The 103,970-nt window shown below is 38.9% G+C and overlaps 3 protein-coding genes across 4 annotated transcripts; 1 reads left to right on the top strand and 2 right to left on the bottom strand.

Moving 5' to 3' along the window:
• Positions 1-250: 250 nt before the first annotated feature.
• On the bottom strand, positions 251-9,334 carry sdhaf3 (succinate dehydrogenase complex assembly factor 3). Its single transcript, XM_041808096.1, has 2 exons — positions 9,017-9,334; positions 251-865 (listed from the first exon to the last, which is right to left on the bottom strand). Exons 1-2 carry the CDS (start codon positions 9,191-9,193, stop codon positions 671-673), a joined length of 372 nt encoding a protein of 123 aa, XP_041664030.1. The 5' UTR covers positions 9,194-9,334; the 3' UTR covers positions 251-670.
• Positions 9,335-13,431: 4,097 nt separating this feature from the next.
• Positions 13,432-15,362, top strand: LOC121524184 (glycoprotein-N-acetylgalactosamine 3-beta-galactosyltransferase 1-like). The gene is made up of 2 exons (XM_041809460.1): positions 13,432-14,061; positions 15,228-15,362. Exons 1-2 carry the CDS (start codon positions 13,468-13,470, stop codon positions 15,360-15,362), a joined length of 729 nt encoding a protein of 242 aa, XP_041665394.1. The 5' UTR covers positions 13,432-13,467.
• Positions 15,363-17,193: 1,831 nt separating this feature from the next.
• On the bottom strand, positions 17,194-67,309 carry sept7a (septin 7a). Of its 2 annotated transcripts, XM_041808320.1 has the most exons (15): positions 67,153-67,309; positions 64,512-64,513; positions 57,231-57,333; positions 44,214-44,320; positions 33,348-33,448; positions 33,122-33,256; positions 28,150-28,267; positions 27,714-27,806; positions 27,444-27,540; positions 23,786-23,837; positions 22,500-22,625; positions 22,070-22,090; positions 20,171-20,306; positions 19,939-20,084; positions 17,194-18,232 (listed from the first exon to the last, which is right to left on the bottom strand). In XM_041808320.1, exons 1-15 carry the CDS (start codon positions 67,205-67,207, stop codon positions 18,196-18,198), a joined length of 1,329 nt encoding a protein of 442 aa, XP_041664254.1. In that variant the 5' UTR covers positions 67,208-67,309; the 3' UTR covers positions 17,194-18,195. The 2 variants fall into 2 exon arrangements, with proteins under 2 accessions (XP_041664254.1, XP_041664255.1); XM_041808321.1 differs by lacking the exon at positions 22,070-22,090.
• Between the last annotated feature and the right edge of the window lie 36,661 nt (positions 67,310-103,970).

Below are 103,970 nucleotides of genomic sequence, written 5' to 3' on the forward strand. Positions count from 1 at the left end.
ACCTGTGCAATAATCATGCTGTCTCATCAGCATCTTGTTATGCCACACCTGTGAGGTGGATGGATTACCTTGGCAAAAAAGAAGTGCTCACTGACAGATTTAGACAAATTTGTGAACAATATTTGAGAGAAATAGGCCTTTATATACATAGAAAAAGTCTTAGATCTTTGAGTTCAGCTCATGAAAAATGGGAGCAAAAACTTTTTGCATTTATATTTTTGTTCAGTGTACAACAAGAGTGAGTTCAAACTGGTTGGTCAAATCATTTTATTAAATCTACAAGAAAAAGTAGACTGCTGTAACTGAGTGACTAGTTTGCTATTTGGCTGGCAGCTAGTGCTTATGGCAGCCCAAAACACATCATTTATGCAATGTATTTCTCTGTGTATTTCCTTGAGCTCAAGGTTGTACTTGTGCGAAGAAAAATGAGAAAAAAATGTCCTCAGTGGTAACTTAATGTTCCCACAGAGCAGCATGAAGAACAACTTTTTACTGTCACATTAAAGAAACGAGCAGAAAGATAACACACAGCACTTTTATAGAATCAAACATCCTTAAAAGCTTCCTCTTGAGACCCACTCTCCAACTGCAGCACTTTGAGGTAATAAATTAATGATCTGATTCAAACGGCACCACAGGTCTGTTTTTATTTTCCCAGTACAGTTCTGCTTCACTTTCTCTCCTCCTGGATGTCAAACTGTCTGTTCGGTTTGGTGGATTCCAGCATGAGTTCGTACAGTTGGCCGATCTGCTCCTCCTGAAAGTCGTTGAGACTTTTCTCTGAGAGTTCGGCCCCGAATTTGACAGAGCTGAGTCCCCTCCCTGCTGACTCCAGGACCTGAGACTGCAGGGTTTCCTTGTAGTTCTGCGGGGGGGGGGGGGGGCAGAGACACACAAATTTAGTCTGAGACAGAAATAGTAGATGCACCTGGTCTTTCATCCTGTCTCCACTTTCAGATTCATTAAACACATCACATCCGTATCACTTCAAGGTGAAGCTGTTGTGGATGTTTGTGAACTTTTAGGAACAAATTTAGCACTTCCAACATGTGCGCCCAAAGAAGGCGGACCCCCGCACCCTCAGTCAAACTCAGTAAAACATGCCAATGGGGCAAATATATTTGACTTGTGTCTTAAATCAAGATGAATGATCTCAATTTTATTCCATTTCAAGATACTCAAAAGTAAAATTTGCTGTTTCCTATTCATAAAGCATCGTGAATCTCTGGAGCGCTTTCACGGTACTCGCCATAAAGTGCCATTTCTGTGAGAGGCTTTTCCTGCTCATAATGTGATTATTTTGAACATTTGCCAGGGGAACATCCTGGCTGAGACAGCTCCAAGGAACACCCTGACAGTTTGGCATGGTGATGCTCCTAAAGTTTGACATTGAAGGATTTTTTGGGGGACGCTTGGGTGGAAAATGTGTCTGCTGTTCTCTCACTCTTGTCATCTAGGGATCTGTCAAATTAACACGAGTCTGCATTGTCATTGCTATGCTAGAAAAAAGCTCCTGGTATCATCATCGATCTGGTCTGATCCCGGCACTACCTGATGATTTTGTTTTCTAGGAAAACTGAAACTGCAGTTAATCATACATGCATGAATGAATTTAGCATTAATGCAAGTTACATTTTATAAAAGTGTTGAAAACCTTACAGTACCATGGTATTCTGTTCTTTTCTGCACTTTTGGTGTTTTTTATTTTTTCTTTGTTTTTTCAGTAACAGTGGGATTATAAAGTTTGGGGTATGCTGTAGCTTTCTTCAGTTGGCAGCTTTGATTTTAGCTGTTTTGCATGTCTTAGGTCCAATCAAAGAACATGTTTGCATGAACAGTTGTGTTAGGTATTCAGATGCCAAGTGCATTGAAAACGGTTTGATATCCGATAGCTCTGACTGCATACAGAGGTAGTCTGAGTGCCTTTTTCCAGACAGGACTTAACGTACGTGCTAGCATGCATAAAAGACCTGTGGATGTCTGCTAGTAAACAAAAACAATGGCATTATAAGGAGAGAAAGGAGACAAGGTGTTAAAAGATTCAATGTTAGCCTCTTAGCTCATTGTTTCCCAGCATACTTATATTTGATTCAGATGCTGTGGCACGACCTTGAAAGGGCCGTTCATGCTACAACATCCTCCAGTGTGGCAATTCTGCTAAAAGGAGAGGGCAAAAATTCCTTCACAGAGATGCCAATTATCACAAATGCTTAAAGTTGTTGCCGCTAAGGGTGGCACAGCCAGTTACTAGGTTTAGGGGTCAATTACTATTTCACATAAGGCCAGGTAAGTCTAGATAGGTTTTCTCCCTTCATTTAAAAACTGCATTTTGTATCAACTTGTTAATCTTGTCTACTTTAAAATTTGTTTGATAATTAGAAACACTAAAAGTGACAATATGCAAAAAATGAGAAATTAGGAAGGTGGCAGAGGTTAAAATAAACTAAACTGTTAGTTCTGGAGTGACAGATGTTCAAAATCCATGATATATTTTCATAGTGCACATAAGGTATGTCAGTATTTTCTTAAGGAAATCAGTAAAATTATTGATAGTGCATTAATGAGTGTTCAAGGTTTATATTAATTGTACAGTATGGCTAATACAATTTGTTAAAAGAAATCAACGCCTTGACTAAAAGTAAAGACTCTAATGTAAGGACTTTCTGACTAAAACCAGACAATAATGTTTTTGAGGTTTATTGACTACAACTAGACTAAAATTATAAAGGTTTAAAAGTACAGACTGGAATTAGATTTGTTAAATTACCATTTTAATGGTAATGAAAGGGTATTTTCCTAATGGCCACACATATTTTTAGTGAATCTAGAGTAACATATGAACTCAAACGCTTTTATGCTCAGAAGGGCTTGGCTGAGTTTCCAGGGGTTGTTTCATCATTTTGTGAACTCAGTACAGCTCATGCATGTGTTTTTCTTGAATAATGCCCAATCTCTCATTTATTTTTAACAGTATTATATCATCTTTTCCTGTTGATACTTTCAAACACAGCTCTCTTCAGGGAGTGCTTGTTTGGCCCGATGAAGCAGATTTATTATGAGCAAAGAATTCCCCTGAGTGCCTCTGAAATAAATGGATTACACAGTGAACGCTCAGCACTCGTAATCTCATTCAGCATCTCACTCCACGTCTGTTCCCACTCCTCGGAATTTTTCTAAGGCAGTGGACGTGCAGCGGAAATTTTCTTCAAGTTTAAAGGAAAGGTCAAGAGTGAAGAAGTTTGAGGTGGTGAACAGATTTGTACCGTTTTGGTCATGTGGTGTTAAAAAGTATCAGTGTTTTCCTCCACTCATATTCAGAGTAATAAACAATAAAACAAAAAGCCACTAAAGCTCCTGTCATAACAGTGTCAGTCTCTGTCGGGTCAGCAGGTCAGCTCTGACGTTTTCGACACTCCATCATCATGGACTTTGTTAAAAATCTCTTGTTCTGGTTCAGCTCGGTGGTGCTGCAATTAAACAGAAATGTCATTATTGATAAAAACCTCCCAGTGGTGTCAGATGAACACAAAACCTCCCTAGAAATGTTTCCAATGATTCCATTCAGGGAGGAAATTTAACAAAAGCTGCTCATCCCTTTACTGGGGCCGACATGAATGGACTCTGGATCCGACAATGCATACTGATAGAGTGACGCCTGATGAGAGCGACTACCTCCTCCCTGGTGGCTTCACAGCTCCGTCAATGACAAAGAGAGCTCTCAGGAATCCAGCTGCAATCACCATCTACTTCATTAGAGAAATTACCTGCAGATGGGTGATTCACCGATCCCCGGCAGGGCCTAATTGTGCAGGAAAACATTGGCTCCCCCTCACAGTGACATAAATAAAGAGCTGGCATGCTCTCATGTTGAAATTAGTTTTGGAAACTGGAGGACGAGTCACTAATGAATGTGGACGGATTCTCTCGGCTACAGCAGGCTTTTAGATCTGATCAGATCACACCAGGGAGAAGAAGTACACTGTAAACCTATCTAGAGGAAAAGACAAATGGTTTAGTTCTGGTCAGACTTTGAATAACTCCACGTAACCACCAGAGGGCAGTAAGCACTGTTTGACTTCAGGGACATGCTGATCCCATCCTGATTATTCATCAAATTCTTATTTAAACAGTTAGATCATGCGCTGTGATAAGAGGCTGAACCATTAGCTGGCCCCGTTCTTTGCTATAGCTTCAAGGGATGCACAATAAATCTGTGCCAATAAATGACTGGAAGATATGGCAAATATATTGTTTTGTTATTTTAGTAATAATCACTAAAATTCAACGATCATTATTTCCCTCAAAACTACAGATTCCTGTACTCAGATGGTGTCACTGGTGTGGATGTTCTTCAGTGCTCAGAGGAAGATTATAAATGTATAAAACATTCTCCTCAAAAAAAAAATGAAAGGAAAAAAGAAAACTGTCCTCCAGTTTTAACACAACGGATTATAAGTCACATAGGAGTCTTCTTCTTGATGATGGACTACTAACAGAACACTTGTAATTTGATTACAATGCTGACGTAAATATGAGAAGCTTAGCAGTAGCTTAGCAGTTAGTGAGTAGGAACAGCGCAGTATCATAGTTTTTTACATGATAAATGGAAATAAAGTGGTATGTAGGCTGTCAAGGGTTGAACTCCCATTTAACTACTGAACCGAAGTGAAACGGGACCACATACAAAGTTTAAGTAGCATAAAAAATTACAAAGATTAAAGTTTTTAATGTACCACTTTCAGAATTATGTAATATTTTTAAAAAATAAATGTACATTTTTTTAATTAAGGTAATTCTGCAAAGTGCAAAAGTGGCACTCTTGTAAACTTAAAGGCCTTTTTGCTGAAATTTTTGTAAACTTTTCAAGAATGTCGGAATACAAAAACGATTGCTGCCTGTTATGCAAAAGGAGAGCAAAGTTACTTTACATACAAAGCTGACATTGTAAAAGCTTTGATTTATTTTTTACATTGTTATTTTGATACTGGTTTAATGTGTACCCATTTTAAGCACTTACAACTATAACTGTCAAAGTTTTAAAACCTCAGTCACAAGTTTGACATAACAGCCAAACATATAAATATACCACAAGTGATTGCACCTCTATAAGGATATCTATTTTATGTGGCAAGAACACATTTTAACCCAAAATTACTTTATTGAATAATATCTAATAATGTGATCATCTAAAATGTACAGGGGAAAATGTGTCTGGACTTGTTAATTAAACTATTTTTACATCAAAAAGTAGCTGGCTGAAATTAAGACGAGTCAGCTGACATCTTGTAGAAAGCTCTTAGACAGTGAAGGTTCCAGTGTAATGCCAGTGTTTACCATGAATTTATATATTTTTTTGTTAAATCTTCCCTCAGTTAAACATTGACCACTACCCATTGATATCCTATATTTTTCATTATTCAAATGGAGTCAAATCACGTGACATTGAACAGTTTCATACAGAGCATTGACTCCCTCATGCTCTCTTTCTTAGGACAACAAAAGTCTCTCCATATGTAAAGATGTCTTTTAAACATGATCATGTTCAAGTCTGTGTGCCAGTGCAGTGGTAAGTGCTGTCACCTCACAGCAGGAGGATTCTTAGTTCAAATCACCATTATGGACTTTTCTGTGAGGAGTCTACATGTTCTCGCTGTACATGAGTGGGTTCACTGCAGGTACCCTGCTTCCTCCAGCGGTTTAAAGACATGCTTGGCAGGTTAACTGGTGACTCTAAATGGGGGGAGTAAAATAAATTTTGTGCTTGTATCTGTAGATGCCTGCCTTGTGATTGTCTGGCAACCTGGCTAGGCCATTTCTTGTCAAAAGACAGCTGGGATTGGACCCTAAATGAGATAAATTGTGGTTTTTGGAGAGAGCAGTAAGGTCCCATCACTGCAAGGATCCTTTCTATTTCTTTTAATGGGCTGTGACTTCCCACAGACTCTTTTTTGAAAAGCTAAAAGAAACTAAATCCCTCTGTTAGGTCGTTCTTACCAAGGCTGCTCTGCCATCGTGTGGTGACACACTGATATTACACTGCTTATATATAAGACCAAGGAGGGGGAAAATGTGGTTGTTGCAGCTGCTTTTATTCACTTTAGCCATAGGAAATCTAAGAATTTGTATTTAAATGAATAAGAAAAATTGTTTGAATAGGATCAAAGCAAAAGCTATACATAAAGCAGCTACAATTAACAAATAATGGGGCAGGGTGGTCACTGTTCATCTGGTGCAGGTTTATGCGGAGGCCCGAAGATATGCATGTGTCTCATGAGTTTTAGACACTGATAAGCTCCAATGTTCATACCATAGACTGTAGAAAGAATTGGACAAAGCCTGTGTGATGTCAGCGTTTGATTACAATGGGCGGACTCAAACAGCTTTTGAAGCCAATCTGCGGCAGCATCCATATTGAAACGGCTGTCTCAACCGAACTTTGGATCAACCTAACAGCAGACAAGAGCCCATCCACTGAGCTTGACTTCCTGTCAGCTAAGCTAGCTAGCATTCTGGCTGACAGATATGTAGCTTCTGCCTTTCAAACTATCTGTCAGTCAAATGAGATGCTCCATTCAGTGTGCATTGAGGTTAAATAATGCTAAATATGATCAAAACAAGTACGTACAGTGGGAGGACATGAAGACATTAGCAAATGAGACATGTTTTGTTTTTTAAACCAGGCTGTAAACCAGTTTATTTCTAGAATAAAAAATGGCTTTTTAACATGTGTTGTGTACAGGACTTCTGGTGTTCCTGCAGTCAGCTTCAAGTGGACACTTGGGGTGTTTAAATTTTTTGCACTTCCCTATAGAGTGGTGAAGGAATGAGTCCTAAAACGTGGAAGTGAGTTAGCATTTTAGTACTTCCAGTTCCCTTGTCTGAAAGTCTATGGGATTTTTGACCAAGTTTTTGGTTAAATGGCTGAAATAAGGTCTGTGGTAAACACTCCCTCAAGCGAGTTTAACATTTTATCCTACAACATAAAATACAACTGAAATGTGCCCAATCTTTGAGTTGTGTGTCTTAATAAAGACAGTTGCTAGAGGACAGCTAACAAGAACTAAAGCATTTGCCAGGAAGATTACAGATCATCACCCGAAGCGCTAACCTCACACGCCAGATGGATGTGTTTCACACATCCATCTGGGAAACCTTCCAATTACGGTGTTTGGGAAAAGGCAGAGGCTTTGAAAAAAAAAAAATAATAATAACACTGAGGGTGATCAGATGAACATTCTGTCTGTCACATCTTTACAGGCCAATCAGAGCAACAGAACGTGATGTTGTAGCCACTACCTAGCAGTAAACTCCACAGACAACTGCATAATGCAAACCATGGCAACTGTAGACATGTTAGTACACGACTTTTGTCGTTTTTGAAGAAAAAAAAATCAATACCCTTCTTTGTTCTTCTTTTAACAAAGAAATGTCATCAAGTTCTGATAAAACTGGCGCTGGCAGCATCCACGCTAAGCTCTTCTGCCATGATTGCACCGGCCTCTTGTTGCTGCTTGCTTACGTTACGACTTCACCGCAACTGAAAGCACTTCCTCGTACTCCTGATTAGTCATTTTCTTACAGGGCCCAATCTGTTCAGATGGGAGCTTTGCAAGATGGATTTGCGAGTGAGAAACATGGAAACGGGTGAATCCATCCGCTTTGCAAGGTTACCGAATTGCAGCAATTGAGCCTGCTGTTCACTTGTATCCGCAGGTGATGACATTAAATTCAGTTAACCATGCTGTAGTTCAATATAGCATGACATTAGCTTTCTACTTTCATCAGTTAGATTAATGAACCAGATATGATGCTTATATTATGAGGATATGAGCGTGGAGTTGTCCAAAATCTCTTGGTATGCTGAAGCATTCGGAGTTCCTTCCACTGGAACTAAGAGACCAAGCCCAGCTCTGAAAAACAACCCCACACCATAATCCGCCCTCCACCAAACTTCACATATGGCACAATGCAGTCAGACAAGACCGTTCTCCTGGCAACCGCCAAACCCAGACTCATCCCTCAGATTGCCAGATGATGGAGCGCAATTTGTTACTCCAGAGAACGCGTCTCCACTGCTCTAGAGTCCAGTGGCAGCGCGCTTTACACCACTGCATCCGACACTTTGCATTGCGCTTGGTGATGTATGGCTTGGATGCAGCTGTTCAACCATGGAAACCCATTCCATGAAGCTCTCTACACACTGTTCTTGAGCTAATCTGAAGGCCACATAAAGTTTGGAGGTCTGTAGCGATTGACTCTGCAGAAAGTTGGCGACCTCTGTGCACTATGTGCCTCAGCATCTGCTGACCCTGCTCCGTCATTTTACATGGCCTACCACTTCGTGGCTGAGTTGCGGTCGTTCCCAGTCGCTTCCAGTTTGTTATAATACCACTGACAGTTGACTGTGGAATATTTAGGAGCAAGGAAATTTCACAACTGGACTTGCTGCACACAGAACCATGCTGGAATTCACTGTGCTCCTGTGAGCGACCCATTCTTTCACAAATGTTTGTAGAAACAGTCTGCATGCCAAGGTGCTTGATTTTACACCTGTGGCCATGAAAGTGATTGGAACATCTGATTTCAATTATTTGGATGGGTGAGTGAATACTTTTGGCAATGTAGTGTATATCCATGGATCTATGAAACCGTTCATCTGGTGAGTGAGGTTATGCTTTCTTGCTTGCTTTTGGTAAAACGAACTTTTGGAAACTCAGTATACCACACCTCCATAGTCGTCATTTGATTAAGATTGATTTCTTTGTTTTTTGCTTATTTATTTTATGGTTCCGCTGTTGCCATACAAGATGTTGAAAGCAGAAAAGAGGCATCCTCTTGCTGTCGTTTTTAACATTAACTGTAACTACGGCAACCACGGAAACATTCGGCTGAAAGTCACCAATTCAAACGGTCACATGTTGTACCATAACATCGCGTTCCACTGCCAAGCGAACACAAAATGTAGGGTCTTTATTAACGGAGTTTAGTTGATGTGCTGTACGAATAAAGCTTTTACCTCCCACTCTGTCATGAAGCTCTTGATCTCTTCAGGAGAAGCACTTTTGTGTCTTCTGAACTCGTCTTTCACATACTGGTCCCCCAGAGCTCGGAGGTCTATGGGCAGGAACCGATGAAGGACCAGAATCCTCTTGTACAGGGAGCGCACTTTAGAAACATGAGCAGAAACCGCCATGACACCACTTGCTAAGACTGTAACTCCTCAGAGCTGTTCTGTTTTCTAACAAAGTGACAAGCGTAAAGCTGCGAAGAGAAAGAAACAGACACAGACTAACACAAGGATAGTTATTTAACACATGCCCTTGTTTATCCCGGATATCAATCCTCTTCTCCTGAATGGGAGCTAGCTCATAGGCGCTTTACTGCCGCCTGCCGGACTGGAGGTACGGGAAGAAAGCTAAAACAACTGAGCTCTTTGTCGGCTATCCATCCATCCTTCTGGTGGCAGACTCGAGGGGCTGGGGCGAAAACTATAAAAAAGACCCCCTGCTGTACGTGTAGGTAGGGCACCAGTACACCCCTGGCTGTACTACAATTTTGATCAACTTTAATACTGAGAAAGTTATCAGTTGCATTTTCTCCACTATTGGATGACTATCCATGTACAATGGAGGGTACTTTTTCAACTTTGTCCATTAAGAATGAAACAAAGAAGGTGCTTAATCAAATGTGTCCACATAGAGTGCATTTTGTCAAAGTTAGTGAATTAAGAAGGAATCAAGGAGGGCAGTTTGTCCAGTTATTTACAGGGCACCAAAGATGTCCATACATAGTGCACCAAAGAGTGCCCTTTCAAATTTGTCAATTTGAAAGGGCACTTTGTCAAGTTAGTCAATTAAAACGGCACAAAGGCAGGCAAATTGTCCAGTTGTATCCACTTACAGGGCACCAAAGAGAGCCCGTTGTTAATTAGTTTGCATAGAAGGCACTTTGTCAAAGTAAGACTAGAGGGCACCAAAGACAGCACCGTATCAAATTTTGTCCTTTTAAAACACACCGAAAAGGGCATTTTTAAAATTTTGTCTGCTTATAGGGCACCAAAGGGGGTACCTTGTCAACTTTTGCCCATTAAGAATTCACCAGAGTGGTGACTTAATGAAATGTGTCCACTTAGGGGGTACTTTGTGAAGGTTAGTCCATTTACAGGACACCAAAGGCAATATGTCAAATTTTGTATACTTTCAGGGCACCAAAAAAGGCACTTTATTAAATTTTGGTTTTGAAACAGGTTTTCTGTTTTAGTTTTGGTTTGGTACCACAGGTTCTGGTCTGTTGGTCATGCCCTCATGTGAACACCTACCAAAGTTAAAGTCAAATACAACAATGTAACAAATAGATCCTTGATTCAGACAAGATCTACGGAACAAAATGTGTGAAAACGCCCTTAAGTGCACCAACGAGGGCACTTTATAACTTGTGTCCACTAAGAGGGCACTATCAACTTTTGTCAACAAAGAGGGCACTAAAGAAGGGAGCACCTGTTTGCCTCTGCATATGTCAAAGCACTTTGTAAACCCATGTTTTTAAAAGTGCTATATAAATAAAGTTATTATTATATTATTATAAAGAAGGCGCTTTGTCAAATTTGGTCATCTTACAGGACGCCAACGAGGGCATGTTATTAAATTTGTTCATGTAAAAGGCAACAAAGAGGGCACTAAGTCATGTTTACCACAAAGGCATTCAACAGGGCACTTTTACTGCTTTTCAATACTGGGACTTCATCAGGGTGATTGTCCCTCCTTTTTTCCTTGCCACTGTATCTTTGCTAAATGCTGCTTAGGGCTGAACTCATTTTGGATTATTGATGGGATTCCATAATGAAGAGTACTGTCTAGACCTGCCCTCTTCGTAAAGTTTCTTTAGATTGCAATAGTTAATAATTGCTGCAATACAAATAAACATTAAATGCTGTTATGAGGTTTCTCCTTTGATGGACCACACTGAAATCTCCTGTGGCTAACATATTTTACTATTGAAAACAACCTAACACAGTTCTACTTAAAATGCTTTCATAGCTGAAGGAAAGCTGGGGGTGATATTATGGTACTTAACTTGAGGTATTGATACCTCAAGTGCATTGATACCTTGAAAATATACCTTTTCAAATCCACTGCATGGAAATTCAGACCTTTCTTGTTGTCATAAAAAGACTGATGCTTTCATCTAAGAGAAACGGAAAAGATCAGCTCCTTGTCTGTTGCTTTATGATGTTTGAGCTTTCTGTCACGTACACTGGTATGTTTAAACAAACTTTCAACCACATGCAAATGAACATGTTGCAGCTTTTTCGGTCTACTTTGCTTTAATGGACTCTGGATTGGAAGAAGACTATGGAACATTTGCAGCTGGACAAGCAGGTATCTCTGCAAACATTAAGATAATCTCCAGTCCAGTGACTTTTACAGTCAGCCCATTGTTACTGACATTTAGAGCTTTCCTTATTATTTCATCCATCCAGAGTGACACTAAGAGCATGTTTAGAATTAAGTTTAAGTACTGTGTCTTTGAATGATGGGAATTTGGACATTTTGTGCTATTGCACTCTGCATCCACACTCTGTAACACTTTCTCAGTGACAACCTGATAGCCCTTACATCATTTCTGTAGCTCTTCACAGTGGCTTGGTATCCCGACCATGTGTGCAGTGAAGCTGTTGGTGCCAATTAGCCTCGACCTAAGAGGCTAACTGTGCCTCTTTAACAGCTTTTCTCACTCATGTTGTCATAAAATTGCTTTAAAAGGGCAACATAATATATTCTTGACAAATTTATCTAGAATATTTTACAACTTCATGGAAATTTTAGCTTACTTTGAATTTGGTGGCAGCAACACATCTCTAAAAAGCAGGTCAGTAACATGGCTGGGTATTAAAGGAGTATTTTACAGAGGCAGTGTAAGAAGTAAAGGGGTTCACCGTTCTGAGAAAAACTGCATCTAAATTTGTGAAACAATTTCAGAAAAATGTTCCTTTGTGTTAAACTATGAAGACTCTGAAAATCCCACCATCTACAGAACATAATATCATCAAAAGATCCAGAGAATCTGGAGAAATATCAGTGAGTGAGTGAGTGAATGAGTGCAAAACAAAAAAGATGTTAAACAATCAGCCAACCATGGCCATCATCTGACCAATCAGATTAGACTATGTAAATCCTCAGTCAGGGACAACCCGGGTGTCCACATGTACTTCCTCACCTGCACTTACTCAAACAGACTCTCTCTGATACATGTTTGTGCGCAGGTGAATCAGCAGGATGGGACAGTTTCTGTCTCATTTCATCTTCTTCATCGGTCTGCTGCTGGGATATTTCTCTGTTCGACTCATGCTCGATTTCATTTCAACGAAACAAGTTTTTCATTCACTGCAAGATGAGAAGAATGGAGACAAACTCTCTGCACCTCATGAGCATACAGGTAAGGGAAGAATTAATGACCTTCATGTTCAAAATGTTCAAAATCAAGTCAAACTCCATTGTTCAGGGAAGATCAGCTAGTACCAGAAGTACACTGTACTTATATGAGATGACACAACTTCAATAACTGCAAGCTAGACAGAGACGTGGCTCCAAAAGAATGGACATTTATCAGAAAATATTTAGTAAAATATTTTGTCTTTAGCAAGACTGATAAGCTTAAAACTTGGAATGTGGTGGGGTGGTTGAGGGTCGGCAGCAATGGGAAACCGCCTAACTGAAGATATATTCCACCACTCCTAAAGTCACTGCATAAAACCACAGAAAACAGGTGCACACTATTGTGGCCCAACTCGCTAACCACTTAAAAAAACAGTGCAGGGATCCACCCGACTATCCGACAATCCACTTCACAGTAGGGAGACAAGAAAGAAAGTGTAAAACTAAACAAATAGATATCAGACCAATTGGTTCAGTCTAAAAATACAACTCTTCAGTTGGATGAAAGCAAACTGGCAAAGTAATCATCCTGCTGCCACCTGGTCGGATGGATTTTGGAAACCTCCACAGTGAGAGCACTGAGAACCACAAGCAGAATCCCCAAAAGTGGGGCATTTGTTCCTCAGTAAAGTGTCAAACAGCACAATCATTTTTAGTTTTTCATAACATCTTACTAATGACTGATTCTGGGTAGATACACGTTTTACTGTCGTAAGCCCTTCCTAACCCACCCCACTGTAAACCTTACCCTACCAGGAGTGTAATCAAGTCTTATTAAGAAAGTTTTTGTGTAGATTTTCATCCTGACAGTGGTGGTTTCTGCTCTGCAGAGTTTGGCATCTGAGATTGGTGGTTTGTAGCAAGACTGTGTTGCAAAGATTGACTAAAAAATGAGAAATTTGCTTCTAACGTGCAAGTGCAGATCGCTGCACAGGCTAACACTCGTCTAATACTTGTTTTGTGATTTCCTCCAGGTGAGACCAAAGGTTCAGCATCAAACTCCACTCAAAGACCACGGATCCTGTGTTGGATCATGACAGGGCCCGAGTACATGGGATCCAGAACCAGGCACATCAGAGCGACATGGGCCAGGCGCTGCAATAAAGTTCTGTTCATGAGCTCTGTCCAAACAGACTTCCCCACTGTGGGGCTGAAAACAAGCAAGGGGAGGGACGAGCTGTACTGGAAAACCATCAGAGCCTTCCAGTACATCCACCAGCATCACCTGGATGAGGCCGACTGGTTCCTCAAGACAGACGATGACACGTTTGTTGTTGTGGAGAATCTACGTTATGTGTTGTCCAGATTTGATCCAGAGAAGCCGTTGTATCTGGGCAGGAGGTTTAAACCGACAGTCAAACAGGGCATGTCCGGAGGGCCGGGTTATGTCCTCAGTAAAGAAGCGCTGAGACGATTCATCAGAGGCTTCGATACGGAGAACTGTACCAACTTTTCTGACATGGAGGACGTGGCTCTGGGGAAATGTTTGGAGATGATGAAGGTGGAGCCGGCAGATGTCAAAGGAACGCAAACGTTTCATGTTTTTCCTTCAGACTATGAACTGGTCAGACAACTCCCAAGATCTCGGCGTGGGTTTCTGCTGTACGAGTACTATGATCCAACAGAGGTATTCACTACAACACAACAGCTCTTTCTGAATCAAGACCAAAATTAATGCTGAGCAGTTATCTGCCTCCTTGAAGTTTACAGTACTGGATAGTGACCTTACAGTAGTGGTTTTAGTAGTGGTGTGATTGGTAGCAATCCTATTTCTTTAAAGGTGTAGGACAAATTTTGTATCAACTTTGGATTACAGAGCTAGTTAAGGATAGTCTGATGCATAAAATGACCTTTGACCTCCAAAATCTGTATTTATGTGGTGTCACGTTTAACAGCAAGGGATGAAAAGAAGGCCAAAGACACTGACCTTGACCCCAGGAATGCATTCCACTCTACCTCCCCATTCTGCTACGCTGTGACTTGATAGAATGGGACACCAAATATCATGCCACCAAGCCTTCAATAATATTGACTAAACGTGTGAGGATGATGGAGTTTTGTTATGGCACTGTTGTGAAAATGCACTGTGAAAACAGCTTATATCCTTGAGTCAGAGTAGGCATTTGTGCAAAGTTTGGAGAAAATCCTGCAAGGGGTTCCTGAGATATTGTGTTTATAATCAAGGATTAAACATGAGGCCTAATGACCTTTATCTTTAGTCTATGACCACCAAAATCTATTCAGCTCCTTAAAAGATTTTTGAGATATCATTGTGACAGGTTTGGGCTGAAAGGAGTACAGCAGGCCCATTCACAAAAACAGCTGGGCCCTTCCTAGATCACTAAACTAATATCAGTGTATGCCAATCAGTAGTGATGGTGTAGCCTCCATGCTGGCATTTGACACTCTGGCCCATCTCCATTCGGCTTTTGGAGATGGTAAACAAGATTGAAAACCAGTTTAAATGAAGTCAGTTTTGCTGCTTTAAAAACTAATAGTGAACATCTAGGTCTGGATTGCTTGAATCTAGGATGAACCATGTTTTACAAACCTCTATGGGCCCCCTACTTCTACCAGGCCACAGAAAGCTTTCCCAGTTTCCTCCCTTAAAGGTGGCCCTGGTGTACAGTAAATAAATAAATTCATTATTATTTATTAGTCATTAATAAATTCATTTAAAAGAATACTTTCAGATGGAGAACCACAAAACATAACCTCTTTGGTCCTGGTTATCAGGGTGTTGAGGTATAGAAAAATATCTGTGGTTTGAACCGGTCTTCTCTTTGTCCACAGGGTCCAGGCTGCTGCTCAGATTTAGCCGTGTCCTTTCACCACATGGATGGCAAGCAGATGTACGTGTTGGATTACCTGATATATCACCTGCAGCCATATGGATACAAATACAGATTTAATCCCCATTTGAACTGATCTAAAAATAAGTGAACTACAAACTAAATCCTTCTAAAATATCTACTTCTGTACAACTGTTGACCTTTTTTGGAATCTGCTTATGAATATGTATCTGGATGTTGTTGATTTATGGCTTTCTCTTTACATAGTACAGTCTTAACTTACATTTGTGGATGCAGTGGCATACTGTGTTAACTGACAATGGTTTTCTGGAGTGTTTCCGAGCCTACATTGTAATATCCATCACAAAATAATGATGGTTTTCAACACTAGAACTGCCAGGTATTCTCTATATACCCAAACAGCCAACAGGTAAAATTTACTGGTTGCTAAAGTGTAATCATTTATTTATTTATTTTTTTATCAGTATCACTGAACAATTAATTCACCACAGACAATGAACAGCTCATTAACCACAGGGGACCTAGATCGGTCGCATACAAAGTTGTCCCGGTGCTGATAACTCAGTTCTGAAACTTTCCAACATTCTTCTTCCCTCAGAGCAGAGGAAATCTATTGAAATTTCCCAATAATTAAACTTTTTTTTTTGCCTGTGGTATCCATGTTGAAGGTTAACCTATGACTTCTGTTTAGGCAGGCCAGCAACAGAGACGTTTTCATAGCAATGTGTATTGTTTATGTGCTGATGTGAAATAGAAGGAAATCAGTGGTTTCCTATGGGGTAAATATTACCTGCATGGTGGTTCTAGGAAAAATCAATGACCAGCAGACTTAAAACTGTATTACTACAAAGTTAGACAGGATTAAAGAACAGCCTTGGGTAAATTTTACCCAATAGTGGTTCTAGAGTTAATACAGCGCTGCCTTAGGGGTCAAAAGTCACAAGCATTCTGAATTGTTTGATATAATGGATTGTGGATGATGAAATCTCAAAACTTGTTTCAGCTACATGCTATTCATGAACTGTCATACTATCTGCCCACACAGTCTTTCCCAAAGTGGAGAGCCTCATACAATGGTTGAATGTGAACGACTGAGCCTTTTAAGAGTGTTCCCTTATTACCAAATCACGATACTCTCACCTTTTACCAATTAACCTTCTTACCAGTGAATGTTCCAGGTATTTTTTGAAAATTTCATTCGTCCTTTCTTGCTCCTATTCCAAATTTTTTGTAACATGTTGCTGGCATCAAATTTATACAATATGTATAAATTACCCCCCCCCCAAAAAAAAAAAAATCAGAACATCTTGGCTTTGTGCAGTTGAATATAAGTTGACTGCAAATCACAGAATTGTATTAATTCACCTTTTATAGTGTCCCAACTTTTTTAGACTTTAGGATTGTTAAAACTGCAAACAGGGAACAGTTTAACTCTTTGATGAACATCTAAATGGGACTTGGTTTGTTTTTTCTTTAAATCAGTGGTTCTTAACCTGGGGTTGGGACCCCTTTGGGATCTCGAGACACTGAAAAAGGAGTATTTTTAAATCATTTCAAAAGGTATATTTGACCCATTTTTTAATTAAAAAAATATATGCAAACAACTAAAATGTAAAAAGGAAACATGGTAATTTGGGGAGGTTTATGTTCTAATTATCAAAGAAATAATTTTTAAAAATCCTTGAAATATACATCTGCACATGACTATTCTTGAATGTGCATGGCTCTGTCAACTATGCTTCAGCTACCCTCGGGTATAGTGGGGGTTCCCGGTCTTCCTTATTTTGGGTATTACGGGCTGAAAAGTTTGAGAAGCCCTGCTTTACGTAAACAGCTGGGAATTAAATTAAAAAAAGATTCATTTTGTTGCTCAAAAGATTTTGGTTCCTTTCTATATTTTCTGCTTTATTCCTGTTTTCTTAACAAAGCAAACAAAAATCATCCTGTTTTTTCCCAACACAATTTTATTATTTGACTTTGTACAATAAAAACATGACATTACAAAATAGATGCAGTACACCATCAGTGCTGGATGTGATGTAAAGAAAACCATCTCTGTGCGGTTTTTAGGCCAACCACTGTTTGAATTAAGCTCTACAGCTCCATCAGCACCCAGCATGAGCTTTCCACATCCTGCCCCAGGGAAGACAACTCTCTTAGTGACATTTTCCAACAAAATCGGCACAAAAAAATCCAAAAGGAACTGCTTCATGAGCAGTGGGTTTGTATAGTTAACACTCAGCGTGAGTGAAGTCAAAAATACATTTTTGATTTCCACAAGCGGAACTGGAAAACGCCGGCTGTGACACTGGAAACAAAATGAACATGATGATGTCGGGCCGATACAAAAAGAAAAATGAACAAAATGTAAGAAAATGTTAAACACAATCAAAGTTAAACACTGCAGTTCAATGGTATACAATTTACACGAGAGATGGAAGAGCATAACATCATGGAGGAAATTAAATGTGATACCTAAATAAATGAACTGAAAGATACACATATATAAAAAACAGTGCCTGAGGTGAGCTTCAGCCTTTCTCTGCAGTGTGCAGGAAATGAAAGGCTGACCTCTTTCTTTGTTTTTTTGGCATTAAAAGGACGCTGCACCGAGCAGTGCAGTGAAATCATTCCCAAGATGAAGAAGAGATGAGGAAAGAATAATTGAACTCTGAGATCTGACCTCCAGTTTGTGATTTCTGGGTAACCAAAATTAAATTATTGCTGAATCAGTATAGAAAAAAAAAAGACATTTCTTTGACTATTTCATAGGAGCAGGGAGTGATCGGTTTAATTCAGAGTCCAGACAATACTGCCCCCTGGCTTTCTCTAGATTATTACAGTTATGGTCAAACAGCGATTGTGTTTTACTGACAGATTATCTGACAATCGAGGGTGGCAGGTTGGCAAATAATACACTGGAACATGGAGAGGGTCCTCCAAGGATGTTAAAATATCTTCTTCTTTTTGTTCTTTTCCAAAGTCCTGGAGGAAAAAAACATAAAAAGAGCAGAGGAAGGATTGGCATTAAAGAAAAACTAAACCCTCAGAGTAATTCTACTCAGCTGAAAACCTTTGCATTTGGTTTTCTAGTTATATTGTTTATCAGTTAGGGTCCAAATCTCCTAATCTTGAAAACAGTATTTACATTCTACTGGGCTGTTAGAAATATGCATAATGACTGCCCTCTATGGGTTCACATCGGAAGCAGATGAAGTACAATGTGTGTGCATTAGTCTCTAAACCTTTTTACCATTATACCTTTTTGTCAATCACTTTTGTACAACCCTGGAAAACACTTTGAACTGCAATTGAATTTGTTTGAAAGGTGCTATATAAATAAAGTTTGACTGATTGATTGATTGATTGATACAATGCTCTATTTGCTGCCTTCCTGATTTCTTATTTTTGGCATATTTGTCACATTTCAGCTTTTCTAACAAATTTAATATTGACAAAGATAACCCAAGTAAATACAAAATGCAGTTTATTAAGAGAGAAAGCCATCCAAACCTACCTGGCCCTGTGTGAAAAAGTAATTGTACCCTATATTAATAACTGGCTGTGACACCCTTAGTGGCAACAAATGCAAGCAAGCATTTCAGATAACTGGCAATGAGTCTTTCACATCACATGGCCTACTCTTAGATGCAGTATTGTTTTGATTCAGCCACACTGGAGGGTTTTCCAGCATGAATGGTCTGTTTCAGGTCATAACACAGCATCTCAATCAGATTTGAATCCAGACTTTGACGAAGTCACTCCAAAACCTTTATTTTATCCTTTTTAAGCTGCTCAGAGGTGGACTTGCTGGTGTGTTTTAGATCATATTCCTGCTGCATAACTCAAGTGCGCTTGAGCTTAAGGTCCCAAAGTGATGGCCAGACATTCTTCAGGATGTTCTCGTAGAGAGCAGATTTCATGGTTCCATCAATACCACTGGTCGTCCAGGTCTTTAAGCAGCATGGCAGCCCCAGACCATCAGAACACCACCACCATGCTTGACTGTTGGTTTTATGAAATTCTGTGTTGGTTTTACTCCAGATGTAAAAGGATGCACACCTTCCAGAAAGTTTAACTTTTGTCTCGTCAGTCCTGGATGAGTCATCGATGCGCTCTTGGAGTTATGTTAGTAGGCCGGCCACTCCTGGGAAGGTTCACTACTGTTCCAAGTTTTCTCCATTTGTGGCTAATGGCTCTAACATGCTTCGCTGGAGCCCCAAAGCCTTAGAAATTTATTTGCAAACTTTTCCAGACTGACAGACGACTTTGTTTCTCATTTGTTCATAAATATCTTGACATTGCTGCATGAAGTGTTGCTTTTGGAGATCTTTTAGCTTACCTCACTTTGTCAGACAGCTTCTGTTTAAATGATTTCTTGATTCAACAGGACTGGCAGTAATCAGGCCTGGGTGTAGCTAGTGAAATTGAACCCAGCTTCCAAAAATGTGTTAATCACAGTTTACTCATGATACAACAAGGTAGGCAATTACATTCCCTCATACAGCAAGGGAGTTTGGATGGCTTCTTTCCCTTAATAAATGAAATCATCATTTAACAACTAGATTTTGTATTTACTCGGGTTATCTTTGTCTAATATTAAGATTTATTTATTGATCTGAAACATTTAAGTGTGATAAAAAGAAGTCTCTCGAAAGTTGAATAAACTCCTACATGATGATGTGTTTTACCTGGAGGCATCTAATTTCTGCTGTTCCAGGATCCTCTGCTGTGCCTCCCAGCTGGCCTTCTCCTCCTCATGTTGGCGGCGTTTTTCCTCAAGTTCCTTGTGCTGAGCTTCTAGGTTCTTTTTCATTTGCTCATGGCGCCTTTGGAGCTGTAGAGGAATATATGTACAGTCTGAGGTTAACCAAGCATTTTACAATAAAAACAACCTAAAGAGAAACACTGTTATGAGCTTACCTCAGCTTCAGAGTCTCTGAGCTTCTGGAGCTTCTCTTTGACCTTCATTTCAAACACTTGTTCCATTTCCTGCTCCATTTTCTTCATCTTGGAAACATGTTCCCGTCGCTCCTCCTCCATCTGAGCCAGAGGACTCCTGGAGACACAACAGTGTTCTTACAGACTGAATGGGCACATGTTTGTGACACTTCTAACATGTTAAAGGTCTCTTTAAGTTTGAAAAGATGAGAAGTAGAAGGATCAAAGAGGTAGTAAAGGCACAGCTGGCTGTCCTTCACTGGAAGCCTTTGTGCAAAGCTTCCAGTGAAGACTGAAGAGAGGAGGTGATCTGGAGAAAAAAGGCACTATGTGAGAATAAAACAGCAAGATCTTCTCATTAATTGTCTGTGCAGCCACGTATGACTTTACTGGCTGTTCCTGGGCTACAACAAATGATATTTTCTTGTTTTTAAATGCAACAGTTGGTGTTAAATAAGCTTACTTTTGTACAGAGGCTTTATATACTTTGTTAATAAACAATTTTACAATTGTTTTTACACAAAAGCCTTTATTATGGTGTCATGTTCCTTAGGTAGAGCATGATTAAAGGGAAGTTACCAACTTTCTGTTAATTCACCAAATAAATTCTATTAAGTCTACACATGTTAACGTTAGTGTTTGTTACAGACGGATAGAGCAGAAAAGAGAGAGCAACGTCTCCTGGTCCCTGAAAAATGTAGGAGTGTTCAAGAGAACACATTTCAAGGTATTTATTATCTGTACTGCAGTTTTGGTTATTGTTCAGCTTTTATGACTTAGCAGTTGCGATTAATCTATGGTTGTTACAGGTTGATTGTGTGGTTTGCTCCTGTGTTGAGCTATCATATATGTGTAGTTATATATACACATATAAACACAGAGGCTATTACACAAACAAGGTTAACTAAAGTCATTTGGATTTGGAAGACGTGGAAGCCTGACTGTATGATTCAGAACTCTGACCTCTTTATCTCTGCTCTAGTCACTGTTTGAGGCAATAATAATGAGTTTTTAACTTTAATTTATCTCTTTATCATTTATATGTATTTCTCTGCAATACTCCAGGATGCTGAAGTCTTTTAAAATCTCACTGTAACCAGGGCATGAGGGTATCAAATGAAAAATAATGTAAGGCATTATTAACAGTGCCCACATTGGATGAAGGAGAAAAGAGAAAGCCCAAAAATTAAAATGAGACAAATAAGAAGGCTTGTTGTTACTCTGTATAACTCTTGAATAATTTATAAAATTCTCTGTAGTCTGTGGACTTTGACTGCTGTCCATTATGAATAAATCCTGCAGGTTGAGTATGCACCCAGGGTTCTACGTCACCAAACTGGTATAATAACGTAAGTAAGAAACGTCACATTCACGGAGTGCTGTCTTTGGACAATGTGCTCTACAGGATAGAAATATGTCAGACTTTGACAAAAGCCGGGGGCAGTACGAAATCTGACGGCTGTTTAAACACAGGTTTGCTGTTTACAGTGGATTGTTAGGGAAGGGATATGAGTCACTGGGCTAACTAAATCTTTTTAAATTTCAATAATTAAAAGACACTGAACATATACGTACATTTCAACATCACTGCATAAGGAAAGAGTAGATTCTGTTATTAACAAATGTGCAATGAAAAGCAAAGCAGGAAGCAGACCCAGAAGGTATAAGCAGAACTTTTTGGACTGTCTCTAGATAAAATCTGTAACACTTAGCCCTATAGCATCACAAAAATGAACCTAATTAACCTAATTTCATTTTTCATTGAAAGAAATATCCACATCTTTTAGCTTTGCATTTGAAAAAAATCTACAATTCAGGGTGAAAGGAAAGGAGTGAATTCATTCTTTGGAGAGATTTTTAAAGAAGGGAAGTATCACTTACATGCCTTCAGCCGTCTCAGGTCTAAAAACAAACAAACGCACAGACACTTAGCATGCAGCCATGAATCATGCATTAGCTTTGTGAGAGTGAGCTGCTGATTAATGATGGCTGCAGCCGGTGGATTAGTGGTCAGACAGTGTCTCGGTTAGTACTGTCAGATTAGACATGGCTGATACTGGTGCCCAGTTAGTGATGGGTTAGTGCTGGTTTGTTTGGGCTGGGGCCTAATGGTTTAAGTGACAGATTACTTAACAGTAATCTATAGGTAAACAGGCTTTGACCTCATGCATGTTTCTGCTGGGTTTACACTGTAAATTAGCCACTCTGGTAGAACCAGCAGCCAAATCAGCATTATTATCCCATCCTTCATGAATCAACATAATTTCACCTACATATGAATCAAGATCTATAAAGATTCATCCAGACTCACTTGGTTAGCTGTCCCTTGTTCTTGTTGTTGTCCACACCATTGTAAGTTACTGCAGCTAGTTTCCTGCTTCGATAGTTCTCGTAGTGGACGTTGTTTGTTACATCCTTAAGGTCCTGCATATGGGTCCTAAGTATCAAACAAAAAAACACACAAAGAGTTTAATCCCTGAAGGTGTCAATTCCTTTATCTCAAATGGTGTAGAAGATGAGCACAGAGCAGATGTCAGTTAATTTACACAAACTTCCCTATATGAGTTGCAAAAGATCCCAGATATTTAGAGAGTAACTTGCAGTGTGAACCAGGAAGGCCACTTTTAACAGCTTTTCTCCCTCGTTATGAGAAATCCATCCATGAAACCAAATTGTCAGTCTTATAGGCTTATTGGTGACTATAAGACATTGTTGGGCAAACACATTAAGGGAGATTTATACCTGATTTGGTCATTCGGATAGTGGACATGATAATCTAAGAGGTCTGGGATGCATTCAGCTGGAATGGAATAGACGCAACATTTACCAGCATGCATTTAAGATCACCTCTTTAAGCTGACATGATCTGCTGCATTCTGCTAGTAATAAAAAGGCATAGCTTTCTTTATGTTCATACAGCCTTGCATGGAGTAAGGAAATTTCAACTTTTTCAGCAATCTGGATTATTCGTCTCTGCTCAGTAATGAGAGCTTATATTTTAGCTCCTAGGAGATTCTTCATTAAGTATCATTTTACTTTTATGTCTTAAAAAAAACGAAAACTGGGAAAAAAAGGAAATTGTCTGCTCTAGACGCTCACAAAAGGAGCTAGCTCTTAGAAGTGGCTTGTTAGTGAAAACCACATTACGACTGAAATCATTGCTGACTAATAAAATAACAAAAGGTCAGACACACTAAGAACATTTGTTGTGTTGTAAGAAACTTGATAACAATGTGTGCCTGTTGTCTGCAAAAATAAGCTCTTTATTGTTACTGTACTTTGAGCTCTTTCTTGTTGCAAATATTTGAGGCAATACACATATTTGTCATTTAAAAAATATTTAACAACTAAGGCTAAGCTTCTTAAGAACAGAATTACCAATACACCTCAAAACTTGACTTCAAAAATAGACTTTCCTCTCCTGTGAAAGTGATTGTTATCTGAACACAGTCTCAGACGATGATATCGTCTTTATTAAAGACCAGAGTTCAATCATTTGGGAATCATCACAAAAATAGGGAATTAGTCTTTCAGGTATTTTGCACCGATGGCCATGACTACCTGGTGCTGAAGACAAGAAAAAGTACATTTTTTCACCTTATGAGCATGTTTCGCAGGATTGTAAAGTCACAGTGTTCTCCGTTTTCCACTGTAAGAAGAAACAAACACAGCAAATTAGATACAAAATAAAATGGATTATCAAACCACATGAACACAATCACCATAGGAAAAGAAAACAGAACATGAAGGCCATTTGACAGTCAACACATTTCCACAGATCAGCATAATATTAAAAAATGAGGATAATATTACTCCAAAAACAATGCAAAAGTAACAACATCTCATAGAAATTAAGAATAGAAAGCAGTATAAATCTTTTTAGTTCATTTTAAGCAACATTTTCTTTCTATTTTTCATTAACCCTTTTCTTATTTTTCTGTCCTCTTTATCTTCATTTGTTGTTTTGTTGAGTTTTCATTTTATTTTACAAGCTTAGCACCCATAGAATGGCTTTTTTTGACCTTATTCCATCCATGTTTTTTCACTTTATGCCCTCACTATACTTATAAGGGACTATACTATACTATACGGGAATTCAGTTCTACAATTAGCCTTTCACTTTGCCACATCAATGAGATCATCTTCTATGAAGGATTTGATATGTTGGACCATAAACAGTAAATATTTACAGGCATCATGTTCGCACAATACGTTTGTTTACATATTATAGTGTATCATACGCAGTGATAATATACTGTGCCACTTGCTATTTTGCAGAGTTAAATTATTTGGGAATCTCAGTGTGGAAAAAAATTAATTCTGTTCCATACATATTATAACACTGTTTATCCTTGCTATGCGTCCAAATCTGCTTATGCTAAAGGGTTCAGTTTAATCCATAAAGGTTTTTTTTCTCTGTGGATTCATTGACATTGACAAGAAACAAATAGATCAAATCAAGTCAGGCTTTTTAGACACGGAGTGGAAAAAAACAGTTCTAAACACCACCAGAGGATGGCGTGATGTGCTGCTGTATCTGCCCCTCCTCCTCAGCTTGCCACAGTCCTCTGAGGTTTCTCTGGGTGGCTGTGGTGGAGTGACTTACATAGCTTCTCTTAGACCTTGCCCTCCACATATCTGCACTGACATAGAGCCAGAAACATTTGTGGTATTCCAAAACTGGCTCCACATGGAGCGTAAACACAGATACCAAACAAGTTTAATGCTGTAGTAGCACTTCTACGTGTCAGCCGCTAGGCTGCACTGTGCTTAGCTCTATCTGTGTAAATGTTTCATTTAATGCCTCCAATCCATCAGCTACAGTAAAAGGCTCGCAGCTCCATCACGCTAATACCGCCTCCTATTCACTATGTGTGTTCAAGTTTCATACCTGTCACCATAATGTGACAGCAACTTCCTGTGGCAGGTCAAATGAAATGCTCATATCCTGTGTTGAGGAGAAAATAGCAAAAGTTTCCCACAGATGGCTCGAGAATGTCTCTTAGTATCTGTAAACGGTTTAAATTCAAGTTTGTAAAAATAATGACAAAAAAGCTGTGCGAGCTGTCCATTATCAGACACTTCATTTGTCACTTAGGAGTTAAACAGATTACAAACACATGTATTAAAGGTACCATGTGGAGTAATCCCATAATCCTCTTGTGATCAAACACCGTTCCTATCAAAATCCTCACAGTATCCTGACATGAACCAACTGCTCATAAGAAGTGATTGTATAGTCTGGTGCTGAAGAGTTAAGTTGATGTTAAGGTGTCTTCAGTCTCATGGGGTGACTCCGTTATTTGCCAAAAAAGGTCAGAGATTTGAATATAAAGAAGTCTACCAGAAAGCCAAGAAAATTCAAGCTGTGTCATCATGAAGAACTGCAGATAAGGGGGACAGGAAGTGAATTCTACACAGAGAAGGGCTAAATGCCACAGTTTTTAGCGGTTTAGGGCTCTGTCAGTCAGTAAAAACAGACAAAAACAAGCACTATTTTGAGTCCCGAAAGTACTGATGACAAAACTCAGTCTAAAGTCTGGAGGAACAGAGACAGACAATGCCCATGTATACAGCAACTACTTCATGAAACATAAGGCTAGAGTTTGCTCTGCAGTTAGAGAAATAAAACTTAAAAAATGTTGTTTCTCAAGCAAACATACAAACCCAAACAAAAACAAGACACCAGAAATTCAATGCTCAGCCCAAGGTTATTGATCCAGCCACACATGAAATAGTTGTAAGCCTTAAGTAAAGCAGTAGGTCTGCGGCACCACTAAGGATTGACCAATATTAATTTTCAGGGCTGATGCAGATAGCCATTATCAGTAGGTCATGTGACCGATAACCGATATCTGGAAAAGATATGCATTCATGGTAAAAAAGGAGCCACAGGCGTCTAATTTCAATGTGCTATATCTATAACATGATAGGTTGTAATCCTGTCACCTAAAACATTATACTCCTTCATTACTTATTACAAGGGCTGTAAGCATTAATGCACTACTTGTGATTAATTATAGTCCATCATTAGTGAATTAATTTCATTTAGTTATGATTAAATGCAGCATCTCCCGTTGGCCACGGTGATGTCAAATACCCTATATGTATATATAAAATGTTCAGCCAGCTGACCATTACACCCCGCAGCAATAACAACCCTTGCTCTTCTTTGCAGGCTTTCCACAAATTTTGGAGTGTTTAATGGGAATTTGTGCCCATTCATTCTGTAGAGCATTTATGATGTGAGGCACTGATGTCAGACTAAAAGGCCTGGCTTGAAATCTCTGTTCCAGTCCATCCCAAAGGTGCTCACTGAGGTTGAGGTCAGGGCTCTGTGCAGGCCAATCAAGTTCTTCCACACCAAACTCATCAAACCATCTCTTTATAGTCCTTGTTATGTACACTGGGGCACAGTAATGATGAAATAGAGAAGGGCCTTCCACAAACTGTTTCCACAAAGTTGGAAGCATAGCATTTTTAAAATGTCTTGGTATGCTGAACATTAAGACTGCCTTTCACTAGAGCCAAGGGGCCCAACCCCTGAAAACAGCCACAAACAATTATCCCTCCTCCACTAAACTTCACAGCTGGTACAATGCAGTCCAACAGGTAACATTCTCCCTGCATCCACAAAACCCAGACTCACCCATCTGACTGGTAGCTCCTGACCAACCCGTTGAGAACCAAAGCTCTAGTCTAGACTAACAAAAAATACAGAGGAAAAACAACAGAACCCCAACTGTGGTTGCAAAGGTCACAAGGCATAAAACCGCCTAGTATTAGTTCTAATTTCCTTTTGTTTTTTACATTTTTAAATTATTTTTGAGCCAAAATCGCTTTAAAACTTAAATGTGTAAATTGTTATCACCCATTTTATTGAGGATCAGCTTGTAATAAACCCTCTTTAGAAAATAAAGCAGCAAAGTCACAGAAAGTTATTTTTTTGGTTATGGACTCCTTATGCATATAAAGTCTTTGTAGCCTGCTATCAAATGTATGCTGTGGTTACTCGATCAGACAGACCCACAGTGAATGGGTGCTGAATGCTGGCAGAGCAAAACAAGACCACATGGATCGTGTTACTGCTTTGAAAAGTATGTACACATGATTTCTGCTCAATAATCCAATCACACTCTGGAAATATTGTGTGCTTGCTTGCACTTGTGTGTGACTGCTGTGTGTCAGATATAGGTAGATAATTATTTAATTGATGAATTTAAAGACTAAGATCAGCTGATTAACGACGTCTCACCTTCAGCCACGCCCCAGGGGTACTGCCTGCCTCGCACTCGCTTTCCGTTGACCTCGATGATGGTGTTACTGCCAACCACAGCTAAGGGTAAACGATCCTGCAGAGGGGTGGGAGGGCACACAACTGTTACATAGCTCACACAACGGCTAAAAATACACCAAAGGCTGCAAGCTAACACAGACACAGAGACATAACATGAATGACATAAATCAAGAGACAGCCTTCCTTAACACTAACCTCCCACAAAAGATGGATTAATGAGCATTATACCTTGATTTTTCTGACCATCTTCATCTCCTCCTCATCGTCCGTCTCAGGAAATTCATAGATTTTGATTTTGTGCTCCTGAATTTCTTTCATGATCTGCACACAGGAGATGGAAAAGTTAGGTCAAGGCCCCCCAAATTTTTAAGGTCTCAACAGCATTTGTAGCCTCATGTAAATTTATGCAAACTTTGGATAGTTTCATTCATAAAACCACTGTTCCATTAAACGTCTCTCACACAATGTGATTTTACGACTAGCAAATACTACAAGAAGCAAAATATACTGACTCTAAAAATATATATACAGACAGAAGACAACAATTTAAGACCTGATGATGCTTTTAAAAATGTAAGACCTCTCATCACACAACCAAAGTTGAACAAATCCCAACAGATGCTGGACAAACAGAGACACAAACACCATCAGAAATAACACCCACTGTTTTTTTAAACTGTTGACACTCCTCTGGAGTCATTGTGTCGGCTTTGGCAATGAGGGGGATGATGTTGACTTTTTCATGTAACCGTTTCATGAATTCGATGTCGAGTGGCTTGAGTCTTTGGAAGAAGCAGAGAGGAGACAATGTCATCGTCTGAGTTTCAATAAATGTCTAAGAGCTTACAACAACCTATTAGACTGTTGTTGTCATTTCCAAATATTATTTACAAAGAAAGAAAAGGCATTGTTGACTTCTTTGACTTCTTTGAGCTGTCACCTTGCCAATGACTTGCAAGGCATGCAGGAAGAATTCCCTGCTTGGAGTGTGCCTCTGAAAAATCTTTGTTTGAAGGGCTATGTAGCCCTTCACCTTTACCCTACCCCTCCACTCCAGCAGGAATCAGGACAACCTACCCTTAAATGTGAACACAAAAAATATAGAGGTAGGGCTAAATGGCAGGAGCAAAGGGGGGACTGGGACTGAGTCTAATTTTTATCTACAACAAAATCACATCATCTGTGAAAGCATTCCTTACACATTTACAGCTTATTCACTTTTTAAACATCAAAATAAAACCTTTTACAATTACAGAAAACACCAAAAACAAGTTATACAAATCCATCCAGCCAGTGCTATTAAATCTGTTCATGGTCAGTTCTTGTTTCTAGTTTAACTTTCACCAGGGAAATTCTTACATGCTTAAGCACATACTTGTAGAGCTCCAGGGGAAGGTGTTGAAAATGAATGGATCCATATGGGGCTCTTTATTTTGCCCAGAGAGCCAGCAGGGCTGCGGTCAGCAAACCACAGCGGGTCATTGTGGGCCAACAGGCTCTACAGCAGAAACCACCTTTTGTTGGAGGCCTTGTGTGAGAGAGCAGTCGGCCCACTGTGAGTGAATATGTGTGGTAGAGTGTGAGTGTCTCTGTGTGTTTGGCAGCAGCGAGAGCCAAGACACAGATGGGAGGAATGGTGTCTCCAGGTCAGTGGGCTCAGGATGGATTACACCCATGTTATTCTAGTTTGGTAGCCAGTATGATGCCAAAGGAAGGGCGGGCCAGGTGTGGACAGCTAACTGCTGGCCAGAGGATGAGGCCACAACAGACTCTGAATCATAACAGCTGGAACCTCCAGCTGTGTTGTGCATTTATTCCTCTGTTTTCTCATGAGTCCACAAGGAGGAGAGTCCAAAACAGTCTCATGCAAAATGTTTCTGACCTGTAACCGTAATCACAGGCTATTTAAGGTGACCTCTGCAAAAGCTCTTCCTGTGGGGTTCCACAAGGGTCTATCTCAAGCCCTGTTATTGTCTCCCAACCTCTAAAATGCTGCTTTCATTGATAAAACTTCACTTGAACCCTATCTATAGTAAAGACAGAAGTTGTCAAACTGAGCTGCATGGAAAAAGCAACACTTTTCATGAGTAAATTTTCCTGTCACCAGCCCAATATATATTCCCAAGGAACTTGAGGTGAGCCAGCTGGTGGAAGGGGACATTGGTGCTTATATTCTGTGGCCTGTGCCACCTTTACAGAAATGCTGCCTTCAAACAGAACTCATAAATTACAGGACTTTGTGTTCAATTGGTAATGGTATAGGAACACTTTTTCAAGGCCATGGGTGCCCAAAAATTACTTAGGATTAATAATGCCAAGGAAGTTGCAAGTACAGAAAGACCAACATGCACCATTAAAAACTCATTTTAATATTAATCTCCTGACTAAGTATCAAATGGAGACACCTTGGCATAAGTATGATGAAAAATTTCTTCAACATAATTTCAGAATGTTTGCACAGGAGGCCTGAGACTTAGTCTCTTCAAAAATTTTGTTAAAGCAAAAAGTTATTTTGATTCCATAATCAGTTTGTACTTGATCAGATCAGACTGAACTCAGTAAAATCAGATTGGATGGGACCGAATCGTTCTGTATTTTAATAAATCGTCAGTGAATCAAGATTCAAACTGAATTGTCTTGAGAGGGAGAGATTCACACCCCTAGTTCCTACCTCCAAAGCTGGGGATCACTTCATCCCCCATAATGCCTCCACAATGTTCATTGTGAAGGTAAACACCGCAGGGATGTAAACATTGTGGCCATAAATGGCACCCTGGGCCAATATCTCCTAAGCAGGGAACACTTTACTTGGATCAAGGAGTCTCTCAATGTGTTCCTTCCACTGTCCAACAACATTCCCAGTCATAGTCAGCATTTCTCCAATCCTGCTGAGAACAGCTTGAGCCAATCCCTTCTCTCTCCTGCTGAGTTGTCTAACAGTCGCCAGAGCACCCATGAGGCCAACCAATAGTCTGTCTCCATAGCTGTCCCAAACTCGCCCCCACTAACAGTCCCACACTGGGAACGCCTGTGGATCCCCCAAGAGGAGTTGGATCGCATCACTGGGGAGAAGAAGGTCAACTTGTTTAGCCTGCAGTCACTGCAGTCCAATCCAGATGAGTGGAAGAAAATGGATGGATGGTTATTTTGATTGGTCATTTTTTTACAGTGCTGATTTGTTACACCTTTCCAATATATTTCCTGAAAACTTAGAAATCAATGAGCATTTTTGTGCCTTATTTTAAAACATTATAACAGTTGCTGTAATGTAATGTTGACATATGACTTTGGCAGAGACTGAAAGGCGCACATCATCTTCCATGATAGAGGAGGCACTCTTCAATGACCTTGAATCTACGCTGAATCAGACAAAGTTCATGAGTTTTTCTGGTCTGTAGGCCTTCTTACACAAAGGGCCCGTCTTACTGCAGAGAACCACCGTGTTATTCTGGTTTCAAAACTCTATTTATTGATGGTAGCGAAAATGGATCGTATTTAAAAGATAAAATATTTTTGTAGTTTTCCCCCTGATGACCTCCTGGCTGCTCTGACAGTCCAGGAGGCAGTGAGGCCGGCAGTAGCAGTGGGTGGCCACAAACTGAGCAAAAGAGCATGTTAAGGGGGTTAGGTGATATGCATGATGGTGGAGATTTACTGCAACCAGGATTCTGACTCAAAAAACAATGAAGAAAAAAGGAGTTATAGGCCCTCATCAAGTTACAAAAGTCTATCAACTTTGCTTTATCCAGAGTAACTCTACAATGGCAATCTGGGTTACAAGGGAATGGATTATGGATAACTGTCTCCAGCTGAAGAAGAGCTGGATCTTAAATTCTATCCATCACAACATCCAAAAACCTAAAACAATTGGCTGAGTATGTAAAAAATAGTGCCAAACATCTGGGACTGTTTTTGATTCTCAGTTCATGTTGGAGAAGTATTTCCATTCAGTGGTTTGTTCTAGTTTTAAACTGCCAATAGTATCCAAAGTCAAGACTTACTCTCAAATATTCTTGAGTGTAGACATTATATATTCATGCTGCTTGTTATAACAAGGTACATATTTTCCCTTTCCATTGAAATAAACCTTAAAAGGAATTTGTTTTTAAATGTGATGCACAAATCATACGATGAACACTGCATGATTTATCTTTATATACTGCTAGGGGTAGAGTGTCTTGATTCCTGTTGGGATGGAAGGGTAGGGTACATGGCCATTCAACTGGAGGTTTTCCAGAGCCCCACTCTAAACTGAGTGTTATGGAAAATCTCCTAGAATGCCTTGTGAATCAGCAAGATTTTAAAATTACAATAACAACGTCATATCATATTTTTATGTTGTGCAAGTGCATTATGGTCCTTTTGATTTTGAATGAGTAGTTGAAAACGTATTATTAGAAATGTTTAGGATTGTTGTCAGGGCTACTTACATAAGTCCTGATGACAACAACTTATTATGTTGGAACAGCTTTATTAAAGCAAAAATCATAATCCTGATCATTTTTAATGGATAATGAGATCACAGTTATTGAAGACAATTACTAACTGACATTACATTTGCAGCTATGTATACATTTCAAAAGACAAGGCCTTGCTATTCATTATAACAAGGGGTAGAAAGTAACTTATTACATTTACTCAAATTACTGTAATTGAGTAGTTTTTTGGGGCACTTGCATTTTTTGAGTATACTTTTACTTCAACTGCAATCATGCTCTTTGGCAGAGAGTTTAGATATAAGATGTTTTAGATGTATTTATGTGTTTAGTTGTGTTTGGATGTTGCATGTTGTATAGTGACCCCTGCTGGGGGTATTTTTGGTCATGTTTCTGGTGGACCTTTGCCGTTTTTGATGTGAGACAAATTTGCAGCATGGGTGAAGTTATCCACTGAGTTTGACTATTTGTTTTTGCCAGAGGAGACCCACCTTGACACAGATTTTTCAAGAGTTACTGCAGCTATATGAAAAATGTAGGTTGGACTTATAAAGACACATTTAAAGAGCTATATTTAACATTAAATAAAAACTGTGAATTTTACTTTATTATAGAGGTTTGATTTTACCTGAACAACCTGGTTGGAGATCGATTCTCTAGTTGTCCTTGCCAATAAGGAATGGTATCTTACACTACAACTAATTGGTAGCTAGTCAGTTCTTAAAGTAAACTCTGAATTAAATACATTTATTTTTCACATGGTAGATTTATAGACCAGTATCTTTACTTCTACTCAAGTTAATTTAAACAAGAATAGCTTTACTTTTACATGAGTGCAATAGTTGTGCACTTTTTCCACCTATGGTTTTACCATATACTGATGGTTTAGGTTACTCTGTTTTGTCCCCCTTAAAAATGTGAGGTTAAGACACAGAGGTGCAAAAAACTGCATACTAGAAGAGTCAGAGAGAGGGATCTTAAATTAGTTAGAATAGCAAGTTCAACAGCCATTGCGACTATTGACTGTTTTTTCGAGGAAGGTCAACAGGATCCAAAGAACAGTCTGTACAGCTTTGCAAAGTGACTTCAAAAATGAAATAACTGCAACAAATTCAGAATTCTCTTATTTTTAAAACATCTTCAAATCAATAACACATCTTTCTAACAAATCTACATGGGCAGGGATCTTGTCATACATACCCATGACCTGATGGAGCGATAAAATACAAACAGCAATGCACCCTGCTGTCTGGCATAAGTCGCCTGTTGACCCGAGACTCTGCATTGAGGTAATCCTCAAACTTGCTGTCAATGTAATCGATGACTGGTTGCCAGCTGAGGAACAAAAAAAATTCATATCAGATGGATTGATGCAGTACTATATTAACATACATTATATTGACAGATAACAGAAGGATGTGCTCACCAGTTACTGTTATCGACGGCATCGCCAAAGCCGGGAGTGTCAACAATGGTGAGCAGAAGATGAACTCCACCTTCCTTTACGAGGACCTTTGATTGTTCCACCTGAAATGAAAAGGTTGACTTAAATCAGTCAAAGAACTGGGAAACATCTACAAAATACAGCTTATGTTTATCATCAGTTTTAATATATGTGGTCTTTATCTGGGTAAATGATTCAAGTCAGCGCCATTTGTAATCAACCACTTTAAAACGTAATGCCACTAGTCACCACTGTAGCTCTGGTTAAAAACAAACACCCACTACCCATATGAGGTAAAGTCTTAATCTGAGCAATAAATTACTTAAGATTGGGGCTCTGAAAAGACAGGGAAGATATGAATCCGATACAAATCAAACACAAGATATATAATGACAGACACTGTTCCTATAAGTATGCATGGCCATTGACCTCAGCTGCCTTCACTCCGACAAACACACATACTACAGAGCAGTAAAAAACAGCTCAGTAAACAAATTAGCCACAGTGAGCTAAACTATTTTTGCAACTACCAAGCATGTAATCTGAAATCTGTGCTGAGCAGAGGGGAGCAGAGGAGCGAGGTGAACAAAGCTGCTTCTGAAAACACCAGAAAGGCCAGGAGGGCTTTGATCATTCAGAGGTCGAGGCCGAACTCGTGATCAGCAGATGAACTTTGATTTAATCAGTGGATCTGAAGCAGACCTTGCCTGCCAGAATCAGACTGTGGGTGAGTGATGAGAAACACTCCAGACAGAGCAAGAAGACAAACACTGATATTATTAATCTCCTTTAAATAAATGTATAATGTTTCATCAGTTCCAGTATAATAACTCTCCTTATGCATTTGTCCTCATTGTTGTCCTTAAAAATCTTTCCCCCAGACTGACGCATAACAAGAATTCTGCACAGCTTATATAGTTAGCCCTTAGCTCATGACCCCCACCCACCTCTCACAGGCATCCATGTATCTCAGTGTGGCGTCTTTTAACTGACCTCTGACCACCAGAGCTGATACAGGGGGGCTAGGCTGACCACACAGACACTCACTCACCACTGACTGCCTCACAAAGAGCACAAGTGTGACTGACAAAGACCATGTTTGACCATGTTTAAGATTAAAATTCATAAATAATTTGTAATAAAGCAGCTTATCACAGTTTTGACACTTAATCGTAACTGATGTCATTTTAACTGTGTATATATAATTCAGTCATTTGGATTTTGTCTATATTGACAAGGTGAAGTAATTCTTTCAAAGTCTTGATTTGTGAGTCAACGGCTTGCCCTGTCAAAATATGTCTGTTGCACATTAAGAAATAAGCAGGAGTGCATGTACAAAATGACTGACAGTAAATGAACCCTGGTTTATGTGATAATATTTACACTTCAGGAATCAACATTCAGCTGCTTTCTAGTAATCCCAGTAATTTAAAACCTAGCCCTAATTTCACATATCTGGGAGTTTAAATAAACAATACGTAAATACTGCTCTACGAGATTGCTTCAGCTAGCAGCTTAAAAACCCTGGCACTGTCCTTAGAAACAAATCTTCTGGTCAATGAACATCTACTTTTAACTGCTTATTTGTGCAAAAAGGGACAAACATCAAACATGTGAATACCTTCCACTGCTGGTGTGAGGACTCAGTTCCAAGTGCTTATCCATTTACATTTGTTCCTGTCATTCATTGGACTTTTGGGGGCCTAAATATGTTCAAACATTTATGAGATTCTCCAGGCACATTGGGTCTTGTGATATTTCTAGGGTCTCCAACACAGCCATTCCAGATTTCCTCAGCAGTAACCCCCAACAGTTAAAAGAATATCCTCCCTTCCTTTCACTTTGTCACAGATTTCTGATATTTTGTGAGCAGATGTGTCTAGATGCAATCAAAACAAAAAAAAGGTCAATTTGGGCCATTTCCAGGGGTCATACTTGTCCTAGGGTTTTCATCTGATCAAATAATGCTTTGGTGTAGAGTTAGAAGAGTAATTTCAAAGCTACCTGTAGCCCTTAGGCTCATTTTTAAAATTTATTATTCATTTATTTAATTTTAAATAATACTACTGTCACTACCCTTATACTCACATCAGTCTTACACTGGGGTCCACATAACAAGTATGTCCACTCTGGGGCAGAATCTCACATCTCTTCAGCTCCTGTCTGGTTTTCACCCTGCTATTCTATTTTAATCGTATGACCTAGAGGTGGGCGATATATCGAGTATACTTGATGTACCTCCATAGAGAACAGTATAACGTGAACCATGGCGACTGTAGACATGTCAGCACACAAACTTTTGTCGTTTTTGAAAAGAAAACAATTCAATGCTGTTCTTTGTTCTTCTTTTAACGAAGAAATGTCGTCAAGTTCTGATAAAACTGGCACTTTAGCAGCATCAACGCTTTCTCTTCTGCCATAATTGTGCCGGCCTCTTGGTGCTGCTTGCTTACATCACGACTCCGTTGCGCCCAAAAGTACTGCACCTCATCACTGATTGGTCCTGTCACTTTCTAACCAGGCCCAAACGGTTCAGACAGGAGCTTTGCAAGATGGATTTGCCTGTGAAAAACACACGGAAACGGGCGTATCCATGTGCTTTGCAAGATTATATTGGGTGTAAAAATGTGACACATTGGGGCGTGGGCAAGCTAATGGTAATGTCTGCTGTTGTTCCTGGGTTAAAATCCTTCCTATAGCCCCTTTCCAATGTACCCAATATTTTTCCAATATTCCCAACTCCCTCTTTTCCCAGTTCCCTGACTCTATTCACTGTGCTATCCTCTAACAACGGAATAAAAAGGCCCTAAAAAATTAAAAATCAAATATACCAGACTTCCCCTCTCTGCAGGATGCGTTGATGCAAAATTGGAAAAAACTATGGATTTAAATAAGTCAAAAATGAGAGTGAAATGGCAAGTCTGATTGCTAAGTGGGCAACACCAAGGAATCCTGCAGCGCCCTCTTTTCTGCTGCTTAACAGGATGAGTCAAGCCTCAGACATGCCTATTAACCACAGACAGACAGTGAGCTCATGGGAAAAGAAACAACACTGTTAGGATTTACCATGGTGCACAGAGACAGTCATGTAAAACATCCATGTCTGATTTGATCAGTGGTCTGTAAGCTTATTTGATTGAGAAGCACTTGATATGGTTAATCACAATGATATTCTCAAATATTTCCATTTCATCTAGAGCGCTGGCATGGATGTTAAATTTAATGGTGTATTGTCTGGCAACATCAAATCTACAATGGAGTACCACAAGGGTATACTCTATCATTTAGTCCTTATATCACTGTTCGTCTACAAGTGTGCCAAACGCAAATGCATGCTGGTGATGCTGTTAAATATACATGCAGTAAAAACAAAAAACAAAAAATAGTGGACGTAGCAACTACAGAGTTAACAATTGCCATTGAAAGGATAACAGTGGCGTGACCAGTCATGTCTTAGCTTTAGCATCTACAAAATAAGACAGAATTTGTGTTCTCCTCCAAAAAAAAAACATTTTTATTAAGGTTAAGAATACTAATATAGTACATGACTTGTCCACTTACAAGTCAAAAAGTGTTTTAAACCACCAATAGTACAATTTGACTAAATTTTAGACACATTAAAGACCATCCAATGGATGCTGCTAGGACCTTCATGCAGGCTATGATTTTTCCCCACGTTATGTTGTTTCTGGTTATAAAACCATTTATTTTGTCATAAAGTTAATCACTGTAGCGATCCTTTCTGTAAAGTTATCTGGCATGTATAGTGAAACGGGAGTGTCTGACATGAAAAGCGAAGCATGTCTGTGCATCTGCAGGACAAGACTGAGCTCAGAGTATACAGCAGTTTGCTGGCTATTTACCAAGTCCATGTCCCCATGTGCTCTCTGCTCAGCAAGCTTTATTAACACGAACTACAGGGACATCTGCCCCAGCCTATATCAGCTCAGTTCACACCCTCTAAAATGATCCCTCATTGGTCATCTTCCTCTTTTCTTTCAAAATGAATCGTTTTATGTGACACACTCCGTTCATCTGGATTCCATCACATTCTTTGGCATGTGATGGGATAAAAAGGCCACAGTTATTTGAAATGTAATTAGTTTGTGGTTTGTGGAGATAGGACTAAGAGCTCTGTGTTTCCCATTTTTAATGTTTTGTAAGGATAAGCAGAAAGCAATGAACACCCCCAGCTACATATCGGGCTGGGTGACATGGACAAAAAAAATATATTTTTATATTTTTTAGCTGAATGGCAATATCAAGAAATGCAAGAATTCTAAACTAAGCTTTTAAGACACATCGGCATCTGACTGCAGGAGCGGGGGAGCAAACCCCTGAGCTTCCAGCAGAGAGACAATCAACTCTACCCCTGAACCACAGCTGCATCTGTTGCGGTTATTTTAAACGTTGACACTGACCCGACTCTTCACAGTCAGTGGATCTCTAGGGTCAAGAACTTTGATTTTTGTTGCTGTGTGTTCAAACAGTAATGAAATCCTTTGATTGTCACCAATAATATAAATGTTCCTACTTAAAATGTATAAATATAATTTCCTATTCAGATTTAACACCTAAAATAGATCATCTTTTTGTCACTAAGCATATTACTGTAAGTGGTTATAACTGTGAGCAATATTTTTACTGAATACGAGGCCTGATCAAAAGAGCTTCAACATAAACTCAAACCACATAAATGCTATTAGCTAACATTTTATCTCATTTTAAAACATATTAATAGATCAATATATCTTAACATGTCAAGTATTTCCCAACCATATCCCACCCACACTTATGTACATTTCATCATAAGCAAACACCTCAGCCCTCAGGTTATTGGATTGGGTGTAGAAAACTTGAGAAATCCTCCAACATTCAGCCAACAGTAGCTCTCCCTCTGTCACACAGATTCTTAATCTCATTTAAACTCTTAATAAGAGCAGAGGAGGTGTAATAGGCAGGTAAACAAATTGAACCCAGCAGGGCCCGATGGCAGACAGAGGCCCTCAGTGTGTTTCCAGGGATTAGAGGAGATTTAGAGCAAAGCAGAGGATCACAGAGAGCAGGTGAAGAGAAGATCCTCACCATGCAGCTGATCTACTGTACACCAGCCAAACGTTTAATTCCCTACTACAGAGGGAGGGAGGAGGAGGGCCTGCAGGAGCTCCTTAACACCAACAGTATCACCTTTCATGCTTCAAAAGGAAGCTCGAGTAAAACTATGCAGCTGTGTGCTCTATTTGAGGAAGCTGCCAAACCCTGCACCGTCACTGCAAACGACATCAAAGGTGGAGGACTCGGGCACAAACCGCACGCCAAACACACTCAGAATCACTCCTGGTAGCAGCTTCATTCCTCAAACAGATACATCTGCAGCTCTGATGGTGCTTATGTCTTTATTTGACATGACAGCTATTCATGAAGCTCATGGGGTGTTAATATTTGTTATTGTAAACACACTCATGGCAAGCGAGAAGACTGTAAGGTATGGAGTCAACAGACTGAGTCAATTGTCAGGTACCTGAGGCAGAGACAATGCTTAGGTACTATACTTTTTAGAGTTTACCATATATTAAGAATAATCAAACAACACGAACAATATGCATCTGTTTGAGTTTTAAGTCCCATGTACAGCCTTTAAATCCTACCATTTTGTAAGGTACATCAATATGTTATTGCAACAGCTATGCAGTATAATATTTAATTTCATTTATTTTATTTAGACTACTAGTAGGATGACACAGGGAGCCTGACATTGATTTGATTGATCTCGAGATAACAGGCAGTTTTTCCCTCTTTTTCTTAGCATTGTTCTGATTCCAATAGCCTACTAATATCGGAAATTGGTCCAATACCTCTGAAATGCAGGTATTGGTATCAGTGTGCATACATGTTTATGCACCAATCCGATAAAGTTTTATTTTAAACCCATTCCAGTGGCACGATCATATGACTAGAAGTGACTTTAACCCACGGGCGCAAGTGGCCGAGTGGTTAAGGTGCACGCCCCATGCATGCAGACGGACTGGGTTCGAATCCGGCCTAAGGCCCCTTACCGTATGTCTCTCCCACGGCTCTCATCCCTGTCTCTCTATCCACTATCCTCCTCTATCAAATAAAGGCACAAAAATGACCAAAATAAACCTATAAAAAAAGAAGAAGTGACTTTAAACCATAAATCCTAGCCTCTAACTTTTTTCCTCTTGAAGCTTGCCTTTGGGCAGTTCCACTGATGCTATCTATGCCTTCAATGTCCATACGGAATTATTTCTCGTGAGCCTGGAACTCGAGTCACTTCTAGGGGATTTAAATGATTAAATCCACACAAGTAGATCTGATATTGAACATTTCCCAGAATGCTTTTGAGGGGCTGACAACCAATGGCAGGCTGTTCCATGATCACGCCATGCTGTATCAAGCTTTGCATGCTGAAACGCCTGATCATTATGGAGACAGCCTGAGTGGCATATAATGGAGAAAAGACAGAGAGAGCCTGTGATGTGGCTCTGTGTCATTGTTATTTTAATATTCTGCAGAGGCTGAACATTCGATTCTATTTGGTTCCGAGTTCATTGTAGGGTTAAATAATGAGGCAGTTTTCCACAGCACAGTCGGTCCAAAAAGTTTATATCCATATCGGTTCTGTACATGGTAGCAGCCAAACCCCAACACTCTGGTATAAGAATCAGGAAGAAAAAATGGTACTGGAACATTTTGACTTTCTTTGTAACTAACCAACCATTGGATTAGTCAATGTGCTGGTGTAATTTCAGCTGAGTAAGCTGTTCCTTTATGGACTCTTTGAAATGTGCAGAATGTACATCCAATTTAGCTAAATTAGCCAGTTTTGGGTGTCTGGGGTTAATTTACTGAGAAAAGGGAGGCTAACATTGTTAAATATAGCCTCTGGTGACTAGTAGTAGGGTGAAGTAGTCACAAAAAAAGCATTGTTCAATGGCTCAGTTCAACAGCTGATATCTTGCCTGGATTAACGAGCTAGGTGACTTCAATTAGCACATAACCTCTAATGCTAGGTGTGGTCAGAGATGTTGAAGACTTAAGACTGATCTGTGACAAACTGTACTAGGTAAAAAATGTTTTGGCGATGCAGTGTTTGGCTTGCACAATTCAAGGGTTGCTGTTATGCTTTATCTATTATCTTTAATCCTAAAGTATAACATCATGGTGGTGATGGATTTTTTAAGCATAGTAAAATGATGACAAATCATCTGGAGGTGTGTAATGTTCACTGAGACTAATGCTGTCATCATTTAAGAGGAAGCTTGCTGAGCTGGAATGAGGAGGGGCAGTGTACCGTACACTAGGGCGCGTGGCTCATTTTATCTCTGCATGATCGCAGGAAGTTGTCTGTTTGTTTGCTGTTTAGTGAACAGATGCATACAGGCACACACACACTGATGATAATATGAGCTGTACTATCATGGAAACACAGGAAATACAGCGCCAGTTCGCAAACTGTTTGTTCTTATCTGTTAAATTAAGGCCCCAGTTACTCTGAGACCAACAGCACACATTTGAAAAAGGATACCAGAAAAGCCTAATATAGTTAAGAGAAGTTATTTGTTCCAGAAACAGCAGTTACTTCCTTCTCTTTAAAGCTGAAAGACTCCACTGTCAAAGGCTTTGTCTAAAAAATTAAAATCAAACTAACAGATGAGTGCAGACGGCTGGAAACTCTAGGACAACTGGTGGCTTTAGAAGGAGCAATGCACCTTTTGTAGTATAAACTCATACTTCAGAAACATTCTATCATACATACTCATGCACGTTTATCTCATTAGCCTCTTAGTGGTACACAAACTATACACACTTTTATAAAAGCATAAAGTTAAGTTTAATAAACCTGAAACAATCTAAATAAACATTTTTGTTTGTCTGAAAAAGTCCCCGATTGGCAGCTTATTTGACTTTTTGTTCTCTCTGTAGAGATATAAATACTTTATTTAATCTGACATTTTAATGCTGAACATATGTTGAATGTTGTCTTCTACATTTCATCTGATGTTTCCAATTTTCTCTAGTTAGTATGTGTGCACATCTTTAAGCTGTGATGAAGATCTTTAGGATTATAATATTAAATCTACACAAGTATACAAGCGCTGATGACTGGAGGAGTCAGAACATGTTTGTAGCATTCATTCCTTAATGTTTACAAGATAGTCTTGTGGAGCACATAGGACTAAACATACTGTGTTTACAGAGATGTTCATATCCATCAAGCACAGCCAGTGGCCACTTCAGCCAGACTAAACTCTTCACTGTCAAGGCTGACATATAAAAGCCTTCCATTAAGCTGTTTACTCATGAATTTCAGCTTTATGCACGTAATAATGCCAGTTTCACTTTTCAGCATGATGTCTTTAGATAAACTTAGAAAAAGCTGACAAATTAAAATTGATTCTTGATTTTTTACATCAAAGTGTTTGCTACTTTATCATATTTTATACATTTCAAACACTTCAAATGCCCTTTTTGGTTGTGCTGAAAGAATGAAAGGACAAAGCTAGACAGTGTCTGTCACTGCTGATGAGAAGGATAAAAACTGTAATGTAAATATGTTTTAAGTTACTGTATTATTTCACATATTCATGTTCATAAACGGTGTTTCTTTCATGCTGGCAGAAGTATGAAGCCATGGGCATTTCTGAGTGAATATTTATACACAAATCTCTTACGGGTTTTGGATAGTTGAAGCACTATGAGGCTGTCTCTTTGACTTTGAAAGGATTAGCTGCTCCAGGAATTCCTCTCAGATGAAATCACTGCGTTTCGGCTTATTTTGCTGAACATGATATCAAAATCACAGCCTAGCACTGTCGAAGTGTTGGGCACATTTTGTGTAACTAGAAAATTAACAGGACTATAAATTATTTTATCAATAAAATGAAAGACAGGAAGAAAATTTGAGTAATTTAACTGTTAAAGTTTGCTGTTGATTAAAAACAGTTTAACGTAACATGTTACGACTTCGGATCAAACAGCGATTTAATCACATTAACCTGATATGAAATAATAAAACATCTCTGCTCTTGGCAAACAAACTATGTCTTTATGAAAGCAGATGAACCGGTTTCACTGTCTAACACAAACACAGAAAAGAGGAGCAGCCTCACAAAACAAGATCTCACACAGAAACTATTTAGTGAGGCTCAGAGACACAGAAAAACAAAAGGTAGAGGCACACCTGTGTTAAAGCTGCCTGAGGCTCTCACGCTTTGACTGGCCAGTGCCATCGAGGTGAAGGTTACCTGTTCTGTTTCTATTTAAAGATATAGCACACAATTTTTCTGGAGAGGGTGAATCCTCAAAGAACAGAGAGGAAAAGTGTAGATCAGTCCTGTAGATAAGGTTGTATCAAATGTTTATTCTTTTTGAAACCACATGCTTTAAAAGATAGATTATCAGCTGTTTTTATGTCCGATAGTACCAAAAGTACCAAAATTCTGAAAAAACAAAACAAAACAAAACAAAACAAAACAAAACAGATATGCAGTCATATTTTTACTCAATGCTGCTGTAAGCAGAGAAAGAGAGAAATGGTGTGCAGTGACCATTCAACATTGAGATAAAGAAGAGGGAGCACAGCTACTTACAAACAAAGTGGTGATACAGAGAAAGTAGATGTTATTTTATGAATGTTTCACAGAACTCATGCATTAAAGAAAACTGATACCGATATATCGGTTGGTTGGTTACTTATCCAATCATATCGATAGAAAGTAAAACATCAATCTACATCACCACCTTTAAGCTGTACTTTTATTATGAAATTCCTCCTGCATGCCTGCTGACAGTTTCTGCCCATTTTGCACTCCTCAACAAGCTAGCAGTAGCAACAGCTTACCTTATTTTTCTGACTATGTCAGCATTTTTTATCCCTATACAACCACCTTATGAGATTAATTATAGACATAAATCATGTTTCATACCTCCTTTGATACACTGATTGATGTCCACATCTCATGATAGATTTATAATTAAAATATAAGCTGTGCGAACTTGACGTGGTTAAAGTAGCACAGCTGCTCTCTTTGTGTCCCCCCCTTTCTCTTTTGTCATGAGGCTGCTTATAAAAAGAAGCTGTCCATTAATATATAACTTCGTCCTAACCTCTTATCAAAATCAAGATTGCAGTACACCTAAAATAATGTAAATACAAAACTGTAACATCATAGGCAACAGATTTAATCTCATTAAAATCTCATAATGTATTGAAAAACTACAAATAGACAATATTCCACATGAATAGGCACTTTTAAAGTATGAAGGGCTGATATGGAGCATAAATAACTATTCGAGTCCACACAGATGTATATGTGTTTGAGAAAAAATCTAAAACAGGAAAATGGAGGCCAAAAGACTTGATCATAACTATGACAAGTTGCAGTAAAAGTAGCCAACATATCGGTGCTTTAAAGTGGTCAGAGTACTTGAGGAAATAAATGTTATTTAAAATATTTGCTGTGAAAAAATCAACATGTAACACAGATGTCCATATTATGTTTTTAATTCAGAGGTAATCAGGGGCCCTCAATTTAAGAATAATTTTGGTGCCATTAAAAATATTAGCAACATAACAGAATATTAATGTTGGGAAATGCAGGTCTTTGTTCATTTTGTAGTTTTTATTAACTACAGAAACTTCCAGCAATTAAATTGCCAAAACTAGCCAATTTTTTTTCATTAACTGTGTAAATTTGAGCATTAAAACATTTAATATTGATCTTAGACTCCAATACGGTTGGATGTCAAAAGTATGAAGAGTACAATATAGAAATTCAGATTCTGGTATCATGTCAACTATACCTGTAGAGATAAGTTCATTACCTGTACAGTTTTCTTAATTCGATGAGAGGGCCCTGGGTATTCAGCAGAGTACAGGTCTGTCAGAAAGAGCGAGTTTATCAGCGTTGATTTCCCCAGTCCAGATTCCCCTGTAAGACAAAGACGGAGCAAAAAGTGAGTGGGTGTGAGTGAGCTCGAGAGATGCATTTCACGCCATACTCGTTTTCTAATCCTCTTTAACATGCCAGACTGAGACACAACATGACACAATCTCCAGATGTTTATCGACCCCATTCCTAATGTTTGACATTCTTCACATTCAAACCTTTCTTCAGGTCAGGAAACTGCTCCCTTTAACCTTCTTTTTCATAACAGGCGAGTGTTAGCACCCGGGAGACGAAGGAAAAGACAGAAGGGGAGGAAGGTTTGTCCTCCCAAATTCTTTTCCTGTCTGCATTTCAGGAATCTAATCAGGGAATCATGGGAAGGGAGGAGAGGGGAAGGACAATTTCGTGAGTTTTTAGTCCAACCAAGGAATGAAGACAGAAATCAAAAGAAGAGAGCTCATTGTGCTGGAAGAAATCTGAGGCATGAGGAGCAAGCAGACGACTGTCGCTTTGAATCACTCCATTAAACTTAGTTTATATGGAGGAAGAAAGAGAAATTATCATCACATGACAGCCTTTAGTTTGGTGTTAAAGAGAGTTCTGTTATCTTTTTAATGGGACATTTATGACCAAACATATAACACTGATTAAGTAATTTCTAGAAGATTTCTTCAGCAGGCATTTGTAGGGCAGACAGTTATGGCAGCAACATAATCCTTTGTTTCATAAAAAAGCCTCTTATGCATCAACAAAGGTCTGTTTTAATAGGGATTTCTTCAGTGATGTTATCAGACACAAACAAGAGCATTAGAAAACAATCAGAGCCTGTAAGTGACTAAACAAACAGTTTAAATGGGCACATGCTGATTGGTCAACTTTATTAGTCAACCCTAATGGTCAACTGTTATGCAAAGTGACAAATCTGATCATTGTATTGCACCTTCAGCCAATTACTCCTTGTAAAATTTTTTAAAATTTTGGATAAAGGTAAATTATGAGAATTTTTGCACAGAAACATCTAAGATAATACTAGTCTGTGTCTTGTCCACTATGGCAAACACAACCTCCTTATCAATGATATGCCAAAGGGCAATTGATAGAAATGTAGATTAAATCACAGTACAGCCTACTGCAATCTTAAAAGATTTTAAATATGTAGTAGACCACAGAAATCAGACAGTTTCAAACCATTTTTTGCCTCCCATAATCCTCCAAGAGCACACTAGACGACATGGTCAGACTGTGAGACCACACACCTGTTGTTTGTAACAATTTCACAGTGAAGTTTCTGGACACACAAGATCTCACAGAAACTTGCATGATTGAATGTCAAGGTTCAGAGCACATATTCTCGCGATGAATATTTTCTATAGTCTATGGTTTGAATTTAAAAATGGTAATCACAGAGAGAATCAACTGGCATTATAGGTGGCAGTGACTCTCCTCAATGTTTGCTGACAGCCAATGAAGAAGAGAAAGAAACAGGCAAAACAAAACACACAAATAAGAAACGTTAACTACAGATGCCGTAGCAGAGCAGTGGTAAGACTCACCGGCCTCTTCCTCTCCTCAACTTCACTGCGCTGATTTAAAAAAACCTCTGGATGTAAAAGCATAAGGTCGAGGACTTTACTGACGCTTATGCATTTCAAAGGCCATATGGGGTAGGCAGAAGTAGAGAACAGCGGCTACAAGTGTGTATTTAGGTGCTCTGCTAACTCTGTCAAAACGTCCAATGCTTTATTTACATGAGCTATTCTGCAAACCTCTGAAGAACATAATTTATGATTTTGCACAAATATTACACTCTTTAGCAGGTGTTCTCTCCCTCTGTATATCCACACAAAGCCTTTAACATGCTGTTTTCCAACAACTATGTGATATATACACATATTTTATTTTCATTATTAGGTTGTATTAATGTTAGGAGGAAAACAAATATTAATTTCTGTTTCTCTTATTTTGCTTTTTTAATCTGTTTTAAATTTTTTTTTAATTTTTAACACATGCTACGTTACTAAAAGCAAATCCCGAGCTGTGGCTTGATTTATCTTTTGATGTAAACGTACTGACTGATTGTGAACTCTACTTTCCAGGTGAAATCGTTACAACACAACAATCTGGCCCTGCCAGTAAAAACAAAAGCACATTTACATGATATCTTTGGTGCTTAAAGCCTTGCAAATCTTTGAAACATGAAAAACATAAAAAAAGAAACAGTGACAGTTTTGTCATGGTAACAAAAGGGACATGACTCAGGATAAAACAATAGCCTGACAACAGAAAGATGTGATTTAGCACTGAGAAGAGAAAAGGTGCAACAACGGCCAGACTAGATGTACTAAATGAAGAATGTGGCCGAGTGTCTGCCCTAAGAATCCAGGCAATATTCACTGCAACAGCAGCCACACTGATGCATGCATGTTTAGAGGAAACACAGACTCTGTTAACAGGAGTCAGTTTGCTGTGTTTGAAGGTTGAGGATTGTTAAAACAAAGAAAGTTGTAGACTCTGAGAAACTGAGAAGAGGAAAATCACACAGAGCAGTTTTTGGTGCTGCAATAATCACGAAAAATTCTGCAAGAACCTGGAGGGAGTTACAGTTGTAATCCAAAACTAGCAGCAGTGTGAGCCTGCTAAGACCGGGCCGAGAGGAAAGCAACAAGAAAGTGCTGAACAAAAGCTTCAGTGTGAGCGGGGAGGCGATCATACGGCGGGCTGGCAATGCAGCCAAAGAGCCGCTCCTGACCTTTACAAATGGTCAGGGCCAATACGGGCCACCGCTGCCAACAACTCAGACACCAAAAGCTGCATGGGCCGGGACAAGGAGGAGGGGGGTGAGATGATGAAAACATCACACAAAAGGATCCTTCATTCCACACACGCTCAGTTATAAATATTTTCCTAGGAGGGTAGAGCCACATTTATATTTCATCTCCACAGACAAGTTTCAGCCATTGTTGCTGCTCTGTGATGAAACAGGCAACACCGCCAAAGACTATTCTCCAAGGAGAAGTATACAGGGCTGAGGGTTTATGGATAACAGGGTGGCTGTGGTTTTGTTCAAACTGTGGGGGAAATACAATCGATGGAAATGTCAAATTCAATTAAGAAAGATGAGAGTGAAAAGGAACAGCAGGGGATGCAGAGACATCCAGGCCCAAATATCGGCCTGGTGTGAGGAGAGGGGAGATGAGGAGCTCTGGTTACAAGACAAATCCTAAAACCTCTGAGTTATGATGGTGGTGGGCTGGGTTGAGTGAAGATGCTGATCATAGTTGTGTAGAGCTGTGGCTGCTGGGTTGGAATGGGAGGGGGCTGTGGATATGCCACAAGACTGTTTAAGTGATCTGATTACAGCTGGTTCTGAAATATATTTACCCCTGCTGCTCTGAGTCAGACTTCCCCAACATAACAAGTCTAACCTTTTACCAACACCATAAGCAAAGTCAGATTTTAATATCAAATAATCAGAGTGAATAAATGTCTCAGAAAAAGTAATAAGGTAGCCAGAATTTTTGTGAAGTTATAGGACTCAGCCTATTATCATTTTTGTGCTGCAGTCCCCACAACCTCAGCCCCTTAAAGGGCTCTTCATCAAAATTTACTGCTGTCAGGGTACAAAAACTGACTTCTGCTTTCCTCTGTAGTTACTGTTAGGTCTGTTTTAATTAGTTCCTTATGTTTAATATTTGCTTCATTACAGGAAATATAAAATATCCATCTATTTAAAATGACATATTTGCACCAGAGTTATTAATTCAAACTGCAAGTGTCTGACTGCTATACAGGACAAGGACACAATTTCATTCTCTGAGATTAGGAAAGTACGAGCCAGAACTTAACTTGGTAATGTTTACATTGGAGCTGTCAATATAAATCAAATTAATCACAGTCAATTAAGGTCCTATACTACTTTTTTAAAATCATAAATGATCTCATGTTTTACTATCCTTTTCAGCACACTTTGGTTTGGCCACATCAGCGACTCCCTACAGCCACAGTGATGTAAAATAAGTCCACCACTGCTCCTTAATGTCTCATTTCATTTAAAAAAAAACTGGCAGACAGCTCAATGGATAAGTCAACAGTCATCTGAACCTTGTGTTATCAAATATTCCTGATGTCGGGGCAATAATATTGCTGTAGAGTCCAATAACTTCATCTTTGAAGCACAGGCAATTAGCCTATGATATTATTAGGATTACTATCAGCTGTCAGTCAGTGTTCTGGTGCTGTAATGTAAAGACAGTCATATCTTGATCAAGCGAACAACATTTCATGTCAGGATAAGGAGAAATCTGTAAGGTGTTACTGTATTATAATTTACAGAGACAGTAGAGCATTTATACCACTATTTGTTTCTCTCAGGGTTTTCTTTTTCTGATGGTGTTCTGTAGAAGTATAACCCAGGCTTGTCTCCTCATCAGTAAGTGCAACCATATTTCACAACTGTTTTTTATTCATAAAAATAAAAAGAAACTGACTGAAACATGTAGTCCAGACTGTCGACTTCTCTGTAGTGCGCATCTGTAGGAGGTCTTTCTTGTCCAAGACCTACAAATCAGAGATGCTTTCTAAATCTAAATGAGAGTCTACCCAAGACCTGAAGCTTCCTGTCAAACAGCACCTTCCCATCAGTGTGGTCAGCCATGTGCATATATGAACATCTTTTATCCTTCTTAAAATCAAAGTTGATAAATTACATTAAAAAATCACTTGTCTTTAAATGAGTGCCGATTAAGACATGAGTAACCCGACACCAGATAGACAGTTTTACATATACATTGAATGGGATATGTCTTGCATTCACATGAGCAATGACCTAGTCTGTTTGAAAAAGGCAGACAAAAAAGTGACAAAAAGTGACAAAACATATGACACAATGGGCATATGCAGCTCAATGACTACTGTTGCTACAGTCAGCGAAGCCAGTTGCTGAAACAAACCTAAGTTGGTCAGGAGAAGAGAAGAAACATCTTTTCCACCAAGAGAAGCTTTTAGTGGAGTTCTTTGCTCTTGTTGTAATAAAAAGATGCTGCCCAGTTCTGACAAAGACTGGCACTATACTGTAGCTAAATCTGAGCTAATCACTACATTGGTCACCATTGTTTACCAACTTACAGTACAATAACCATGCCTGGTCTCAGAGTGGAGCGTTCCAAGATGGATCTGTCTGATGACAGAATCCGGTCAATCCATCTAGTTTTTGAGGAAGAAATGAACTATTCAGATCAAATCTGTTCTTTGATCCAGGCCAAAAACACATTTATTTCTGCTGTAAAAATGGTTGTGTATTTGACCTCTGTGGCTACAGAAGAAGTGACTGTAGTGACAGTTTCTGGATTTGTATCACTGAACCATGTATATGGACATTTCCATTGAGCCATTAAGGGCAAACAGAGAAATTGCATTCTGCCTGATCATCATTATTGATGTGTCCAACTTTCTATTAAGCTGGGACACCTATCATTGCTAACAGCTGAGTCAGCAGAGTGGTGATCAAAGTGCTGGACTTCAGCGGAGGACGCCGTGCCAGATTCTGCTCTGATTCAGGGGCTGCGTAGCTGACCTCATTGGCATTCAGGAGCAGGTTTGAGAGTTTCCAGGAGCAGGAAATGAAGGTGAAGAAACAAGGCGTGCACTAAACTGCCCTCCCTTCTTTGTCTTCCTATTTCTGCTAAAGATACGCAGGGTAATTTTAACACAAGACAGCTGAAGAAAACTTTTTGTCCTAAGCTCATTTTCTACAGACATGAGACACAGCAAAGAAATATTTAGCCAACAGTTATAATAAAGTTTATCTAATCTGATAAACCTTGTGACATGCCCAGAGTTCTGCTGAGGGCTGTCTTTGCTGTTATTCTGGAGGCTGAATAGAAGAAGAAGCCTTTCTATTCTTAACATTTTATTAAAATGTTCCACCAGCTAATTGAATCAGTTTATATAAAGAAGCCACTCAGCATCATTCTACTCGGACATCACTCTCGCTGAGCCAGCCCGCCAAGCCGAAGGCCGTCGGCTCACTTCTCGACTGGCTCTGCAGCCAACACACTTCCTTTAAAGGAAATTTCCAGCAGCTGTGTAAACCGTGGGGGTTTATTCAAAGGCACTTCCCTCTGCATTCAAGAGGCTGGTGGAAGGGAAGCAGGAAAAGTTTGGCCTGGGAGACAGAGCCAGAGTTGGGTTAATTCATTTGACAGCCCTTCTTAGACACCAGGAGAATAATGTGCAGGTGAAATAAAAAGTGCTGTGTGTTTGTGAAAGGGAAATTCACTATTATCCTTTAAAAGCAGTGATTTTCTCTGCACCACTCTGTGTTTATGAATGGGACTTTCCCTTCAAAAGGGGGCAGGAGACAGTAAACGTTTAACAAGTCTGCAGCATGACAAAAGTGCTGTACATATATCTGTTTGCAAAGCCATCAATTTTACTCCAGCCTGTGTCAGATTTCGTCTCCTTGTTCTAAAAGCCTTCATGTTTGTGTGAAGACATTCTTTCCAACGTACAACACAGCTCATTCTGCTCTGTGTCAGCCCGCAGCAACACAAAGAGCTGCGGCTGTGCTGGACAACATCAAGGTCAGATCCTGCCAATGTGAAAATCACTGCCAAATATTGACTCTGACCAACTGATCACTCTGGCACACTTTTACTTGTTCTGTTCACAATGACATCCCCCACCACATTAACTAAAACTGTGGAGCTTACACTGAAAACAGTTAAAGGTGTTATGTGTGCAACTTTCATACTGAAAAATATTTTACTTAACCTATGTTACATGTTTTAGTTACTTAAATCAACTCAAATGTTTTGGACAGGATTCAAAGCCAGATTTTTACAGTTGTAGTGGGGCGTATCTCCTTTGCCATGACAGACACATGTTCACCATTGCTCTGGAAGCACAGGATGTTGTGTCAAAAATGCTACAAATGAATCAGGAGCTGCTAGCATTTAAATATGTAAACGGTTAAAGCCTGAATCTTTGGTCAATATACTGTATGCTAGTTGATGGTGTAATCCCATCTCATTTGGTGTAGTTCAAATGTAAAGGGATCTGGCGGCAGGTTAAGTTGTATAAAGCCTGATTTATGCTTCTGTGGCGCATTGACATTGTAGCTAGTTCAACGCTATCCGACACTAGAAAACCTCTTGGATGTATTGGTTTGTGTGTGTCTTTGAGGAAAACTTGATAATAAACACTTATTATTTTTAACATAATGATAATTTAAAGTCCTTGTAAAGTGAAATCCAAAACATGTGTCTTAACTAGGCCTGTTAATATTAACGTGTTAACGCTTGTGATTAATCTGGAAAGCTTAACGCATATAAAATAATCACGCAATTTAATCATGTGACTAAGTTTCACCACAACTTCCTCCCATAGTCCACCTGTGCGGATGTTTATGTCCCTGGGGTGAAAAGGTTAAAGGCAGATCAGACACAGCTAGCAGTGATGGGTGAGGAGACAGACCCAGGGCTGGGGGCTGGCAAATTTTGATTTCAAAAGCTACCTAATGGAAGTCTGGATGAAACAAAAGTTGTGGGTACATACTGCGGTGATGAACTGTCTTTACACCGAAGCACAACGAGTCTGAAATACCACCTCCGGGCAAAACGCATCTTTGCTAATGTTAGCAAAGACGCTAACAACAACACGAGATCAAGAATGATAGCTAATGTTGTGAATGTTAGCAAAGATGATAACAACAACACGGGATCAAGTTATGACAGCTAATGCTGCTAATGTTAGCAAAGAAGATAACAACAACACAGGATCAAGCCATAACGTCGAGCTACACCAGCGCAGCCCAGCAGACCTGAATTTGTCCCCCAAACGACAACATCTAAGCTAACTAATGCGAGAGCTAATGGGTCACCAGACACTGCAGACCACGGACATTGCTGATGACAAGGGGCTTCAAGACATCCTCCGGGTCGCCTCGGATGACCTGTACCACAGAACACCTACGAGAACGACTGTCACAAGAATCCGTGAACTGTATGACAGCTAAAAAGGCAACTAAAGTGCAGCAGCTGACCCGAGCTACATTTATTATACTGACGGTAGACACTGGACATCAGACAGCAACTTCAGCTACCTCGGTGTAACAGCACACCTGATCATTCACTTTACAGCAGAAGTTATTTTGTACCTGATGTGTTTGTCTTCTGGGCTCATTTGCAGTCTGTAAAAAATATTGCTCAGTGAATTAAGACACTCTGATTTATATACCATAAATAAGTGTAAAAACTCTCATTTGTTTAATATTTCTTCATTTAAACACCATACTTGTGCTAATTCATCTCAAATAAAAATGCGGGTAAAAGGTAGTATTTTAAATGTTAATTAATAGCTAATAATAATAATAATAATAAAAATACATTTTTTAGTAAAAAGCACTTTCAAAGTGCTGTACATAAAGTTCAAATAATGAAAATAAACATTTGATACTAATGTTTAAAAAGCTAAAAAGTTAAAACTAAAGAACTAAACTAAATAGTGATGTGAAAATGTTGCATCTGTAAACACTCACATTTGGAGCTAAAAATTACCAATGCAGGTGCCAAAGCCTAATGCTTCTGAGCTGAATCTAATGCGCCATTTTGGCATAGCCCTTAAACCTGCGCAGAGGCCTAGGCACATAAGCTGACATGCACCTCCTTTAAAGAAATTTAACTAAGCATCATAAGTCCTGTGATGGTCTACGGGTTGCCACTATTGTCTAAAGTCATATTGTGTGTGCTCTGGTGTGAGATAAATGGCTGCAGACAACTAGTAAAATCTACTTGCCAGCTCCTGAAAAAATATCAGACATTCATTTCTTCATCCATCTCTCACTATTTGTCTCTCTATGTCAGTCCTATGCGTGACTTGTGACCAGTCCAGGGTGCATCCCGTCTTTTACCCAATGACAGCTTGGACTGGCTCCAGCTGTGAACTGGTCAGCAGAGCAGAAAATAGATAGATGGGTGAATGTCTTTCTCAGTGGCCCAAAAAGTGCAAAATTCCCCCGTCCTCTGCCTCAGTCGATTCAGTGACCATATTTTCATCTCCTTCACAGTAACCAAATTATAACCAATAATCAGTATTTGTCAGCTCAAACTCCAACATAAAATGCTCGCAGTATTGCAGAACAATGCACAGGTATGTAGTGCTCATGACGGTGTAGGTGACTATGGAAGAGATTCAATGCAGAAGTATACACCAGGATTCAAATGCTCTATAATGTGTGGGCACTGGGTGTGTACTGGTCTTGCAATGGCTTATGTCATTATCAATCAAAACACATCCACTCATTCATGGTCTGCTCATATTTTCCAGAGGGTGTGAGCAATGTAGTTTCCACCTCATATAAAATATGCTGTAATGTCTGACAGAGTAGAATAGAGTGTTTGTACCCTTCTTTTTTCACCTCACAGCTGTCTCTCACTTTCTGAAATATGCAAACAGAAATTCCACTGAATGCCATAAATTCCACGTTTTACAACACTACCATCATCACTTTCAAAAATAATGGAAAAGTGTATGCTGTCTGACATTTCAGCTCCTCCAGTGGGACAAACACTTGACTTTGCCAAACTCCCTGTGATCCTAATTACATGCTTCTCACCCTATAACAGCCTCTCTGCTGAGAGTGCATAGTGGGGGGAAACTCCACGGCGTTACTACATAAACCCGGCCAGAGAGGAGGAGGTGGTTGTTGTTATTGCCATGGAAACAGGTTGCAGTAAAAGCTATGAACCCAGGGGGACAGGATGTGACAGCATGGGAGCATTCACAGCTGCTTCCTGCTTTCAGGTAGCTCTGGACCTCGTGGAGCAAGGAAAGGGAGGGTGCTATGGGTGCGCCACTCCTTGAATCAGCTGCTTGGGCTCTGGCTGCATGAATGGAATGGCAGGAAACCTCCTCCCACCACAAAATCTAAGAGCCAAATACACACATGCTGCAGCAGTGGCCAGCCTGTGCTGCTAAGGGCTCGCATTTGTTTTAAATATGGCTTCCCAGAGTTGTGTTTTATGTGCAATGTAATCCTCCTCAACTTGAACCATCTCTAATGTGCATGAGCAGCCAGCTGCTGGCACTCCAGCCATGACATGTCTGGGAAACTCAACACCATGTCCAGTAGTAGCTGAAGCACAAGCACAGATTTTCCTGCTGGCTATTGTTAAAATGATAGCTGGCTATAGATATGTGTCTTTAGTCTGTTCGTGTTATGTAGTTTCCTTATTTATGGCAGTGCTGACATAAACCATCACCCCATGCTGTCCAGCGTTATCGTAAGTGGTAGGCTCCAGGGACCTACTTTAATTGAAGTCCAACCATCAATACTATGTCTACATGTTTTTTGAGGAGTCAGTTTATTGCGCTGACCTAAACTGGACCAGGAGTTCTGGGTAGAGATCCTGGAAAAAACTGATTCATGACAGAATAGCTATTAATTTTCTCCATTCTGAATTGATCTGAAATTTTCAAGGTTCAGTATTTTTCAATTTGGTTTATTTCATCATAAATGCATTTTTAGTTTTAGCACAGCGAATGTGCTGCTGTTATTTTCTTCTAAGCACCATCTCCAAATCCCCTCCAAATCTAGATGCAGCTAGAGGTGTGAGGCTTGTTAGCTGCGCTGATAGCAGCACTGGCTCTTGGTGTTGGCAATATTTACATGGCTGTGTCTGACCTACAGACATACTGCCTATAATTTTCATCAGTACTCACAATGAATCTAACTGCAGTTGTGATGTCAGGCTGTGCAATAGCATAATCTCATAAAAGCACTTATTTCTATGGAACCATGACACTTCCAGTCCAACCCCTGATCAAAAAAAACATACAATTCGCTGTGGATTTTACAATCCTCTGGATAAGAGGAAGCCTGACCTGGCATATGTGCTATGTGTGATAAATGAAAGCAATGTAGGCGACTTTAGGAACAAGGAAAAAGCTTGATTTCACATCATAAACCACCAACACTGGTTAGAAAAAAGCAGAATAACAACCAGTACTGACTGACATGAACACTAAAAAGGGCATGGCTCATCCTCTGTTTTAAATCAAAAACTGGTGAGACAGTTTAACCAGTGACAATGTCAACTGGTGACTTCCAGTCAAATGCATCTTACTGACAGATACTGAAAACTTAAAGAGCCACTTTGTATAGATTTTCATCTATCTTATATCTTCTAAGCATATTAGACATAGAAAGAATTCAACACATTCAACACATTCAACTGAAAGTCCACAGTTAACACAACCACCCGATAAACCATAACACCTGCTCTCTAACAGCATTGCCAGTAGGGGTGGGAGAAAAAAGATACATCAGAGTACTGCGATATTTTGTCTGGTGATGTATCGTATTGTCTTGTCCACCAAGTATCGATTCTTTTCTAATCAATTGCTAAAATAAACTTAAGTCTATGATAATGGAAAAATAAAATAATTTGTCCAGTGAGGTCAGCAGAGGTGACGGTCACAGAGCAGGACAAAGCTAGCACAACAAATATGGCAGCACCAGGGGAGTGCATTAGGAATGCAAGCTGGGCATGAATGAGATGGACATGACACATTAAGCAGAAATATGACAAACATGAGTGCAAGACTAATGCTAAATCAGCTAAACAGTTGAAAAAAATGGTATAGATCGCAATATATGGCATCACAATACTCACTGTATTGCAAAATGTTTAAAATCACAATAATATCAAATCATGACCCAAGTATTGTGATAATATTGTATCGTGGGGCCACTAGTGATTCCCACCCCTAATTTTCAGCAGTGAAGGCTTTGGATTTATCATTATTCTTCACTGACAAGTTTCTGATACTTTCTTGCTTATGTCCACACATTTTATTCACTGTAAAGCATTTTGCAACTTCAATACAAATTCATGCTGTTGTTGTTTTTGGTTTTTCTCTGTGTAATTACATTATTTTAATCAGCTGATAAAAAGCACAACAAATGTCGGCTAAAATAATACATCATCTTGATGCCATGCACTTTTGGTTGTCAGGTCATAATTTACAGCCCTTAAGTGTACAACAGAACTGAAATTTTTACCTCTAAATAAAAGAAAAACAAGGACTGTGTTGTGCATCAGGAATCAGTTTGAATTGAAAATTGATCCTGAATCAAATCGTAACTGCAGGTTTGGAATCAAAATTGAATCTTGAGACACTGAAAGATTTGCATCACTGGTTCTGAAAATGCTTTATAGAGTCTGCACTGCATTTTGACCAGAAGTAGAACTGTATAAATGCTAAGAATAGCAGAAGTCACACTGTCTGCCTTAGGTTATTACTATGAGCTAGAGCAGTAGTTTTCAAAGTGGGGATCAGGGTCCCCTGAAGTTGTGTGCCATCATAGGGGGTGGGGTTGCCTTCCAAAAAAAAGGTTCAAATGATTTTTACATCATCTTTTCCCTTTTTGAGAAAAATTTCTATGAGTTTAATTGGATATAAGACCATTATTAAAAGTTCTAAAAAAATCCTTAAAATATAAGTTTGCTCATGACAGCAATAATGGAGGGGTCTGCTGCTCTTCAAAGATGCACGTAGACGCCACCTGTGCATTATTCCATAAAGTGCAATGGTCTTTACATGGAGATTACTTGTAGTCTGTCCCTAGCTAATGCCTGATCTTTCTGGTGTGCCCTCAAGAAGTATTCTTCAGTAAAAACGTGTCATCTATAGGCAAGCATATTTACATAATTGCTTGTGACACAGCCAAATGCATAGAAGAACACAGAGTGAAACAGCCAGTCCATCTCTGGCCTTAGTGCTACAGGAAAAACTGAATTTACTTTGTGTAGTGTATCAGCATCTTTTTAGAGTTGCACACTTGAATAAGCAACAGATTGAGACACAGTTATCCCCAGACAAAAGCTTGATTGTGTTAGAAACTGAGGAAAAACTGGGATGGAGAAAAACGTGCCAGATGAGAATTACTCACCCACAACCATGAGAGTGAACTCGAAACCCCGCTTCACAGATTTTCTGTAAACTTGGTTGGGTAGATTTGCAAAGCCCACATAGCCCTCCAGGTTCTTCTGTTGCTGTGGACCAAAAATAAACAGAGCTGATACCACAACACTGCACTGGAACATTAGTATGGTTATGGCACATTGTTTCACTTGCAGGCTTGGATGTCAGAGAGCACATGAGAGACCACTTCACAAAACTATGGGTCAAAAAAATATCAAAATAAGTCCACTGTTCCTGCATAAACAGATTATATCTGATTAACATGGCTGAACTGTGATTTCTGTAATCATTCCTCGGTTCTTTTTTTGTACGTTTTGGCAGGCGGCAGTTTTGATAGCAAAAAGTGAAGAAAGTTTAAGGGCTGCTCTCATGGACTGCTTCAACCATCAGCTAAGAGATGGACAGTAATGGCTGCAACATCATCCTTCAGGGCAAATGTGCTCCATTAAAGTACTTAAACTTGAACTGTTTGTTTTTCCTATCAGATTGTAATCCTAATGCCGAGGTCAGACTACACATTTTAAGCACAATTATAGCCCCACCTGGCAGATGAAGGGTTTCAGGCTTCACTGGCCCTGAGAATTTGAGTGTCTTATCCAGTTAGTGAACAAACCACATTTAGGACAACTCTTGAGCTCTTGACATGAAGTCTAGCACGTTTGACTTTTCATTCTGCCTTCTGCATTCACAAAAGCAGGAAATGTAGTAGCGGGACTGGGAACTGGCATAAATCCGCACCACTACCTAGTTTTTTGACAGAGTTTAGCAGAATGATGCAGACACATCAACGCCACAATGGCAGAGCTAGAGGAGATTCAACCTATGCTTAGGATGCTCCATTTGCTACAGAGGAGTGTGACATGTGTTAAAAAACATGACCCAACCCCTTACAGTATCTGTCACAGTATTGGATGAGAGTCAAATTGAAGTTTTTTTTAAATAGTTATCTAAGTCCATTACAATTTTGATGGGACATTTCTAAAACTATCAGTACATCCAAAATAAAATAGCCCAACAGGCTGACGAGTACTTACAGCTGGTTGTAGCGCACGCAGATTGTCAAGATGATAAAAATGTTGACACGAAGAGGCATCAGTCATCAAAGAAGGAAGGTCCATGAGGCAGGAAGGAAACCAAAGAAAAGCAGAGAAGGAAATTAGTAAAATCACTCAGAAATTCCAGTGCAGCTGACAGATGTGCTATGAATCTGGAGAACATACCTCATTCTTTAAAAAAAAAAGAAAAAAAAAAAAACAATAGACATGAAACATCCAATAATATGGCCTGGAGTTTTTCTCAAATATTAGGAAAACCATGTTTGGTCATTCATTTCTGCTAAAACTGATAAGTTAGCAATCGCGGTTTACATCAATCTCAATAACAAATGGACTTAGACCAAATCATTTCATGCAAATAATGATTTGTTTTGGCCTTTCCATGCAAAGGTTAATGGCTTTGCACATAAAGTAGTATGGCACTGGATGTGTCAATAGACAATGTGCATAAATATTACATTTAGTCAAGTTTCTAGTTATGATTTAGGCCTTATTTTGCTCTCACAAAATTGCCATGACGGTAGTAAGGTAGATGTTGCAGTTTCAAAAAAGGAACAAACTGACACCAGTATAAGTACTTACATTTAGGTGCTCACTGAAAACGAGTATAAACTCAAATACTTAATACTTTTACAGTTCTTAAAATCATTGACAAGTTTATTGTGTTTTCATTAGATGTTCCTAACTTCTGCTCTTGATGATTTATCCCTGCATAGTTTGCGTTTTGCTTTATTATTTTATCCTCATTTAAGTTTATTTATCACCAAACTGTCGACATTCCTCTGCTGCTCAAGGAATGACAGACTTAACTAGGTTGATACATTACTTCAGATTTTTCAAAAGTTTTAAATGGCAAAGAAATCCTGCAACAGTTTGTGTCTAATCACAGTGACTGCAATTATGTAGCTGCTGGACAGGCTTGAAATGTCTACCGTTGTCATTGAAACACTGTATGTTACCGTGAAGACCGGCTCATAAGGAAGTGTGAACTGCTACTGGAAACTGCTGTTCTGTTGCTGTATCTCATTCATGTTCCCTGCTGCTTATTTGTTGATGGACCACAGTTATTCTTGTCCAAGCCCTTCCTGTATGCATATTGGCAAAAAAGACAAGCATTTCTCTCATAATTGTTGACCCCATTGCAGCTGAGTGCCGCTAAAATGTACAGGAAAGGTGAGTTGAGACATATTATTAAGTCAGTGACAGGAAAAAGTAGTCTGCTCTCAAGGAGTTACTAGTCTGCTGTTTAACCAACAGCCAGTACTCAGAAGCCCATACTGATGATGACTCTGTATTCATATACATCATTTAATACATTGTTTAAAAGAACTATAGCCCCTTGTTTAATCAGCTGCAAATGTCTGCTCCTGCAGCTGACAGTGCTGAGAGAAATATAAACTTTGCTCTATGATTGGGAAACTTATATCATTTCTAAAACCAACAAGAGCTTTGTTATCTGCCTTATATCTTCTGTAAAATAGAAATTCATTAGTGCACCTTTAAATTGATTAGACCATTACTAACATATCTGTAAAGGCCCACATTTAAACAGAGCGCTGGATCTTCACATTACTGGCAAAGAATAGGTCACCAAAGTCAAACATACAGTAGAGCGACTGTACAGAATCAACACAGATGTTTATAGGAGCTGTCAACAGTTAACCAGAGCTCTAAAGACGATGCATCCTCCACTGGTCACACCAGTCTCACTGTTATTACACACATATACATCTCTGACAGAATAGCAGCCTGCTGGGCTTACAACCCTGGGCCCTGTCCAAACTGCTTCCTGTACAGGCGACAACTGATGAACAGCAGAGCGTCCTGAAACTGCAGTATGTGCAAACCTCAACTCTAACAAATAATGGCCAAATCCACATTTGCATTTTGTTGAATATGCATCTGCCAGAGTGCAACACCTTGTACTTTCACATATGTTATGCCAAAAGCTTCAAAAGCAATAGTGTTGTTATATTTCTGGTGCAATGTGGTTAGATTTCTTTTATCTGCAGGCGATGTGTCACGTACACCGTGCTGAGCTGCAGTTTCTCAACCAAATTTTAACCACACATTCACAGACATTAGTTCAAAACCGGCTGTCTGAATTTTTACTAAGTTTATGCATGATTAGTGTTAGAGATAACACACAAAGAGGTGATCTGTTTAAGTATTCAGATTATTTTTTGTTGTTGTTGCAAGTACAGATGCACCAATGCATCAGTTTAACGTTGATATCAGCTGACATGGGCCTTGTTAACAAACACTACCTGTTGGCCAAATAATGTGGCATGAACAGATCTCATTTACCTATGCTTATCTGTTGTGTCCAGTCAGTTTTATGCTGGCATCTGGCATAAATCAAAAAAGAAATGTTGCCATATTATGAGTCTTACACCAAGAAAGTGCAGGGAAAAGGCATCAGCATTGGCTAACATCGGGACAGGCCTAATTTCCACATTCAGACATCCCTAGTATCCAGTAATGGAATGTGTCACTTAGTTCTGCAAATCAAGCAATCCATTTTTCTGAAGCTATAGAGAAGGGGGAGAGGACAGTGTTACACCCAGTAAATATCCACAAAATTTAGTAAAGTGTACGTTCAAAAGCTTGTGTTGTATTGTTGTCAACAGTTGTGACCCATGTGGAGCCAGTGGATTCTGTTGGCTGTCAGTAAAGTATGAAATGGGCTGTTTTTGATCATCTTACAAACAGCAAAAATAATGATCTGAGTCCTTCTGTGGCAAAAACAAGCACTTTTAGTGGATGAACTCTGATCAGGCATGTGTGCCCTCGAGGATTAGCTGAAGCTATTTCTGCTCGATTTGTGGGTGCCAGATGAAGCAATCCCCTAAGGCAATGCTAAAACGTTTGGGCTCATTAGTGGTTTAAACACAAAAATATGGTAAAACTCCACAGGCCCATTTTGAGCAAAGAAAAGCAGGACTTCATTAAACCAGGCATTAAATAACTGAGCTCCAGTCACTAAAGGAAATTCAACATCTGTGTCTTCAGCTGAAGCTCAACACCAGTATCACTGCCAAATGAAATCAGTGCAGGAAAGTAACGAGACAGAAACAGACAGACAGAAAAATGCATGCTGCTCTTCGCCGTTTTGCTCAACTGCCGGAAACAATGTGGTGAGCCTCCAGGAAGCCGAGGGTTACAAGGAGGTCCGACAAGCCTGGAGGCAGGGCTCTGAGTGCTGAGTGTGAATCCTACAGCAGAGAGGATACTGGTGCTTTCTGACAGAGCCCTTCCCACGACCTTCTGAGAGCTCAGACATTTCATGCATCATCCAGCACTGTTTTTCTTCTGAACGTCTCAGTTGATATGACTTGGCTCTGTACACCAGTCTGAAAAAAGTCCCAAATTCTTCCCCTCACATGGGAATAAAAACATTTAAAGAGACAGAGTTCACAGCAAATTCCATTAAAATGTCTCTGGGAATCATGGACTTTACTGTTTTAGAACCCATCACTTACAGCCTGACTGATGTTACAGAGAGCAGATATGAGCTACTAACATGGGCAGATATATAACTGTCCCTTGGGGATGCTCAATCACAGTTTGTGCTGCTGATAACACTGCCGATCATCTATTAGGGAGATGGGCCATTAGTGATAGCAATTATGATCATATTTTGTGCTTTAATTTGTTGGTTTAGAGGTCAGTCTACTTAGCTTAGCATTCGACACTGGCTATAAAAAATAACTGGGACACATTTGAGGTGATCAAAACAATCTTTTCCGCAATGCACCGTGACGCAGACTTGCGGTGTTGAAATAATCTTTACCTCGATGCATCATGATTGGGACATGGACAGTTCTGCATCAATGCAGAGGCATCTCACAATCTATCCCAGTATACTGCTTGTGTATTTTTCACCTGATTCTGGACTGACTGTTATACTGAAATAATGACTGGTTTCCCTCCCAAACTATGTTGATTTCATTGGTAGTCTATTTTAAATGATGCAGCTTTTCCTGTAGCATTAGTCACAAGTGACGCTACACATTCAATAAATTTCTGTCTTAAGCATATGTTGGCGCGTCAACCAGGAAATACTCTGAATGCAGTCTGCTGACTGAAAAATGAAGATGCAGAAGCTAAATTGGTAAGCTTTTGGCAGATTGCCTGGTGGTTGGCTCGCATTCCATGTGCACGGTCATCCCGGGTTTGGGTCTGCGCTGTAACTCCTTCCCTGAATGTCTTGCCCCTATGCTATCGTCCCTGTTTTCAGACTCTATCTACAGAATTTGTCTGAATAATGAAGGCATTAAAAAGCCCAAAAATATATATCTTTAGGAAAAAGAAAAGAAGACAGTAAAAAAAAGACATTTCCGTTGTGGATGGACGGACTCTGACATGTTCGTTCTGTTATCCCCACAGACTGTATAACACCAGTGTGTCCCCTGTGTTTCATTACCATAGCGATCTTTAAATGCAGTGATGCAAACATTACTTTGAGATAAAACAAACATCCCTAGAGTGAACATACCGTACACTGACACAGAAAATAAATTAACTTAAAACCTGATACCATATCAGACTGCATGCAGCTATTATTTACCAAGAGGAAGTGAAAAAAGTCTGCTGCACAGGACAATTTTACTCAACTTTCTTATTGCATCATGTGCAGAATGAGTATTAAGAACAACAGTCATTGTCGCTTTGTATGTTATTTATAGAGAGTGGTCTTATGTGATTTTTAAAAAATGCTTAAATGGTTAGCAGATATAGTAAGCTGCCCACTCATAGTCCGTGAGGGAAATGTCATGAAGTTAGAGAATATCCTGCCACTTTTCACGAATGCTCAAATGCATGTGTGTCTACATGTGTGAGAACGGTGCACAAATGATCCAAATGTTTCTCATTCTGACGAGGCGTTTAAACTAGTTGGCCTGTTCTTAACCAGGCAAAGCCTGCGGGGAGCAGTGGAGGAACTTCAAGAGAAATTCTGCATTTCATTTTTCACAATCTAGATTTTCCACAATAAAACTGATTCATCACTCAGGCCTGCTTTATGATTAAATAACATTTATAATTACAGTAAGGCACCATACCCTTGCTCAGCACATTTCTTTTCTAAACATCCTAAAGAGTCAATATAAGTTCATCTTCTTAATTTAGACCTAAACTGTGATTTCAAACTTACTTGTCTAATAATGTCCATGATGTGAATAACTGATCCCCCTGCTGTACTAGTCTCTATTACACTAAACAAACCTAGAACTCACACTTACACAATGCTACGTCACCACAGACTTGCTCTGGTATTTGACTCTCAGCACCATCTGACACACTCTGTCTGCCTAGCTGAATGCCCTGAATGCCTGGTTTCCTGCCCATCTGTGCTTTCTCAGCTGCAAACAGCAAAGAAAATGTGCAGTTTGGGTGCAACAGCAAGAAACTATCAAATTGTATTTCCTTTATGGCCATGAAAATTTTCTTAACAGCAGTTACGTTTGTAAACTTACTTTCTTTTCTGGAATGCAAACTTTTTTTTTGCTACAGATTTATAATTCTGCATCAAATCTATGCAGTGACATAGTTTTAGGTGTGAACTACATTTACATATTGATACCAATATTGCTATTTATTCAGAAAAAAATTGTGTTTGAATATCTGCAAAAATCCACTATCATGCACCCCTAAAAATGTACTTTTGTAGTTTAGACTGAATTTGGAAGTTTAAATGCAAAACTTTAATAATAAAACTTTGATAAGATTTGTGTGAAATTCAGACCATGGGTAGGAGTCTGTCTGCAACTTTTTAACACTGAAACCATTAGAAAGTTTTTGTGCAATCTATACTGAGTTCAGGGGTTTGCCGACAAGTTTTAATAGACTTCTTCTTTTTCACCTTAGTATCACTATCGGAAGTGATACCACTAGATTAATCCAATTATGATATGAAAGTAGATCTGCACCATAAATCAGATGTTATCACCTTCATTAAATTAGCTTCCACATTGAACACACTGCAACTATCTTAATGCAACGTAGTAAGCAAAAACGATTGTTCATTGTAAAAATCACCATTTTCTCACTCAGCATGTGCAAAATTTACACAATCTCATACCCTTTTCATGCAATGAGATGAAATTCAAACTTGCTCAGCTACCCTCAGAATAACTGTTGTAAATTTAATGTTAAAATAAATGCAGGATTTCATTTGGATTTATGTTGCAAACAGCTGTGGCTACAGCCATTACAGATCCCATTATAGTAGTTCATTCATGTCACCCCATATCATTATCACAATTTTGAAAAGAACATTAAGTATCATGTTTTTTTCTCATAGAGTGTGGCGTAAGATAAAAACAGACTTCAAGTCCTAAAGATTTAAACTATGATTGCACAACCCAAATCCCAAATAAGGTTGTGTTGTCATGCTGGATACGGCATATGCTTTAGTATAGTCTTGCTGAAATATGCGAGGCCTTCCATGAAAGAGACACTGTCTGGATGGTAGTGTATGTTGCTCTAAAAGCTTTACATACTGGTTCAGCATTCATAGTGCTGTTCCAGACGTGTAAGCTGCCCACGCCATAGGCAATAACGTAACCCCATATCATCAGAGATGCTGGCTTTTGAACTTTGTGCTAATAACAAGCTGGACGTCCCCCTCCTTTTTAGTTTACAGGATAAGGCTTTGAGGGTCGCCACAGAAAAATATTGATTCAACTGACCACAGAACAGTTTTCTGTTTTGCCTCAGTTCCTTTTAAAAGAGGTTTGGCCCAGAGAAGATGATGCTCTATCCGGATCTTGTTCTTATATGGCTTTTTCCTCGTATGATACCGCTTTCACTTGCATTTGAGGATGGCACCATGAACTGTGTTGACTGACATTGATTTCTGGAAGTGTTTCAGAGCCCATGCAGTGATCTCCAGTGCAGAATCATGTCCATTGTAATGCAGTGCCACTAAGGGCCCCAAGACCACAAGTATCCAATATTGACATTAAGCCCTGACTCTTGCACACAGAAATTTCTGCAGATTCTCTGAATCAAAATTTTTGATGATACTATGTACTGTAGATGGAGGAATATTCAAAGTCTTTGCAATTTTATGTTGAGGATTTTTATTTATATGTTCCACGTTTTTAGAAGCAGTTTTTTGCAGATTGGAAAAACCTCTGCCCACCTTTAATTCTGGGAGACTCTGCCTCTCTAAAATGCACCTTTTATACATATTACTGACCAGCTGCCAGTTAAGTTGCTCCTTCAGCTGTTGTTCATAAGTACCACTTATTTTTCCAGCCTTTTGCTACCCTGTCCCTGCTTTTTAAAATATGTTGCTGCCATTGAATTAAAAAAAGGCTAATGTCTTTTACGAAATCGTAAAATGTCTCAGTATATGTTGTTTTTTTCCAGTTATAAATAAATATGGATTTGTGAGATTTATGAGCAAATCCTTGCAATTTGTTTGTACTTACATTTACACAGCATCTCAACTTTTTTGGGAACAGAAATTGTAGGATTCACATCTTAATATCCCATTACTATCTATCCAAAATGTGCTGCATTTATTTTGAATTTAGTGTTTTCATTCATGTTTATTGCAGAAAGGAAACAACTTTTTTTTTCTAACATTGCTAAGTCCAGTCCCAATTTAAGTTTAAAATTCTGATATTGGACAAGCCAAGGATGTAGATGGCTTGACTTTTATGATGTTTTTTTACCAGAACATTTTACAATGACACTCCCACAAACTTAACTATAACACGGATAAAATCAATACCATTATTGATCAAAATGCAACCACTAAATGATTATTGGGATTATGTGTACGGTTTGCATGGGCTTGTTCTGAATTGTACCTACCCAAGATATAGCTAACATTTTTCGTTTTTACATGTGGACCTGTTCTTACCAGCTAGGATTATTTTATGAAACTATTTTAGATATTTGTGGCGATTGCAACAGCAGAGAGTCTGTAACTCTTCTTGTCAGGAGCTGGCTCGACTCTGAATCTACTCACTCATGACAATAACACAGGAAATACCGGGCTAATATACAAACCAACCACGGAAATATCTTTTCAAACAAAACTATCAGTTTGAGTTAATTGAGGAACTTCATCGCGTAATCCCATTCATAAATCTGAGGATTAAGAGAAGTGCTAAAGCTCCATTAAGATAGATTTCAGTACGAATTCTAAGTTTAAGCATTTGTCGAAAACCCCAAGCCACAGTCACTAAAACGAAGATCGTTGAACCGGAAAAAAACCCATCCCGGGTGCACATTTAGCATATAACAGAGCATGGCGACTAGATTTCAGCAACTTTACTGAACAAAGTTTACTTTAACTGACAATAGCTTCACTCGTGTCGCGGTTCAACAAGTGACCGTGTTGACTGGTGACATTCAGTCAAATATGAACTACGGATGTTAAAATGTATCCTCACAAAACATCCTTGTTTAGTTTTTTATTTTATCAAAATGCCAAAATACTCAGCATGTGTGTTTCATAAAAATGTAGACAAGTATTTCAGCCTTTAACAACGTGAAACGACGGAAATCACAGACGCATTCGACTGTAAGTCACCAGTTATCACGGTCACACTTAAAACCATAACACCGGAAGACCAAAACAATCTACGAGCAACGTTGTCCGAAAAAGCAGCAACAAATGAAATCTTCAGCTTTTTATTTGAGGTTTAGTGTGAGTGTTGGTAACACTGGGCTATGCAAACGTTAGAACTCTAAGATAGTTCCAACAGAATTCGTCCAACGGTTTGTCAAAGCCCAACGGTTAAAAAAGTTAAACTCAGAGCAACTTTGCATACGGAAGAGAAAAGAAAGGTATGGGAAAAAGCTGATAAAACTCACCCATTATGCCACCGTTCCCGTCGGCTTCACTAACCAATGAATCTCCGCTTGACATTCCCTCTCACAAACTCGGCACTCAACTGTGAAAAGTAGTAGCTAGTACTGGGATACGCACAGTATGGGACGCAATGGGCTGTGAACGACGCGGGAACGCCAACGTAAAAAACGTACGTCCTCCTTAGAGAATAGCGTTTGTGACGTATCGCGATAGTTGCAGTCATTCTTTCTACAGTCTATGGTTACATTTAATCGAATTCGACCCATTTCTACTTGCAGATACCAATGATTTAAACTCAAATCACAGTTATAAATTCAGATAATTCGGTAGTTAATTAAACAACATTTCGGGAATTCCAATTAGATTTCGGGACTTGATGCTTTGCAAAGAAGCTAATCAATTCATTTTACAATCGTTAAATGAAGTCAATGAACTACGAAAATGCAGACAAAACACGCATAGCCTACTATGAACAACTGTAGGGACTGAAGCCACGCTTTCTCTTGGGAAACGAGTTAGCCAACAGCGCCATCTGAAGGATATTAATTGAATCACAGAAGAGCAACAAAAAAGAATTGAAAAAATAGTGTAGATATTGAAAGTTAAAGTAGAAAGAGACGGCCTAATAATAAGACAGGCTACATAAAAGGATTATTATGTTGAAAAAAAAACTCTGGAAAAAGTGAATAAAATACAATTTAAGAAATAAAAACAAAGAAAAAACACAAGCTAGTCGTTGTCAATAAAAGAAAAATGATATAGCATATAACATTTTGTTTACATCTTTGAAATTTTATATAAAATAAAGTCAGCAAAATATGCCAGTTTTTGTTGAAAGGCCTATTTGATTATTAAATTAGCTTTGCTGAAGACCCACTATTTTTTTTATTTAAGTCTATATTCCTCTCAACTATTTGAATGTTCAAAAATTGTTTGAAAAAAATCTATCTATCTATCTATCTATCTATCTATCTATCTATAATTACTTTAGTTAAGTTTATTTATGTGATGTACATGATTCACAGTGCTTTAGGTACAAAATGAACGAGTAGAGAGCGGAGCAAACATGAACCCTACAAAGAGGCTTCAGTAAAATCAATGAGCAGCCTTGCTGAGCTTTGTCTGTACACGGAGCCTCTGGCTGTGAAATCAGATGTAATGGAGTGTGTCAAAGAGGAGAATGAGCGTGTCACATCACATTATGTGATGCTGCATGTACACAGAGCTTCACATGGACCACCTGTGACTCTGTGTTATTACAATGTACTTTAATTGAGCTGTTGTGTTCCTTCTGCAGACCCTGGGTGATATAATGACACAGAAAATAATCAAAACCCTTTCATGAAAGTCTTTATTATAGATACATAGATAATGGTCCTGCAGATAAACAAAGGCAATGTTTCCACCAGTATAAAAATGAATTATAGTGCATTTATCCATTAATGTAATGAGCTTTACAAGTAAAAACTCTTAAACAAGATGCACAACAATGCAGGAGTAAAACAAGTTATATAATGCAGAGAAACATACAAAAAGGACAACAATGGCATGAAAAGAAAAAGGAAGAAACTGAAATAGATTTAAACAATAATGGTAAGGCACTGTAGCCTTATTTATAGGGTACTATTTGTATAGCAGTTCAAAAGTACACTGCAGAATAGAGAATGGTGAAGTTGGCAGACATTATGAGATTCCAAATACCATGTTTACTGACAATGTATGGTAATATTAACACATTTTGCTCAAATATGACTCCTCATATCTATGTCACCCCTTAACGCTGCAGTAAGCAATTTATTTTTGGTGCCGTATGCCCCCAAAAACAATAGAACCTGCCAGAGTCTTGTTATTGAAGCTATCTCAAAGAGTAACACACTTCTGTAACGCCTCCTCACGCTGCACTCTCACTTGAGGAAAACCAGCAAGGGAGGACGCTCCAGCCAATGAAGAGGCTAGTACTTGCAGCCAATCACGGCTCAGGATGAAGGGAGTGTTCCTATTGGCTGCTGTAGGAAGTGCGCTTACGCCTCAGCTCTGTGAGAAGTTGATACAATGGCAGAGTTACCAGCAGTGTTCGGTCCTATGTAGAATTTGTTCATGCTGAGACAAAGTGTTTTCTAACCTGTAATTAGGCCACTGATTTCAGTGGGAAAGCGGAGCAAAATCACTCCACGAGAGCTTTGCTACTGTCAGTATTCGATTCAGCGGACATGCACATTCACTAGGAGGTATGTGAGAAGAGGGGCAGAGTTATGGAGCCCAAACACGGAGAAGAACAGGAAGGGAGGGGGAGTAGAGTTGATTCTACACAGTTCTCACTGAATGTTTCATACTCGAGCTTTAATCCCAGAGTTTTACTAGAATGATTTTGGGCATTAGACATTTGCACCATGAGTGAAGTTACTGACTCAGTTAGTGAAGTCCTGCCTGTGGGGTACAACTATAATATACCGTACAGCGGATGGTATACAGAACACGGTAGAGAAGACCTTTGGTGTGCGTTTTATACTTATTGCCACTTGTAGTCACCTAAATTGGCCTTCATATTCAAGATTAAAGTATGTGATAGAAATAAGGGAACATTGTAGTTAATAAAGAGCATGTAGCTTTATGAAAAGCTGCAGTTTTGAGTTGGATTTTAAAAACATTTTTGGGTGTAGTAAAGTTTCTACGGTGCAGTTTCACTTAAAAAAGTCACGCCTACACAACATAAATGACCATTAAAAATGTTTTTCCACTTCTTAGAAAATTGACATCAACAGTTTCAACAAAAAAATTGAGCAGTTTCAACTTGTTTGGTTTTACAGTGTGTACTAGTAAGTATTTAAGATTGCCCAGTCAACTGACGCAATCCTCCGTATTCCACCAGTATTCAAAAAGCATGGCTTCATTCATGTCCAGCCTCACATGATGGGAAATGTAGCTCTTTTAGAGTCTCAGCTCAGTAACTACAGCTGCTCTTTTAGCTCCCAAACAGCTCCTCATTTGGAGCCTTTTTGCCCTTTTATATCTTTTAACCAGCAACATAAAGGGGGAAAAAAATTAAATAGTTTCCCACATGGAGGCCAGCTCCCACAGTTCATAAAAGGAGGCAAATCTTAGAACTGACAATCACTGGATTGAGTCATCATGACTCCCCTGTAACTGGTCATCTTGAGTTGTTACTTCAGTCTAACCAGTACCCCACAAGAGTTATTTAGCTAAATAATAACCTGACACACTAGATGGATGTGTTTCACACATTCATCTGGAAAATCTCTGATAGACATCGTTTGGGAAAGGGCAGAGGCTTTAAAAAAAATCTCGGAGGGTGATTGGATGAATGTTCTGTCTGTCACATCTTTACAGGCCAAGCAGAGCAACAAAACATGTGACGTCGTAGCCGCTATACCGAGGTGGGCATGCACCGCTACCGGGAATAATCCCCATATAGAACAGCATAATGTGAACCATGGCGACCGTAGACAATTCAGTACATGACTTTTGTATTTTTGAATAGAAAACAACTCAGTGCTGTTCTTCGTTCTTCTTTTAACGAAGAAATGTTTGATGAAACTGGCGCTTTAGCAGCATCCACGCTATTGTCTTCTGCCATAATTGCGCCGGCTTCTTGTTGCTGCTTTGCAAGATGTATTCTCCAGTGAGAAACACGGAAATGGGCGGATCCATCTGCTTTGCAAGGTTAGCTAAATAGTATATCAGTGTGTATTTCAAAAGCATGTTTATGACAGTATTAGGGAGAAACAGGTTCTTAGAGTATTCTTAATGCATATGCATGTTATGTGCTCATACAATTTTGAAGTATTTCAAATTTGAAAGCATATAAAGACCTTCAACTTCCAACAATCTAACAGAAAAGACACACTGAATTGGAATCGGGTTTTTTGCAATTAGGAAAATTCCTTATTTGAAAGTTAGCGTATGACAATAAAGAGAAATAAAAGCCAAAAACACACGTGCATCACATGCATTCATTTAAATGAACATAGAAAAATGATACAATGTTCTTTGGATAAATAATTGATTTATATACTAATTTTGGACTCTACTCCCAGTGTCTCATAAAAAAATTGAACATTTTGTGCAGGAATGTGCATGATTTGGCCCTGGGAAAGGGCAAGAGTTTACAGAACAGAATTTGGCTGCTTGACTTAAAAAACAGCTAAAAACTGTAAAAATGCTGGCAGACAGTTTATTATATAAATATTTTCATGTCTATTTCATTTTGATGAACTCTATGGCAGGAACCCATGTTAAGTTATTCTCTCCTTATGAAGCAGATTTCAGGGCACAATAAAGAGTTTAAATTTGAAATAACTCTGTTGGAAATATAATCAGTATTGCCACATTGAATTCGATCTATACAATGCACACCGAGAGGCTTTCTATAGAGAGGTGTGTTCCTTTCAAAGTTATGCCAAATTACTTAAATTTACCACAAGTGGACTCTAATCAAGGTGCAGAAACATCTCAGCAAACGTTGAGAGGAATGGAGGGAACCTGAGCTAAAATTTCAAGTGTTTTTGAAAAGGGTCTGAATACTTATCAATGTGATACTTCAGTGTTTTTTTTTAATCAATTTACTTTTTTTTTTTTTTTAATGAAGAAACGGTTTCCGTTTTTCCATTATTGTTGTTGTGTAAGAAATAAAAAGGCAAAATGGTACCAAATGAAGAGCTTTTTGGAAGCTGTAGATCAGCTCTTCTGAGCAGAGGAGAAATGGTTGGGAAACACTGATCTAGATGTACACTTTGTACAGAAGAAGGAACTGTGACAACTTCAATAGAAATAATTGTAAAATTTGGCAAATACGGGTTAAAAGTGGCATTAATGGGTTGAAATTGGCAAAAACTAGTGGGAAAAAATGGTATGAAGAGGCAAAATTTTGGAAAAGAGACAAAACTGCAAAAAAAAGGTTGCAGAAATGTTTTGATATAGTAGTTTAAAAGGGGGTAAAAAGTGGCAGAAATTGTGAAGGAAGTAGAGAATGGGCCACAACAATTAAAAAATGGGTGATTTATGGTGAAAAGTGGTTAAAAAGGGTCAAAAAAGTTACAAAAAATGGCCAAAACAAGAATAAAAAGTATGCTAAAAGTGGCAAAAAATATTTAAAAGTGAAACCAAATGGGCTCAAAGTGGCAAAAAAAGAGGTGAAAAGGGGTCAAAAGAGGAAAAATGATTACAAAAATGCATATAAGGGCTGTAAAATTGTGAAAAATTTGTTAAAAAGTAGCATGAACACATAATTCCAACATTTGAAGCCATTTGACAAAGTGAGGTAACTGTTTGACTGTTAGCATCAATTCTACTGATGCAACACACATGCATTGACAACATCAATAAATCACAAATTGTGAGGGCCTTTTCTCTGGGTTTATCAGGTGTCCAAATGCTCTAAATGGATATTACTCTCTGTTAATGCATTGTACAAATGGGGACATTGTTTTAAACCTTCCAAAAAGTGAAAGATGGAAAAACTCCCATCATGCCAAATGTGATTATGTTGTATGTCAGCTGGCCCATTAGTGATTTCTGCCTTTTTATATCATTTTATCACTGAGCCTAAAAAATGTGAGAAATATCAAGCTGGATACATGACCACAGAAACATCATCTGTTTCTCTGCCGTACTGATTTAATTGTGCACCCTTATATGAAAAAATCTATGGTTAGTGTATTTTACCTGTATTCATTCCTAAGTAATTACATAATTCAAACACTAGGTGTCAGTGTGGCAGAGGAAATGCATTAGACGCACTTTCTATTGTGAATAATGACTGGGTTACATAACCCTACAGTGAACACATGCTTGATTGTTTTGCAGAGAAGTCATATGAATGTAATTATCAATGGTTGGAGATGCAATTTGCATGAAACGAGCTGTGTGAAAACAAACCCATCCTTGATTGAAATGGTGCTCTCATGAATCAAATTTCAAAGTGAGCAAATGGAGTTGTTATTGTAATATTGTGTTCACAATTCTGATTTCATCAGCAGAGAGGTAATTTTCTTCCTCTAGTGTTTCAGATCTCATTAGAACAAACAGAAGAGTATCATTTACCTGCCTGCCATGCTGATATGAAATAAAATGCTTCAACTTATGCAGACGCTCTGTTTAATGAATTTGCTCCATCATTTAGCTGAAGACAATAAAGGAGGGTTCGGATGAGGCAGGAGAAGGAGATAACAAGAGGAGGAACATATTTTCATCTTGCACTTTATAAAAAAAGAAATATTGTGAATAATGTTGAAAAGGTACATTAAAGTGGACCCATCATCCCAGTGGCCCCTTAGTAAAAGATTTTTGTACACGTCTGGTGTCATGAGATAATGTGTGATGCCGTTCAGATGAAGACTGACTGGTTAACAGATAAATAAGTGACAACGTCAAGAATAAATTTGACATACAGTGTTAAGTATAAAGTGGAGTTGTAGTACCCTGACACCCATGATAGACTGTTTCATGACTCCATGGTATGGGATATATTTCACATCCACCTGGGCAACACCCTATAGATGCTGTTTGGGAAGGGCAGAACCTTTCCCAGGGTGTTTGGATGAACAAAATGTCTGTCACATTCATTACAAGCAAATCAGAGACAAAAAAAAATCATACAAGCTCAACATTTTGACTTTATTCACGTTTTTAGTTTCATTTTTTTACATTTTGACTTTTCTCAACATTTATTTTTTCACTAACAATGGAGCCATTTGGTGAATTAAATGCAGCCCAAATTAAGCTCAGGGGAAGAGCAATAGCAGCTTTTCCACCAAGGAAAGCTGTCAGTGTGGTTCTTTGCTCTTCTTTTAATAAAGAAATCCCCAGTTCTGATCAAACTGCTGCTTCAGCTGCACCCATGTAAATACTTTCACCAGCCTCCATTGTTTACGGGATTGCAGTTACTTCAACTAAGTTGAGTCCATAGCGACAACCTCTTTCTCCTCAGATGATGATGATTGGCCTGGCCATTCTCTGACCAGGAACAAGTGTATAAGCTTGAATTTTTTTAAAAGATAGATCCAATTGATGACAGGCAAGAAACCTTGACAATCTGTGGACTTTACAAGATTGGAAATGTTAATCACAATGTTGAGAACAAAATAAAGTCAAAGTATAGTTTCCAGAATTAAATAGAAATTTGAGTTTAATGCAAAAATGTTGAATAGATAACATAAGGAGTAACAGCTCGTATTATAATGTGTCTTGAGATAAAATTTGCAACGCATTGCTTATATTCAAATAAAGATCAACTGATTGATTGATTAAGCTAGATGGTGGCACAGTTGTTAGCTCTATGTTGCCTCACAGCAAGAAGAACAAAGGTTCAAATCCTAGTCAGACAGGGCCTTTTGGTTTGAATGTTCTCCCTGTGCAGGCATGGGTTCCCTCCAGAGGCTCTGACTTCCTCCCACAGACCAAAACATGATGGATAGGTTAACTGGTGACTCTAAATTGTCTTTAGGTGTTAATCCAAGTCTGCCTGATTGTTTGCCCCATTATATCAGCCCTGTGACTGACTTGCAACCCACCAGGGTGTACAACTACTCGTCCAGTGAAAACTTGGATCAGCTCCAGGCTCCCAGAGACAACCGGTTTAATTAAACAGGTGGTCTCAAATCAAGGTGTGGAAACATCTCAGCTAAGATCCAGATAAATGAGTGGAACCTGAGCAACATTTTAAGTATTTTTTTTGCAAAGGGTCTGAATACTTACGTAAATGTGATATTTCAGTTTTTTATTTCTGTTCAAACATAGAAAACTTTGTTTCTATTTGTCATTATGAGGTATAGATGAATGAGAATAAAATGTCTTTATTACTGTAGTATCAGGCTGCTATATAAGAAAACTGAAAAAATTGAAGGAGGTCTGAACGCTTTCTGAATGCCTTGTATGAGTCTCAGCAGTCCTCAGGCAAAGTGTCTTTAAGAACCTCAATCAAGATTTGGATAACCATGATGTGGATGAATAAGAACCTACACAGACAAAAATATAATATACAAGATGTACAATGTACAAAAATATTAAGAAATCAAGAATTAATTCATAAACTTTGAGAACACGGTCAAAATTTCCAGAATAAAGAATTAGTACATTTTCAAGAACAGAATCAAAATATTAAAAGGAAAGTTGAAGTGTCAAAAATAATGTCAAGATATTGTGAAAACAGTTGAAATGTTGATAATTGATGTGCATTCATTTGTCAGTTTTTCCTTAACATTTTGACTTTATTCATGTTTTTAGTTTCATTTTTTTACATTTTGACTTTTCTCAACATTTATTTTTTATTCTCAAAATTACAGTCATCATTTTGATGTTTCAACCATGCAGTAACCTCTGCGGTTAAAAAACACAAGCGAATATAAAAGTGTAAAAGTGTCCACTAGAGGCTGTCTGCAGAAGCAAAGGAAATCTCATACACATCATGTTAAAATATCAGTGTTTACAGCAGAAATTAAACATGTTTACAGCCTGTTAAAAAAAATCAGTTTTGTCAGAAAAGTAAATGTCTTTTGGGTGATTATTTCAAATGCCTTGTCTATTTTGGTTTCAGGTTGATCCTTGATTTATGGACATTTAGGGGTGTGGCTATAACCTGTGCTGTAACTCTTTGCCAGGATGCTTGAGACCCACCTCAGCTCCACCTTTTTCTCAGTTTTAGGTTCATCTAAAGTTAGTTTGAGACAGTGTTATTAATAAGGCAGCATTGGGGATTGGACTCAAAAACTGCATTTCAGAAACCAAATGACCAACCTCACTCTGGGTTCATCCAACACTTTCTTAGAAAAAAACACGGCCTTTGTGCAACTGTAGTTGGTGATCCATGGTCTATGGTTTCAACTTTATTGTCAACATTTAATGTTCGTTTTGTCAACATTTCAGTTTCATTCACAAAACTGTATGTCAACATTATCCCTGACATTTTGACTTTTATTCTGGAAGTTTATAATGAAAAATGTCTTCCTCCTCTCTTGTTTTTTTTTTTAACCTGTTTCCAGGCCAGCCCACAGAACTGACTGGTCACCTGAACTCTCCAGTGAAGGGGCTGTTCTCAGTTGTGATTTATTGACGATATCAATGCATGTGTGTTGGATCAGTAGCATTGGCGCTAACATACTGGGTAACAGTTACTTCATTTTGGAGCTGAGAAGTTGTCAAGCTTTGAATGGATTCTGATATTCAAATTATTTATTCGTGCCACTTTTTAAATCCATTTTTATTACTGTTCCCACCCATTTTACCACATTTGTTTCCCAATTACATCTGTTTTTGTCACTTTTGGCCTTTTTTTCTATTTTTAACACCCTTTTCCTACTTAAGCTGACTATTTGCCCTTTATGGCACTATTAACCAATTTTTGCCCATTTTTAACCACTTTTCACCATTTTTCATGCCCATTTGTGCCCATTTTCCCCCCTCTTGAACATTTCTTTGCTGCTGTATACCATTTTTGCTTCATTTAATTTTTTTTTGCCTATGTTTGCCTTTATTTTTTCTTTAGTTCCTTCTACTTTTTTCTATGGTATCCTGATGCTTGTGCACATCATGGTTCTGCTGTGAAGTCTGACATTACCTTCCGAATGGTTTAGTTCAATGTGCCCATTCTCATTGTTTACTTAACAATGTAATTCTGTTTTAAGAAAAGGGGTGTACATTTTGAAAAATACTATATTCAACTACAGCATAAATAAATAAAATTAATTTTTGTTGTTTTAATAAAAGTGGTTATCTTTCAAGTTAAATATAAAATATGTTTATTACAGATTAACTTTACAATGGACCTTGATTTTCTCATCCTACATGGGCCCCCCATTTGGCTGGGCCCCAGAAAGCTTTCCCCATTATCCCCTCATGTGTAGCCTTGCTCGGATCCTCTTCAGAAAGAAAACATTGAATCAAACAGCATCTCCCATTTTCATCACCAGTTTATCTTCATTCAGCAGCAAACGCTCCTTTCTTTCCTGTGCAGTGTTGGTTTGCACAGAGCTCATTTCTGCTCTGTATCTATTTACTGCCCCTTTGTAGTGGGGGGGGGTCTCTGGAGTTGGTGTGCATATTCGCTCATGCATGGGCACAGCGAGCAGTCAGTGTGTATGAGGGAAATAATGATTGGAGCTGGTGGAGGAGCTGCCTGTCATCTCCAGCAGCAGCTCATTAGGAAACAGAGGAAAGTGGGCTTTCCCTCCCCGGAGCTCACCGAGGAATGTTGGAGGCCTGACGAAGCTCCACACTCCTCTCATGCAGCCCTTTCACTTTACAGAACATTTTAATACATGAGACCTCGAGAGGCATGCAGAAGACTTCATTTTCCATTTTCATGGGGCCACAGTCACTGGAGAGGATTGTGTTTCATTTAAAAAAACAGCAGATAAAATGCTCTTATTGTTGGGAGGATAAATGGTCTTTCTCTGGGTGATTTCATGGGCACAAATATCAAGGGCATCAAATAATAGAGAGATGAGATCAAGGGGAATCATAATTAAATATTTAGAGAACATCTGAAAAGAAATAACATCAGTGAGCTGTTGGGTTTTGATCAGTGTTATTGTGTTGCTTCATTTTTTCTGCATAACCTGTGCCCTGTTTAGTGCAGGAAAAATGAAGGCAAATGCACCGTAGTGTATGAAAATTAACTGTGCATGGCTTTGTTTTAGTTTCTCTAACAATCAATATTACTGTGAACTTAAGAAAACAAGTGAAAGAGACAAACTGTTTAGATCATGGTACTGCTGAAATCCATCATTTACAGGTTAGTTGACTGATATCAAGCTAGAAATCATATTTAGTGTTTTGTTATAGCAGCTGGTTAAGCAGTTGATCTGTCTACTCAACTTTGTAGTGTACTAAGACCTCCTACAGGTGGCAGTGTTATCTGATAAAAGGAGCACAAACGCCTTTCTGATTCAGTCAACATGTTTTTTTACTTGTTTTGTTTCTACAAGTTGCAAATATGTGATCTAAGATGAAGAATTTAACCACAGTGCACCACTGCACTCTGCTCTCTCATCCTAATGGAGTCATGTCCTGTCTGCACTTCTGACCAGTTTCTTGCATGTCAGGCCCTGGCACTAACTTGGACATCGTATCATGCTTTGAAGAGTGGCAAAGTTCAATGTCCTGACTCATCATAATAAAACCTCCCAAATCATAAAACGTTTTATGCCAAACTTATTTTAACTGAACCTATTATACAGGCTACGATTAAATGTTATGTGAACAATAAATGAGATTGTGTTCTTCATTGCTTACATTTGAACAGGGCATCATTTATAAACCCTGTGGCATATTTACTTTCAATTCTCATCATATGGTAAAAATTTCTCTCATGACAATAAAAGAATCTTTATATCTGAAATTTTTTATCCTAATCCCAACACGAGCTGTCTGATGACATGAGAGGTCTAGAGCAGCGCTAAAAGGCATCCAAAATTTCATGGAGATCATGGCGTGTGCAGGGATGTTAGGGAGATTCTAATAGAACAGACATGCAGAAGAACAACTGTAGGGGCTCAGACATGCATTTAAAAGTCAAAATTTCACTAAGCAGGAGAAGGTTTGAAGCAGGAGGATCCTCCTCTCTCTCTTTCTCTCTTTGTCTCCTCTCTGGACTCAGTGGAATGATCCCATGTCAGGTGAAATAAACTCGGGGTCAAATCAGATATTGTGGACAACAGGTTGTTGTTTTACAGCCTTAACGGTCATACTGAATGTATATTAATAATGAATAATCCAGTCTTGTACATACATCATCAATACATAATAATAATGTTAAAAGCTGAAAAAAATTATATGTGAAATTTTGGCATGATGTTTTTTTCTGACTTGTTTAGGTTTCTTGCAGGAAAACCCTCACAAAATTAACAGCTAATTAACATTTTGTGTGTAAACATAGAGCACTCATTAAATGGTACATGCATCTTATATTAAATCATTTATATTTATAAATATTCCAGCAGCTGATTTATCAATTTTTGGTCACACCCTGGATTGGTTATCACAGGCATTTATCAGAGCATTTAGAAACACAGAATAATATAAAAATAAGTCATTAGTCAAATCTAAGGCATGATGAATTGTCCCTTAATGCCTTCATAAGAGATGGAAAGACACCAGAAGATACCAGCTACCCAGACCCAAATTTTCAAGCACAGTCCAGACGCAGGAGCAGAGAGCCTGAAACTCCTTTTGTGGTTTCAAGATCAACTCTGGGGACAAAAGTAAGTCTTGTAAAGGGGCCACAGATTGGAGGCCTAAGATTCCAAAACATTTCACATGAATAAAATTACACAAGTATGGCAGAAGCAGGTTGAGTAGCCTACCTTGTCATTGATTTTGCCTACGATGGGTCAATAGGCCAACCAACTTGATCATACACAGTGCAATCAATGTGTCAGAAATATGGAGGCTACAGGTGCAGACCAGTTTATAACCCTTCCACACATAGCGAAAGCAGTCATAATGAGAGAATGAAATATTTAGAAGCATCTCTTTTCAGGTAACAAAGCCAGAGATTTACAGGACATAAATGTCAGCTCTCAGTGGAGCACCATAACTCAAACTCAAAACATTGTAATATTTCAGCATGTCACTAGGCAGGGTACATGTCATATCTGTTCTCCTAAAACAAATCATGCATTTTTATTGCATGCAATTTTACCACCAGGTATAGTTTCAGTATAAGTTCCAACTTACTATCATTGCATGATAGGAGAACATTTTGGGCCTTTTTGAGGAACTTGGACCCTACTTTTGGGGCCAGGGTCCTCCTCAGTTACGTTTTTGCATAATCAAAATCTGTTTTTATTCTTTTTAGTCACTGTTGGGCCTTTCTTTGTCATTTTAAATATGTAAATCATATTTGACACCTATAGAATAATGAGTACATGTTGAGGCCCTATGGTGCAATAAGCCCCCAGGCCATTGCCTACCTTTGCATATCGTTAAAATTGCCCGTGAGTACAATAAGTTAGGGCCAAGAGATTTGTTAAGAACCTCAGCGCTCCATGGTATACAGTATCCAAAGTTTAAAGACAAAAACGAAGGAAAAAGAACATTTCCTTCCACCACTGTGGCCATGGGCTCCCCACAGCACAATAAGGCATTTCTTTGTTTCCACCCTATACCAAGTATCTGCGCTGCTTCTTCATCTTTCTCTCCATTTGTTCCCACTGTTTTTATGCCACCAGTATGGCTGGGAAACTGTGGTGATGTGATCATGACTTCTACTCCGAAGTGATCTAAAACACCATTTCATCATCCCATTCGTGAATAAGCCTCCGTAAAGTAAATACCTGTCAAGTTTGTTTGAACTTTCTCCTTTGGTACAATCAGGGAACAACTTGACACATGCTGTAGTTGCAGTGGTGCACTCCTTAACTTCACCACAAACTCAGGGGAGTTAGAGAGTGGAAAGGAAGAGTAGACTCAAATTCAGGTGTGGATAATTTGAAATTCCTCCACTCAGCAAAGTGTATAAAAATGTAAAAGTAATCTCTCATGCATCTGCTCATTTATGCTTTTCTTTTTTAAATTTTTTGCATTATTCTATATTGATTTGACAAAAGCCTTTTGAACCTTTCAAAAAACATGATGCCTTGACAGTTTCGTGCAGGTATCATGCATTTTAAGCCCCATTATAATGTGCAGCTATACCATGGTAACATAAAACCATTACATATTCCATATGCTCTGTTTGAAACCGTCTTTTCCTCCGCATGTGTAAATACTCTGCAGCTTATATCTGGCTCCACATTCCTCTGGCATTCCCCTCTTTGAAGCTGCAGCGAGCTCAACATGAAAAAGCTTCATTGTCGTCATTTATTTCCATCTGAAAGTGTGTTTCTGTTTCATCTCCCATCCAACCACAACACCAGTCCATGAGCCGTGCTGCTGCTGCTGCACACAGAGGATCCCTCCTATAACAACTAACACGTTCTGATACAATAAATATTCAAGCAAAAAGACGGGAACAACAGCTGTCTTTGAAATAAACAACTTTTCCAGATTTTAGTTACACTTTACAGAAAGGTACACAAAAACTGTCCGAAATACTAGGGGCCAAATCAGTTATCTACTGCTAATTCATCATGAATAAAAGGAGATAATTTCTGATGCAAGTTTGATGTAGGTTTTCTAACAGTTAGTAACCTACCAGTACCTAGTTAGAATGCCATTTTAGTGTAGCAACTAGTTGCCTGTTTATGACCTAGTAGCTACATCAGTTTGCTGCAGGTTAACCAGCAGTTAGATGTCTATTAATTACCCAGTAACTATGTCAGTTAGGTGTGAATTAACTTGCTGCTACTTCATTATTCAGTGACTAGTAACTGTTCCAATGTGGTGTAGGTCATGGGTTCTGAACTCGACCCAAAAGTGGACCACAAAGCTGTTTTTAGTTGGTCACGAAGGTGTGCCTAACTGATGTATGAGGTCCAAGATGCACCAAAGATCTAAGCAGACAGATACATTTTATTTTACAGTGTTTTTCCATGATAATGAGTATATTTTGGTCACTTTTCAGGCTTGTCTAACAAAAATATGTGCCCCTGGCCTGTCTCCATCCCCTCAAGTACCAGAAGAACCACCCCCCCCTTTCTCTACCTTTCAGAAAATGTGTGCTAAAACAAACCATTCTTAGATTTTCCCCTCATGATGTCATGTGGGGAGTTAGCACCGCCCCCAGGTTTGGTTGGCCCTCCCTACTTGGAAAAAAGTGGGGGGAGCCACCTCCTCAACTGATGTTCCTCTCGGCTGTCAGCTGATAGGAGGATCAGGGGAGCCACATCCATTTCCTGAGAGAGGCAGAATCTGGGGCGGAGCCAGACGGCTCATTAACATTTAAAGCCACAGACACAGAAACAGCTCGCTCTGAGCAGGGCTGAAGAAGAGGGTTTTTAAGACATGCAAATATCAAATACTTAACTGTTTATTCAGCCACAACCTTCACAGACATGTTTTAGGGACCTTTAAGATCAATATAAACTTGTCTTAAATTGGTAAAATAAGTCCCCTTTAAGATCTTAACTTATTTAACTAATTTTCAGTTTTAGTGAGTACCTAGCAGTTACCTGTTCTTAGCCTAGTAACTGTGCCAGTTGAGATAAAATAGAAGTAAGCTGCTTATTCATAGCCTATTTACTAAGTCAGTTTAGTGTAGAGTAACTAGATGTTATCTACTTATTAGTCTCCATGCCAATTTAATGTTGGTAATCTACAGCAATACGAGACTCATTCAATGTGTAGAAACTATGCCATTTTGATGTGGGTTAACTAGAAATATTTATCACCTAACGAAATCAGTTTGGTGTTGTAACCTGTTGATAACCTAACAACTATGCCAATTTGGTGTTGTTTTCTCACAAATAGTTACTCATTCTGTGAATAACTATTGTTTAATTATGCATTTGTTCCCTGGTTAACTAGGATTATACAAAGGTCTTGGTGAATATGTGATTCTGACTGGCTCTGGTAGTTCCAGAGGTGTCAGTTAACATTTGAGCTGTGTTTCTCTGTCTGCTAAAACAAAGCTTTTCTATCAGCTGACTGTCCATGTTAACTTGAAGGTTTATAGTCTGATAACAGACTCTCCCTCATCTTCATGCCTTTTCATTCTTTCAACAAATTGTGCGAAGTGGACTGGTTATTTTTTTTACTGCTGCTCTTTCCATCTGAAGTACTGAAGTACCTTTACATTACACATTATGGGACTGTAATGACTATTACAAATATTAGTAAAACCCTCAGGTTTCCTGGGAAAAGAAACAGTTGCTGTTGTAAAACTTTATATTTTCATCACAAAATGCATGAAATATACAATTAGTGGTTTTCTTAATTATCTTCTTTGGCAAGGGACCTTGGTATTAGCAGGTTAATGCCCTTCAAGGTTTGCAATTATCAGGGATAAATAGACTAGGTGTAGGTCACATGGTTCATACCTCCACATCGTCCATTCATTTCATCTGGTGTTAACCCATTTGTAAGTTACTTATTCATGCCCTGCTTTTTCGCCATTAGTTATTGATTTATATTTTGGTTAACTAGCAGTCTGTTGCTCATCCTTTACCAAGTGATCTTGCCATTTTAGTTTAGGGTAACTTGCAATTTTGCCAACCAGGGAAGGAATAGAGAAGTGAGTGACAAATTACCAGTCAGTTCTCCAACCCTTCCCTGGTTTACTTGCACTTTGCACATTTATTACCTTGTAACATTGCACATATTGAGTGTGCCTTACTGTGATGTGATACAGAGATTTCTTTAAAAAATAAGATATTTTTGTAGTATGCTGCATTCGATAAAGACCAGGACAGGAGACGTGTGTAGCCTTCGTCTGAACTTTTATTGGCTCCTTTTTCACAGTACATCAATACATCCGGTACATCCTCTATTTCCAACCCCTTATCCTGCTCCTACTCATACACGCTCTCACTACAATTTTTGGTCCTTTTCTTTCTCTCTCATCTCCAGACTGATGTGCTTCAGTGTGAGACGACCAATTATTGAAAAGTGAAATTTCCCACCCTGAGGTTGGAAATCTTCTTCCCTATTGAGACAAGTGTGCAGGAGCATGAGAGTGTCTTCTGCTCATTTTTAACAGCCTCCACACGAGCAGAAGCATCACATATGAACAAAAAGAGGAACAGACGGGAGGCCTACGTGTGAGCGTGTGACGGCTTTTCTCCTCTTTGTTCATGTGATAACCGGATCTTTCAGTTTCTCCATCTGTTGCTACACGGTGTCGGTTCCCGCAGCCATGTGAGCAACGTTTGAGCCCTGTTCATGCATACACATATAGCATGTTCTTTTCATCAGTTACATAATCATTATAAAAGAAGACCCGCGAATCAAAGAGGGGCATGGTTAGGAAGGAATGCATTTATTTACATTCAAGCTGATTTCAAAGCTTAGTTGGCATTTCATGCTTAGGACAGTAATGAGGGATTTTCCCACTGGCCTCATCCTCTCGATATAGACTTTAGAGTTGTATTGCTGTTACCGGCGTTAAGAAAATACAAACTACATAAGCTGCAGGCTGCAGGATCTTTGAGCAGCTGAACAGTACATACAGAGAACACAGAATGGTTATTGATCTCCACATGCAGTGATAAAAACAGTCTGTGCTCTGTTTACTGATTGGATGATTAGGAGAGAGCTGAGATGGAGGAGAGAGGAAAGAAGGCGGCAGGAAAAACCTAGAAGAGAAAGTTGGATGGTTATTTAGTTTACAGATTTGTTGTTAAGCTTTAATTTGGTCTCTGACAAAACAAAAATCCCTTTAATGTCAAAATGAACAGATTTCCATACAGTAATGTCAATTAAACAAAATTATATAGGAGGCTGCATAAATTTTCACCTCATTTTAAGTGACTGACCTTATTCAACAGAGGTCCAGCCAATTGGTGCAACTAGTCTCACAATTAGTGAAATGGGGATCCCCTGAGTGCAATGAATGTGTCTCAAGTGATTTTAGGATAAAGAAAGTCCAGTCACTGGTTAATTAGTATTCCTGACTACTATTACACCATGAAGACACAAGAACACTCCAAACAACTCAGAGAAAAATGACTAAAACGTGTTAGTTAGGGGATGGATACAAAAAAGTTCCAAGGCACTGAACCTGCCCTGTATTTGTAGCTGGAGAGGTTCCATCACATCCTGAGCACCGTTGAAGTGCCCTTGAGCAAGGCACTGAACCCCCCAACAGCTCACGGCAGCGCTTAGCAATGAACAGCAAGGCCATCACTGTATATGTGTGTAATATGTAAAAGGCAATTAAACAGTGTAAACTATGAATTTCCCTTCGGGGATGAATGAAGTGTGATTTTACTTTTACTTTACTTTATTTCAGATAAATCTATCACCAAGAAATGGAAGGAATATGGCACATGTGTAAATCTGTAAATGTGTAGGATCTGTTCATCCTCACAAACTTAGTGACCATGCAAGAAGATTAGTGAGAGAGGCTACCAAGAAACCTATGACTACTCTGAAGGAGTTACAAGCTTCAGCAGCAGAGAAGGGAAAGGCTCTGCATACAACAGCTGTTGCCCGGGTTCTTCACCAGTCAAAGCTTTATGGAGGAGCGGCAAAGAGAAAGGCACCGTTGAAGAAAACTCAGATTAAATCTTGACTAGAGTTCACCAGAGGGCATGTGGGAAACTTTATGGTCAAGAGGAAGAAAGTTCTTTGGTCAGATGAGACCAAAATTGAGGTTTTAGGCCATCAGACATGACACTATGTTTGGTGGACACCAAACGCTGCACATCACCACAAACCATCCCATCTGTGACGTACAGTGGTGGCAGCATCATGCTGTGGGGATGTTTCTCAACAGCTGGCCCTGGAAGGCTTGTAAAGATAGAGGAGGAGGATCTTATTCAGTCTGCAAGAGAACTAGGGCCTGGGAGAAGAATTATTTTCAAGTAAGACAATGACCCAAAGCATACAGGAAAAGCTACACAGAAATGGTTTAAAGGCAACAAGGTGGCCAAGTCAAAGCCATAACTCCTTCTGACTAAGAATTTGTGACTATGACTTGAAAGGGCTATTCATGCTGCTCCCTGTGCAACCTGACAGAGCTTGAACAGTTTTGCAAAGAAGAATGGAGTAAAATTATAGATTCCAGATGTGATAGCCAGCAGGCATGCAGCAGTTTGCTTGGACCAACAATGTCTGCCCTCACCCACTGACACCAGAGATCACAAGATCACAGGAGATCTATGAGTTTATGTGGGATTAGTATGTTAACAGTCAAATACTTTAAGAAACTGATTATGTTCACTCCAAGAGATTTGTTTTTGCTTCTTCCATGGGTGAGGAAGTTAAAGGATAATGGTTTCTTGACAGACTACACGGCTACATGTGAAATCCTGATGATTTCCTCCTCAAAAATTCGTTTTTCTTCATCCATGGCATCGTGTTACATCTGTGACCCTCTCACTGAGGGATGACCTTTTGTTTATGGATGATATACATTGTGCTGTATGTTGCATGTTCTTCTTGCTGTTAGGGTTGTTCTGGTCCAAGTGTATAGATAAGCTTTGTCTAATCCTGTAGATCACTGGTCGTCAGTGGGTCACAGAATTACTACATTGTCACTGACAAAGAAAAGTTAACTTTTGAGGTAGGAAACTGCAGAATTTGATCTTGAAACAACACATTCTTTATATATAAAATAAACCTTTCACCCAAAGCTCATAATCACCATACTTGAGGGTAAGAATGAGGATTTTCCTTCTGGCTCAGATCCCCCTTCACCACAACAGTACAAAAAAGGCTTGCAATACTGCTGATGCCATGTCAGTCATCCCTGTCAGTCTCATGAGCTCCATTTTACCCTCATTTGTGATTGACCCTAAGATACTTGAACTCCTTCACTTGGGGCAAAGACTTACATCCCACCTTAAGTGGGGTAATGTACCATTTTCTGGTAAAGAACCATGACCTTAGATTTGCAGGTGCTTACTGTCATCCCAACAGCTTGGCACTCACCCCAGCTGAAGAGGCCAACATAACTACATTTTCTACAAAATCAGAGATAAGATTCTGAGGTCACTCAATCAAATACCTTCATTAGTAGTCATAAGCTTTGGGTAATGACTAAAAGAGTGAGACTGTGGGTACAAGCAGTCAAAATGAGATTCCTCGCAGGAGTGTCTGGGATCTGCCCTAGAGATAGGGGCTTGGACATCCTGTGGGTTTTGAAGTATAGCAACTGCACCTTTGCAACGAGGAGTCAATTGATGTGGCTTATCTGCCTTTGCCTTCTGGGCACGTACAGAACTTGTTGGAGGGATCATCTATCCTACTGTCTTGGGAACACCTTGGAAACCCCCAGGGAGACCAAGAAAGTGTCGCTGGAGAGAGGGATGGATGGATAAACCTTTTAGCTTCCTAATGTACTCACCTATGGTAGAAGCAAAAAAAAAATCAATGAATGATATCAAAGTGAACAGCAAATCAACCTCAGAAAGGCAAAAAAGTCTGTTTACATGCTATTCCTGCATGAATTCAGTTCTCTTGTAATCTCGAGTCTCCAGCTGCTCTGAAGTGAGCCCTGCTGCACTGCACTTCAGGAACAGATCCAGGATCTGGGACAAGGTTGCACGCCTTGGTCTGCATGCCCAAAAAGCAGTGCAGGGGGAGTATGTGGAATTTGGGTAAGTGTTAGTTTTCTTCCAATATCTACCTGCTTTCCTCAAATGGCCTGTCTCATTTCTCCTTTGCATTTAAGCTTTTAAAAATGCTTACTATGCAACTTAATCCTGCCAATAATGTACAGGACAGCATAAAGAGCCTGTGGAGTTTTCAGCAGTCGTGACGAACTTTACCTTTAGGGGAAAAAAAGCAGAGTGTGTGACACATACAGTGTATGAGAGCAGACTTTAAACTGTTATTTTTTGGAGAAATAGCTGCTCCTTTATACAGCCCTGCTTGCATTATACATCCTTTTTCTATTTGAGAGTTTCTGGCATTTCTCCACGACTCCCTCCACTCTCAAAGCTATAGAAACACAAGTGGAGCTCTGCAGAAAAGTGGGATTTCTTTGAAACCACCTACTCAGTCCTACACAGGAGAGAGGAGGCTGTGAGTTGGAGATTTTGTGAGATGGTAGCAAATAAACTTTCAAGATTATAGCAGGAGGCTTCACAGAGCTGCAGATAAACAAAGAGGCTTTCAGAGGAAGCCGGCTTTGATTACTCCATCTATGAATCAGCTGGAGACTCACAGAAGGGGAAACACTCTTAGACAGCCTTTATATTTTCTATTTTTTGCACATTTTTCTTCATTTGTTATGAGCCTTGATTATCTGTATTGTTTCAAATATGTAAACTGGACTGATTTGAATGCTAACACACAAACCTGGCCTCTTGGATTATTGTGGAAACAAAAGGAGAAAGTGCATCCTGACTCATCTGCAGGATGCACATTTAAACACTCCAGCTTTGTTCCCCAGGAGCCAGGAAGTGAATCTTTCCTGAATTATCCGTGACTTTGAATCTCTACTTATTAATGAAGAACAAGAGACCAGGGAAATAACTCTGCTCCTTCTGCTCCAGGTTTACACTCAAAGTCATTTGTTGTTGTGCATTATTCATTGAGTTAATAACACCAAAGGCATGTTTTCTGTTTTTTCCTTCTTAATAAGCTTTCACACCTCTCTGCTCACCTGCAGCCTCAGGGGCAACAGGGAAATGAACGTTCAAGGTGTGCGAGAATCAAGTGAGCACTGACAATCATCAGGTGTGAAAGCGACTAAAAACAGATTGTCTTCGCAGCGGTGCCGCATGCAGGCTCCTCCAGGTCAACCCACATACGGCACAGCACCACAGAAGAAGAGCTGCGACCTCACGCACAGCACGAAACGTGTTCGTAGTGTTAAAAACAACTACAGGACCAGCAGAGGGAAAACAGAAGAGCTGTAGGAGGAAGTGTGAGCCTCAACTTTTCAGAAACAGATGTTTCAACAAGTCAATAGTTAATTTAGTTTTAAATAACTCTGACACCAAAAGAACATGAGACAAAGCAGAATGGAAAAAAACAGTGACATTTATAAGATGCTATTTTTCGAACAAAGCACATAGCAATATCTTTAAGGGGGAAATTAGGATTAACTTTATATGAAAGTGTCAGGAAATCTGGCTTGAAGGGAAAATGCAAACAAATTCTGAAGTTCAGTCTCATTAAGGGCATTTTCACACCTACTGTGCTGGTTCAGCTAAAATTAAACGGGCTTTTTCTTAGTGCTCTTTTTTCAGACTACAGTTAAACTATGATGGTTATATACCTCCAAGAAAACACAGTAGTCAGTCAACAATAAGGACCAGGGTCGTTTCTATAGTACTTTTTTTCATGGAAAATTACAAGCAAGGGATGAACACAGGCAAGGGATGTAGGGATGGGGATTCAAGCTCCAGATAATCGTCTCAGCTCAGCAAGAATAGCCGGCTCTCTCCGCTAACCACTCTTCATTGGTACCAGTTTGGCTTTATTAAATCAGCCAAATTTAGCAACGATTTTTAACCTTTAAGCCGATTGGTTCTCCTGATTCCATGTCTGTTATCTGGCAGATCCATCCAATCTGAAATAATTGTGCCTGTCTGAGAGTAGACCGGCCAATCAGCATCATTTCAGGAGAGAAAGGCTGTAGCTACAGGCAGGGTTTAGCTGTATTTAAGACAGCAAACACTGGCAGATGGTAAAGACAATAACGTGGACACTGTTGTGCATGAGCGTGCTAAATGAGAGTATTTATTAAGTGCACTCAGATTTTTGGTGCACGTTGAACTGAGCAGTTCATTTCAAACATGAAGGATACATGAGCGTAGTTTAGTCTGAAGTTGTTGAACATCCATCCTAAGTCTCAAAAAGGTCTATTATATTTAACCATTATACCACAAAAAGGATAAACAGTTTAATTTTGCAGAGAAGGCTCTGCTCAAAAGATACTGGGTTAATCATGCAGTATACTTTGACTTTTCAGGGAGCACATGGCTAAAAATCTCTAAAGAGCTAGATACATTTATGACAATGTGTATTGAATAAAATCACTTCCAAAGCATTTAATCCATAGTAGCATGAAGCTTAATATAAGGGTACAACAGGCTTTATGCTATAAAGGAGGAGGCTGGGGTGGAGGAGGTTAAGCTATGCCAGCACTGTGTTGAGAGAAAGATCTTTGATTGGCTGTGGGAGCAGGGAGGCATTACTTGGGATCAGCTGTCTGTCAGCTGGGCGTATGACTCCTGTGTCTTGCATGAACTAACGTTAAGCTTCAATCACAGCTCTTTCTCTCAACACAGTGGTCCATTTAAATATGACATACTTCTCACTAATCCCTGCTTGCAATAAAGCTGATGCCCCACACTGCCGCTGATGACAAAGCTTTGACTTCATTGCTTGGTTCTTGCTTGTTATGCATTGTCAGCTGTAAGGCCTTTTATAGAGGGGTATGCTAACCTGGCATGCCAGATGGATTTGTTTCACACGTCCATATGGTAAACTACTCATAGACAGCGTTTGACAAAGGGCAGAGCCTTTGAAAGAAAACTTGGAGGATGATTGGATGAATGTTCAGCTATCGAGCTGCGCCCCTACCGAGGACTAAATTCCAAAGAGAACTGCATAACCCGAACCATGGTGAATGTAGACATGTCAGTACATGACTTTTGTCGGTTTTGAAAAGAAAACAACCCAATGCTGTTCTTTGTTCTTCTTTTAAAGAAAAAAAATCATCAAGTTCTGATAAAACTGATGCTATAGCAGCATGCATGCTAATCTCTTCTGCCATAACTGCACCAGCCTCTTGCTGCTGCTTGCATTTGTCATGACTCCGCCATGCCAGAAAGTACTGCCCCTTGACGCTGACTGGTCCTGTCACTTTCTAACCGGGTCCAAACTGCTCAGACAGGAGCTTTGCAGGGTGGATTTGCCAGAGAGAAACACAGAAACAGGCGAATCCATCTGCTATGCAAGGTTAGGGGTATGCACCTTTCCAAATCATGTCCAATTAATTTCATTTACCGAAAGGGGACTCCAGTCAAGATGAAGACACACCTCAGCAGAGATCCAGAGAAATGGGAGGAACCTGAGCTAAATTTCAAGTGTTTTTTTTAAAGTGTCTGAATACTTATGTCGGTGTTATACTTCAGTTTTTCAATTTTAATAAGTTTGCTAAAATTTCTAAAATTTTGTTTTCACTTTGTCATTGTGGGGTACTGAGTGTAGATGAATGATAATATGTTTTTGACTGTAGCAAAAGGCTGAAACATAAAATTGAAAAAGTAAATACCGTATACTGTACTGTAAATAGGTATATAGGCTTGATCGGATATATTTTGATGGGACAGATAAAGACAGTGGCGCCAGGAAACAGAGCCAGGACCACAAATCAATCCTTCGACCAGTGTGTTGAGGACTGGAGCTTCTTCATACAGGTACCTACCCAACCATCTGAGTGAAACTAGAGCCTGATTAGATTTTTTTTGTCCCCGGTAAATATTTATAGAGATCCACCTCTAAAATTACAAGAATTTTATGAAAATGAAATGGAAAGGAATAATTACAAGCACTAATGGGGCACAACACAGTAAGAATTCATTTGGCATCCGCAGAAAATTAAAAGCTCTTTTTAATTAAGCTGTGTAACATAATAATCTCACACACGAGCAAAAAAGATCTACTTTCGTTGGTTTACTCTTGAACCGACCTATTCTTAAAGAAAGCTTCATAATAAGAGGGAAGTAAAGAGGAAATGTGTGAGAAATATTTGCTTCATGACATTATCAACATCAGACAGATTTCCAGATGGCCCGTATTGTCTTTCCATGGCGGCAGAGCTCAGCTTTCATTTTTTAATGTAGACGGTTCAGACAGGCAGGCTGCGGCAGACAAAAAGGACATAATGGTCGTGTCAAAACACAATACTCAGAGACAAAATGCAGCAAGACGGAGGCAGCAGAGGCAGAATCATATTTTCCCTGTGACCATGAAGGTGTTGAAAGCTGTTCAAACCTTTTTGACTGCCTCCACTGATTCAAGGCCGCCAGACAAAAAGCAGAGAACGCTGAACTTCCATCTCTTGTCTTGGCACTGGAGTGGGATCAGCTTATTTAAATGTCTGAAATAATTGAAGGTTTTGAGGTAAATGAAGCAGAAGACCACAGATCAGATCAGATCTGTGCCAGCATCACGTCTGTCTGCTCATTGTTTAAATTCAAAAACAGTTCAAAAACACAGTCAGGCAGAGAGAATAGGACTGCAAAAAGACAAGCCTTGTAAAGATTAATGCATAAAGCTGTATGTTTTTATGCACAGTAACAAACTGATGGTTGCAGCTACCCTTACAGCTGGATTGGGGTTTAACTGGACTGAGTTCAAAAACAGCAGGAGAAGCGATATATTGACTGAAGCAAGTCCACCTCCACTGGGGTAGAGGGCAAACGGCCCCCTTTTCACTAGTATCTATGAACCATCCTCCTGTCAACCTTGTGAAAAGTTAGCAAACAGTTGCTTACAAAGTAGCAAGATAACTGGTTTAATGTCAAATAATGAAAACATGCACGCCCTCTACAGCTCCATAGATTTCGTACGTACCTTAGGCTTAACTTTTGGCAAAAGTGGAAAGCACTCTATCCTGCAACTTCTGTATTGGGTAGCATTTATGTTTATTGACTCAAGTCTCGTTTTAGGTTCAGGCATGTAATCTGACTTCAAGAAATTAAACTTAGTATGATTTCAGTGGAACGTAACTTTGCTAAGCCAATGGATTGTCCAGATTGCATGTCTGTTGTCAAATAGGGGCTCAGTGTCAGCTATTTTTGTCACCTAATAAAAGCGCTCTCAATTGAAAACTGTTCAACTTTTGAAACATCGCTGTGCTCCTCAATATCACTTCTCCCTCACTTACCAATCAAAATCAAGAAGGGGCGGGACTAGTTACAATAGTGGAAGAGAAACTGACCTGACTCATCTTTCTTTGTCTTTTTCGAGGGTAGTTTTAAGGTCTGCAGCTACTGCCTGTGCCAGGAGAGGACTCCTTTGCTTAGTCTGCATGCCTTCTATGTGATATTTCATTGAGATATGGAAATATGGACTACATAGAGCTTGAGGTCCTGACTGCTGCCAGCGCAAACAAAAGCAAACTATGGGCAAGCAGCCTTAAGCTTTAAATGGACCCATATGCTACAGTTATCATCAGAAAATTTATACATATATTGAGTATGATGCCTACACTTTACAAAATGGTATTTTTCACCACAGGTTAACTGGTTTACCTATCGTGATGGATATCACAAATTACTACTGCAGACTTCCTTCTACACTTTCAGTCAGATGATAGGAGACAAGAGTCCCATTCAAAAAGTCAAACTGGTACCAAACGGAGAGCTGTTTGGGAGCTAAATGACCACCTCTTACTGAGCTGAGCAAAACGATCTGTATTGGATTTTTTCGGTTGCAACAAATAAGGCTTGATGGATATCAGCTGTGGAAACACAATCAATATCAGGGTTTACTGTGATAAATATGCAAAACTGTACTGAACCAAACTGGACCACTAGGTTGAAACGGACCAAGAGCACTGTTAAACCTAAGACAAAGGATTTTAATCCACAACTACTGCTTTTCATTTTTTGTTGTGCCACTACTTTCATGACAGACTCAAAGACATTACCAATTCTAATATATTTAAAAGGCTACTTGAGGTGGCAGCAGAGGAGTAACTGTAACTGGCTTCTAGCTCTGTTCATTAAGAACTATGTGACCACACACTTTATGAATCAGAAATATGATACATTGATCCATGATACATCTATTTTATTTCTATTGTTCCGTTATATTTATTTTATTATTTCAATTCGGCAGCAGCTCTTTTGTGTCTCATGTTCAACCCATTACAGACTGTTCCAACTACCACAGGTAGATTTAAACAAGATAGGATTGTCACTACTAACAGTTCAAAATAATCAGTAAGACAAACTCAGAATTAGCAAGCGGGAATTCTTGTTGCCTTTTGCCTGTTGAACCAAACCCAAACTAAAACTGTCAACCCAAAACTGGCGTACGAATTGAACTGTGACTCCTTGAATTGTTAAACCCCATATACAAAGCAATGACGGGACAATTTGTCAGCATATACAGTGATGTAAGGGCCACAGTAACTCCAGCCTTTTAAAGACTGGCTGCCAGATGAGGAAAGTGGTTGACCCTGACCTCAGAGGGAAGAGGAGCTCCAGCTTCAAAGTCTGATTTGAGTTTCTCTGCGTTATAAAAAAGGCTGCAGGGTGCCCTCTCTGCCTAACCTTTCCGTCATTAAGCTTATCATACTGTGCAATCAAATGCTCATATACCATTTCAGAGGCAGTTTTCTCCCGAGTGTATGGATCTTCATAATAAGAACTGCATGCTGAACGGCCCCTTCAAAGCATTTGCTGCACTCTTTATGTTTATTTTCATCGATCCCTCAAACATTCTTGAAGCCATTGTTGTCAGTTTATTTCATGTTGCAATGTAAGACGTTTCATTGAATTTCACGCCTTGGCCTGTCTTGTTGGGTTTTTATTATGTATTTCTTTTCATATATCTGCAGCGTTTCTCTCCACAGTGGGGAAAACACCAACTTATTCTTTCTGTCTTATCTTTCTGGCAGAAAATCGAGACAAAAACAGAAAGAAGCAGTGTTTTTCTACTAAATTAAGGATTTCTGAAATCATCCTTTTTATACCACTCAGCTGCAGTCGGTGGATTCAACCCCATCTGGTTTGGCAGTTTCTTCTCCTTTTGAAACTAAAGCCCGCATATGAAAAATTATTGAACATCAACTTCAAGCTGAAGTTCTGGAGTTTAAGTTATCAGAAGAAGAAACATTGGACACAGCGCAGCCTTACTCCCTCCTGATGTTTGAAGACAGCTGATGAGTGTTGAAGTAGTTTGAAGACTGACTCAGGAATGCGGACTCTAAAATCTCCAAATACTGTGCATCAATTGCTCCTGTCTGCTGTCTCAAGTTCTAAGACACAAAGCATACAGCTCTTGTGATATTCAGACATGAATACATTAATAATGTTGTGTATCTAAGAAGGTGGGTTTGGATTTTAAAATGAATTAACACCAGAAAGTTGTTTAAAAACGGTGCTAGGTTCTTTAAAGTTCAAGGCGTAAGCAACTTTGAATAAGCAGTAAAAGTAAAGTGTTCTCAAACAAACTTTAAGTCACAGTTACGCTCTACTTCTCCTGGTAATTCATATATAAAAAAACAAGTCTCTCTCTTTAATTTCTTAAACTTTCAGACAAAGTTAGACTGAAAACAAAAAGATCCCCATGGACCTACAGGAAATGACAAGTGACTGTTCTTGTAGAAGATCAAGTTACCTCTTATAAAATTATATTTGAAAATGTAATTAGAAAACAGATAGAAGAGCATATTCAGTTTCCCCTGATGAGGACAAAGAAAATTAAAAACAGGACTCCAATTTCTCCTGAGAGGCAAACATAAAGTCCTTATCTTGTTGGTAGAGGACAGACATTTGCATGCTTTATTTCAGAGGAAATTAGAGTTTAAGTTAAGAAATAACAAAGAGCATAAAGAGTACAAAGTTTCTAAAGGAATACTGAAAAAAAGAAAAGCAAGTTTGTTTCCTGATTTTTTCTGAGAAATTGAAGCAAAGCAAGAGTGAAGGTCATCATTTAAAAAATTCAAATACAAACCTTTGTTCTCCAGTGATTCAGCTATTCATGAATTTAGAACAGCCTGAGGTCAAATTCAAAGCACGTCTTTTATTTTTGTTGGCCCCGTGTTTTTTGACAGCAGATGAGGAGACACTAATTTAATTTCAGGGTCACTGTCAAAGAGACAATGATAAAAAAAACAAAATCTTTTCTGTGTTCTCTGTTGATTACAATTTCTTTTAGGCAAAAATTTGTTTAAAGTCTGTTACCCACAGAAGCTCAGATAATCTTTTATAAATATGTACAGTTGTTTGTGTTAACATGTTAATCACAATAAAATGAATGAATGAGGGACCCTGCCTGCTCTGACATCAACATTTGATCTACATATATATTTAAAAAAAAAAAAAAACATGATTAGAAACATAATGTATTAAGGCAAAACTTAAAGATGACGAAATGAAGACAATCTGTTAATATTTGTGCTGAAAAATCTGATTTCATCTGATTTTTTATTTACTTTATAGTCTCAAAAACTATATGCTTTGGTTCATGTACATTTATAACTGTTGAAGTAAAAAAGATAGATTCTTTTTCTCTTAAATTAATGACTTTTTAAACCTGAGAATTTTGAACAGATCTTTAGTCAATAACATATGCTTTAATATTATGTTGGGAATTTGTCGATGGAAACATTTAAAATTGATCTTTAATTTTTCCAAGTGGGTCATTGAGGATGAGGAGGTGGGAGGGGGGCTTAGCTTTTCTTGGGTATGAGTAATGGAGGCCCTGTATATTAAAATCCATGCAGGAGTGCATGTACAAAATCACTTGTTGACGTCCAATACACCCTGGTAAACATGACAGCATTTACTTTTTTCAGGAGTTCACATCAAGGTATTTTCTCTGTTTAAGTAACCCAGTTATGGTTGACAATTAAGATAAGGAATGTTCTCCATGCCTTTATTTTGTAATTTGTCTACCTAAGAACCTTTGTCCACAGTCTGTGCTTTTATAACTTGCAGCACCCTGAGTGACTCTCCCTGGGACTCTCACCTTATTGTTGCTTATCTGCATGCTTCATATTTAATCTTATTCCAAAGGAATATCACCAAGAAAACATGAAAACAGAGTCCAGCAGTGTCTACTTTTTCAGTGGCTGTGGTTCTAGAAGTAAACTTTGCAATCCAAATCCTGCATTGACATTTATCAAAACCTTTTTATTCACTTTTTTGATCAAAGAACCTATCCAATTAGCTACCTTAATACTTGTGACCCAAAAAACATATGATATGGCAAAATCAGCATTAAAAACTGAGAAAAAGGCGAAACTACAAGTCTGAGTAGTTTTATGAGAATGAAGGAACTACATATCTCATGGTATATTGCAATTCCTTTTAATCATTGTTAATGATAGATTTTTGAAACTTTCAAATCATACATCCGCCTTCTTGCTACATTCATCTTCACTAACGTTTTTACATTTTAATGTTGTAATATGTTATAGTTAGGGTATAATGTTGTATACTTTGGCCGCATGCAATGTTTTCATCAACAGCCCAGTGGTCATTTGCTGGCATGATGAACATTTCCATGGTTACAACAGACCTCACCAACCAGAGACATCGCTGTAACACTCTAGGATTGTGGCTACTGCAGTTTCTATTAGCAGGCATTTTCCTCTTTGACCACTTTCACAGGTGGATGTCCGGCAGATAAAAATATAAATAGCCAAAATGTCTAGCAGATAAAATATCCTGATTACCAAAAAGTAAACCCACTAAAACCCTCCTCCACCCCAGCCACCTCCATCCAGTTCCTCAGGATCTGGGTTTTCTGCTCATCTCAACCTGCATACCTCAGCCTCCTCCTCATAGCACCTCATTGGTGTCCCGGTCCAGCTGCTCATTAAGTCTACTCCTCATCTGATCAAGCATCCCTTGTCAACACAGCCACCAGTGTCTAGATGCCAGGGAGGGTATCACATTTCTGCTGTTGGCCTTACTAACCCTTCAAGTACATGAAGTCATCATGATGGAGTCTATCTGCCAAAGATGCACATTTCTCTTACATCATTATTTGTAAAATAATGTTCATTCATATATAAGTCTCTCCTGATTGAACTGAAATTAGACATTCAAAGAGCAGTGAATGTCTCATGTCAATGACATGTATTGTTGCTATGGCTGTGTTTGTTGTGCTTCCTTTTTCAATCAGCTTGCTTTTTGATCTACAATTTCATATCAGTGCATCTCTGATTTTCTTCCACGCAGATCAGGAAGGATAAAAACACTCCAAACACACCTAACACCACAAGAAAATCTAGATAGGTAATCTGTAGAACCATCGGATTATCAGACCTTTGCTGACTTTAGTTGGAATGATTGGTAATATGTGAATCATTTCTTCCCCAAAGCTGTTGGTTTTTTAAATACATAAAACAAACAAACAAAAAAAAAAAAACACCACAAACCAATGCATACCATCTTTATTTCATTTTTCGGTATGTCATGCCATTACAACACAACCACGATAGTCAGTGCTTACAGTTCCTCCTCCACTGTGTGAGTTGCTCCATCACACCCTGTCTGTGCATGGAAAACTGTGATATGGTACAATATAGTTTAGTTTTACATTAGCATGTTTGATTCAGTAGTTCTGAAACTTGCAAAAGAAACCGTAAACTGACATTACCACTTAAGTTAGAGATGCTAATGTGTCTAAATCAGGGAGCAGACGAGGAGAAAGAAGACATGATTATAAAATAGATCAATCCGAGAAGTATTCAGGCACTTAGAAATACTCTTGAGTCCTTGGCTACACTGTGCTTCATCACATTGTACATGCATTTTACACCCTATCCTGATCCTGTTGTGAGGAGCATGAGGTTACCTTTACAAGACAAGGCTAAGGTGAAGCACATTCAGTCACTAATTAAAGGGATTTCAAGTATTTCACAACATCTACGTTCCTATTTACAAGATATTCTAGTGTTTTTTTAATCTACGTATTCCCATTGCATATCCCCTAAGACAGAAGTTAACAACCATAATTTTACAATTTCTGTGACAAACAGTTAAACATGAAACTTTATCATCAATCAGCAACTCCCAGTATCCAACATGTCACCAATTATGTTTCCGGACTTCTTCAGGTTGTTATTTAAAGTAGGAAAAAGTTGTCAAAACAAGTTTTTTGTTTTTTTTGGTCGAACACCTAATACGCTTTTAATCTCAATCTTGTTATTCATGTAGCTTTCACTAGCTTTCTCTGGTCCAATGATTGAGCGAGCTCCTGCGGCTGTGGTGGCAGGAATGCCATTTGAGAAAATGACAGCATCAATTTTCTCTTTGGCCCACTGCCGGGAACAGTACTGTACATGGTGTTATTAAAGGGAAATGATGCATGCATCGGCAGCTTGACTTGAATAGGAATGTTTGTGTTGATTTGTCACTTCATGTTGCGATGATTGTGTAGTCGGACATCTCCATGTTGGAGAAATCTGTCATCCCTTTGGGTGGGTTATAATGAAAAAATGAAATGGAAGCAAAAGGTACAAATTAATAGAAGTAGTGATGATGACCACTAAATGATAAGAGCCATTGTGCTTTCTGCCTGCAATAGTCAAACTATTTATATCAGGCAGAAAACCAAAAAGCGATGCACAGATTATAGAACAAGCTAAACCACAAAACAACTACAAGACTGTTGACGCACTGCAAGTGAAAAAATAGGCTACAAAAAGCCCAAACAAATGCTGGTCACTTGTTGTCTTGAATGGGGGTAAATTAGCCACAAGCTAAGAGTTTAGTATTGCCTCACAGACATGCTATTAAGGGACATGGTGATATACTTCAACCTTTTTGATATTTGCTTATTTGAAATGACAAGTCAATTCAAAGCAAAATGTGACCAGGTTGGGTGGTGCTGCCAGTCTCTTGCTTATGGAAGGGATCACTGATGCATTCATTCAGATTGGATTGGATGTATAGACGCAGCGAGTATACTGGCACACACTAAAGACGGCCCCATCAACTGACAGCCCTGTGTGAGTTTTGAGAAAAAACAAGCGTGGCTTTATTTTTGTCTATCAATCCTCAAAGACCTGGATTACATGTCTCAGCTCAGAATTAGAATCCAGTCTTTTGGCTCCCAAACATCTCTTTATTTAGTATCATTTTGTCAATTTTATGTCTTTTAAACAAGAACAAAAACGGGAAAAAAGAAATCAGTATCTCAAATGGGTTCTCTCTCCAGTTGGCCACAAACAGAGCCAGCTCTTAAAACCAGCTTGTCTGTGAATGACACATCACAACTCCCTCATAACTCGCTTTAGCTCATGGCTAATTTGCCCCCATTCATTCTTATAACCAGCAGTGTCACAGCACAAGCATATAGGGATACCAGGTCAGGAATTAAGAGGTTAGTGGTGACTCTTTAACAGCTTTTCTCCCTCATGTTGTCATAAACATGCTTCTGAGGGACACAGTGAAACACTCCTTAGTAGGAATGTGCACAGTAAGCCGACTAACTGTTAAATTTGGGTGTCAAACTATTGGTTAAACTAATTATCTATCATTTTTATAAACATAGCTCCAAAATCCTGGTCAAATGCTCTTGTAAAACTGTAACGTAGCCTCTGGCTGCTACTAGTAGCCGTTAAGGCTTCAGTTAATGCTGCTTTCTTCCTTCCAGAGCTTTCTCCTTGATGTAAACATGAGAAGTTAGCAGTTAGCATGTCGAAGAAACAGCACAATGGAAAATGGAAATAAAATTGTGTGTAGGTTGTTAAGGGTTATACTCATGTATAACTACTCAACTGAATTGATGAGTAACCTTGTTAATCACATTATTAATCTGTTGGGTGGAACAAATGCTGGTGGAGCTAGCTCCTAACTTTAGCCAGACTCTACTTGGCATACCAGCCTCACACCATATACCTAATGACACAGTTACCCTGTGATAAATTTGACTGTTTCTCCACTTAGAGTAGCTGGTTAAAAACAATATATGCATGATTAGCTGAATGGGAAAATAACTGTGAACACTGCTATTTTGTGAATAAAACTTGTTGGATTGAAATAAAAACTCAAGATGACAAGTTACAAGGAAGTTGTGATGTGTCGTTCATGGACCAGCTAGTTCTATGAGCTGGCTATTTTTGTGAGCGATGGGTGCTGGCCCCTGTTTGAGAGACAGATTTTTATTTTTTCAAATATATGAAAAAGTAACCTGACATGCCAGGTTCTGTTTGATATCTCAATGGCATGGACAATACCCAGATGTGTTTGGGAAGGGCTGAACCTGTGAAAAGATATCTCAGAGGGTGACCGGATGGATGTTCTGTCTGTCATATATCATATGCATTATGGGCCAATCAGACTGACAAAGCATATGGCATGTGCCAAGTAATGTAAGCTTGACAGGCAGCTATTATCACTGTTCACTATCAGTAGAGCCAGTTGGCATTTCAAACTCTTGTTGACGCCGGTCAGGAGACTATAAGGTATCTTTCACTCTCTCCCTCATATTCATTGAGATCTCTCGATTTGCTGCAAGTGACCAATCCAGATCCATCCTACAGTTTGCAGTAGGCCATGAACGCACAGCAGTCTAACGCGAGACAGTCTGTGTGTAACTGAGCTAGTATTAGTTAGGATGTTCTTAGTGGTATAATTACCTAGTTGATTAAACGTCAATCTATATTTAGAATAGTCAAAACTAGTCTAAAGATGAGAGAACACAATGAAGAGTGACTGTGACGTTAGCCAGATAATATAGCATGGCTTGCGCCGCCCACCTTCGTTCCTCTTTGCAGATTAATATCGTGCTTTGATATTTAGCCTCTTTTCACTTCAGGTGAGTAGTCATACGTGAGCTTAACCCTCGACAACCCACATACTACTTTATTTCCATTTTCCTTTGGAAAACTGTCATATCGTGGTCTTCCTACTATACGCTAACTGCTTAGCCGTTAGCCACCAACAAGCTTCTGATTGTTTACATCCTGTGAAGGGTCAGAGAGGAAGGCTGCAGCCATTAACTGAAGCTACAGCGGTCTCTAGGGCGGGAGGTTCATTAAAAGCATTATAGACAGGGATTTCAAGCTCATGTTCATAAAAAATGATGGGTAATTAGTTTAACTGACTAGTAAATCAATATTTAGTAGTAGTTCGAATAAATTTGTTTGGAATACATTTAAATTCAATTAATTTTGTATATTTGAGCTGGGTGGTTTACTACAGCCTCATGTAACCTCACACATTATACCAATGAAAATAGTAATTGTCAAAAAAAAAACAAAAAAACACAGTGCTTAACAAATTTATTAGACCACCCCAACCCTAACCAAAGTAAGGTTTATGCCACAGCTGTCCTAAATTAACAGCATTGATAATTACCAAAATCATTTTTATGTTTCTGCAATGGTTAATACACCAATATGTAGAAGCTCTTTAACCAAAATGATATTTTTAATGATAAAATATAATATATTTACTTGCACTCCTGAACAGAAAAAAAATGTTTTAGTGGTTGAATGTTCTGCTTGATTAATATCTGACTTCTCAGAGAAGCCCAGCAAATTTGCCAGCTCAAATTTGGTTGAATTCAGTTTGAAATCCCTCATTCCTGTTCAAAATGGTAAAATGTGGACAGCTCACTGAAAATGAAAGAGTCTGCATGAAAGCACTTCATGATGCTGGATGGTCTTTGATACAAATATGACAGGTGGTCTAATAAATTTGTTAAGCACTGTATATATAAATTGGAATCAGTATCAGCACATATTTATCTAAATCAGATCGGAACTGAAAAAAGTGGATCAGTGCATCCCTAAATACAGCTGTTTCAGCTTTTTTAATTTGAGTTGTACAGTTGTTAAAGTCATTGCATCTATTTTGGGGAATTTTTGCATGTTTTTAATTTGCACCAACTGAAATTTTCTCTACATTGTTCCTAATGTAAAAGGGTTACACCAGTGCAGGTCAGTTGCCCCTTTAGATCATTATTGTCTTCTGATTAGTATAGAGATATGAACACTATGACTAACAACCAACAGTGACAGCAGTAGTAGATATACTTCACAAAAAGAAAGAAGATGTGTACAACCGTTTGATTAAGAGGACCAAACATCCAGTCTTCTGCTCTGGAAAGAGCAAATCTGATCGTGAGGTGACATTATTTATAGATCAATCCCAAAGGCTGACTAAATCATCTAAAACTTGGGCTCCATTTTAAAGATACAGTGAAAATCCATTGTCTCCAATCCTTTCACAGATTTGTACACCATCTTCAGAAATTATTAACCAAGTTTCCTGTCAAAGTGATTCCCTTTTAAAGGCAGATGATGTAAAATTTGCAGATGATACAGATTTATTCCTTACAAAGACCAAAAAAGTGTTCATGCTCTTAAACTAGGATCTAGAAAAATGTTGAGATAAAGACTGCAGATTATGAACTGTTTATATAATAAAAAGAAACTGATGGTTAATTGCCATTAGTGCCATAAATGTATGACCAATAACACGTACCACTGTAGTTCAAACTTAAGGACACTCAGATTTTTAAATTAAAGATTTCTGCATCCTTTTAGCATACTTCATGAAGTTTGAAGACTGAAACTTGAAAAGAAAACTGAAGACAAGTGTTGATTTCAAACATGCAACCCAGGCTCTTAGACAAGTCAGATAAATCAATATCATAAAAGAATCAATGAAACCTATACATAGTATAAATAAGCCTGTATCTTATCTCCTAATCTCTGCTTGATTTCCAGCAGAACATTTGACTTGAACACACCCAGTTTTGCATTACTTTCATTTTATGTCTTTGCATGCCAGGATTTCTTTTTTGTCTTATTTTGTTTTCCTGTGAATTTTGGGCAGCACATCCATCAAATACATTGGCTGTTTCTTTGTCAACGTGGTAACAAAGGAGATGTTGGGATTGTCAAAAATATGTATTCTTCGATTATTTATTCAAGACAGTCTGGCCGCAGATCGTTCATCTCTGATGGCCACGCTCACAGAGCGTTCATCTGAGACGCAGTTTATCTCCGAACGGAAATACAAGCCAAACCGGATTAAACTTCCATTTAGGGGTAGGTTAAGGGTTAATTTAACAGTAAGGTAACCAAAAGTTAAAACCTGACCTGCAAAACCTAACTGCAAAATATTTAAATAAGCCAAGTAAAACATTCTAACGCAGCAAGCGCAATTTATGTAGCTCTGTTAGCTGTGTAAGCTACATAGATAATGGAGCAACATGACTAACGTAGCTAAAGCTAAGTTTACAAAGCAGCTACATATCTTATCTGCGTAGCTAAGTTAGCTTTAGCAACGTTTACATAAGCTCACATTGCTAAAGCTAATTTAACTATAGATAACTGGGCTACGGGGCTTCATAGCTAAAGTGGCCCTGGGAGAGCTAAGCTTAAAAAGCAGCTATAAAAGTTACGTAGATACATTATCTACCTAGCTACGTTAACTTTTTCTATGTTTGCTAGAGCTCACATTGCTAACTTAACTACATTGGCTTACATTAACATTAATGACATAGCTATGTTATCTTGAGCTAAAGCTACTGTTCATGTAACCTCTTCTAAAACAGCTCTACATATAATCCCAGATTAGACCTCGGACCTTTTTCCTTATTTATT

This window comes from Cheilinus undulatus, linkage group 16, assembly GCF_018320785.1.
Source record: "Cheilinus undulatus linkage group 16, ASM1832078v1, whole genome shotgun sequence".
NCBI lineage: Eukaryota > Metazoa > Chordata > Actinopteri > Labriformes > Labridae > Cheilinus > Cheilinus undulatus.

Coding starts and splice junctions, on each gene's coding strand:
- sdhaf3 (XM_041808096.1), bottom strand. CDS start 9,193: ATGGCGGTTTCTGCTCATGTTTCTAAAGTGCGCTCCCTGTACAAGAGG. Junction 866..9,016: donor GCTTCATGACAGAGTGGGAG/GTAAAAGCTTTA, acceptor CCCCCCCCGCAG/AACTACAAGGAAACCCTGCA.
- LOC121524184 (XM_041809460.1), top strand. CDS start 13,468: ATGACAGGGCCCGAGTACATGGGATCCAGAACCAGGCACATCAGAGCG. Junction 14,062..15,227: donor AGTACTATGATCCAACAGAG/GTATTCACTACA, acceptor CTTTGTCCACAG/GGTCCAGGCTGCTGCTCAGA.
- sept7a (XM_041808320.1), bottom strand. CDS start 67,207: ATGTCAAGCGGAGATTCATTGGTTAGTGAAGCCGACGGGAACGGTGGC. Junction 33,257..33,347: donor GCCGTCGATAACAGTAACTG/GTGAGCACATCC, acceptor TTTGTTCCTCAG/CTGGCAACCAGTCATCGATT. Junction 28,268..33,121: donor ATCGCTCCATCAGGTCATGG/GTATGTATGACA, acceptor CTTCTTCCAAAG/ACTCAAGCCACTCGACATCG.